Raw genomic sequence first — 144,179 nt, forward strand, 5'->3', positions numbered from 1 at the left:
CAATTGGAAATACAACTTTGAAATTTTGATAGATTCAATCGCGGATTATGCCAGGCAATGGGCTAAGCGCGAGAAGGAAGACGTACATAAATAAAGGCAGCAGTAGTATACCGCTGTTCAAAACTCGTAAATCCATGGACAAAAAACAAAATCGGGGTAACAAACTAAAACTGAGGGAAACGCATCAAATATAAGAGGAGAACAACGACACAACATTAAAATGAAACACACACAAAAAACGGACTAAGCATTAGACAAAATCCGATGAGAATAACAAATTTAACATCAAAACAAAATACATGAATTTGGGATATAAAAGTACCGTGACACGTCTTACAGTAATGTGAACACTCTTTCCGAATGGATTAAGGCAGTGAGGTCTTTGATACAAATCAGAATTAAAAAAACTGAATGGGTATATCAATGCCCATGCTACGTCAATCTTTAAAGACCCTAATGTTCCAACACTTATCCTACCTCCATGACAAATATGTTGTTGTCCCCGCAAGTAAAGCCCCAAACAATATCGTTTTTGTGTGTAAAACTCATTACATTAACTGGTTGATAAACGAAATAGGTATTGACAATTCACTTGGAAACTCAACATATACCCCCATGACACTTACCAAAGAGGAAATCCTAAATAATCATAGGTCTGCTCTATGTTCCTTTGGAATTTCAACCAAAGATGAAGAACTGGATCTTTCATCACTGTATTGGTAACCTAACTACATAAGTGTTCTTACAAACAACGGTATATTGCTGGGTCTTCTAAGTGGTCCACGAAACCTCCTTCTAAACTATTACCATCTATTTTATCAGCAATCAAAGATGGGATTCAAAGTTATTGTGAAACTGCCTATTCTAGAGGTGGCGTGAATCAGATTGCATACTTAAAAATTCCACAGATCTTTTAGAGTACATACAATCTAACTCTCTTTCATCTTGTAACAGTATTAAAACATTTGACTTTTCTACTCTTTACACAAGTATTCCACATTCCAAACTAAAAGACAAACTGAAAGAGTTGGTATGTCTTTGCTTCATAAAAAAGAATGGCCAACGTAGATACAAGTATCTTGCCTTAGGAAGGGATTAATCCTACTTTGTAAAGGATTACTCTAATTCAAACAAAAAATTCTCTGAAACTGATATTATCAAATGCTTGATTTCTTGATTGACAACATATGTGTTACGTTCGGAGGACGTGTTTTTCAACAGACTGTCGGCATTCCAATGGGAACAAATTGTGCCCCTTTACTTGCCGACTTGTTTCTTTATTATTATGAGGCTGACTTCATGCAGAAACTTCTTAGAAAGAAACATAAGAAGTTAGCGATATCCTTTAACTCTACTTTCCGCTATATAGATGATGTTCTTTCACTAAATAATTCTAAGTGGAACGCATCTATCCCATCAAACTAGAGATAAAGGATACTACAGATACAGTTAAGTCGGCCTCATATCTTGACTTACATCTAGAAATTGACAATGAGGGTCGGTTGAAAACAAAACTTAATGACAAAAGAGATGATTTCAGCTTTCCAATTGTGAACTTTCCATTTCTAAGTAGCAACATTCCAGCAGCACCTGCATACGGGGTATATATCTCCCAATTGATACGATATTCCCGTGGTTGCATTTCCTATCATGATTTTCTTGATAGAGGGTTGCTGCTCATAAGGAAGCTATTAAACCAAGAGTTCCAAATGGTGAAGTTGAAATCATCCCATCGTAAATTTTACGGACACCATCACGAGTTGGTTGACCGTTATGGAATAACCGTTTCACAAATGATATCGAATATGTTCCTTACGTCGTAACTACAATCCCCTTCTATTTCATGAATGTGACCTATTGAATTAGACTATTTACCGGATTTGTTATCACATAAACAACACGACGGGTGCCACATGTGGAGCAGGAACTACTTACCCTTCCGGAGCACCTGAGATCACCCCTAGTTTTTGGTGGGGTTCGTGTTGTTTATTCTTTAGTTTTCTATGTTGTGTCATGTGTACTATTGTTTGTCTGTTTGTCTTTTTCATTTTTAGCCATGGCGTGGTCAGTTTATTTTCGATTTATGAGTTTGACTGTCCCTTTGGTATCTTTCGTCCCTCTTTTATTCCGACAATATATGTTTGCTTATTAATCATTTTAGAATGTCAATTATGCTATTTGGTTTGAATAATATTTATCCAAATATGCATATTTGATAAGAAGGATAATTTTTTTGGTGTATTCAATTATAAGCCTGGTACCTTTGATAACTATCTGATATGTGCCAAAATACATGCGTCTTATTGTACATCACATGTGGTTAATCCATTGGGACATTTAAAATAATTGAAAAAGTTACTATTACTTGCTAACATTGGCTCGGTTTCCAGAGGCAATTAAGTCTAAGGAAAACTTCATGGATTATTAATTGATTAATTGCAATTCCGATAAGGATCTATTGATCATTCAACTACTTAGGGAATTATAATTGTTACAGTTTTCATCACACCCTTATACAAGCTTAGTGCTGCTTACCTTTAACATGAAGAACAGACTCTATGATTGAATTGTATGCGACTATCATACAAGTGAGAGGTTCGTATAGCTATAAAACTAGGTTTTATCATACATCTTATACTTAAGAAAACGCCTGTACCAAGTCAGGAACATTACGGTTGTTGTCCATTCGCCCATTCGTGTCATGTGTTTGACACATGTTTGAGTGAGCTTTCAATTGTGCCGTTTGATAAGGAACTTTCCGTTTTGAATTTTCCATGAAGTCCAGTTTTTTTTTACTTTTACTTTTTTTCAAATCATACTTGCTTAGTTTTCTTTTTTTTTTTCTTTTTATTTGATGTTTTTTGTTTGTATACGGATGTGGGATGAGACGAAGAGGAGGAGGAGGTTACAATGCTCTGAGTTTTTCAGAGAAGTGTAGCGGTAAATTTTATATGCACTTCTTCAAACTCGTTGAAGACATACCTCTTGAGGACACACCACTAACACATCCTGTCGTTGTGTTATTGTTCTATGGTTATTTCGTGAAGTCTTGTCTATCATTAAACTAATATGCTTTGTTTAGATGTTTTTTTTATTTTTATTTGTTGAGAAATTTGTTTGTTGTAGTTTTTTAAGATTATAGCACAATGTTGACTGCTGTGACCCTTTTTTGACATTTTTTCTATTATGTCTGTTATGTTCACACATTATTGTTAACATAATGGAATATTATGCAACTATCTAATTACTACCACAATTTGATATTAATAAGTATTGTAATTTTCATTGTTATTAATAAATGTAATATCAGTATTACAGATCTAATCTGGAATCAATCCTAATTCTCTCTTATTTTGTTAGGTATAATTTGTGTGTTTTTCTGTCCTATATGTTCTCCCATTTATTTGTGTTGTAGTTCTGTTATGTAATGTTGTCATTTTAATGCTATATTAAACATTGCCATAAAAGCGGGAGGTTTGGCATACCACAAAACGAGGTTCAACCCACCATTGTTTTCTTAAAATGTCATGTACCAAGTCAAGAAAATGGGCATTGTTATATTATAGTTCGTTTCTGTGTGTGTTACATTTTAATGTTGTATTTCTGTTGTGTCGTTGTTCTCCTCTTATATTTGATGCGTTTCCCTCAGTTTTAGTTTGTAACCAGGATTCGTTTTTTTTCTCTATCGATTTATGCGTTTGGAACAGCGGTATACTACCGTTGCCTTTATTATGCAACTGTCATACAAGTAAGTTGTTTAGCTATCTATTAAACCAGATTAAATCCACCATTTTCTACTTACGAAAATGTCTGTAGCAAATCAGGAATATGACATTTGTTATTCATTTTTTTTATATGTTTTAACAAATGACAATCAATCTTATTCTCCAACGTATCCTTTGCAATGCCAATATTATAACTAACTTAAAAAATGGTAGTGTGTGTAAATCTTGTTGCTCTGATAGATGATTATCGTCAAGTTATGTTTCTCTAAAGTTTGTGCTGTTTTCACTTTTCCTGAGTGGTGTGAGAAAAATATTTCTCATCACTACTGAAAAATAAGTTCTCAGCAAATGATAAGTCGAAATTTAATTATGAAGTTAAATTTCTTTGATATCTTCTGAATTTTCTGTTGTGATGTTCTAAAAATGCAATCTTGCCTGATGACGTCACAAAAAGAACACAACTTTCTGCAAACGTTTGAAATGGAAGTATAAAAATCATGAGGGAAACAGATTTCACAACTTAAACTCGTGTATTACGATATTTATCCACTCTCAACAGTTAAATATTATGAGGAGATACACCTCGCACTTCAAATATTGAATTTGAATTGTCCCGAGTGAAGAAATATCGTGACACACTTGTTGCAGTAATGAAATACATATTGATGTAGCATTCCCTATAAACATAATATTCATTATTTGAATCTCAGATATTTTTTTGCTCACAATACGAATTCTAACTGGTTTGTAATTGCTAGCAATAACGGATAGCAACCTTTTTTCGCATTGTATTGGCATGGTAACGGCAGCCATTTTGTAAATTCCGAAGTTGGGCGTGTATTTTCACATGACATTTAACACTGTTGTGAAAATTCGTAAAATCTGATTTTTTGTCTGTTTCCATGGTAACAGTAACCATTTCCAAATTCTAAACACGCGTGCTATGATGTTACATATCTTTTAGGTTTTATCGGGTAATGTCTAATTTCTTTAAGGAAATGCAGCTTTAATGTGTTTTTTTCTATATAGCCAATGTAAAACTTTCGCCCTGCTTCAAGACATTGGCTGCAATTTTTAAACTTCTAAATATTGTCTGTACATCTAGGCATAGCAGGTGACATTTCTATAGGGATCTTCCAGATTGGTCTTAAAATGAAAGATTTTGAATTTAGACTTTTTTCGCATTTCAGCAGTTTCCATGGCAACGGTAGCCATCTTGAAAATACCATACCCTGATTGCAAATCTGCACTTGCTGGTTAACATTGTGGTAACAATTGGTTTATCCAATTCTAAGATATAAGCTGGACAAAAGAGTGAAGAAAAATAAATAATAATATGAAAAAAACGTACAATACTAGAATGTCACCCCAACTGCGTGATGGTGACTTAATTACTTCAGAATGGCGGAAAATCAATATACTATTTCTAGATTGAACCCGAGGAAAATGTATTTAAAATATTTATACAATATTGGTAGATCCCTCTATACGACATAATTATGTGACTAAATTTGATATTCGATAGAGAGAGAGAGAAATTGGACAATATACAAACTGTTAAGTTATTTGTGTAATATTAGCTGTTGTCTTATGGTTTTGACCTCTTTTTTTTCTTTTTATTTTGTAAAAAATAGATATTTCTTGTATCACACTGCATGAAGATAAAACGAAAAAGTGATACGAAAATCTATGTTTATCTATTTGGCTTATACAGCATTACAAGAAGATAGTATAGCATTGCCATTGACTATTCTTTAGGTCAATGATGACTTTCAGGGGGTAATCCGATTTAATTTCGTCCATGTCAAAATACGTTGTGGTTTCTTCAATAATATACAAATCACATTTTACCTTACAATCTTCTTTTTTTTTAAATTTTATTACATTCTGAAGCGTACATGTACAGAACATAAAATTTACAATAATATCTGATGTTGAAATTTGACACCGGAAAAGTCATAGGACGTTTTACTGGGATGTACAAAAGCCTAGATCAAGCTTAATAGGACATTTTGAAGTGTTGACCATAGGAGAAATTAATTTAACCTCAATTGCTGAAGTTTGATATCAGCTGATATTAACTCTCAATTTTTAATTCAAATAGTAACAATACACTCGCCGAAGGCTCGTATATCAGTATGTTGAAATTAGATAATTCGACTTTAAAGTTTTCCACTGATGCTCTATAACTGTTTATAACGAATAAAGTGAAATTCAAAACAAATTTAATCACACAAACATAGGAATACAGAATTAAAAAAAAATATCTGTAAGTTTGGTATGTATAAAGCATATAATCAAACACAAACACCTCAAACGAATGGATAAAAACTGACATATTCCTGACTTGGTACTGCATTTTCTTATGTAGAAAATGGTGGATTGAACCTGGTTTTATAGCTAGGTAAACCTCTCACTTGTATGACAGTCGCATCAAATTATATTTCATTGAAAACAATGCGTGAACAAAACAAACAGACACAATAAGTAAAAATGTCAAAAATATGGGTACAGTGCCTTGACTTGAAAAACCTATCTGGCCACGCAAGTGTTAACAGTTGTTGTGGTTTGAAGCATAATTTCGATCGAAACACTTTTTCTTACCAACATCACAAATTCAGCGTAATATCTTATTTGATTAGAGATAATAGTTGAATATCATATAAACAACGATGGAAAAAAATTTGTAGTCTACAAAATAGAAAATTTACAAAAAAAAAGACAAAAACAGAACCTCGGCGAAACCTGTATCTCAGACGAGTCGAAAGATCAATGACATTAACATATGTGTAACTAGGTGTATTGCGCATGGTAGAAACACAAACAGTGATACGTCACAACAGATGATGTCATAATGGATTAAATAAGGACAGAACAGTTGCTGCGACAACCAGAACATACTTGTAATTACCTGTAACACGTGACATCGATGATGTCATAAACGATAAAATAAGGACAGGACGGTTGCTACGACTACTAGAACCTACTTGTTATTACCTGTAACACGCCATTTGCATAAGAGAAATAATAGAATTTTATACAGAGGTAGACATACCCGTGGTCTTCTGCACCACATATATTTCATAACGAAACTAAATTTAATTTTGTGAATATCTAGACATAACAGTCATGAATTGAATGCATAAAATGTTGGTATGAAGTAGGGTAAATGAGGGGTTTAAGCTGATTTCCATGGTATCAGAAGTCAATAAAACATAATGTATGTAACGGCGTAAACAACGCTGATGCGTAAGCTACCTGTAAACGTGTTGAAACACTGTCAGGAGTAATGTTTAGCTAAGCAGCATCACATATAAGTGAATCCAGAGTGGGCACATGTTGTAGTTTCTAGGTGCAAATTTTTCAATCTATGAATTGATGTAATTTTACAATGTTTTGATTCGAGAATCACGAACCATTGAGTGTTTTTTTTTTTTTTGTAACTCATGATTTTGAAAACCTTGTCCATCGATGATTTCCCTTTGAAATGTTTACCCATCCTTAACGGTAGACGAAACATCTAACATAGATATAAGAAGATATAACAAACGACACTTCTGAACATCCTATTCCAGACATAGAACAAATGCAAATAGGTTCAGTGGGTTTAAACGTTTTAATAGGTACTAACCTTCGACCTTATCTGAAACAATAGAATTACATCACAACATAGAAAGATACACTATTAACTATAATTAAGTCTGCAAAACACTTTTAAATTAATAGCAGACAATTGCTTACATGTTAATTACAAAATATTACTAATTCTTGACAACAAAAAATACTCTATACACTACTAAGTTTTCAGGATAGGCTTCACAAAAACATTGTTGAACTAATATTTTCTATGTTTGTCAAAAATATCATATAATCATCTCAATGTATAAAATTATCGAAGAAAGAACTCTCACAACGAACAAATACAATTGACGAAAATATATCGTTATCAAATATAATCAATTAGTCACTTCGCAAAATGTATTATATGAACACTTCAATGCTATATTTTAAGGACGCATTATGTCGAATTATCGTGGTTATCGGCATATTATCTAGCCACTTTTCAGAGTACATCGATTTAAAAGTTTTCGAAAACTTTTGCAAACTTCATTTCGTATTTGCTCACTGATCAGAAGATAAACAATGAAGTTCATAGTAAAACCAATTTCAAGGCTAAAAGCTTTATATCGTCTGAAGAAATTTCTTACGTCTTTATTCAGTAAGAAACTAGTCGACACATCATGTATGATAACAACTACATTCATTATTTCCGAAAGAATAAACACGGCACATATTAAAATCACTAGTAATGCAGACCTTCGATGTTTTCTTTGAGTAACTGTTGTATCTTTCCATGGCAAATTACGCCTGAGACATGTAAGCTTGAAGCAAATGTAAATTGTGGATAGCAATACTGAGGTAAGCATTACTACATATATAACAAAAATTACCCACCAGGACCATTCATTCAACTTTGAGGTAAACCGTTCTAAGTTTTTATCTGTATTAATACAATATCCGTTTCTTTTTTTGCCAAATATTCCATATCTAAATATGGCTTCCGGAATATATAAAATGATAGATACCACAATAATTAAACATGATATGATCATTGACTTCCGTGTATTAAAACTGTTTGTAAATGGACACATGAACACGATGGCTTTTTGCAGGCACAATGTAGCAGTTAGTAACACTGAGGCAAAATGAAAAGCCCGTCCAACTGTGTATGCTATATTCACATGTATACAAAGAGGATACGGCAATTTATAACGTAGTTTATCTTCTTTAAAATCAAAATCACCTTTCGCAGTTATAAAAACGGACAAGTTTAGCCCTGACATGCTAACAGCAGTAATGGCATCGGAAACTGCTAAAAATATAAGCAACACAGTAACCGGAGATACATTTTGCTTTTGTAAGAACACATACACTATAAAACTATTTACACATATAATCTCTAATGCCAAAACAATCATAACATAGGTAACCCAATGTGTAGGGAACAGCCATACCTTATTAAAACGGTATGGTTTTTTAAGTTTAATTTGCTTCGGTTTTGGTTTCCGTTCCTTTTCGGTTCTTTTCCGAATTCTATCATTTCTCCTTGTGAGTCTATTGATTGTTTGGTCATAGTTATAACTGTCAGTGGTAATATTGAATTGGTCCTTTTGTGTTTCATCCTTTTGTTTTCGATGACCTAGACTCGATAAAAGTTCCGTGCTATTTGAAAGGGTGTTTGATGAAATATTAGCAGTCATCTGCAAAGCCGGCATCATGGTCGTCATACTAAACAAAGCCGGCAACAAGGTCGTCATACTAAACAAAACCGGCATCATGGTCGTCATACTTAACATTGTAATGAACTTGACTACAAAGAAGTGATGGATATTACATACCATGTGTTACAGTTATGTTACAAAAACGTTGTAAAATGTCTTTCTAGTATTGAATACATATCACGTAGTTAACAAAGTATTTGAATTACACAATCAGACGTCTCCTCTTTCTATGTTATACAGCATATGAGATGAAAAGTGCAAACGAGTTAAATATAGCAATACTGACTACAAATAGCTATCATCAATCAAAATTGTTCATGTGTTTTTTTTTTCATTTTTTTTTGTAAAACGATTATCCTGACTTTTAATTTTCATTTTATGCAGAATTACAATCTGTCATACTGTGTTTTTTAGTGTAACTTAGTTTATTGAAGCCATCACATCACATCGTATATGCCTGGAGACACGAAAGAAAATTTTTAATTTCTGACAAATCGTTTTCAACAAACACATCAACTTAATTGTTAAACGATTATAAATTTGAACAGTATGCAATTAATTTACAGGTTTTGTAATATTTATCAGACTGCGACTTTGTCATCTGTGAAATGGATATTCCATAGCGATTAACACGATTGTGTTGGTGTCTGTAAAGTGATCGAAGATATCTATGAAATTCGCAGTGGTGTAGCTTGGTCATATTTACGTGTACGCTCGAACCTTGGCGAGGGGTATGAGGGGGTGACAAACCGCTCAATGCCAACCCCCCTGCTGGTAGTGGGTTCGAGGGGACGGAACCCCGAAAGCGATAGAGTTATCGAGAATGACACACCATTCCTGTCAGTAAAAAATCATTGATAGTAACATGCTTTGGAATTTAAATGGTATGTTATTATGTTTAATTTTGAGAACTTATTCATCGTGTTAATTGGAAGCTAACGGACATTAGTTTTATAGAAAACGTTCAAACCAATATTACTTTCAAATTGTTTAAAGTCGTGAGTGAACATACAATCGACAAAAGCACCTTTTAATGAACACGAAAAAAATATTTCTTAGAGATGCCACTGAATATAAAAAAATTCTGGAACACGATTTTTTTATTATATTTTCTTGATCTAGACGTGTGCCAATATATCACATTTTATGAAGGTTTATAAATTGAGCATGTAAAACAATTAATTGCGCAAAGAAAAGTCCAGCTATCAGTAAAGAACAGAAAAATGAACGAAAACAGATGCTTTCAAAATTTTGCTTTAGACATTAACCATAGAAAAAACTTCTTTCAAATTTTCATAAATTTCGATGAAGGTTCGACAAGTAGTTAATGTAATTAAGAAATAAAAAAAAATTTATCCAAACTGTGACCACTTATTAATTGCAGAAAGAAATACCTTTTATCTGTAAAATGTGGGGAAAATTAAAGAAATAATTGCATTATTATATTGCACTGGATACTCTTTTGATCATAAACAGTTTTTTGAACAGAGAGTCGTTAAAAAAAACTTTGTCCACATTCGGAACCTAAATATTGACGGCGCTGACGACGCTGTCTGGCTTTTGTGACATAAGTCACATGCTCGACAACAATGCAAACCGCATATCGAATCTCAGCAGATAATGAATTGCTTTAAATATAAAAAAAAGTTCGCAGAATTCACAGTAAGTTCAGACTTTTACAGCAAATTGGAACAAATATATGAAATGAACTATTTGATTAAAGTAAATTTAGTCCCTTTTTATTGAAAATTACAATCCATTGAAGAGACAAGCACAAGACTCATGTGCTTTTGACCAGTTTTTAGATAAAAAAAAATATTTTCAAAATTCAAGTGTACGCCCGGGCGTTTTGACGTAAGCGTAGCTACGCGCATGATTCGTACATCATTATTATCAATGTCAAACAATTCATAATAAATGGATTCGCATTTTAACTGCCACAACTCTTCTCCGCTCATAAGACAAAGATTTTTTTTTCTGTTGTAGTCTGTGTAGAATATCTTGTCTCTGTTAGTAGTGAGGTTCATTACACTATACGATGCAATTTTCAGTGATTCTATTTGTCTCCCTGATAATCCAGGACTTGCATTGAAGCATTTCCACTTACAACATACATTCTTCCATTCTCTTGAGATATTCCCCTAGCAGTTCTAGTAAAACGGATTTTCTTTTCGACTTGAAAGTAATGTATTTTATTATTGTTTAAAAGTTTGCGTTATCGTAGCTCACAGCAATACAATGAGGATTTATGACCGCAATACCAAAGGGCGTACTAGAGACCAGAATTTCACGAATATGTTCACCATTATTGGTATACTCAATTTAAGATTTAGCTGCACAATTCACCATTAGTAAATGCCCATTAGGCAACATGACGCAACCAGTTATATTCATTTCGGCATTCTTTTCCCTCACTGGTTTTCTAAATGTTTTGATTAACTGCAGCCGTATGTTAGATTTTTCTTGGTGTTTGGACAATGATCACTATCTGTTCTAGATTTGTTTTGGGATCTCCGAAATCTATATTGGCTCTTTTTTCTGAAATCTTTATCTGGCCATAATCTTGAACATTTTTCGACAGATTTGCGATAATACTATTGATATGTATTTTCAATTCATAATCTTTAGATGCGCAAATAGCATTTTCGATGGATTCCGTCTCCACCAACGATCGTCTTATTACCCTGTCACGTTCCAAGAAACACCTCTATATCAGAAGAATATTGTTTGATGTGTGATGTTTGTTCCGTAAGTTTGGCAAGACTTTCCTCTGATGATTGAAGCTTTTGCTGTTGTCTGCTCTTTGTCGGGTTGTTGTCTCTTTGACACATTACCTATTTCAATTCTCAATTGTATGTGTTTTTTATTCAATTTTCCGAGAATGTTTAAGGCTTAAAAACTCCATTTCGATTGATTCATAGGTTCTTGATTGCTTACCGTTCAGTGGCAAAACTTTATGCATGTTCAGGTCGAGCCCATTTCCGAGTCTAATGAACAAAATCAGTTGAAAATTTTCCACGAAAAAAAAATATATTTGATTCACAAACTTTGATATACGATCAACCAGGTTAATCAATCCCGGTCCAACTATCTATATAATACTTACAAAATTTTGAAGAATTTTCCTCTCAAGCCGAGTGCATAAAAATGGAGTAATGGAAAACAGAAATAATTTTAACTGTTAACACAGATCAGCAGTTAGCCTAATGTTCACGAAGAAATGTACTTTACTTGTCGTGATGAATTTATATAGACCGTGAAGTGAAGGTTTTACTACACATATCATATATACTGAACATTTTCAATTATCCATGTAAACGACATTAAGGTCAAATGAACACGGACAAACAGACATCAATCATTCGAAACTCAAAAACACAAGAGATGTCTTCAGTACCACATAGTGAATTTTGAACAGATATATCATGTTAATGAGGAGTATTTGAGAAAAATACCTGTCGAGAGAATGTTAAATTTAGTGAGCCGTAAGACGAAGGAAATTCATTTTCAAGACTGGTATTTTTCATAAATACCCCTCAAGAACATGCTACATCTGTTTAATTACACAGAATGTTAATGTTTTCATAACGCATTGATGATTGTGACGTTACAAGCGTCCAGTCGGATAGAGTAGTTTTTGGCAAATACCACGACAGAGAGGGTAAGAAAGCCATATCCTTTTTGCATATACCCCGGCGGTGTTAAAAATGATATTCATTTGATTACAGTAAATTGGTGAAAAATAAACTGGCTATCAACCAATCAAAACCCAGGATTCTTACATAAGGTGTAATTATGCATTTTTATATCAACTTTCCACATATGTTCCCAATTGACAGCTTTTTTATTCCAAACAACGTGTTTCCTATCTGGGTTTTGTTGATTTAAAACAAGGTATAATTGAGGTTTTCTTTTCAAAATTTTGGCACACAATGACATCACTTTTTCCCATTAACTTTCAGATAAACATTGATATACTTTGGATTCGTTATTGTTTGTTGGAATGCATTTAAATTAAATCTATAGGCTTATGTGCAGACTTTTTAAAGCCATGGAAATACAACTGTCCCTCAATAAACAAAAAACAAACGAATTGCCAGTATTCACTAGGTGTACCCATAACTTCTATCCTTTATTCCTTACTTATCATCAGATGTATACTTGTCACGAGCAAAACTTTTAGTGCCACTAGTGGGGTAGAAACATCTTAATATACAGAAAGTTGTATGAATATCCTTTGTTGTTACTTGACATATGCATCCCGGAAATGTGTTATTTTGCTGTGGTCATTTTTGTATTCTTGTTTTTCATTTATTGCTGTTTTGTCTATATATACCATTTTGTTTTTCTTTGTTTACATATTTGTTTGTCTTTATAGTGATTAAGATTATAACGCAATGTTAACTGCTGTATACTTATTTTTTGCATTTTTAACTGTTTTTTTTTTTTTGTGATTAAAGTGAAGGTTATTGATTTGGGGATGTACGACGGGCGGCAGACAAATGTTGACAAAATGGAGGTCAGGTTCAATAATGACGATTTTTACTTTTACCTTTCAGGAGTAATGGTTCTTGAAAGATGGAAAAATTATGTTTCCAGTCATGCTGTTGCATTTACTCATGAAACATTCAACCAAAGCTTTTCAAATTTTAATATGTTTTTACTGATGACAAAATTGTGGTCAAATTTAATGTTGACGATTTTCACTATCACTGTTCATCTGCTATGGTCCTTGTGATATTGAAAAATGCTAGGACACAAATAAATGTTAATAAATCTGGTTTGCTGTCGCTCTTGTTAACTATTATGTCTGTTTGTTTTATTCACACATAGTTGTCAATATAATGTAATTTTATGCTACTGTCATACAAGTGAGAGGTTTAGCTTCCTATAAAACCAGGTTTTATTCCACCATTTTCTACATAAGGAAATGTACCAAGTCAAAAATATACCAGTTGATTCCCATTCATTTGATTTGTTTGAGATTTGATTTTTCCTTGCAGTTCTGTTTTTTTGTTATTTTGCTTTTCCCCCCATAGTACCCCAAATTGTATTACAAAGTCATTCAAAAACTACATGTTTCTACATTTATTTCCTCAAATCATTTGTTTACAATGTACATGTGCTGATATCAACTTTTTTGTATGTTTATAAAAGACATAAGAATTTAGAAATAAATGTGATTACAATAAATTGCATATCACAAAATACTCATTAAACTATGTAAAAGACTAAGTATTCAACAATACAGTAGATTCACTATTCTTTGGATTCCAATTCTCGAGTTTTGTGTATAGGGAAACCTCTAATCTAAATGTTCAATGAATTACAAATGTTCTATAGAAGTATGTGCTGCTGAAAGCAAAACCACATTCAAATATCAACGAAAATGGAACTTTTCTCTAATTAACGAAAATTGGTACCCAAGAAAATAAATAAATACACCGTAGTATACATTCAGAACTTTTTCTATAAGCTTACATGCAATAATTAAGTTATCTGGTTTTGTTTTCAATCATTATAACACTTTTTCATATATGCTATACGCAAGTAAAAAGGCACATCTTTGATCAAAAACGAAAGAGGGTCTGGATTGGTTTTGCAGAACGAGAATGATGCACCAAAACACTAAATTGGCTAAAATTTAAAAAAAAATGAGAAAAAGTTGGGCATTTTTTGTACACAGGATAGAAAAAAAATACCTAAATGGTAAGAGAATACAAAGCTGTGTGCCCAGTACACAGATGCCCCATCATTTCTATGTTCAGTGGACAGTGAAAATGGGGTAAAAAACTCTACTTTGATATTAAAATTAGAAAGATCATATCATAGGAAACATATGTAAAGTTGATTGAACTTCAACTTCATCAAAAACTACCTTGACCCAAATTTTTAACCTGAAGCTGGACAGACGGACAAACCAAAGGATGGATGCAAAAACCAGAAAACATAATGCCCATAAATGGGGCATAAAAATCACTGACCCTTTCCCTTCATCCACTCCCTCATGAAAGAGTCCATGTAAAACTATAACAAGAAACTTCATTTGATATTACTTTATACTTTTAAATATCTATATTTAATTGCACAACATTAAACAGGCCCTGTCCCAGTATCACAATTCTATGTAAGGATCAAAACCTGTTTTTTTAAAGTTCAAATCTTAAGGATGTATTCTTCTGACTTTTCAGTCTCGTTCAGTCTCGTTGAAATCTCGTTCTTGAATTATTTCCAAAACATGTGATAGAAGTGGAAAATATCAATGAATTTTAAAAATATTATAAGCAAACATAAATCTCTGAAAAAATTCTGTATTTACAATGAATGGTTTTTGCGTAATCCAATTTTCAAATTTTACAACCAATCAAGTCAGTATTTTCAGCCAAAATTTTGAGAAAATGGGTGAGGGATACAAAAAATGATTTTACAAGAATCATGTACATCCCGTATCATTTTGGTCTTTTCAAATTTCTTAGATATGTCTTTTTTCATTCATTTATAACAAAAAAGTTTAAATAATATGCATTTTGTTCTTAAAACTGAGAAAAATAACAAAAATACAAAATTGACAGCATGGTAAATTTTACACAAAAAAGCGTCAAAATATGATAAAACTTTCTTATATTAACACCTACCTATAGTTTTTGTAAGTAAAATTTATTCAGATTGGTCCACTTCATCTTTATAGAAAGAATGAGAATAAGTTTAATTGTGGAACTGTGATTTTTTTCATGATAATAGCCCAAAAATAGGTAAAAATCGATGAAAAATGGGAAAATCATCAAAATCGGGCATTTTCAAAGGGCAGTAGTAAAAAAAGAAGTGCACCACCATATGATTTTTTCTTCACTAATTATTTTGTTACAGTCTTATAAACCAAAAAATCAGGTTAAGAAAAAAAGTTTAATTCAAGAAATTTTTGACTCCTCAGAGGTGTACATCCTTAAATCATGTCAGATCATTTTTTTCGATGTCATATAATATTATACAAAGCAAAGAATTGTGAACATGAAACAAGATCTTCTGACTTGTTTTCATCAACATTTCCTAATTATTTGTATAAAATTCACAACTACATGGATATCTTTAAATATATGGATATCTTTAAATATGCAGAAAATAATCAAATAAAGCACTAAATATATGAGCAACAATATCAACAAATATAATTTTAAAATTAAGAAGAGAGAGAAGAAAGAAGAAGAAAGACAGAAATCAGAAATGATCTATAAATTTTACATTTAAAGCATGCTTTGATAGAGACAATCCAACCAGTATGGCATAGTGACAGGTTTAAAAAAATTTTAACTTTCCATTCTTTTTTGCCTTTATACTGATTGGCAAAAGCAATATTGCACTTTGCAATAAAAAACCAGCTTATTTAAACAACTCACATTATGCATAAAATTTGGTTCATAACTGATTAGAGTTACCCAAGTCATACTCACACATACGCAACCTCAATCAAAACTGATGTTTAAAAACCAACGTGGCTTATTATGTGCAAGTCATATAACAAACAGCATTTTGACTAATAATATTGCCAAATGTAAACTATGACTGTTCGGGTTCTTCAAAATAATTGTACTGATTATTATGAATATTGACTACAGTGTTTATTTTACTTTTGATAAAAGTTCATCACATAAACTTGTTAGTTCTGTATTTTCTTGTATCTGAAAAGGAAAAGAAATTCATTTCAAAGTAATTATTAAATAAGAAATATTTGGGTACACAGAAGACAAACACAATTGCACATTGCAGTAATTAGTAGTTTGATGGTTAAGAGGCAATTGATAAAATTTCAATGTGATCGTTGAATCTGTTTGTAAAACTTTTTATCTATGAATCAGAAATGACTGATAACAATGTCTTTGTACACGAAAAGTGCGTCTGGCGTAAATACAAAATTTACTCCTGGTATCTATGAGGAGTTTATCTATTATAAACTTTTTCATTGGATAATAAAAAACTTCACGCCAACAAAAAAAAAAAGATGCAATTTTGGAAGACATAAAACAACATCAGGCCACAGTATGGCCATATACAGGGTGCTGTCAAGTTAGCTATAAGGCGCCAAAGTGTGAGGGGGATAGGAGGGGTCCTGATCCCGAAAACCGGGTCTTTAAAATATGAATTACAGAGGTCCTGAAATCCTAAAAAAAAAAATTCTCAGATCCCGAAAGGGTCAATCCTGAAATCCCGAGCTTAAAAAACCGGATCTGGAAGTCCTGATAAAGGTCCTATCCCCCCAAGTGTAAATACAATTCAAAAGAAAACACTGACAGCTGTATTTATGAAAAGACAATAAATGTAGAAAAAATGACAGACAGTAACCAATGAATACAGGCGTCTTATTGATTGTTAAAAGTGCAGGAGTCTATAATCTACCAATTCTTACTGTGGTAAAGGATATATGTATTTTTCTTATGCTTTTTTCACATTTCTTAAATAATAGGTTGAAGTTTAAAGTGAAATTAAATTGTCTTGCTTTCTTCTGAATTTTTCCATTGTAATGTCAAGTAAACTGGCAACTATGCCAGATGACGTCACAATTTTTTGCAAAAGGAAGGACAAAAATCATAATAGAAACAGATTCCACCACTGTAACTTTTGTGCAAGCGTCACGCTTAAAATATTAAAATTAAATGTCTCGAGTGAAATAATATCTTTGCAGTGATGGAATCTATGTTTCTAATTGTTAAAGTTAACAGATATTATAAAGATCATCACTACACCAATCAGATTCGGTCGAGCACTTAAATACAAATACCAAACCTACTACTGTCCAAGTTTTCTATTTTTCCATATCCCAAATCAACCTTGGTAATGACAAAAAATTGATTGATGGTTGGCAATTACGGCACTTTTAAGTTCCTCTTTTGTGCTGTTCAGTGGAGGAAGCTGGAATGCCCAGTGAAAACCATCTACCTTCAATTAGAAAACTAAGATAAAAATTACCTTTTGTTCTATCTGTGACTGTAGACTCTGTTTTTCATTTTCTTTACGTTGACATTCCATCTCTTTCCTCTTTAAGGCAACTTTTAACTTTGATCCTTCAGCTTCCGCCTCCGATTTCAATGTTTCGTTTTCAGTATTAGCTCTATACAAATAAGAAAAAAATTATTAAATCAAAAAGGTTGAAAGTACTTTTCATATAGTAATAAAACAACTTTAGGTTATTCTATATGTAGATATTTAAACCGGTAAAGATATATATGTCATAACTTTATAATATTTTAATTATCATCCCCAGAAATATATCACAAGACTTGATTTTAGTACATTTCCACCAAAATTGTCTCCCTTCAATTTGAACTTCCTGTTTAAATTTTGACAATATGGCTGTTCCCATGTATCATTAAATGATATATCAAATCAAGGCTTTCAAATTATAGTATTATCAATTACAATTCATTGAAGAATGGACAGCAAACTATATATGTTGATATTTATTTACAAGATTTTGCGTTTTGTTTTTATAGTATACAGACGATTTTTTAAACAGCAATGCCTGGACAAGTTATCCTAAAAAAGCAGGCTTGTAATGACTGTTGAGTCCCTTGACAACCATAATGTTTAGGAAAAAACAATAAACAATCATGAGATAATTGTGACAGCTTTAAGGTAGCACAATACAAAGATTTTTCATCCCCAATCAGACATCTTTAAACTGATCGATGTAATTCCACTCATTTTTCTTTAAATTTTATAAATGAGGTACCAAAAGAAAGAAGACAGATTAATCTTTCAAATTGTGATAATTTCATTATGACATAATTATTACATAATTAATTGTTATGTAATTAGTTGCCATTCTGTGATGTCCATACTTGAATGAATTTAGCTTCTTTGTTCTTCATAGCATCCTATTTTTTTTTTATAGATTCTTGCACAACACAGTTTGACCTCCAAAACTGTGTCTCAGATTTGTTCTATTGTATTTCATTCTCTCATAAATCTTCAATGAAGTTGGCAACATCAATTCATTAGAGACCACTAAGTTCAATTGGGTATAAAATTTGTTCTATCGATGTTTTTGGAAATCTGAGATACAGTTTTGGAGGTCAAGCTGTGTTGTACAAGAATCTATCAAATATTTTGGGATGCTATGAAAGACACTAAATTCATTCAAGTGTGGACATCACAATATAGCGACTAATTACATAATAATTAATTTTGTAATAATTATGTCATAATGAAATTATCACAATTTGAAAGATTAATCTTTCTTCATTCTTTTGGTACCTCATTTATAAAATATAAAGAAGGATGAAATGAATTACATCAGTTTAATGTTGTCTGATTGGGAGTGAAAAAATCTTTGTATTGTGCTACCTTAAAAGAGTCTTTTAAGAGAGGTGAGAACATGTATTTAGAGAAGGGGGTCTATATCAAATCTTGACTTTGCACCAAACACTTTTTTTAGTTATCTGACTGTGGTCATTAAAATGAAGTTACTGGTTGCTGAAAATTCTCATTTTAATTTTCCCACTTTGATTAGACTATGTGTTTTTGTTAATATCCTCAGGGAATGGGTAGAAATGGAATTCACTTTAAAATATCTTACTGTCCTCAGCTAGGCAATCAGGATGATAAAATATTCGCCCAGATAAAAATCTGATTGCCTTGGGCACTCGATAGGCTTAGGCCTTGCATTGAATTCTCTTTGATGCAATGTTTTTATAATTTCAATTTGTAAGCAAACATGATTTTCCTTGATTTACTATGAGGATTCAAAAATATTTATATATTCATGAGTCATTTGATGGTTTGTAGAAAGGAAATGTTTTAAAAGAAAACGATAAAATGATATTATAGAAATATTGTTAAAGTCATAATAAACGAGTGACCTGTGAAAAATAATGTTATTCCAATTCTTGAACCAATGCATTCAAACATCATAAACTTAGTCTTCTGTGCACGATTTTATCATTTTTTTTCACATAAATTTCGTATACTTGTCAATTTTTTTTTCAATCGGTCAGTGTTGTTGTGAAAATATGGCAGGTAATTAAAGTTTGTGTTTTGAAGCCGAAGTTTGTCAACAAACAACAAAAAAGCATGGATATTGAACACGTGTTTAACATGTACAATCAGATAATAGTTTATTTTAAGGACATCCATGCATATTGCGATCATAGGATTTTAACGAGATGGGTCACACTGAGGTCACTTTGCATACGGAAAATATGTTAGGGAATTGCTTCCTGGAAGGAAGCAATTAAAATAAAGTAAACTTCTTCTAAATATGAACAAATTAAAGAATTTTCTTCAGAAAAAAGTATATGTACATAAGTTTTTAATGAAAAGTATCCATTGAGTTATTAAAAACATTTGCATTATTTTTTTTAATTTGAGGTTTCTTATGACTTTAATTATGTAAATTCCAACTGAAAAAAATAAATAAAATAAAAAAATCCTCCTACTTTTGTAATTTAGCTTCTGCATCCTTTTTCAAAGCCTGCATTTTCTCTTCTGTAGCTTTAACTTTAGCTGTGCATTCATCTCCATACTTCTTCAAGGTTTCTTCATTCTATAAATTTACAAACTAAGAATTTAAAACCTCATCTTCACTTTCATTGACTTTGAAATATGATCAATGTATAAATGTTCAATGAGGATAAAATTGAGAATGGAAATGGGGAATGTGCCAAAGAGACAACAACTCGACCATAGAAAAAAACAACAGCAGAAGGTCACCAACAGGTCTTCAATGTAGCGAGAAATTCCCGCACCCGAAGGTGTCCTTCAGCTGGCCCCTAAACAAATATATACTAGTTCAGAGATAATGAACGCCATACTAATTTCCAAAATGAACACATTAATTATATTTCACTATGACTGACTGATGAGGAATGTCATATATATCAAGACCGATCGTCACTTTTTAAAAATTTACAAGCCCTATTAAAATGGCCTCCAACATTCACAGTGAATACTTTACTTTGAAAAATTCGAGCAAGTTCAGGTGACCTAGGTCAGACATACTTGTACAGCTTATAATGATTCTCGCCATTAATTACAATTGACCACTATCTCATGGTAACTGAAATATTTGTTTTACCATACAACAAAATTAATGTTCATAAGTAACCATGAAAATGAGTAGAAGACCAATATTGATTCTTCAGCTTAAACTTAAAAACGTATTCATGACTTGAAATGTTAGGTATCAGACTTGATCAGTTTTGAAACATCTCTTTTTTTCATCTTTTTAAAAGATATTAGTCATGTTAGTGGTTGTTTCTCATATGCTAAATTTTTAAGAACTGATATTCTCACAAACACTTAAGGTAATTTTCATCTCATATCATGTGCTGTTAAAAATTACTTATACATTTAAGGAATGACTGTAATATTTTTTCTATCTATAAAGAAATAACATAAAAAATGTGGTGCACACTGAACAACGCGTGTAACAGGTTATTTAACAGTGTGCACCACATTTTTTATGTTATTTCGAATAGACAGAAAAAATATTACAGTTATTTCTTATTATCTAATTCTAAATTCCATTTAAGACCGGCGTAAATCATGAAAAAACCGTTGATGTCGTCATGGTCACATGACAAAATTGTGTCTATGATATGATAAACAAAACGACCTAAGCCAATCAGAAGACGTGTTACATCCAACCTTAAATTATTTGTATATATCAACAGGACAAATAACATTTCATTGGATCTGAAGCATGACTATGGGAAAGAGCCTAGAAATTTTGTTTCAACAGAAATGAAGGAAAGAAAATGCCATAACTTACCAAATGTCTTTTTAATATTCAGAAAACTTTTTACATAGCTTCAATAGTTGATTCCATGGAACATTATTAAAAAAAAAACCCATAGAACATTTGAAATTTTAGGCAGAATGTTCTTTGTATCCATCTAAACAAAAAAGTTGAGTGGTCTTCAGACATTGCATTATTCTTAGACATAGTATTTCCCATCTGTCATGGTATTTGCTTTGTCAAAAAATACCCCAGCACCTGGAATTTCCTATTAAATGACAAATACACTGGCAAAGAAACAAAAATCTGAATAACTAGAAAATTTGTGAAAATAGCATTCTTTTGTCCAATCAAAAAACAGCACTAAATATTTTCAGACAAACATTTCTCTGATTTTTAAAACCTTACTGTAAGCTTAATTTGAACACACAACCTCAAGTGCTGATAGGCTAGTGGACTCTGTGGAACTATTTAGATCACTTAGCCATCAAGGCCCGAGATTAAGGATATAAGTTGCAATAAAATTATCTTACTGTTATATATCCTTGAAGAACTGTCTTTAATTTTTCATATCGCTGGTGAAGAAGTGACAATGTTGTTTCAACTGATTGTTCATCAGTATTTAGCTACAACAAAAAAGCAATCCAATAAATACAATTATTGTATAGTAATATAATATTTCCAACAGAAAGTAACCAAAAGTTAGTGTGCAATAAATTCTATTATTGAACTAGTGCAATAAATCTTCAAAATTCATGAAGTCATCAATGACAAAATATTAGTTTAAACCAATTTTTACTTTCAAATATTATATTACTATACAAAAAAAGGGTTATTGCATGAATCGCAAGCTCGTGCAATATAAAATTCTACTTGTGACAATATTCCCCAATATTCATGCAATAATCCTATAATATAAGAATGCCTGTGTGATTTTGAGATGAAAAACAGCAATAAAAGTGCTGTTCCTTTGCTTTTGTCCCTTTATTTGTTGTTGCTCTGCATGTATTGATTTTGTGTCAAGGATAGATAACCCATATCCTTTTTTCTTAATAATTTGGTAAGGGCTATATAGATCCCATTTAAAGGGATTTTGGAGAGATTGGCAAGGACTTCAAACACCCCCTCATAAACAACATGTTTTCTTTGTTAAGATGTGCATATGATTCAAACGTACAGATCTAGAACTATAGACGACCAAAGACCAATGTCCAAATATACCTTTTTGTATGCCCAAAATTAAAGAATTTTTAAACTGATAACTATTTAGAGGGGAAAATTGTCCTTTTGCATGCTCATAAAAACATTTGTCATGTGTGCAAAATGATTGAATTCTCTTGGTTATGAGAGGGATGGGGAGAATTCCCTTTCCATACCCCTATATCCCTTAAATGGAATATGGTTTGGGAGGATACAAAATCCATAAGAGGAGTTTGTTCAATATTTTATGAATTTGCACAATTTTCCAAAAGATTTGAAGTTCATTATATATTTTAAATAAAATGTATGGTTTATCAACATAATAAAGTCCATTCTACTATTTCTAGCTAGAAAAATCTTAAAGGTAACTGGAAGAATGCTTCAGAGTAAGAATTTTGTTTCTTAAATTAAAATAATCAAAATGCTGAGAGACAAGTTATTGAATTTCAGACTGGCAGCAAAAATGTAGGTCTGTGTGCAGTTGGTAAGAGTACAAAGATATATTTTTGGTCTTTAATGTCACATACTTGTTGTATTTTATCTTTTAGTTTCTTGATTTCTTCATCCTTTTCTTCTTTTAGTTTTTCTTTTTCTCCTGAAATACAGAACAAAATATTTGCATTACTAATTTTTTTTAAGTTAATCACACTGGAAACAATTTGTAATAGAATTAGTTAAAGTTTGTGATTGGTAAAAAAAAATACAAATATGTAAAAAAAGCAATTTTAAATATTTCAATCTGACACAACAATGCTGATCATGCCAATTTTTCATTGCTAAAAAATGATAGCATGGTGTTTAAATAAAATAAAAATAAAAATACATTTTCAATATTTAATCATGAGTTCTAATTACTTCTTACTTTGAAAAAATAAAACAAAAACAATAAAATCTAGATCAGTATTTTAGATAGTGTTTTTTTTGGTAAGTGAAAGTGAAAGCACACAGCTTTTCCACACAGTTTTTTATGATAGCATTCTTGCATTGGATGTTTTCTTAAAAATTAATTCTAGTATGGAATCAAGATAGTAACAAAATAATAATAAAGGATGATGTTGCAATGTGGAAAACTCAGGTATGTCTGCTTCTAAATTAGGTAAAAATGATATAAACAAAAACAAGCATATATACAACAAAATATTGACCAGAATAGGATATAAAAACAAAAGTGTAGTTTCCTCAATGATGCTTGGCAATCATAAACTGAAAACTTACCAATTAAATTATCAATTGTCTTTTCATACTCAGCCAATATAACCCTACAAATACATAAAAAAGATCAGTTAAGGTGGTACCTAACACTTTCACTAAAATTAATTTGGCTCGTTTAATTTTCATTAAATTTTGACAAAGTATTTACTTTGATCCTTTAACAAAAATATAAAAAATTCTTTTATCAGACAAGAGTGCACACGCTCAAAATGTCTCGCCTTCTTTAATAATCATTGATATTATGTTGATAGACCTAAATATAAAGCTTTATTACAACTGTCACAAAAACTCAACATTTAACCAAGAAAACGAAACATTGATCAATGAACCATGATAATGAGGTCAAGGTCAGATGAACCATGCCAGGCTGACATGTACAGCTAACAATTCTTCAATACAACAAATATAGTTGACTTATTGCTTATAAATTAAGAAAAACAGACCAAAACACAAACACTTAACACTTAGCAATGGACCATGAAAAGGAGGTCAAGGTCAAATAAAACCTGCGTAACAGACATATAGATCATAAAATATTTCCATACACCAAATAAAGTTGACCTAATGCATAAAGTATTAGAAAAATAGACCAAAACTCAAAAACTTAACTTTGACCACTGAACCATAAAAATAAGGTCAAGGTCAGATGACACCTGTCAGCTAGACATGTACACCTTACAATCATTCCATACACCAAATATGGTAGACCTATTGCATATAGTATAATAAAAACAGACCAAAACACAAAAACTTAACTATAACCACTGAACCATGGAAATGAGGTCAAGGTCAGATGACATCTGCCAGTTGGACATGTACACCTTACAGTCCTTCCATACACTGAATATACTAGACCTATTGCTTATAGTGTCTGAGATATGGACTTGACCACCAAAACTTAACTTGATCCATGAAATGAGGTCGAGATCAAGTGAAAACTGTCTGATGGGCATGAGGACCTTGCAAGGTACGCACATACCAAATATAGTTATCCAATTACTTATAATAAGAGAGAATTTAACATTACAAAAAATCTTAACTTTTTTTCAAGTAGTCACTGAACCATGAAAATGAGGTCAAGGACATTGGACATGTGACTGACAGAAAGTTTGTAACATGAGGCATCTATATACAAAGTATGAAGCATCAAGGTCTTCTACCTTCTAAAATATAAAGCTTTTAAGAAGGTAGCTAACGCCGCGGCCACCGCCCGATAACTATCCCTATGTCGAGCTTTCTGCAACAAAAGTTGCAGGCTTGACAAAAAATTACACTGGTTATATTCCTTTAACACTACAGCATAATTAAAACGTTTAGCTGACTTTAGAGTTATCTCCCTGTAGTGTTAGGTACCACCTTAATATTTATAAATCTTATATAATGTACCTTATTATGCAATCTTTTTTTAACATATGAATTATTTTGTGAGAGCCAATGATTCACAGGGCTCACGCTACCAGGCGACTTGGGCGAAGAAGTCGCCTTCCCGACCGTCACTTCGCTTTCCTTGACCCCCAAAAGCGAAAACAAGTCGCCCTGTTATTGACGATAGTCGCTTTCAGTCGCTTCCGTCATCGGACATTTTCAATGTTTACCAAGTTGATGAAACATCAATTTTTTACTGATAATTAAAGAAATTCAGACATAAACGATTCATTATCTTTAGAAAAGAGGTTGAAGCATTGTCCTCGCAGTGTGTAGCAGGTTATTTGATAAAAATACAACTTTTTATCACTTCATGCATTTCTGCAAGTTCCGGTGCTTGTTACTCGAAAACGTACATCAACCTAAATTTCGGCGGCAAAATAAGTTTGTTACTTCATTTAAACGTGATAAAAGTTGCCTCCAGTAAATGTTTAATCCATTTATTGCATTAAAACCGTCATGTTCCTTTCCAAATAACTTGTCAAACATCGTTTATTTTTGTAAATTTTCTTGCATTCGTCCGCCATTGACCGATTTCTAAACTACGGATCTGAACCGGACCAGCTATGACCGAAATCCGTACTTTTACAATAATTACTACGGACGCACGGATGGAACAGCTGACAGAAGAATATAGATCCCAAAGGGAAAAATTACGCATTCCACACGCATTAAGAGACTTTTGGTTACATCTAATTGATTGGTGTATATAATTCCCTATATTTTTTATGGATTGTTTCAAACTATTGATTAAAGTTGCTTAACTCTGAGACTATTCTACTAATATCAATATATTATGGCCCAGCTTAATAACTTTTATATTTTTTTTATGAGAAACACTGAATTTAATACACAAGATAATTTTTAATTAAATTGTAATTGATATATTATAATTTCTTTACATTTTTTAAAATAAATTTTTTTTAGTGCTAGATATTTAGTTGGTAGTTTCTCACAAGAACCTTAGTAAAACTTAAACAACTTTTAATTTCAAATGTTACTTTAATTGTAATTTTTTACTCATATGAATTGAACAACATAAAAAGAACATTATTTACATATGGCCCTTTATACTATTGTAAAATCCAAACATTGTAGCGCACCGCGCGAATGAGCACTTCTCTTTCAAATCTCACCACTTCTCCTTATCAGTTTCAAAAAGAGAAGTCACTTCTCCCTATAATTCTAAAGTAGTGTGAGCCCTGAATGAAATGAGGACTATTCCAGAAAAAAAATAGTGGACCATGAAATTGGGGTAAAAACTCTAATTTGGCATTGAAATTAGAAAGATCATATCAAAGGGAACATGTGTACTAAGCTTCAAGTTGATTGGACTAGAACTTCATCAAAACCTACCTCGACACCAAAAACTTTAACCTGAAGTGTAACAGAGGGACGGACACAGAACGGACACACAGACCAGAAAACATAATGCCCCTCTACTATCGTAAAAAGTGCCTTACAACCAGGGTTTCCGCTGGCGGTCGCCATTTTCGCAATTTGCGAAAAAATAATAATTGTGGCGATAAAAATTCGTCATTTGCGAAAGAATTTGGCGAAAGAAATATATATAACATTTATTTTCCTCCATCTTGTTTATTTACTTTTTTTCGAGTTTCTCGGACTTTACCCGATCAGACTATACTCGGAATTTACCTTGACCTCATTAAGATTTGGACAGAAAATCAATAATCAGCTGATTGCATTTATAGCTATCGACAACAAAGGACTAATTAATAAAGGTGTTGATTGAATTGTTTGACAACATGATATGGTTAAATGGCTTCCACTAAATGTCACATACATAATTTATTTACCACTTTGTGACGCACGTGTTTGAAGCAAACTTTTGACGTCTCCTTTCCTTTTGAAAATAGTTTAGAAAAGAAAGCTGTTGCGAAAAATGTTCAAAACCAAGAAAAATCTCCGATTTAAAACTTTAATTATCCATTTAATTAATATAGGTAATTGATTAGGGAGACTACTTTACAGTCGTTTGAGTGACACACGTCACGGTTTCAAGCATAGTTTTACGTCTCAACTTTTTATTTATGATAGTCAAGAAAAGAAAACTGTCGTTTAATATGAAGAAATATATCCAAAAGGTTGGGAACAACCCCTCGAATGAGAGTAGAAAAAAAAGATAAATTTTAAACTAAAAATATATTTATGTTACTTGGCGAAAAAAATAACAAAGTGGCGAAAAATATATTGTTTTGGCGAAAGAGGTGGCGAAAAAAATAATTGACCCAGGGGAAACCCTGCTTACAACTACCCATATAAATAATAAAAAGATGTGAGTTTTCCAATAATTATGTGTCACCTGCCATCTTCAAATAAATTAGCAAGAAATGTTTTGGAATTGGAAACACCAAAAAAATATACACAGAATTCAAATATGAAGTAGCCAGTTTACAACTTCTTGTGTAGAAAAGTTGGCACAACTTTGGCAGATTTCAGCTAACAAGGAGATAACAAAATAACAAACAAATATAGCAGAAATCTTTGACCAGGTGAGCAAAAAAATCCAACACTTAATCTTACATGATTTCATCAAAACTCTTGGCATTCTTTTTAGCTTTTTCGTCTCTGGAAGCTAATTCTGTCTTATGTTCTTCCATTATCTTTTTCATCTGATCTTCATACTGTTTTTTTATCAAGGCATATTCTCTTTCCTTTGCTAATATTTTCCCTTGAACTTCCATCAACAGGGCATGTTGCATCTTCTTCCAATCTGCCTCTGTGTATTGAAGAACCTTTAAAAAAAAAAAAGGAAAACTAATTCTGGAAAAGTGGTGGTCTAACGGTTTTGACCATCAAACTTTTGCACACGTTACAACTCAATTTTGGTATTTGCAATAAACAATTATAAATGCAATAGACCAGTGGAAAAGAGATGTTGAGAACTGTCACAGAAGTTTAAAAATCCATCAGATTAACATTTTAATTGCGTTATGTTTTTAGGGAATATCAAGCCGCTCAATGATCAAAATTAGTGTTTGTCAAACTGCTATATAACCAGTGTAATTTTTCTGATAAAATGGTTGGTTCGAATTTTTTGAAATTTTTATATTTTTGTTAAAGGGTCAAAGTAAATACTAAATAAATAAATAAATAACAAGCCAAATCAATTTTAGTGAAGGTGTTGGGTACCACCTTAATTTTAGAAAAAAATGTATGCACTTACTACTATGATTATTGTGGTCAAAACAATGGTAACCAGATGCTCCACAGTGCGCAGCTTTATACGACTGCAGAGGTTGAACCCTGAACGGTTGGGGCAAGTATGGACACAACTTTCAAGCTGGATTCAGCTATAAATTTGGACTGTGATTAAATAGTTGACACAGCATAGGTTTCTGACACAGAATGAATGTGGTCTAATGAACTTAAAATGTTTGTTTTGCCTTTGAGCAATTTACTATGCTGTTGAATATTAATCCTCTCAAAAAAATTGAAGAAATAGCAATGACTACTCATTTAAATACATCATAAAATACTAAAATGTAAAAAAAGTGCTTGTTATTACTGAATGGTAAAGATTGTTTTAATTTGTCAGTTGGTAGTAAAAGTGAATATACATTGTATATTGTATAAAACAATGATTAAAGTTGATTCAACTACTATTCTGGACAAAGAAAGATAACTCCAATCAATTGAAAATTTCTTGCTATTGCACAATATTGTGCAATTAGATACTTCTTGCTATTGCGCAATACTGTGCAATTGAAAATATTTGCTATTGCACAATACTGTGCAATTGAAAATATTTGCTATTGCACAATACTGTGCAATTGAAGATTTCTTGCTATTGCTCAATACTGTGTAATTGAAAATTTCTTGCTATTGCACAGTACTGTGCAATTGAAGATTTCTTGCTATTGCTGAATACTCTGCAATTGAAAATTTCTTGCTATTGCACAATACTTAATATAATAATTTTGGATCCTGATTTGGACCAACTTGAAAACTGGGCCCATAATCAAAAATCTAAGTACATGTTTAGATTCAGCATATCAAAGAGGCCCAAGAATTCAATTTTTGTTAAAATCAAGCTAAGTTTAATTTTGGACCCTTTGGACCTTTATGTTGACCAATTTGAAAACGAGACCAAACCTTAGGAATCTACATACACAGTTAGAATCGGCATATCAAAGAACCCCAATTATTCAATTTTTGATGAAATCAAACAAAGTTTAATTTTGGACCCCGATTTGGACCAACTTGAAAACTGGGCCAATAATCAAAAATGTAAGTACATTTTTAGATTCAGAATATCAAAGAACCCCAAGGATTCAATTTTTGTCAAAATCAAACAAAGTTTAATTTGGACCCTTTGGACCTTAATGTAGACCAATTTGAAAACGGGACCAAAAATTAAGAATCTACATACACAGTTAGATTCGGCATATCAAAGAACCCCAATTTTTCAATTTTTGATGAAATCAAACAAAGTTTAATTTTGGACCCTTTGGGCCCCTTATTCCTAAACTGTTGGGACCAAAACTCCCAAAATCAATCCCAACCTTCCTTTTGTGGTCATAAACCTTGTGTTTAAATTTCATTGATTTCTATTTACTTATACCAAAGTTATTGTGCGAAAACCAAGAATAATGCTTATTTGGGCCCTTTTTTGGCCCCTAATTCCTATACTGTTGGAACCAAAACTCCCAAAATCAATCCCAACCTTCCTTTTGTGGTCATAAACCTTGTGTTAAAATTTCATAAATTTCTACTTACTTAAACTAAAGTTATAGTGCGAAAACCAAGAAAATGCTTATTTGGGCCCCTTTTGGCCCCTAATTCCTAAAATGTTGGGATCAAAACTCCCAAAACCAGCCCAACCTTCCTTATGTGGTCATAAACCTTGTGTTAAAATTTCATAGATTTCTATTCACTTTTACTAAAGTTAGAGTGCGAAAACTAAAAGTATTCGGACGACGACGACGACGCCAACATGATAGCAATATACGACGAAAAATTAAAATTTTTGCGGTCGTATAAAAAAGTGACTAATTATTGCTATTACAGGAAATACTGCATACAAAATAAGTACTGGTTATTAGGTTGTCTGCATATATATATCATTAAATATCAGCTGTGAGTCATAATCAGTCAGGGGGAGTACTTGAACATGTTATTTTCATTTACACGAAGAAGTAATATTAATATACTTATTTATGTAAATTTGTAGGTTACTTAGACAAGTGAATATAATTTACTTGTTTAGGTAAAAAAAAACTAGAGGCTCTTTAGAGCCTGTGTCGCTCACCTTGGTCTATGTGAATATTAAACAAAGGACACAAATGGATTCAAGACAAAATTGTGTTTTGGTGATCATGGTGATGGTGATGTGTTTGTAGATCTTACTGTACTAAACATTCTTGCTGCTTATAATTATCTCTATCTATAATGAACTTTGCCCAGTAGTTTCAGTGGAAAATGTTAGTGAAAATTTACAAATTTTATAAAATTGTTAAAAATTGATTATAAAGGGCAACAACTCCTTAGTGGGTCATTTGACCATTTTGGTCATGCTAACTTAATTTTAGGTCTTACTTTGCTGTACATTATTGCTGTTTACAGTTTATCTCTATCTATAACAATTTTCAAGATAATAACCAAAAACAGCAAAATTTCCTTAAAATTACAAATTCAGGGGAAGCAACCTAACAACGGGTTGTCAAATTCATCTGAAAATTTCCTTAAAATTACAAATTCAGGGGAAGCAACCTAACAACGGGTTGTCAAATTCATCTGAAAATTTCAGGGCAGATAGATTTAGCCAAGTTTGGATAATTGGCCCAGTAATTTCAGAGGAGAAGATTTGTGTAAAAATTAACGACGACGGACGACAAGTGAAGAGAAAAGCTCACGAAGGGCCAGGTAAGCTGAAAATGGCTTAGTTATGTCCCTTTGACATTCAGATTTTTTAAACTTATATTATTATAGGTGAAAAAGTGATCCTATCTTCTTTTCTTAAATTCCTAGGATTTCTTTGCTCCAATAGAATTTTAAATTGTCTGCCTTTTGCAGATGTCTTTACTAATCATTTAAGTGTATTTCATGGACAATGAAAACCGAATTTGTCTGTTATTTTCAGAACACTGCTCATTTACAAGCCCCTAAGGAGCAATGTTTGAAGGCCTTCAGCAAATACTTAAGATCTTTGCGCAGTCAGTTTCTTTGTTGAATTAATAAGATGAAACATTTAACCCTAATTAAAAAAAGGATTATCTAAGCTAGGAAAAATCAGCAAAGCCATGTTTTTTAAATCTCAAAACTTGACAAATTTTGTAGGATTAAAAAAAAAAAATCACTTAATTTTTGAATTAAGGGGAGATTATTAAAACATTATAATTTACTTATATAAGTATATATTATTTTATTTCTTCAAGTTAATAAAAAGTACTTGTACAAGTAGTACCCCTTACTGACAATATGAATCTTTTTGAGCGCAGCAAACAAGATCAAAGAGGCTTCACATTGTGTGGAACAATATATGGGTGTTGATTGGTATTTTTTTACTGGGATAAATACCTCAACAATTCCAGAGTCTGAGTCCTGCACATCAGCTAAGTTCATTTTAATTCCTTCTGCCTGCTCACCAAGTCGATTCTGTAAAAAATAAACAAAGAGATAGTTTTTGTTAAAGCGTTCAATGTGCTATCTTTATCTTACAAGATAACATTTCAGGGCCTTTTATGGCGGACTATACAGTATGGGTTTTGCTCATTGTTGAAGGCCATACAGTGAAATATAGACGTTAATTTCTGTGTCATTTGGTCTCTTGTGCAAAGTTGTCTAATTGGCAATCATGTCACATATTCTTTTATATAGTTCAAAGAGAGACAGGTTCTTTAAAAATAATCTAAATGTAAAAACTGTCATAAAACCTCTGAAACATTGTTGTTAAATGAAAATAATTTAATTTTGGATGTAACGCATCTTCTGATTGGCTGACGTTATTTTGTTATGAGCCCATAGACATAATTTAGTCATGTGACCGTGACGTCATCAACAATTTTTCATGTTTTTTTACGGTTTAAAATGGAATTTAAAATTGAATTATAAGAAATGACTGTAATATTTTTTCTGTCTATTCGAAATAACATAAAAAATGTGGTGCACACTGTTAAATAACCCGCTACGCGCATTATTCAGTGTGCACCAGATTTTTTATGTTATTTCTTCATAGACAGAAAAAATATTACAGTCATTCCTTAAATAAGTTTTGAATTTGATGCATCCTAACTGCTTATAGGAATTAACCTTTAAACAAAATGAATGGAGAATGGGACAGATAATGCCCCTGATTGCATTAAACATAACAAAGGGACATAACTAAAGAAATGTAAAATTGACACCTCACAAAGGAGTAGGTCCGGTAAGGACAGATTTTGGCCTCAAATTTAAGGTTCATCTAACGAAAGATTTTGACCACTTTTTAAACACTTTTAAAAGGTAGATAGGGTGTCTTTCTCCATCTTGGATTTGGAAATACAAGAAAACAAGGTCTAGATCTTTTATAGAATATGCAAATCTTTAGAGTAGTAGGTAACTCATGTGTAAGAACTTCCACTTCGATATAGAAAATGACATGTTTTATCATATTTATGGTTGTATTTTACAAAAAACAGAAAACTTGTATTTGATAATTTTTTTTTTCCAACTTTGCCAAATAAGGGGAGGCAACTCAAATGCAAGGGCAGATAATTCAGATAAGGTAGCTTTTACACTGGATTGTGTTAGGAATTTACCTATTTTAAAATGTAGCAAGAAAACAAGTCCGGTGACCCCATTGTTTCTTTTTCTTAACTGAAAGCATACTATTAAAGCCATCTTTTCATATGTTATCTCAAAATTCTATGGTGTAGATTATGCTTTATTGCAGAAAATTGGGTTTTCCATGCATAATCTATACAAAATTTGTCAATTTTGAACACCGTGTAGCGTGAAAATAACCCAGGTGACCCATTCTTTTTATTATTATTTTTTTAAAAGCACGATATAAACTACATTTTGGCAAATTATTAAAAAATTCTATGGATTATAATTTAGACACCCCATCTACCTTAAGTGTCTATTTTATTTGAATCAATTAGTTTTTGTGAAAGATTTTAACTGATTTAGTCATTGAAAACGATTCGATTCAAGCTCAAATATGAAAAATCTACCAAATATGCCAAAAATGTCGCTTTTCAGATGGTTTTTGTCAAAAATGAAAGTGGCCGCATCCGTGTTCATCCTCAATCTTTATATATGTTATGAATTATCATAAAATACAACTTACATTTCAATATTAAGGATGAACACGAATGCGGCCAATTTCGTTTTACACGAAAACCGTCTAAAATTTGACTAAAATGCTAGAAATGTGAAGATTTTAGTAATTTAGCATGACTTGATGATGTTAGTACCGAATATTTATGCGTTGTATTGTCAAAAAACAGCCCATATTTATGTAGCTGAAGCATTCTACTGTCCAATAAATAACTGAAAGTTTACATTTTAACAATTTTGTAAAACTGCTATATTTTGGGGCCAAAAAAGGGTCTTACTGAACCTACTCCTTTAAACTTGATTTGTGTTTTATGCATGTAATAAGCATTGTGTATATTTGTCATAACATTAAGTTGAGGCAAACTTAAGTTAGGAACAAAAAATGAAAAATTCAAGATTTTTTATGTCTATAAACAGTCAGGGGACTTACTGAAATAAGTGCTTTTTAAATCACTTATTTGAGTAGCAAATTTGAAGTTTTGTCACAAATTGTGATTTTGTAGTTTTTCAAAAATTTTAAACACATAGGTTTAAATAATAACTTTTTGCTTCTTTTAAGTAGCAAGGTTTATGCCTTTGATGCTATCATTTAGCTGAAAATTCTATTTAGTTGAAAAAAAATCCTATAATAATGGCTTTATATATGAACTGATACTTTCTTAAAAGATTTTTCCCAGCAGTGGGAGTATTTTTCCTGTGAAGTTCAAGGTTTCATCTTTCAGATTATGTAATAAAATTCTACTGTTCCGGATAAAAATTTCACTGTTCAGGGGGTGTTGAAATTAGTGAGGGTTATTAAAAGAATGATACTTAAAGAAGTGACTTTTGGGATGGAAATTGAGGTCTGATACTCAAACAAGTGATTTTTATGTCATTATCCTAGATTCAGTACAAGGTCATCACCTGAAATGACCTGGTCATCTATACAACACAGATGTTGGTTCTGATAAGTTTAGAAACATAATTAGTTCCTGGATAATTAGTTTTCTATATTTAAGTGCTAGTCTTTGTAAGAAACAGGCAATTTAGGTAAAAATCAAAACATGATCAGAAAAAACCCACCGAGTTTAATAATCATGTTATTTAATACTAACCATCATCCTGAGTTAAAAATTATTAGTCTTTCGTTTGTGTGTGTCTGGTAATATCAAATAACTCGGTTAGAAAATTGGTTAGAATGATAGCAAATTACAGAGTTATCTCCCCTTTTTCGATAATTTCTAGTGCATTTCAACCAAATTGTATTTTCTATTACCAGAACAGAAAACGAAAATGAATGTTATTTTTGTGCATAACTACATATTATGAACTGAAATCAATGTCAAATTGGGTGGGGTTTTTGGTCATGTTTTCACCACTGCCTGATTCTTAGGCAGACTGGCACTTAAAGCTACAATAAAATTAAATCACTTCTTCTAGTGATTAATTTGTACTACTTAAATAGGTGATTATTAAAGAAAGACAACTCTAACTTCCAAACCTTTATGGAAATAATGTTATGAAGGACGCCTCTGGGTGCGGGACTTTCTCGCTACATCATGTACATTGAAGACCTGTTGGTGACCTTCTGCTGTTTTTTTTTTCAATGGTCGGGTTGTTGTCTCTTTGGCACATTCCCCATTTCCATTCTCAATTTTATTACTTGAATCAGTAATTTAGAAAATCACTTATTTTTAAAAGTAAGTCCCCTGACTGATAAAGCTGAATAACTTATGAACGGTAAGTGATGCTTAATTTTAAATAATTTATGAGAATTAACATAGATTTACAGTTGCTTGCAATGTGGGGTATTAAAATAGAATGCAAAGGATTTATGAATCTTCAATAAGTATGGTGCTATAAAAGAACAGGTAAGGTCAGTTAAAATATCAAGCCTTAAAATCAATGTTTTAGAAAGTACATATCTGTAAAATGGGCACCAGCTTGTTAAGGATATAATTTTTACCTTTCTGAGCTTATATACAAGATACCATAACATAGAAGATACGTAAATGAAGATTTAATAGATTTTTCAGAAATATAAAATCAAAATAAGAGTACAGGACAGTGGCAGAGCCAGAAATTTTCATAAGTGGGGGCCCACTGACTGACCTAAGAGGGGCCCGCTCCAGTCACGCTTCAATGATTCCCTATATAAGCAACAAATTTTTTCCCAAAAATGGGGGGCCCGCCTCCCCCCCCCCCCCCCCCCCCTAAATCCGCCTCTGCAGGAATACTGAACAAAGCTGAAACAAGTATATTTATGTGAAAAATACATGCAATCTTATACATTTGTATTTCTATCTAAAGGATATCTAATTTGTTGATATATGTGACCGGCCATGACATTTGCAGGCTTATGGAGGCAGAACGTCATTGTTAGAAAATTTGTGAAGAAGAGATAAACATTTTCCTTAACTTCTTTTTGGGGACGCCGAACTATACATCATATATAAGTTTTGAAGAAGTTTTACTTTATCGTTTGAAGTGAAAAATATTTGAATATATATTTTGAATTGATACAAAAAAAAAAAATCAAATTTCTGCTCTATAGATTTCCTTTCATAAATGAAGTCTGAAATATATCCATAATAAATGGACCGTATCAAATGCATATAAGAGAACACCTACTTAAAACTGTTACGCGTCGCATACTATGTATAGAGACATGCATAATAAATCTAAATTAAAAAAAGGAATTCTTAAAGCTTACTTTGACAAATTTTAAACTAACTTTATTTCAACAAGTTTAAATTACATGTTCTAAAATAGAGCTACAAAACAAAATGCTCTGCTCTATAGATTTTCTTTCATAAATGAAGTCTGAAATATATATATAATAAATGCACCGTATCAAATTAATATATGAGAACACTTACTTATAAACTGTTACGCGTCGCATACTATGTTTAGAGACATGCATAATAAATCTAAATAACAAGAGGCTGTCACAACGACAGCAAACCGGATTTATTAACATTTATAAGAACCATTACTGATGAATGGGGAAAGTGAAAATCGTCAATATCAAATTTGACCTACATTTTGTCTTCAGTATATCAACATATTAAAATTTGAAAAACTTAGATTGAATGGTTCATGAGTTTATGCAACAACGTGGATGGAAACGCCATTTTACGATCGTTCAAGAACCATAACTCCTGAACGGTAAAAGACAAAATCGTCATTATTGAACTTGACCTCTATTTTATCATCAGTAACAACATATTAAAATTTCAAAAGCTTTGGTTGAATGGTTCATGAGAAAATGCACGGACACGACAGGAAACACCATTTTTCAATCTTTCAAGAACCATAACTCCTGAACGGTAAAAGTCAAAATCGTCATTATTGAACTTGACCTCCATTCTGTCATTAGTAACAACATATTTAAATTTGGGAAGCTTTGGTAGAACAGTTCATGCGTAAATGCATGGACACAACTGGAAACTCCATTTTTCAATCTTTCAAGAACCATAACTCCTAAATGGTAAAAGTCAAAATCGCCATTATTGAACTTGACCTTCGTATAGCTGTCAGAAATAACATATTAAAATTTTAAAAGCTTTGGTTGAACGGTTCATGAGTTAATGCACGGACAGCATTTGATTGCCGCCCGCCCGACCGCCTGCCCGCCGTACATCCCCAAATCAATAACCGACATTTTTGTCACAAAAATCCGGTCAAAAACTAGAGGCTCTAAAGAGCCTGTGTCGCTCATCTTGGTCTATGTGAATATTAAACAAAGGACGCAGATAGATTCATGACAAAATTGTGTTTTGGTGATGGTGATGTGTTTGTACATCTTACTTTACTGAACAGTCTTGCTGCTTACAATTATCTCTATCTATAATGAACTTGGCTCAGTAGTTTCAGTGGAAAATGTTAGAAAAAATGTACAAATTTTATTAAAATGTTAAAAATTGACTATAAAGGACAATAAAAGAGGGACGAAAGATACCAAAGGGACAGTCAAACTCATAAATCTAAAACAAACTGACAACGCCATGGCTAAAAATGAAAAAGACAAACAGAAAAACAATAGTACACACGACACAACATAGAAAACTAAAGAAAAACAACACGAACCCCACCAAAAACTAGGGGTGATCTCAGGTGCTCCGGAAGGGTAAGCAGATCCTGCTCCACATGTGACACCCGTCGTGTTGCTTATGTGATTACAAATCCGGTACACAGTCTAATTTCGGTAGGTCATATTCATGAAAGGGAAGGGGATTACTTCTTAGGGGTCAATTGACCATTTTGGTCATATTGACTTATTTTTAGGTCTTACTTTGCTGTACATTATTGCTGTTTACAATTTATCTCTATCTATAATAATATTCAAGATAATAACAAAAAACTGAAAAATTTCCTTAAAATTACCAAGTCAGGGGGCAGCAACAACGGGTTGTCCGATCCATCTGAAAATTTTAGAGCAGATAGAAATTGACCTGATAAACAATTTCATACCCTGTCAGATTTGATCTAAATGCTTTGGTTTTTGAGTTATAAGCCAAAAACTGCATTTTACCCCTATGTTCTATTTTTAGCCGTGGTGGCCATCTTGTTTGGATGGCCAGGTCGCTGGACACATTTTTTAAACTAGATACCCAAAAGAAGATTGTGGCCAAGTTTGGATTAATTTGGCCCAGTAGTTTCAGAGGAGAAGATTTTTGTAAAAGATTACTAAGATTTACAAAAATGGTTAAAAATTGACTATAAAGGACAATAACTCCTAAAGGGGTCAACTGACCATTTCGGTCATGTTGACTCATTTGTAAATCTTACTTTGCTGAACATTATTGCTGTTTACAGTTTATCTCTATCTATAATAATATTCAAGATAATAACCAAAAACTGCAAAATTTTCTTCAAATTACCAATTCAGGGGCAGCAACCCAAGAATGGGTTGTCCGATTCATCTGAAAATTTCAGGGCAGATAGATCTTGACCTGATAATCAATTTTACACCCTGTCAGATTTGATCTAAATGCTTTGGTTTTTGAGTTTAAGCCAAAAAACTGCATTTTACCCCTATGTTCTATTTTTAACCATTGCGGCCATCTTGGTTTGTTGGCCAGGTCACCGGACACAATTTTTGAACTAGATACCCTAATAATGATTGTGGTCAAATTGGTTATATTTGGCCCAGTAGTTTCAGAGGAGAAGATTTTTGTAAAAGATAACTAACATTTACGAAAAATGGTTAAAAATTGACTATAAAGGGCAATAACTCCTAAAGAGGTCAATTGACCATTTTGGTCATGTTGACTTATTTGTAGATCTTACTATGCTGAACATTATTGCTGTTTACAGTTTATCTCTATCTATATTATTATTTAAGATAATAACCAAAAACAGCAAAATTTCGTTAAAACTACCAATTCAGGGGCAGCAACTTAACAACCGGTTATCCGATTCATCTGAAAATTTCAGGGCAGATAGATCTTGACCTGATAAACAATTTTAACCCATGTCAGATTTGCTCTAAATACTTTGGTTTTTGAGTTATATATGCCAAAAACTGCATTTTACCCCTATGTTCTATTTTTAGCCATGGCGGCCATCTTGGTTGGTTGGCCGGGTCACCGGACACATTTTTAAACTAAATACCCCAATGATGATTGTGGCCAAGTTTGGTTAAATTTGGCCCAGTAGTTTCAGAGGAGAAGATTTTTGTAACAGTTAACGCAGGACGCCGCCGGACGCCAAGTGATGAGACAAGCTCACTTGGCCCTTCGTGCCAGGTGAGCTAAAAAAGGAATTCTTAAAGCTTACTTTGACAAATTTTAAACTAACTTCATTTCAACAAGTTTAAATGACATGTTCTAAAATAGAGCTAAGAATTGTTTGCATTGTAGTAAATTTAAGTCTTTGAAATTTTATTCAAATACGCTATTGAACATCACTAAAAGCCAATAAATACAATAATTTTGTGTTTTATAAATTAGTGCTTTCAATAAATAAAAGTCGTCATAGATCAGTCGGTATTTAAAATGACATGTTTCATTGCTATTACAAATATGTCATAATAACATGACAGAGAGTTTTGTTTCGGAATATTCTAGATAAATATACAAAAATCAAATTTTAGACAATGTAATTTCCTAAGCCTGGAAATGGCTAGTCACATATAGTTAACGGCGTTTTTTCTCACAATGACGTTCTACCTCCATAAGCCTGGATATGTCGTGGCTGGTCACATATAAGAAAGAACTACAATTGCCATTTTTTTCTCTCTTCTATATCTATCTTCAATTCTGTATGCTCTAGTTGCTTGTAAAATTGCCAAAATATCTATTCATTACATATTTGAGTGAAGAGAGACAACTCTTGAAAGTTAAAGCATGGGAGACAACTTTGCAATTTTGAAAATATATACCAACCACATTTATGCTCATACTAAGGATGTCAGGTGAATCAGATAACAAATCCACAGCTGATTTCTTCAATTCCTGTACAGGTGTTTTAGCAGGTGTCTTTTTCTTAGCTCCACCGTCCAATTGACCTTGTGAAACTATACCAACATTTCGAACTGAGGAAGACTTTGGAGGTGTTCCAAACAGCAGGAAGCTTTCATCAGAATTTCTACAAAATACTTCAATGTTAAATCCGATTTCCTTGCAAGTTTTTTCCCTCAAATAAGTAAAATAAAGTTGTCATTTTTCAATCTTATATAGACATAAACTAAAACTGACTTTCTTTTCCTCGTCTTTCTTTGCTTGGAAGTATTTTCTAAATGTCAATCTATTCTTAATCTTATAAAGACAGGATTAATGAAATTGGAAACAACCATAATTTAGGGATGACATCAACAGTTCAAGGAAGGATAAAAAACTTAATTCACACAGCTTTTTCACTGATCCTCCCCCCCCCCTCTTAACTTAATTTGGGAAAAATTGATTGACTCATATGGATATATGTAAAAATCAATGTCGAATAACCAAATCTTGCTGCAGTTCATCCCCCCTCCCCCAAACTATTTGAATTAAGTTTTTTTTATCTTACATTGATCTTTGATGTCGTCCCTTACAGTTGGGAACATTTAGACAGGAAATGAGAGAAAAGAAATCTTTTTTAAAAAAACTTATCTTATAGTTCATCAAACAAGAGGATGTTTCCCAGCTGTAACGCTCTCATTTTTTTAACAATTGAATTCAATTCCAGGTTTCATTTAGAACACAGCTTAAGTAAGAACAATAAGCGCAGCAGAAATTAACAACTAAATAAAACAAGAGGCTCTCAAGAGCCTGAATCGCTCACCTGAATTTTTTTGGTTTAATCTCTCATCAATGATTATTTTGGCTTTTCAATTTATTTAAATGTTCTTTGAATCGTCCTATTTTCTTCAAAAGCAAAAAAAAATCATTTTCTCCTATGTTCTATTTTAGCCATAGGAGCTATGTTTCTTGACATACAAGGAAATGAAATATAAAATTTATACTAGATACTCTGAAACTCTGAAACTCATTTAGCCTAAGTTTGGCTGAAATTGATACAGCAGTTTCATAAGAGAAGATTTTTTAAAGTAAGTCAACATGATGAACAAATTGTGAAAAAAGTCTTTAAAGGGCAATAACTCCTAAAGAGGTCAATTGACAATTTTGGTCAAATTGACTTATTTGTAGATCTTACTTTGCTGATCATATTTGCTGTTTACAGTTTATCTTTATCTATAATAATATTCAAGATAATGACCAAAAACTGCAAAATTTCCTAAAAATTACCAATTAAGTGGCAGCAACCCAACAATTGGATGTTTGATTCATCTGAAAATTTCAGGGCTGATAGATATTGACCTAATGAACATTTTTACTCCATGTCAGATTTGCTCTTAATGCTTTCGTTTTTGAGATATAAGCCAAAAACTGCATTTGACCCCTATGTTCTATTTTAAGTAACGGCGGCCATGTTTTTTGACGGATCAAAAATCAAAGCACACACTTTGTGCAGGATAATCTAAGGAACAACCATGCTAAGTTTTAACCAAATCCATTCAGTAGTTTCAGAGGAGAAGATTTTTTAAAGTTAGCAAATATGATGAACAAATTGTGAAAAATTGTCATTAAAGGACAATAACCCCTTAAGGGGTCAATTGACAATTTTGGTCATATTAACTTATTTGTAGATCTTACTTTGCTGATCTTTTTTGCTGTTTACAGTTTATCTTTATCTATAATAATATTCAAGATAATGACCAAAAACTGCAAAATTTCCTTAACATTACCAATTAAGTGGCAGCAACCCAACAATGGTTTGTTTGATTCATCAGAAAATTTCAGGGCTGATAGATCTTGACCTAATGAACATTTTTACCCCATGTCAGATTTGCTCTAAATGCTTTCGTTTTTGAGATATAAGCCAAAAACTGCATTTGACCCCTATGTTCTATTTTAAGTAACGGTGGCCATGTTTTTTGACGGATCAAAAATCGAAGCGCACATTTTGTGCAGGATATACTAAGGAACAATCATCTTAAGTTTCATTCAAATCCATTCAGTAGTTTCAGAGGAAAAGATGTTTGAAAAATTGTTAACGCCGACAGACGACGACGGACGCCAAGTGATGAGAAAAGCTCACATGGCCTTTTAGGCCAGGTGAGCTAATTAAACAGATTAAACAGTCAAACAGAGAAAAAAAAGCTTAAAATAAGAACAATAAGCGCAGCAGAAATTAACAACTAAATAAAATTAAACAATTAAACAGTCAAACAGAGAAAAAAAAAACAATGATTTAAAACACTATATGCATGCATTGCACGGGCATGAGCTGTTTTTTAGATCCCATTTTTGTATCAATTTTTGGTATTGGTCAAAAGATGTTTCCATTAGCCAACGGTTAAGCAGCTCATTCCAGATTTGTGCAGTATTATAGTGAAATGATCTCAAACCATACACAGTAGTTCTGACTATCGGGATCACTGCTGCATGTGTTTCCTGCGATCTTAAATTACTGTAAATTCAGAAATTATTGTGAAGTTTTTATTTTTGCAAAAAATACAACAGGGTTATAAATGCAATATTTATACTCGCATTCAATTTTTTTTGATGAATTATAAATTCATATATTATTAAAAGGATTTTTCTCAATAATTTAATCAGAGCCATTACTTTTAGGCGTAAGTGCTTTCTAATTATCCTATCGTTTCAGATTACTATTTGAGGAAGATTGTTGCACAATATATATCATAAATTGACCACATATTACATGTACAATTCTGATCTCACATACATATGCTACTTACATTTCCCTCAGTCGCTCCAGTTTCATACTTGCTCTTCTGATATCTATGCTAGCTCTTCTTGGATCTATAAAGACAAAATAATCTTCTGTAAAAACTTAAGTTACAACGTTAATACATTATTTAATGTGCGATCAAAATAAGTTATAATGTTTTATATCTTTGAGTGCAACATCCTTTTACTGTACATTCATTTATTTTCCTGGGAATCAATTTTTGATGATCTAGGAAAATTTTTGTGATTATTTGACTTGAGAAGTTCTGCAAATGTCTGCATACAAGCCTATACACAAAGAAAATTTATACTTCTTGGTTGACCTGTAGCCACAAAAATTGTCATCCAACAAATAATAATAGATCCACAGTAATATTTCACACTAATTTTTTCGAACAATCATGTGATCTCAAAGGGTTGTTAAAAGAAAGGCATGGAACAGCCAGTAGCCAGCAGCATAAGGAAAATTCTGTTTGATATATATAAATGGAAGATGCAGATGAAATTGATTTGTCTGGTAAATTCATTGTTGTTGCAATATTTAAACTGATACACATTTTTTGTTTAGTCTTCGAGTACATAACCTTACCATCTGGGGGTAGATTGACAAGTGGGTCAAACTTCACATACAATGACTGTCTATTCAATGTTGAGGGATCCTGAAACAGAAAATGAACAAATGTTTAAAGCAGCAGTGGGCAATTTTTCAAATGGATAGTAATACAAAAAAGAAGATGTGGTATGATTGCCAATGAGACAACTATCCACAAAAGACCAAAATGACACAGACATTAACAACTATAGGTCACCGTAGGGCCTTCAACAATGAGCAAAGCCTATACCGCATAGTCAGCTATAAAAGGCCCTGATGCAACTTTACAGAAAATATCATTGATCTGTCACAAGTAGTTCAGAACTCCTATAAAACTAACTTTAGCAGAAAATTTAACAATAGTTGTTGGTGCAGTCAGGCGGACAAAATTCAATTTGTTTCGCTTTAAATTTTATCATCCTTTTTAAGGTGACAGCTCTTCATTTTTAAATATTATATTGTGATATAATCCTGTTAAGTCTGTTTTCTATCATATAAATAATCAATAGATATGTCTAGATGGCAGTTGGCAGAAAAGGAGTAGGTTCAGTAAGACCCCTTTTTGGCCCCAAAATATAGCAGTTTTAAAAAATTGTTAAAATGTAAACCTTTACTTATTTATTGGACAGTAGAATGCTTCTGCTACATAAATATGGACTGTTTTTGACAATACAATGCACATATATCCGGTACTAGCACCATTAAGTCATGCTAAATTACTGAAATCCTCATAATTGTAGCATTTTAGTTGAATTTTAGACGGTTTTCGTGTAAAACGAAAGTGGCCGCATTCGTGTTCATCCTTAATATTGAAATATAAGTTGTATTTTATGATAATATATAACATATATAAAGGTTGAGGATGAACACGGATGCGGCCACTTTCATTTTTACCAAAAACCATCCGAAAAGTGATATTTTTCTGCATATTAGGTAGATTTTTCATATTTGAGCTTGAATCGGATCGTTTTTAATGACTAAATCTGTTAAAATCTTTCACATAAACTAATTAATTCAAATAGAATAGACACTTAAGTGTTTAAAAAGTGGTCAAAATCTTTCGTCAGATGAACCTGAAATTTGAGGCCAAAATCGGTCCTTACCGGACCTACTTCTTTGTCTCATATCAGCAATAACATGTACTTAGAAGTGAGAAAATGGCCCAAGTTTAGTCTGTTTTCTATCATATAAATCTAATTACAACAATCAATGCCAGCTGTTGGCAGAAAATATGTCTCAAATCAACTATTAAATATACTATGAAATGAGAAAATGGTCCAAGCAATTGAATATGTTCACTTACTGATGTACATGATCCAAAACTTTCTAAAGCATCCCAGGAGGCTGTGTCATTAAAAACTGGAAAAAAGTAAATGTAAGTAAATACAAATGTATAAGTGAATATAAGTAAATATAATACTGGGGATTTATTTATTTTCGTGGGTATCAAATTTCTTGGATTTCTGAAAACTTGCATAGTCGTAGATATTTGATTTTGTGGTTTTACTTTTTTCTGTACAGAACCTATTGAAAATATGTAAATCGTTGAACATATGAATTCGTGGTTCACCTTTACTCACGACATCCACTAAAATTGGTATCCAAAGAATAATAAATGAATCTGCAGTAATACAAAAGTTTAACAACCTTCCAGATGTTTGCAATTGTGACAAGGGTGACAAGGTAGAGAATTACTTTAAAAATCGGTCAATTATTTTTGAAAATCTGTCTGAAGGAGTATCTATAGGAACATCTCAAGGAAGATGGAAATAACATTAACATTGGGTCATTATAAAATGGGGCTACAATCTATAGAACCAATATCAGAATTTCCATTACTGTATTTGACATTAACTCATAGTTACAATTTCCCTGGGTCCTACATGTATGTATGTTTTGAATGATGAAGCAGCCTTATGTATATATATTTTGAATGATGAAACAGCCTTAAGAAACACTAGATGAGAAATGCTAAATTTTAGTTCTCAATACTTTTCTGTTTTTTTTCTTAATCATGTTAATGATTAATGAATGCTAAGTAAAACTGCTAGATCTAGCAACTTGTCAATTTAAAGCTTTTTTTAATAGACCAATTGAGTCTTTGAATCCTTATTAGTTCAACCTACCATCACAAGCTGGTTTAAACTGGTCTTCATCAATGCTAAGTCCTAAGTTTAGTAATCCACCATCTTGTTTTCTGAAGAAAATAAAAAAAATCCTGGTATTATAGCAAACACTACAAGTAAAAAGTTATTTGGTACCTGTCCTGTCACAGTTATGTGACTGTAACAAAATAGACCCGATACTAGTCAAAGTGACTATCAGTGTAATTTTTTTCGATCTTTTACAACATACATAAGATAGTGAAAAACAAACAATTTTTATCTCTACCAGTTGGACCTTGAAATACATATGACATTTGTTAATTATTTAACTATTGAGAGAGCATCAATTGTTATTTGTTAATTATTTAACTTTTGAGAGAGCATCAATTCAGAAGTTCTAAAAATAGCAAGCTGATAAGATTTGACCTTCTGCTGTGATTCAAGCTATCCTTCACACTTACAAGATATGGTGTGATTGCCAATTACTGAATTAGACAACTACTAACCAGAGATCAAATAATGCAGATGTTAAAACTGATTGCCTTTAAAAAAAAAAGCAAAAAAAACCATAACACCTCTATGATCTAGCTAGGAAGCTATAATGTAAAACAGTTAAAATTTTAAAGACCATAAATCAAAAAACAAATGTTCCTTTTACAAATCATAAGCCTTTTGAAAACATATTCAAACAATTTTTCTCAAAACTACAAACATTCCTGACAAATATATTTACATTTGATTTTTGTATATTGTCATGATTGTGGATTCATTATTATAGGCACTTTTAGTTTATTTTGTGGATAAGTAAACAACAAATCACAAATCTACTATAGCTTGCTATGCTTGGGATTAGGGGATTTAACCATGAAATCAAATATATACATCTGAAACAACAGTTTTCTCTCAAACTACGAAAATAAATCAATCCACAGTATTCTTAACCTCCTATTAACTTACCCTGATAATTCTGTAGCGCCTCTTTTTGAAGTGATGTTTACAGCTGGACATTGTGGCGAGAAAGGATTGTTGTTTAAAAAGGCATCTGCCCCAATTGCCTGTTTTAAACTGTCCTGTATTTTGACCTCATCATTCTTTGGTGAACTGGGTACTTTAGATTTAGTTGCAAATGGGTCAATGTCATCTAAATTTTTTGACGGTGAATTTTCAATTTTTGATTTTGGTGCAAATGGGTTCTCCTCTGAGCTTGTTGTTGGAGAAATAGGAACTTTTGATTTAGTTGCAAATTGATCATCTTTTGAGTTAATAGCTGGTAAATTAGCAACTTTCAAATTTGTGGCAAATGGGTCCTCCTCAGTGCTAATTGTTGGTGAGTTAGGAACTTTAGATTTACTTGCAAATGGATTTTCTTTCTGGTTAACTACTGGTGAATTTGGAACCTTTGATTTACTGGTAAATGGGTCATTGTCTGAATTTCTAAGTGGTGAATTAGGAACTTTTGATTCTGTAGCAAATGGGTCTTCCTCTGTTTTTACTACAGGTGAATTTGGAACTTTTGTTTTTGTTGCAAAAGGATCTTCTTCTGAGCTAACTACAGGTGAATTTGGAACTTTTGTTTTTGTTGCAAAAGGATCTTCTTCTGAGCTAACTACAGGTGAATTTGGAACTTTTGTTTTTGTTGCAAAAGGATCTTCTTCTGAGCTAACTACAGGTGAATTTGGAACTTTTGTTTTTGTTGTAAATGGATCTTCTTCTGAGCTAACTACTGGTGAATTTGGAACTTTTGTTTTTGTTGCAAAAGGATCTTCTTCAGAGCTAACTACTGGTGAATTTGTAACTTTTGTTTTTGTTGCAAAAGGATCTTCTTCAGAGCTAACTGCTGGTGAATTTGTAACCATTGATTTAGTTGTAAATGGATCATCATCTGATTTCTTAAGTGGTGAAGTTGAAACTTTTGTTTTTGAAGCAAAGGGATCAGCCTCTGCACTTATTGCTGGTGAATTTGAAACATTTGGTTTCGCTGCAAAAGGATCATCTTCTGAGCTTTTCAGTGCTGGTGAATTTGGCACTTTTGTTTTTGTAGCAAAAGGATCAGCATCTGTGCTTATTGCTGGTGAATTCGGAACTTTTGTTTTTGTAGCAAAAGGATCAGCATCTGTGCTTATTGCTGGTGAATTCGGAACTTTTGTTTTTGTAGCAAAAGGATCAGCCTCAGTGCTTATTGCTGGTGAATTTGGACCCTTTGGTTTCGTTGTAAAAGGATCTTCTTCTGAGCTTTTAAGTGCTGGTGAATTTGGCACTTTTGCTTTTGAAGCAAAAGGATCCACTTCTGTGCTTATGGCTGGTGAGTTAGGAACATTTGATTTCGTAGCAAAAGGGTCCACCTCAGAAATTACAGTCGGTGAATTTGGAACCATTGATTTAGTTGCAAATGGATTTTCTTCAGAACCTATTGTTGGTGAACTTGTAACCTTAGATTTTGTTTCAAAAGGATTTTCATTTGAATTGATTCCCGGTGAATTTGCAACCTTTGTCTTTGTAGCAAACGGATCCTGGGAACTTTGTGCTGGTGATTTAGGTAACTCAGCCTTCATATCAAATGTATTCATTGATTCACCATCAGATTTTGGGGAGTTTGGAACCTTTGACTTTGTGGCCATTGGATCTTGTGTTCTATCCAATATTGGTGAATTTGCCACTGTTGACTTTGTGGCAAAAGGCTTGGCAGCAACAGCAGGTGAATTTGCTACTGTTGACTTTGTGGCAAAAGGATCAGCATCAAGAGACGGTGAATTTGCCACTGTTGACTTTGGGGCAAAAGGATCACCAGATACAGCTGGTGAATTTGCTACCTTAGTTTTGGTGGCAAATGGATTCATCTCTTCATCAATGGAAGGTTGGTTTTCTGTACTTTTTAACATTGGTGAGTTTATGATGTTTGGTTCTGATACCAACGAGTCAGCTGGCAATTTTAAAGGCGAGTAGAGAAAATTTGAATCGCCATCTGATTCAACCAATCCAATATCTGATTTTAAAGCGGCAAATGGGTTTTCTTTCACAAGTGTTGATTCAGAAGTGCCACTTGTTGTGTTAACCTGTGGCGAATTAGCTAATTGTTTTGTTGTCGCAAAGGGATCTTTTATATTTTCAAGATCTATGTCATGCAATTGTTTGTTTTCTTCAATTTTGGGTGAAATATCATCAACTTCATTTTTGCACTTATTTTCAATCACTGTTAAGTCTTTGTCCTCTGTCTGTTTGCTTTCATCGACAGTTAAGTCCCCTTCTCCTGAATGTTTATTTTCAATAACAGTTGTATCCCCTTCCTCACAAAGCACGTATTCTGAGAGAGTGACATCAGCAATATCTTCTAATTTTATATCAGGTAGTTCAATGTCTTCTAACAGCTTTTCACTATCACTCTCAGCCTGATTATCCTCAGAAGCTATTTTTTCTATTTTTTGTGAAGAGGGAGAACTCGACAAGCCCCCTTTGTTTTTAAATGGATCAATAGTATCCAAATTATCAAAATCTACCGAATATGCCCCAGACTTAGCTGGGATGATTGGAGAACTAGGTGTTTCCTTCTCAACTTGCTGCACATTTTCATGACCTTGAGATGATAAGTTGTCAGCTTTTTCTTTACAATCATCACCAGTGTCCTGCGTCTCTTCTGAAACCATTGGTAATGAAGGCCCTGTCACTGGTGTAACTTGACTCTCCTCCTTGCTGTAAAGAGATAACACTTTTTTTTTAAATAACAACATACATAATTTTAGGTTATCTTGATCACGTGGTAATCATTCCTTCAAAAAAGGCTGTCAGTGACCTATAACTGTTGTCAATTTCTGTGTCATTTAGTCTCTTGTGGAGAGTTGTCTCATTGGCAATCATACCACACCTTTATTATATGAGAGAGATTACAATGAGATATGAAATGATATACATTTCCAATGTGCATATATGTCCTATTGATGGATCTACACTGATACTCGAACTTGTCAAAGCCACAGCTTTTATCTACATTGGATATATAGTCCGGCGGCTTTGTGAAAAATTGTGCACATCCTGTTACAAGCATGAAATTTGGCATAGACCTTCCTCAACTATTACTCTTTTATTTCAGATAGGGAGGCATTTGAAAAAAATGTCTCACTTCCGGTAAAATCCAAAATGGCGGACGTCATACTTAATTCAGCCCAATATCGAAGGCTAGCGTGTAAAAATGTCCTATTATCATGCTACTATCATAATATTTGGTACAGACCTTTGTGTTTTACTACTTTTTGATAAATTAAATAGATTAGATGTCTTCAGAATCCCCACTTCCGCTTAAAATCCAATATGGCGGACATTGTACTTGAATAAGCTTATTTTTTAGGGAGGGTAATTGAAATGTGTTTTAACGTATTGCTACTATAATTACATTGTATATGAACCTTTCATTGGTGCTTCTGATGGAGACAATGTATAAGACATATGTCTTAAAAAACCTCACTTCCGGAAGTATCCAAAATGGCGGACAGAGAAATATTTATTTTTTATTCAAATTTTCAACTTTTTTCAAAATGTAAAGAAAATGATTTTATTTTGTGCTGGTCATTAAACTTTTGGCTTTAAGATATCCCCAAAACCACTTGTTCTAGCATGTTGGAAATGCTTAGATATAAATTTGACACTTCCGGTAAAAATATGACAAAGATGAGTCCTCAATCTATTTCTTCGAGTTTTGGATAGATTGATTTAAACCAAAAAAATCACTATAGTACTAAAAAATATTTAAAGTTACTACTATTTGGCCAAGAATACATGCTTATTCACAGTCACCACCACATGCACACAAGGCAGTGCACGGGAGACCCGATTTTCCACATTAAAAATAACCGCGGCATCTTTTCTTACACCCATAATGTACAAGCTTCTGAAAAAATGATGAGGTCTCAGAAAGAGTTTTTTTTAAAAGGGACCCTCGTTGTCCTTTCGCAATCCATTAGTGACAAGACTAGGTAGCATAAGAGTCAATATAAAGCTCGTCTCACTAAACACCTGCATTAGTATATTACACGTTTTACATGCTTGAAAAGACTAGAACAAGTTGTGGGAATAGCCTCACTTAAAATGAGTTTTCCCTTTTGTGCAAAAATTGACTTTCTTGCTTCGTTAATCATGTTAGATCTGATAAGTTTGTACAGTACAACCCCGGTGATTTAGGCTGATCAATCATCATTCTTTATGTTAAAGTCACATCTTCAAATACCATCAATGTCTCCCACGTAGTCTTTTTTTTCCCTTTTCAAGCAAAGAGAGAACAGTATCACAACCCGTCATAAGGTATGGGTCAGAAATAAAAGTGTGTGATCACTCATTGTCTAGTGCATTTGAAAGGCCATTGATAGAGATTAATTTTTGCCTCCCCAAATACAATCCATAGTTCGTCTGCCCCTATGTCACGGAATAGCGAAATAGTATTGACAGCATCATCAGTGACTGTTAATCATGACTCGTTTAAGTGTGTATTTCACTGCATCAGACACATGCACCATGATTTAAGTGTCAGTCTATTTATGTTAACATGGTGCTACACTTAAAATACATCACATGGTGAAAAAAGATAGAATATCCTGAGCATTTGTTGCTACAAATACCATACTCATCAAAGACTTCATCCACTCTTGTTACAGTCTCACGGTATTGTATTAAGGTAAGGACATAATACCCAATTATCATACTCGTTAGGAAACACCTTGAAATTGTAACAACAGTGGATGTAGTGTTGGATATGAGCATTGAAAATACTGGTAGTTTGAAAGCTGCTAAAAGAAGCAAGGGCAACATTTAGGGGAAAGGGAATACACAGACGAACCCAGGATTAAAAACATCCTCAAAATTGGGAAATTTTTCTGAGAGATGACGACAGTAAGAAAGAACTTTTAAGTTTTCATTCACAGGAGCTTGCTCAATACAATTTTGAGTACAATGTAGTTGAAGCAACAAATGCTCAGGATGCTCAGTGTTATCCACCACTTGATGATGTTTCAAGTTAAGCACCATGTTTACACAAAGAGACTGACACTAGAATCAAGATAGATGTGTCTGATGCAGTGAAACATAGACTTAACTGAGTCATGACTCAAATAGACGATACTGATGTCATTGCTGTTTCGCTATTCCGTGACATAGGGGCAGACAAACTTTGGTTTGCATTTGGAAGGGGAAAAGTATAAGATATATATCAATGAATGACCTTTCAAATGCACTAGGCATTAAAAGATAACACGTTTGCTGGAAAAGGAACTGCGTTGGTGACATTAATGGAGTTTGAAGATGTGACTATAGCATTTAGAATGATGATTGACCAGCCAACATCACCATATGGATTTGATGTTTAATGTCATTGAAAACGATACGTGGTTTTGTTGGAAGATCGAAATAAAAAGAAACAGATTAGGTTAAAAAGGCAAGAAAATATGTGTTTTTGCAGAATTTATGGATGTGAGAAACAATACCACAGTCTTTGTAAATGTTGGAAATCAGCTCTCCGATTGTGAATTGCGGCCTACTGAGTATGCTGATTGGGTATTATGTCCTTACCTAAATATAATACCTTGAAACTGAAATACGAGTGGATGAAGTCTTGGATGCGTATGGTAGTTATAGCAACAAATGGTTAGGATATTCTATCTTATCCACCACGTAATGTATTTCAAGTTCGGCACCAAGTTCACATTTAGAGGCAGACACTAAAATCATGATGCATGTGTCTGATGCAGTGAAACACGCACTTAAACGAGTCATGATTCGAACAGTCCTTAATGATGATGCTGTCACTACTGTTTCGCTATTCCGTGACATAGGGGTAGACGAACTATGGATTGTGTTTGGGAGGGCAAAAGACTTTGGATTAATATCTATCAATGGCCTTTCAAATGCACTAGGCAATGAGTGATCTGAGTGAACTGAAACACTTATTGTTATCCATGTCTTCACCTGTTGTGATATTGTTCTCTCTTTGCTTGAAAGGGGGAAAAAGACTATGTGGGAGACATTGAATGTATTTGAAGATGTGACTTTAACAAAAAGAATGATGATTAATCAGACTAAATCACCGGGGTTTTACTGTAAGATCGCACAAACTTAACAGATGGGTATAACATGGTTAACGAAGCAAGAAAATAACTATTTGCGCAACAGGGACGGCTTTTTGAGGCTATTCCCTCAACTTGGTTTAGTCTTTTCCAGCATGTAAATCATGCAATATACCTAGGTAGGTGTTTAGGGAGACGAGCTTGGGATTGGCTCTTATGCTACCCACTTCAGGCGGGGACAAAGAGGATAACTTTTGAAAAACTCATTTTGTCAAAAGCTTATACATTGTGGATGTAAGAAAGGATTCGTGGTCATTTTTAATGTGGAAAATCGGGTATCCCGTGCACTGCGATGTGTGCATGTCATGGTGACTGTGAATAAACATGTATTCATGGTCAAATAGTAATAATTTTAAATAATATTTAGTACTATAGTGACTTTATTTTGTTTTAATCAATCTATCCAAAACTCTACATCGAAGAAATAGATTGAGGACTCATCTTTGAAAGGAGTATGTTCGATAAGGTCCTAAAATGGCCCCCTTTTTTAGCGTTAATTTCAAACTCGGATTTATCGACCAATATCACGATAAATTATAGCTAATACATTGACTAGCTAGGATACAAACCATTTTGTTGAAAATTTTACGTTTCTGCGTTTCATTATGACGTCACAAGTTGTACTCATGTTGATTTTACACGAAAAAAGCAATGAGAATGGGTAAATTTCCATAGATTACTGGAGAGGAAACATAGAGCGCATTCGTCGACAACAAAGATCTTTTAATATAATGTTTGTGAAGACATTTCACATGTCTTATTTGAATCTTAAGCTTGTCGACGCCTGCGCTCTATGTTTCCTGGTCCTGTATTTGGTTGAAATCTGGCTGATTTTGTCAAATTTCACCAAAATCCCTTATTTTGACCTTTTATGGATGTAAAAATCAACGTGTTAGAATTAAACTTTGACAAAATCTGTTCTGTTTAACTTTCTAACATGTCTCTAAGGCAACTTAAAACATGTATTGTCTTGTAACTATGAACTTTATAATTGGGGCCAAATATGGCCCTTACCGAACTTACTCCTTTACGTCATATTTTTAACCGGAAGTGTCAACTTTATATCTAAGCATTTACAACATGCTAGAATAAGTGGTTTTGAGGATAACTTTAAGCCAAAAGTTTAATGACCAGCACAAAATAAAATCATTTTCTTTACATTTTGAAAAAATGAAAATTTGAATAAAAAATTGATATTTCTATGTCCGCCATTTTGAATATTACCGGAAGAAAGGGTTTTTAAGACATATGTCTTATGCATTGTATCCATCAGAAACACCAAAGAAAAGTTCATACACAATGTTATGATAATAGCAATACGTTAAAACACATTTCAGTTACCCTCCCTAAAAAAAAAGCTTACTTAAGTACAATGTCAGCCATATTGGATTAAAACCGGAAGTGGGGTTTCTGAAGACATCTAATCTATTTAATTTATCCAAAAGTAGTAAAAAACAAAGGTCTGTACAAAATATTATGATAGTAGCATGATAATAACACATTTTTACACGCTAGCCTTCGATATTGGGCTGAATTAAGTATGACGTCCGCCATTTTGGATTTTACCGGAAGTGATACATTTTTTTTCAAATGCCTCCCTATCTGAAATAAAAGAATATTAGTTGAGGAAGGTCTATGCCAAATTTCATGCTTGTAACAGGATGTGCACAATTCGTCTGAAATATGCTTGTAGCCGCCGGACTAATAATTTATGTACATGAATACCATAATCTGAAGGAAAACTGACGTAAACTTTAAAGTATTGAAAGGGAAGAGAAACTGATTCAGATTCAGTGAATTTATTTAGATAAAGCAAATAAACAATGTCTGTCTGATTCAAATTTCAAAAACTGGTAGGGCCAAAAAAAATATGTGTTTAATGACCCCTTCCTACCCTAAAGTTTTTTTGGCCATTTTTGATTAAGCACTTTTAAAGTCAGAATATTGGTCCCATTAGACTCAAAGTAAAAAAAGAAAAACGAAAAAACTCCCTACCAACCAACAAACACAAGTACTTTTTTTTCTGGCCTAGTTAAAAAATCCTTGCAATTAAGACGCTTGGCTGGACTCATGAATGTTTTTAAATTAAAGTTTCATAAAGTGTTTCATTAAAAACACCAAAATCTTGATCACTTTCATCATGTTCATTAAATGTACATGCATAAATACCTAAATTACACATTTGTCCAATTACCTATCTAAAACCTGGTAAATGAGGTCATGTAAAATAGCTTGAGCATTCTTAGTATTTTCTTCGTGATCACACTTTAGTACCACTGTTGTTCTCTCTGCCCAATTTTCCTGATCATCTAATTCTTTAATTTGTTCGTACCTTGTGGGTGTCACTTTGTGTGCTGTCTGTGGCGTCTGAAATTTCACCTGAAAAAAAAGTAACGAATTAAGTATGAAAATTATAACTTCAATTGAAAAACCCATGAAATGTACCAGAAAGTCACTCATGTATAAATTCATAGCTCTTCAACGTTATTTTTTATACATCCTTGCAACTGTCCTTCAAATATTTCAAAGTCGTATAGGGTTCTTGATAAAGTTAAATCCAGACAAGCGCTTCAGATGAATGAAATTAAAAACATGTTGTTTTCATTTTTGTCATTAAAATATATCTAAATTCTTCCTACTTTTACCAGACCTTTTAAACAACAGACATACTTTAGTTATTGTGTCAAAATAAAATATTGAACAAAGTGTTGCTGGAGAAAAAAATGTGCTATGCTTATCTACAAATGTACAAAATGTACCATATAAAGTTGCATCCTCTTCAAAGTTATTCAGAGTTTACCTACTTTTTTTTATTAATCCAGCTGTTAAAGGATTCTCAAAAACATCAACTTACAGTGGTTTCATTTATTTTTGTGGGTGTCAATTTTGGGAATTTTGCATTTGCATGGATATTCGTTGTTTTGCATATATGTGCATACAAAGCATTTAGAAAATTTGTAATTCGTTGAACATTTGAAATCATCATGTTCATTGTTCACCTGTTCCCACAGTTTATACAACGAAAATTGATATCCAACAAATATTAACACTGATTAATGAATCCACAGTACCCTTGAACTGATTTTGATTTCATATTTAAATGCAGGGTTCTTGTGTGCCCTTGATAATTCATTAAAATTGTCTGTATTAAACTTAAAGCACCATATATCCATGTATGTATTTACCTGTTTTCTAAATACTAATCCTTGAAAATCGCCATTTGTTACTTTTAAACATTATCTTAGCTGTGTAGGTAATTACGCCTTGTGATCATAATAAAAACTTCCCAAAAATGAAAATCGGAATAAAAGAATAATGCCTCCAGAACAGACATTGAGTAAGCCTGGCCAGATACAGGGTCAAGTTGACATGTGTTATTCATATATAAATAAGAAGATGTGGTACAAGTGCCAATGAGACAACTCTCCATGCACTTACCTTGAGGTTTTTATGAACTGGTGTTGACAGTTGTATGAGATTATCTTTCGTAAATGGTTTCAGTATAGAGTTCTTGACTACCGGAGTCTGTGCCAATGAAGAACACATGCCCTTACCTTGAGGTTTTTATGAACTGGTGTTGACAGTTGTGTGAGATTATCTTTTGTAGATGGTTTCAGTATAGAGTTCTTGACTACCGGAGTCTGTGTCAATGAAGAACACATGCCCTTACCTTGAGGTTTTTATGAACTGGTGTTGACAGTTGTATGAGATTATCTTTCGTAGATGGTTTCAGTATAGAGTTCTTGACTACTGGAGTCTGTGCCAATGAAGAACACATGCCCTTACCTTGACGTTTTTATGAACTGGTGTTGACAGTTGTATGAGATTATCTTTCGTAGATGGTTTCAGTATAGAGTTCTTGACTACTGGAGTCTGTTCCAAATGGAGGAACACATGCCCTTACCTTGAGGTTTTTATGAACTGGTGTTGACAGTTGTATGTGATTATCTTTCGTAGATGGTTTCAGTATAGAGTTCTTGACTACCGGAGTCTGTGCCAATGAAGAACACATGCCCTTACCTTGAGGTTTTTATGGACAGGTGTTGACAGTTGTATGAGATTATCTTTCGTAGATGGTTTCAGTATAGAGTTCTTGACTACCGGAGTCTGTGCCAATGAAGAACACATGCCCTTACCTTGAGGTTTTTATGGACAGGTGTTGACAGTTGTATGAGATTATCTTTCGTAGATGGTTTCAGTATAGAGTTCTTGACTACCGGTGTCTGTGTCAATGAAGAACACATGCCCTTACCTTGAGGTTTTTATGGACAGGTGTTGACAGTTGTATGAGATTATCTTTCGTAGATGGTTTCAGTATAGAGTTCTTGACTACCGGAGTCTGTGCCAATGAAGAACACATGCCCTTACCTTGAGGTTTTTATGAACTGGTGTTGACAGTTGTATGAGATTATCTTTCGTAGATGGTTTCAGTATAGAGTTCTTGACTACCGGAGTCTGTGCCAATGAAGAACACATGCCCTTACCTTGAGGTTTTTATGAACTGGTGTTGACAGTTGTATGAGATTATCTTTCGTAGATGGTTTCAGTATAGAGTTCTTGACTACCGGAGTCTGTGCCAATGAAGGTACACTGAATTTATTCTCTTCATCATCCATCAGTGAAAATTCCATTAAATTACTGATATTCATTTTTCACTGAAAAAAAAAGTAAATTCCATATTAGTATCAATATAAACTTGTATTTACCTGGGATATATATGAATTTACACCAATCATTAAAATTAACACTCTGCAGGGTTCGACACTAACGCTAGCCCGAGACTGGTTACTTTTGTGTCGGGCTAGTAAATGTCCGTGGCGCGGTAGCCCAAGGGGCTAGTAAATTTATTTGTCATTGAACATCAATCAGTTGTATTTTCAACAAATTTCTACCGTAAACCAGTCACTATTTACAGTCAACTCCGTCTAAGATTACTCGGCCCATAAAGTAAGAATGCACCATGTTTCAAGATAACCCGTTTTGAAATAAACATTAATTATACTGCATATATACATTTTGGTTTTATTTTATTTTATTACTCATTTACTAATCACATCAGAGATCCTGATAAATCGTGTGCATAGTTTAGCCTTATCTATTACTTAGTCTTCGTGTAAATAGTTTAAATTGGAAATGTCCTTTCGTTTTAGAGCGTTGAAAGGTTCCCTGTTGAATTTTTCCATTACTCATGTTACTCCAAAGGTACATGTGGTGATGAAAATTTTTCGATCTTCTCTGTCTTTCTCGAATTAGTGTTTGTCATGTCGTCATAATTCTTTTCGTATTTCTCGGGATTTATCATTACAGTTGCAATGGACTGAAACGAAAGTAAATTTCCGGTTATAATATTAAATATGATTAGCTTCATTTTGAGAGCTGAGGGGTAATGATGATAACAAGACTAAGCCATTGGTATCAGAAAGCATCCATTGCACGTACTGGGATGTACATTGTATGCATGTCATAATGCATTAACAAGAACAGGGTTAAAACTCGTCATGAGACAAATCAGTTGGACAATGTTGGAACATGAAGACTCAGCATCAGAAACCAAAAGTAAATTAGGGGACAAGTCAACTTATTTATGTAAATAAAATTTAAAAAAAAACATTGTTTTTTTTTTAATTTGATTATTTTAGTTGATGAGTTTTTTGTAAGCAAAAAAAGTGTCCCATGAAATTGTGTCTTCTTGAACTATATTTCACAATTCATCTGACAAACAAATTCCTGCCATTAGATTTCTTTGGTGTTCATTTTTTTTTTTTTTTTTTTTTTTTTTTTATGAAGATATAAACATATGAAATAGTTATTTTTCAGACTGAAAATATCTTCTTTAAAGACCTCAGAATGCCGGATTTTGCATCTAAATTTCAACAAAATAATGGGGGCCCCCAGATCCCCCTAGCAAGTTCGCGGGCCATACTCACTCTTGGGCCGTTGGCATACTCCCCGGGCTACCTGACACAGAACAGGGCTAGTTGAATATAATTTAAAAAAGTTAGTGTCAACCCCTGCTCTGGATTCTCTCATATTTTATATTTCATTTTTTTTGTACAATGTACTTTTTCGAACTTGCAACAGTAAACAGAAATTCCAGATAATAAACCTGCCTCCCATTGTATTTCAGTAAGGTTTATTCACAGTCATACAAGCACCTGGGGTACTTAAAAATGTTATTGTAATTAGCTGTAATTACATTTTTGAAAGAAATTCAATATAATGTGTAATTGGGCATATTGTCATGTTGTGATCCAGGATTCCTGGTTTGTGTCACTGAGCTAGCCTGTTGTCATTTTCAATGTACTTTCTTTTGCATTCAAGATGTTTACTACTTGATTATTTTAAGTACCAAGTGTATACTAAACTAAAGGTTGCATCAGAAAAGTATTTTTTTTAAATAATTTCCAAACAAATATTTAAATGTTATTCAAAGTAATTGAAAAGTAATGCATAATTATGTGGGAAAAAGGCAATGTAATTCATTACTTTCAATTACATGTAATTTGAAATAACAATTCAAACAGGAAAAAACAAATCTACATTGTAATTTAACTTCAAACATCTCAAACCAAATATGAACTGCACCAAAAAAAAAAGGACCACCACTAAACAACATGCTTCTGATTTGGGACATGTGCTTATGAATGTACCTGGTTTAAAAGAATTTACATACATATCATAAGACAGTAGTGCAACTTTACCATGTAAAAGACACCCTCTGAAAGTTAAATAAAGAACGTGTACAGATAAAAAAAAAAAAAAGTCCGGAACACTTTACAACAGTTCATAAACATGATAAATGTAGCCTTTAACAAACTGATGTTTAGGAGATGGGTATTCAGTGAAAATTTCAGGTTTGACTACATGTACATGTATGTTCGTTTTTTTTGTTTTTGTTTTCAATTTAGTTTGTTTATTTATAAGTACAAGGTAAGCTGTTTTGTCTAGGCTATACATACATGTAGCTTTCTTACATTTCTTCACATTTGCATATCAACTTTAATCTAAAAACTATAAACTCTTAAATCTAAAAAAAACAAGTATCTAATATTTATAATACAAAGAAAGCAACTTGTCTTTTTATTTATTACAAGATGATCAATTTAACTATTCGGTAGGTCATTGGTATGAACAGTCAGGGGACTTACTCAAATAAGTGATTTTTAAATCACTTATTTGAGTAGCAAATTTGAGGTTTTGTCACAAATTGGGATTTTGTAGTTTTTTCAAAATTTTAAACACATAGGCCAAAATAAAAAGATTGTATGTTTGCCCAAACGCGACCGACCCAAAATAAACCCGCCGACTCAAATTCTTTTTTTGACGTTTTTTGGAAGAATTTTTTTTTTTCGGATTTATTTTGGGTCCGCTCCGTCATCGTACAAAACTTAATGTTTGTCATCTTTGCGTTTGAAAGTAACTGTGAATAAGATTAAAAGAAAGCGTATAAGAGACGCAGTTAATCGATATTCGATGTTCTCTGTTTTTATCTTCTGATTTACCGAACGTAAAGAAGTAAAACATGTGAAGTGGCACAGTTTTTTTACGCTGTAGTTGTTTGTACTACCGAACCCTTACCTATATGCTCAATGTTAATTTCATCGTGTTATCGAATATCTGATAAGAATATTCAGGTAGATTTGTTCAAAACCATGTGCAATCGAATATTTTCAATGTTATTCTGACAGGAAATGGATCCGGAAGTTGTGAATTTAAAATCTTGCAAGATTTTGTTTTTACTGAATAAAAAGGAATTATTTCTTGATAAATTGTTGTCTTTAATTATAATCTTCCTTTACCTGTAAATTAGATGCCCTTTTATTCAAATAGTTCAAATTTACAAGTCTCATTAGACAGTCAGTACGTTGCTGTTTGGGAGAATTTGATAAAACTATAATTGCTCACAGAATCAGAAATATAATCTTAACTGAATGTAACTCCTTCTGAATAATTTATTGCAATATAAATATAAATCCCTTTTGACAAGAGAAATCTTTTTGTCTGATTTTTTTTTTTCACATGTGCAAAAGTAAAAACATGTTATGGACGCCATATTGGATTTTTATGAGGAAGCCTCTAGAACCATGACCTAGAAATAAAGTCTTCAGAAAACGTTAACTTTATGCAATTATATTTTATCAATAATGATTATTTCCAAAAATTTAAACTTGATTATTTAAAGAAATAAAATTGTAACAAATACGTTTTTAGTTTGGAGATTCTACAGAACGTACATGCTTTGATCTATTTATAGCCAAATTAGTTTACCTGTGTGATAATGTAAAATATAAATTTGTTTTCAAAACATAAAAAAGACACAAACTAAGGATGGTAGATAATAATTCATATAAATATTTTAGGACATTTAATCTATTTTAATAGAAATAGGATTTAAAAACTGCAAACAAATTTAATCATTACATAATCAGCTGATATTTTTTTTACACAAACATCGTGTTGTTGATGGAACTGTTGAAAATCACTTCACAAATTCAACAGCCCTTTCACACAGTTAGCAATTGTCAGGGTTATAAACATCTCAGGATACAAATCATATAGTAGACTAATTTATTTATAGAGGTTTTAAATTCATGGCTTTTGGTTGTCTAGGTTGTCTCTACAAAGGTTTGACAGAGAAAAAAAAGATATACTGTTTTAAGATCTTTTAATATTTTCATGCAAATTCGGATGAAAAAAAAAAAAAAAAGAATTTGCCTACCTACCTACACACACCAAGTCATCATGGGTCGGGTTTGGGCAAACTGAAATATTTTTAATTGTGGCCATATAGGTTTAAATAATATATTTTAATTAGTAAAATTAAAAAAAAAATGAACTTTTTGCTTCTTTTAAGTAGCAAGGTTTGTGCCTCTGATGCTATCATTTAGTTGAAAATTCTATTCTAGTTGAAAAAATGCTATAATAATGGCTTAACATAATGAACTGATACTTTCTTCAAAGATTTTTCCCAGCAGTGGGAGTATTTTTCCTGTGAAGTTCAAGGTTTCATCTTTCAGATTATGTAATAAAATTCTACTGTTCGCGATAAAAATTTCACTGTTTGGGGGTGTTGAAATTAGTGGGGGTTATTAAAAGAATGATACTTAAAGAAGTGATTTTTGGGAAGGAAATTAAGGTCTGATACTTAAACAAGTGATTTTTATGTCATTATCCTAGATTCAGTACAAGGTCATCACCTGAAATGACCTGGTCATCCTAGACAACACAGATGTTGGTTCTGATAAGTTTAGAAACATAATTAGTCCCTGGATCATTAGTATTCTATATTTAAAGCTACAATAAAATTAAATCACTTCTTCTAGTGATTAATTTGTACTACTTAAATAGGTGATTATTAAAGAAAGACTACTCTAACTTCCAACCTTTAAGGAAATAATGTTACTTGAATCAGTGATTTAGAAAATCACTTATTTAAGTAAGTCCCCTGACTGATGAATAAATGGAAGGTTTTTTTACATTCTTCGAACAAAAATTGAAAGATAAAAGGTAGAAAGACAGCTAATGGACAAGTTGACTGCAAACATACAACAAATGGCCAGTTTGTGACCAATTTGTTAATTACGGCTCATAAATTAAGGAGATATCTTTTATAACAAAATGTTAAGCTCTTTATCAACTTATTAAAATATGATTGCTAAATATTTTCATTTATATATAGGCTCAAATATCTGAAGCATTTTCCTCAAGTCATACATTTCAAATTTAGATGGAATTGTAATTTTAAACTATATCATTACTTCTGAAAAAGTTTTGCATCAACAAGTATACAAAAGGTACAAGTTTATATATTACTGCTAGCAGTCAGTTAGATTTCATGGCAACATAGGGTCTCAAAGTTGAGAGAGTAGTTCTCATTCAAAGTCCATCCGAAAAAAGATGGCTTTGACATCGAAGGAAGTCCTCACAGCAATAAAATTAAAATATCCTTTCAAGACCTCACAATACACCTGATCACTGTTTATTCCATTCCAGATACGTTCTAAAATTATGCAACTTTTTCATCCAGTTGAAGCTATCTGGGACCCTGTTTAAACAATGCACCACCATGCATGATACTTTTTAATGAGACCTGTTTAAACTATCGTAAATACTTCAAACAAAATATTTTATTATTTCAATTCTAATTTCGAAAAAGTGGATCATAATCTATCAAAGTTTGCTAATGATCGCTTTCTAAAATTATTCCTCCCTCAGCTAACTACTGATGACCTCCATTTTTCGGGAGCCTGACCCAAACAGGAAGTTGTATAAATGACTATTTTTCCCGGATCTGGCTAAATAGCAATAAGGTGTATTATTAATTATTTGAAGTTACATGTATAAGAACCGTGATCATTTCAAGTTGAAGACTTTTGACGGAAATGGTCATATCATGATAGTCATGACTTGAAGGTATCAGGTCCGTTCGCGCCCAATATAGTTTCGCACCCTACACGTTCGCACCTCACATTTTCGCCCCCCACGTCCGTTCGCACCCTACATGTTCGCGCCCAATTTTTAATAAAATTTAAGTTAAATTGTTAGAAATTATTCATATGAACATAACAAATAATTGTATTCTTTTTGAATAAAATTTGAGAATTTATTGAATAGATTTTTTTTTTTTATCAATCTGATGATTAATTATTAAATGTTGATTATGTATGATTATTGCTAATTGGTATTTATAAACAGCCTAACTTGGTGTTATTGTTTACTGTTGTTTATAAATCATGATTGTTGTTTTAAATTGCTTTGATGTAAATACTAATAAAATAAATATTAATTATAGCAATACACTTACCATGCATACCAGTTGTTCAACATGTTGTCAGATTCGCACTTAATTGACTAGAAACAGTGAAAAACAAATTATTTCAATACACTAACCAAAACACGATTAAGAATTATTCAACACACAAATGAAATAGTTGTTGTCAGAATAACATAATCTGACTTAAAAACAAGGACTTTTTTTTTATAAACTTGTCATGACACAAAAAAACTTGTCAGTATCTCGAATTATTTAGAAACAATGGCATATATATTTATACCAATACACCTCCAAAAAAATGGTAAAATTGGGTGCGAACGTGTGGGGTGCGAACGAACTCTTCGCAAAATTTGGGTGCGAACATGTTGGGTGCGAAAGTGAATGGGGGCGAATGTGAAGGGTGCGAACGTGATTGGGCGCGAACAGACCCGGATTCTGACTTGAATACCTGTTGTCCGAGAGGCAATTGATGTAGCTTTAACTGTTGCAATGTATAACCCATACCAGTTGACTAGAATATATTTCCGCCTAACTACATCTATGATACACGCCCCTGTGCATGATGACATAGATGAAGTGTTGATCCATTCCAATTTTAGAAAAAAATCATATGTACAAGAGGGAAATACAAAACGAATGAAATATGGAGAACAAAAACATATCACTCTTTTATGTCAGTGTTAATTTGGATCTGCGAAACAAGCAATGTCACTTTTTCATGAGAAAGAAAATTAAAGAAAAAGGGGATGGCCTTTCATACATGTCATAAGGCATGATGTCGAAGGGGAGGGAACAGTCGAACCATTACTATTGCATGCAATCTTAGGTTGAATCTATCAGTTTTTACTTGGAACTCCCCCTTTTTCTAAATTCTTGCCTTTCTATGGAATCTATACTATATTGCTTTTCTTCATTGCATATTTTTTGGTTTTACCTGAATTGATGTGTTAATAGTTTAGAAAATATTCTGCTATCGGTCTAGAAATAGTCATTCATTTCATTATTTACATTCACTCATTTTTCAAAGTGACGGAAATTCAAATTGCGCGCTTTTTGGTGACTGCGCATGCCTTCATAAATGTATCTGAATACCTGAATTGCGCATTTTATGACCAACAAGGGACCAATTAATTCGCCGTATTGTTTGTTGTTTGGATAGCAACATTCTGAATTGCCCATCAATCTACAAGTTCTTTGGGGGTAAATGAAACTCCCTTTTCTATACGAATATAATAGAATAGAATAGAATATTTTTATTTTCCAAATTACAGGGCCCATAAAGGGCATATATAATCAGATACGACGTTATGCAAGGTAGTGCTTTCAAATTAAAATTATGTTATTATATGATTTTAGAACAGCAACCATTTGCCTATACAAAATAAAATCACCAACATCCATATATCTACAGAAAGGCCAGGACATGTTTTTCTTATTTGAAGTTAATTCTTTAATTTTCAAGTTTTTGCATGCACCGATACATTTATTTTATTGAATTCACCAATATTACTTTTGCGTTACAAATTTCATGTCCGGCGTAACATTTCTGATTAAATAAAATGCATCTTCTATGTTCCGTTGTAATTTTCGGCCATAAAATCTGCGAAATTTAGTATATCAGCTTCCTACTAGATTTATATTATAACATCATACCCGTTTTTTTGGTATTGGCTGAAATTTGAGCAAGCCTTCAACGAAATATTCAGCAGAGAAACCTGTCTAAATGTGTTACGAGGAAAGTTTATCAAAATTTCAGTTTTATTATTATCCCTATAAAATAATCAAATCATATTAAAACTATACTCAATAGAAAGTTCTGAAAAAGATAAACATTTTCAAAGTTTCAAATGTAAAAAAAAAAAAATTCTTGACGCAGAATTTTAAAAAATCGAATGTCTAGCCGCTATATCCAAACGTAATTTTTGTCCATTCCTTAGGTGAAACATGTTGTTATGATAAATACTAAATGTACATTTATAATACAAAACTAACATATTTATAAGATACACACTATAAGTTCATACAAATGGCTATATGAGTCGGGTGTTTTCACAAACATTATGACCTTACATTTTTTTCGGAAAACATTCCCTATGTCTAGCCATTATGTCCAAGGGTGGCATTTTGACGTTTCTGCACAGTGGCGTCTTTTATATAAATACACACTATTGACGAACTGTTTAGGCAGTTAAAATGATGCCGGGAAATGTTCATTCCAAAATGATCTGCTGAATCAAAATCACACTCAGATTAGAAAAACACACACACACACAAGGAATAAACCCTTTATATACACAGGGAAAAAGGGATGATGGGCCGAGGGATAATAGTTTATTTCTAACATACTGACATAAAGAACCAAGTGGTTGGGCAAAATTTGCCAATTCAATCTCTCTCTGAATATAATCTACATGTATACTAGAATACCATATATATTTACATTAAAGCTATGTAACTGTTTACAACATGTAAATGCATCAAATAATGATCCTTCTTTCAAATGTTCCAGTCTATGACAATATTTTACTGACATTGATAAAATTATAGTAAAATACATAGGAAATCTACCAAACTCTGATGTTACATCTATATCACGACTTTCTGTTTACACCATCCAAGAATATATTTCATAAATTTGTTATGGTCTTTTTTAGAAGAATCCTGACCAAAAACTTTTTCTAATATATAATCGTTATCTGTGTTACATGCAGCTGAATTCGTTCGAAACATTCCCCATATTTCACTGCCATATAATAGTATGGGTTTAATTGTATGATCATAAAGATGTAAAACTGAAGTGACAATACTGTGGTTAAATGATGACTTGTAAGCATCTCTGTAGCTTAAAACATGCTTTTAAAGATTTGTTGTGTAATTCATCTTTACACGGCTTGAATATACCACTAGATGTGATTCCAAGATATCTATATAATTTTGCACATTCAATCTCTTTACCTCTAAAATGTATACAGCATTTAAAAAAAATTCCTAACTTGTTAAAAATTATACTTTTTGTCTTTTTTAAATTAACATCAAAACACCATTTTAGACAATATTCATGTAGTATATTAATTCTCTTTTGCAAGCCATCCTGTGTTTCTTAAAAAAATACTACATCATCAGCATACATAAGACAGTCAGAGAATATTTATTTGTTTGTATTTTAATCAATAATCCTAGTTTACCACTTTTGAATACCACTTATTTTCTCTTATTGAATGTGTCCTAATTATCCTTAAGATTTTATAATGCAATTATGATAAAAAAAAAAAAAAAAAAAAAAGAACATGCATTCAAAAAAATAAAACACAAACAAATACATAAATTGAAAAAGGGGGGTTTCCCATATCGCCTGTGCTTTAATTCGGGGGAAAGGGGGGGGGGGGCAGGACCCTTTTTGGGACGTCGGGATCGGGTGATTTTAAGCTCGGTATTTCGGGATTGATCCTTTCGGGAATCAGGAATTCTTTTTTTGAATTTCGGGATGTCAGGATTTAAATTTCTTTATATTCGGGACCTCGGGATTTCATGTTTTCAGAGACATAATACAATACTTGTGTTAGAAAATGTAAGGAACTATATCTTTTAAATATATATTAACCAGTCACCAAAGTTTCATTGAAACTCCTAAAAGCACTTTTAAAATATTCCCTGAAAACTGAAAAATCAACCCTTTTTGTGAATAAAATCCCATAACTCGGAAACGTAAAATCTACAAGTAAGAATAATTAAAAGGGAGCTTACGTCAATATAAATATAGACAATTCACCAAAGTTTCATGAAAACTGCATGCTAAAAGCATATTTTTATAGTTACTGTTTAAAAACTTGAAAATCCCTCTTGTTTAATTAATTACTCGGAAACTTGAAATTTAAAATTTATAAAAAACGAAAGTACTGAAACTCAAAAAAGCTTTCAACAGTTCCCATGAAACATTGGGGAATCGTTTTGTCCGTTGATGTAAGTTCCTTTACAGTTTTTGTAAATTTTAGATTTTACATTTCCGAGAAATGGGGTTTTATACCTTAAAAAGGGGGGATTTTCCAGTTTTCGGGAAATAACTTAAAAATGTTTTTCAGCAATTCTAATTAAAATTTGGTGAATTGTTTATATCTATCGATTTAAGTTCCCTTTTGATTTTCATAAATTTCTAATATGACATTGAGAAGTAATTGCACTTTATTCTTTGACAATGTGACGGGCGTACCATGCGTCAATGGCGCAGCTGTTTATTTATCCTACTGACGACTCAGTCCAGAGTGTAAATGGTCATTCAGTATGATAAAAACAAAGAACAAAATTCATGAGGCCTATTTGGCCTAATAATTTCAAAAAAACATATTTCATTGTTCAGCATTTGTCATTCATTCGTGTATTTCTTAATTTGTGTGAATTACCAGTATACTAGTATGTTAATTACTACAGTTTCATTCCACATCAAAAACTGCCTTACTGTGCCGGTATCACTTATATGTGTATATGTTACAGCGAATTTGTTAGATCAGTGATTTTGTAGAATCCCTGGAATAATAAGTGATTATGTAAAATCACTAACAGTTTTAGTGATTTGCGAAATCTTTTAAATGTCAGGGATTTTACAAAATCACTGAAAGTATTGCTAGAGATTTTGTAAATTCCTGATTAAAGGTTTAAACTTGAGGATAGAAATGTATTTTTCATAATACAAAAAGACCAATGGTTTTGAAATATATTGGATTAATAAATAACTAACTAAACTATTTTACAGAGATTATAAATGATAATAGGAATATATGAATTAATATTAAAACGGCAATTTACTTATTTTTGCATGATGAATATTTTTTTAGTACTTTTTTCGCATCTCCATGCACATTCCGAAGAACTTCATACATACAAATATTATTAATCGAATATTTTTAAGAATTGTGATTCGTTAAAACTTGATCACATGAACATTTGTCTTTACTCAGTTTGCACGCCAATACTGTTGTGTTTAGTTTTTTGTAGGTCAAAAACAGCATATTACACAGGGCATACAGAATGTTACTAAAAATACATTCTAGAAATTCCCAAATTTACATAGTTCATGCAATAGTTGTTGATTAATAAAATAACAATTGGAGCCTTTGATTGAGTTCAATACGATGTTATATCGACCTCGGACTTCGTTCTCAGTCAATATGCTTCTCTTAGGTCGATTTTATACAATTGCAGCATTTGAATGAGGTCGATAACAGTATTAACCGAGTAAATACAAATGTTTATGTCATCTAGTTTTAACGAATCACTTAAAAATATTCGATTAATAATATAACCTCGTATCGATCTCATACAAAGGCTTTAATTGTATAATAATTACTTTTAATTTGAATTGCATCTAATATGTCTAAAAAATGGAGAAAGTGTAAAAACTTTATAAAGATTTATCACTTAATGATAAAATACATGTTTAAGGCAGTATCTGACGGATATGATGAAGTAAGAAGTTAATTCGAGTACAAATTAAACAAATTTTGTTATCTCCACTTATCTGTTGTCTTTTTGTTTTACTATATTATAAGTTTGCGGTAATATACATGTTTGACTTTTATGAGCTGCACATTAATAATACAACTTAATTATTTGCTTTATATCTATTAATAATCCATGTCACGATAAGATATCATCGTCCTGATATGCATGTAATGTTGCCATTGGATCATTGTGACATAGCTTAAGGAAGCTGACTTGTCATGTTTTAGATTTTTTGTCAGATTTTCGGAATCCTCTGGTTTTATCCATTTGAATGCCTTGGAAAAAATTCCCCGGTGACCCCCATTTTTCTTTCTGTAAATATTTTACATGTATAATAATTAGCCATCTGTAAAAGTATAATAAAATTTTAATTACTTTTTAACAGTTTTTTAGAACTTCAACTTGTCAATGATAAAGCTATGAAAAGTCAAGAGAGAATATTTTCCCACCAAATTTTCAATGGCTAATATCTCGAAAACAAGCACGGTGACCTATATATATTTTTTGCTCTTTGGATTCCTTTATTAATCCCCTATCTGTATAAACCTGTGTCTTGAAAAGTTAATTACTTTGAAACTGAGTAAACAATTAAATACATGTCATACTCTTTCCATATGTGTTTTTTTCCTCTCATTATGACAATGAACCCAATGTTTGCCTATGTATTTAATTTAATTGGTTTTAGGCGAGTGACATTCAGACCTAAAAAGTATTTTTAATGCACCTATCTAACACACAGCTATATTATATATCATTCGAAAGGAAAACATGTGTAGATTCCATTTTTCCTGGTCGTAAAAGTGAAATATGGTGCATTTGTTTTTTAAATTGGGGTCAAATGTCATTCATATAAAATTGAAAGAATAACACTTTTGTAGTATTATTTTCATATTTGAAGCAGCTGGTAATATAGTTCATTCAAATTTGACTTTACACGATACTATGATAACGTCTCTCTGATTCTTAGTTGCATATCGTTCATGGTTTGGCGATAATTTACGTCATTTTGACGTTTTCACTCTGCTATATGTGAAACGGTAATTTCTACAAAAACGACGTACAATAACAAATATTTGACCTTAAATGTGTTAATATTAAATTTACTATAATTGATGGTGTGCCATGCAAAATAAAAAAAAATATGATGAAATATTTGTAAGTTGGACGAGTAAAAGGGAGAGGAAACAACGCAATAAAGAGAGTGAAAAGTAGACGTCTTTGTCACATCAACAGTGCCAATAGTTTCCTGTTTGTTAACAGCCTACAAACCGTGTCAAGATCGGAAATCACTATCGTACATGTTTAATACAACCACAAGCAAAGTTAAAGAGGATACACGAATCACATTTTAAATCTGTCCGTCCGTCAGTCCCCACTTGTTTGTGGCCCGTGTCGAATTAAATCAGCCTGTAACTTAGGCCGTGTTCACATTGACCTTAATTCGGTGTTGTGTTAGTGTAACTCACACGTAAACTAAACACAATTGCGTTCCCATTGATAAAGCTCAATGTTTACATGTAGTTTAAATCATGCTTTATCTACACACAGTCGATAGTCAATGTAGGCCTTGTGTAGGTTAAGTGTTTACAAAACTATAGGCATTTAGGACATTAGTTTTACCGTGTATATATTTAAGGAGGAAACTATTTTTGAGTAAAATTGATATTTTTGATAATTATTAGTATAGTTCTTTACAGAAATTGTTGTCTAAATTTTACAGATTTTTTTTTGTTAAAAACAAATTCTCGTACTTTATTAACCCCCTGATTAAGACTCAATGCAGCATCATTGCCGAACCCATAAGGCAGGAACCAATTGATTTTCGGGGGGGGGGGGGAGCTATTATAGTTGAGTATAAAACATAAAGGCATGGGGGGGGGGGGCTATTATAGTTGAGTATAAAACATAAAGGCATGGGGGTGGGGCTATTATAGTTGAGTATAAAACATAAAAGCAAGGGGGTGGGGGTGAGCTATGGATTTTGTTTTGGAAACAAAAAATGTTTCCAGTTTTTGGCCCTGAAAAAAAATTTGTTTGTTTCACCCTCAGCTGCCACTATATATATATAATGCTAAAATTGATTTCGACTTGTCACCAAAATTTGTCCTGGAAAAATCAATAGCCCACGCCCCTCTACTCCCCTTTTCCCTCCCTAAAAATGAAGTAAATAGTTTCTGCCTAATTCATTTGAAAAGGTCTTCTCGAATCGACTTGACGTACATAGAAATATTTGCCACTGGTCTTTACTCAAACAACGATTCACGCATAAATGCATGACTAAAAAAAGTGTGGGGTAAATGATATGTTTGTCTAGTATCTCAGATCCGTTAAATAACACTTAAAATCAATTTAAAAAAACGTGACCCTATTCTTTTATCAAATACTCCTTGGAGAAGAAATTCCATTTGAAACAAACAGAAAAGATAAAAATTTAGAGATCCCTAATAACTCAATCCTTTTTTTTTCGGCTGTAAGCACGCTGCTGCAGCTAACGTTTTCTAGTGCGTAATCGAGACATCTCTAGTATATTCAAACTACTGCAAATTATAAAAATGGCTTTCATAAAGTAGTAACCACTTAACTTAAAAAGGGGGAGGGTTATTTTTTTTTTTATCTGAGTAAGATTTTTTTTTCGCGCGTACGTTTTTATTCCTTTTTTTTCGATGCTGGTGATCAAATACATTTTTTTCAATATTTAACACTATAATGTATGGGGAAACTCTTTGATTCAGAATATTTCTTTTATCATCTGTATGATCATTTTTTTTTTTTATCAAATTGGGGATCGGAATATTTCCATCCCCCCCCCACCCCTTTTGAAGTCAAATGGTTGTTCCCTTACCGCTAGAAAAATTGTCCCAAAATTTTGAATTCAGTTCAGTCCTCTTAATTTGTTAATCCGTATTTAGAATAAGAAGCCTGAAAATATCATATCATGAGCCCGGTACCTTTGGTAAGTATGATTAAAAGGACACTATGATCTTTGTATACCAGAGACTAAATGATTTGAGGTAAACAACTATAGCTTATCGTATTGCCTAAATCAAGAAGCAATAGCCAACACTGTATAATAAGCTATAAAGGTTCTAAAACAATTTTAATTAGATACCCAAAAGCTTGATTCATGCTCAAAACTACAAACAAAAGCAAAAATCATAAAAAGCAACTAACGACAACTATGATGAATAACAAATCAATTTGAAAGATATCCGGCATATGATCGATTGTTAACGTTAGACACGCGTTTCATCTACATAAGACTCGTCGGTGACGCTCGAACCAAGTAAAACTTCGAAGAATATTTAAAAACACGTAATCCTATTTAAAATACGGCTTAGGTAATATATACGCCTGAGGTAGAACATTTATTGTATTTCATACATTATGCTTCCTCTTAAATACTGAACATATTTGCATCATCAATAAGTTTACCGTATGCGATGGTTAAAACGGTAGGAAATTTAAAAGTTCATTGGGAAAATATCAGATTTGACACATTTTTGCGTACTTTTAGTTGCAAAACTAAAATGTGCATTGATAAATTGAGAAAGAAGTATTTTTCAATAGTTATTCATAATCGTTACCTTTTGTAAGTGCAAATTGACTAAGAATAATAAGATATTGGTTTTCTACCAAGACTTAAAAACGTTGACATCTCAGCTTCTATGGTCCTTTGATTTTTTTTTATACTTTGCGCAATATTTATACCAAAAACATGCCTTCATGGTTATTCATACTCTTTTTCGAGGCGTTTAGGTCCGTTAACTTGAGGAAAACTAACAGAGAAAGCGATTTCGGAAATTTGATTGAAAAGGGGAAGTATGTAAAAGTGTATAAAATCCAGAATGATACAGTGAAAACAATATTTATTAAACGAGTAATGAACTTTTGAATTATACGAACATCATTAATTTCGAAAATTTCTAAGAAATGAAGAAAAATATGAAAATTGGCACCATTTTTATGAAAAATTCCAAAAATGTTACAAAAATTTTCTTTTTTTTCTCGCAAAAATTACTTCTTTTATTTTTGAAAAGTATTTTTTTATACATTGACATGTTAAACGTACACAATTTGTGCATTGTGACAACAGAAAATAAAGCTACATGTTAATTTTTCACGCTTTAACACTGTTGGTCATTTTTCAATTTGAAATTATTTCTCGATTTTAATTCAATTTTTACAAAAATTGCACCGTACGATTTTTTACGACCGACCAAAAAAGGAAGTTTAGATATTATACTATAACATATATGGGCGTTTTTCAATAAAAACGTACTTTCTTGTCCCAGCCACTTTAAAAAAAATGTGTTTGATCTATGCAAGTATTTTTTTGTGCAGTCAGTACATTGAATTAGATATAACATTTTTAAGCAAAGAAACAGTTTCTTTTTTAGAGGGATTGATAAGATATTGTTTCCTGAATGGTCCAAAACAACCAAAATGGCATGTCCCTAGACCGCCTGTTCAACATTCACACTCTCAAATATCGTAAAAAAATGTAGAAATAAATATTAATTTTACTTAATATAAGTTCTTTAATAATTCAAAAGTATGTTTAGAGCCAACATATTTTAATAAACAGCTTTTAACATAGGATTTTTTATTTTAGAAGGTGTGTCCTTAACACAATGTCCACTACGAAACGAAGTCATTAAAACTTGCTTATAAACAGTTTTATAAAATCAATGTAATTTTTTGTTTGCAAGAAATATAAACATTAGGGTCTTACAAAAGAAGTGATGCTTTTATAACGGTAATTAAACTGTTGGTAAGAAAAATTGAGCACATCAAATGGACCAGAGTGATACCGTATTTTTGTAAATGTCCACTACGAAACGGATCAAATCTCCTTCAGTAACTGGTTTTAAAATTATGAAAAAAATATCAGTGTAAAGCTTAATAACGCTTTGATGAATACAGTCAGTCTTGTTAACGTTACTATTGCAATATTGGGGTTGTGAGAAAAAAACAAAACATGCGAATACGTCCCCTACGAAACGGTCCCCTACGAAACAAGTTTGGGAGAAAAACGTTTCGTAGTGGACACTACCACTACCATGCAGTCTTTTTTTTACTCTTTTTTCAATTATATTCGTGCAAAGCAAAGAACAAAGGTTAGTTTCATGTAATTTTTGTTATGTTTTTATTAACATAGAATAGGGTTGATGTCAACTACAAAACTTTTTGTCCACTACGAAACGGTTTTGTCAACTACGAAACGCATCAAAATGTCCACTACGTAACATGAGTAGTACCTTCATATGTGAAGTACTGTCTAATCTTTATCGATAAAAAATGGTTCTCCAATTCAGAAAAAAATGAGATTTTTCTAGTATATAAAGTAAACAAACTGGAATGTCTATAGGAAACATTTAAAATTGCAAAAATATGTGTGTTTAGAACCAGTTTCGTTTTTGTCCCCTACGAAACAGTACACAAATTATGAAAATAATATAATTTTAAAGAGTATTTAAGATTGCACTTTTTGTTTACAAACAGGTCTATAATAGAGGTATTCAAAATAACTCTTGAAAATAAATTTTAGACTAGTTGATTTTCCATTTATTTTAGGTCTGAAAGGAACGCTTTTATTGAAAAACGCCCATAAAAAATTCAGCTGTGTGTTAGGTGGGTGCATTAAAGTCACTAACTAAGCGTCTTTTCTGAAAATGTCGCTCGCCTATTTACATGTTTTAATAATAACACTACATGATAAATATTAACTTACTTTCGAAAAAGGAAAATAATGAAGAGCTTATATTGTCTCTTTTCTGTGGGCTTTTAGCAAAAGGTTTGAAAATTTCTTCATATGTTTCTTGGTTCCATATGTTACATTTTAATGTTTCCCTGGATTATTGAAATGACTCAGCTTTGTGTGAAAGTTTGCTCTTGTTGTAAAGACTAACATTTCTACAGTATGTCATTTGTTTAGCGAAAATTGCTTACTTAGTAAAAAAAACTAACCTCAAACTTGATTAGTGTTACTGCTGTTTTAAAGATTTTTTTACAAAAAAGAATTTTCTTTCACAAATTCACTGAATTCAATCAGAATCAATTAGGGAATCTGTAAAATAAATCTTAATTAATTCAGTGATTTTGTAAAATCCCTGGTAATTATCAGGGATTTTATAAAATCACTAATCAGTTTAGTGATTATATAAAATCCTGAAATTTCAGGGATTTTACAAAATCACTGATTTTACAAATTCACTGAAACATATGCATATAGCAAACAAAATTGAAAAGAGAATATTTTTTGCAATACCTATTTCATTTTGAATACTATAACTTTTGAGACATTTAGAAATATAAAGTAGATTTTCATATCCACTTGGAATTTTATCAGATGACTTCTGTAGCAATGATGAGTCTTTGAAGGATGCTCACAAAGTTTCTTTTGTAGTTTTATATACAATATAATAGCGAAAAATCTCAAGTGACGAATACTTATGGCCACACTCTGTACATAAAATATTTTGACGTTAAGCAACCAACGATCGATCAATCGTTAAGATACTAGTGGAACAAAAAAAAAAGGAAATATAATCATGAGAACACTTAAGGCGATGTCATTCACATTAGTCCGAATATTATATGAGCAGTACGATGGTTGTCACTATTGGAGCAAAATCTGCTGACTAGAAGATAGCACCTAATCTCACCCACTGTGTGTGGTGTGGCTCGTAATACTTAATTATTACATTTACATGTACATATTTTATGTTTGATGTTTTTGTGGACCTATGTTTAGATATTGCTTTAGAAATACAGTAGTTTTATGATGTCATATAAAATATATTACACTTTAATTGACTGAAACCTCTCTGATTTCAATCCAAGATAAGAAACACCATAATATGTTTATAAAAGTATATATTAAGGATTTTCTTATCCCAGGCATATATTACCTTAGTCGTATTTAGCAACGTTTTGGAATTTTATGTCATCAATGCTCTTCAGCTTTGTATTTGTTTGACTTTATAACTATAATTTGATCTGAGAGTCACTAAAGAGTCTTATATATGTAAACGAAACGCGCGTCTGGGCTATTAAATTATAAGTCTGGTACCTTTGATAAATATTCATAACGGTTAGTGGTTTCATAAGTTTTTAATATTCAATTATGACAATACTGTTAGAGTCCATTAATTTTTATTTGTTATATCTGTACTGTTCATCAGTGTGCAGACCGTGTAAGGCTAAATTTGGTTATTATTGCTTTCTATTGGACACAGTTTGAGTATAAACTATTCAACTTAGACATGCAGCTTTCATTTGGAAATAGGTAGATGGTTCTTCATTTGAACTAAAAGTAAGTTGCAATGTTTTGTTTTATAATTGTAGCTTTTATTCGACGGGCGCGTTTAAGCTGCATTAAATCACATATAAGGGCGTCAATTTGATGTGCTCATTTTTTTGGGGCAAATAATTTAACTGCCTTTATAATAGCATCACTTCTATTGTAAGACCCTAATGTTTATATATCTTGCAAACATTGATTTTATAAAACTGTTTATTAGCCAAGTTTAATGACTTCTTTGCGTAGCGGACATTTTGTCAGAAATGTCAGGGACACATCTTCTAAAATTAAAAATCTTTTTGTAAAAAACGGTTTTGTTAAAATATGTTGGCTCTAAACACACTGTTGAATAATTAAAGAACTTATATTAAGTAAAAATAACATTTATGTCTACCTTTCTTTACAATAAATTAGAGTATGAATGTTGAATTGGAGGTCTAAGGACATGCCATTTTGCTTATATTGAACCATTTAGGAATCAATATCTAATTAATCCTTATAAAAATAGTATGTTTCCTTGCTTAAAATTGTTATATCTAATTAAATGAACTAACTGCACAAAAAATACTTATAAAGATCAAACAGATTTTTTAAAAAGTGGCTGGGACAAGAACTACGTATAAAACGCACATAAATCAAACTTCAAAAGCCTACATTAAAAGTAAAAATATCATAATTAGATGATATTTAAGATAGATTTTAAAGTTTTATTACAACTGAATAACTTATAAAATTTATTTGTTGTAATCGTCAGTGAAAAAATCATGACAGGCAACTTTCTAAGATAGAAGTAGAAAAAGGATGTATTTTTGTATTATATCTAGTATTAGGTTTTATATACGATATTGTCAAGCTGTTAAAGGATTGACTTACATTTTCATAAGTCCTCGATGATGTGACAGAGAACTAAAATTACTATGTAAAATGCTTTCAGTTTCCAAATGTTCACTACTGAATAATTACATTGCATGTATCTATCATTATGATACGTTATTTCAATTGGCTAAAAGCACTCTCGCGTCCTTCAGAAATTAACATTCATTACACAATGAGATGTAGCATTCATGATGACATGAAGTCCCACAATGAAGTGCACGTCAGGTAAATTTAAAAAAAATAATGATAGAAATCGTGTTTTCATGATCGTAGTTTTAAAAAATGTAATTTTAAGTATTGAATGCTTCTTTTTGTAATTTTATATGGTTGTAAAAGCGTTGATAGTGAGCACATGTTTAGAATGAAGAGCATCCGCGCTTCATACACAATGTACTTCGGTCAACGCTTTTACACCTCAATGAATTTACAAAAAGAAGCCTTCAATTCTTAAATAATGTTTTCTAAGTATTTATCTAACTTAATATGTAAAACCGATTTCATCAAGCGAAATACTTACTTTATAAGACAGATCAAATACATTAAATTCGTTGTGTTACCTCGACGAGCTCGAATTATATTCACTAAAATTGAGAAAGGAAATGGTGAATATGTCAAAGCGACAACCACCCGACCATAGAGCAAACAACAGCCGAAGGCAACCAATGGGTCTTCAATGTAGCGAGAATTCCCGCACCCGTAGGTGTCCTTCAGCTGGCCCCTAAAATATGCATAATAGTACAGTGATAATGGACGTCATACTAAACTCCGAATAATACACAAGAAACTAAAATTTAAAATCATACAAGACTAACAAAGGCCAGAGGCTCCTAACATATTTTAGGATATAACAAGGCTCTATTCAAACAGTTTAACGTGTATGTTTTTTCTTATTCTAAATTGACCAAAACAAACACTTAAATTAAAACCCCAAACGGGATGAAATTGATCTTTATGGGTTAAAGTGTTATTTTTAGACGGCTCAAAATGATAGTTTTCCTCCTGTTATTATTCTTTTTCGACGCCTCGTTTATTGCGTTTTATGCATTAAGCGCACGATGGAACCAATAACGTTTTCCTTTCATTTACATAAAAAATACATATAGAATAGGACCTTGTATTCTATATAAAAAAAGATCCGGTCCAAAGTCATTAGTTGATTGTTGAGCATCGAATGTTTTTCGTAAATTTGTGTCGCTATAAATCAGGCCGTTAGTTTTCTAAATTGAATATATAGTTTCATCTTGTTCATGTCTATTCCTTTTAAAGTCGACTATACGGTATGAGGTTTTCTCATTGTTGAAGACCCTATGATTGTCTATAACTGCTTGCATCACCTTCATTTAAACTTTATTGGATAGTTGTCTTATTTTCAATCATGCCATATTACTCTTTATTTTAATATTGAAGAAATATTTTCAATCATTTCATAAAAAGCTAAAATGGCAGAAAAAAGGGCTTCAAACTATCCGAAGAAAACAAGGGACGATTTTCCATTTTTTTTACGACGAATTTCCGTTAACAACGTCTTGCGGTGTTTATAAATATGTCGCAATTCGTTCGCTAGTCTTTGTATGTAGTGACGTTTTAGATTTCAATGAATGGTATCAAATTACTTAAAACCTTTACTATTTTTTCCATAGGATACAAATTTTCGGTTTTGGCGGTTTCTGTAGAAATATTATTTCAAACAAAATAGCACATCCTAATGTTTACGTTGATGTTATTTGATGGTTGTAATGGAGGAACCTTCATTGCGAATATTGGTAAAAAATCTTGCAAAATGATGTTAACGGGTCGTTATTTTTAATGCATGACGATAAATTGTAAACAAAAAATATAACGATAAAAAGCGACTGCAAACAAACAAATGCAACAATTTTTAACGACCTTGGCCGGCTAAACAGCCCTTGCACGGTTGGTAAAAACGACTTTTGAAAGGCCCCAGATAAATACTTTAAATCGTTTATGATGGCCGAAAAAGACCGTTTGACGTCTGACGTTACATAAATTTATTCTAAAAGTTACCAATTCAACACTGTAATTATTATACATTTAGTATTTGTTTTAATGGTATGCATATTGATTTTGTTTTTAGTAAATTAAAACTATACTTAATATCTTCCGATACTTTTTCAACGCCTCCGAACATGATAGAGTGGGGGTAACCAGCACGCATAAGAAACCACTTTTAATCAGTTTGGAAAGGCTTGACTGTTCAGATTGGTATTTAGCACAATAAAAAAGGAAAAACAAAAATAAAAAAACCGAAAGTCCCTAAAAGTGCTAATTAGGCTTCGGCAGTCATTACCTGGGGATATAATCTGAATAGTACTCAGAATTACTGAAAGCTTGTTCAATAACCAGAAATTGAAATCAGACGCCTTCAAATAAATTCTTTGTGAAGATGTCATAAGCAGTTTAAAAATCGAAGAAGGCCTTGTACCATGCCAAAATATAAAAATCGACAGACTGTAGTATAAGTGTTCATATATTGATCATTTTTGAATACTCGTTTAAGTTATGAATAAACATGATTATACTATAAAAGTAAACTCAATGTTAAAGTATCGATAACGACAATTGTCAACGATCTTACTACAATATTAGATTGCAGGATAATCTTTTAAATAGCCTATGATCTTAATTGGTATCTATAAAATGTTTCTTCCACGTCGTATCATTTGCCTTACTTAATATATACCTGTAATTTTATCTTTGTAACTTTTTAAATGTTTATATCATTTTGTAAGTTGACTACTGCAAGTTATGTGTTTTAGTCCGAAGGACAATGTCAATACATATACCCGGACTAACAGGTATTATTGTGTCATGTGTTTTAGGCAAAATGTTCTCTTTCAGACCCAAAGGACAATGGCAATACATATACCCGGACTAACAAATATTATTGTGTCATGTGATTTAGGCAAAGTTTTCTCTTTCAGACCCAAAGGACAATGGCAATACATATACCCGGACTAATAGGTATTATTATCTTCTACCTCCTTATCCTGGTAATTGGACTAATTGCTGGCAGAAAGAAGAACAAAACAGGCGATACAGATGAATTGCTGTTGGCTGGACGAAATCTAGGATTTTTTGTCGCGGTCATGACGTATACAGGTGATATGTTTGTATAGGATATTTTTAATGAATTTACACATGCTTTTCATATAGGCAGACGACAAAAGCGGCTTGTTATGCCCCACCTACGATAGTAGAGGGGCATTATGTTTTCTGGTCTGTGCGTCCGTTCGTTCGTTCGTCCGTTCGTTCGTTCGTCCGTCTGTCCCGCTTCAGGTTAAAGTTTTTGGTCGAGGTAGTTTTTGATGAAGTTGAAGTCCAATCGACTTCAAACTTGGTACACATGTTCCCTATGATATGATCTTTCTAATTTTAATACCAAATTAGAGATTTTACCCCAATTTCACGGTCCACTGAACATAGAAAATGATAGTGCGAGTGGGGCATTCGTGTACTGAGGACACATTCTTGTTCTTCCGACGATTAACATAATTTCGATAAAACTTTCTAGCTTTCCTCTAACCAAATAATCCTTTCCCTTTTATTATAAGTAAACTTATGACGTATTTCAATAATAAGTTTACCAGAATAGCCACCTTGTTGGAAGCCCGATTGAAGCATACAAAAGTTTATGATCTAAGATTTACTATAACCGGGTGTTACACTTTGGTCAGGTTGTTGCATCTCTTTTACACTTTTCTTATTTCCATTCTCAATTTTAAAAACAAATATTTCGAAATGTCTTTATTATTCTTGAAAAAGAAATAGAATGATGATGATGACAAAATCATTTTTTTTTGGTAATAAAAATAATAAACCATACTTGTTTTTTTTTTAATTATTATTCATCAATTGACAGCGACACTAGTTGGAGGTGCTTACATTAACGGAACAGCGGAAGTTATGGGTAGAGACGGATTAATTTGGTGTGTCGCACCTGTCGGTTTTACCATAGGAATCATTATAGGTAGGAGAGTAAAACGTTACTTTTTCAACAAACATGTAAGAATATTATTATATATATTTTTTTATTCACCGGGAGCTAAAATTCCATAGTTGGTCTCAAGAAATCCTTGGCTTATTTTTTTGACATCTATCAAACGTAAAACAATTGAGCTATTTTTGCGGTACCTTGAATGACAGAATAACACTGTTATTATCAGAATAACACTTGTAATGACCGAATAACACTTGAAAATTTAATATTAGCACATATTAGTGACTTTTTAACATTGATTATTAAATAATAGTATACACGTGTTTTGTAAGCGTTATACTTTAAAAGTCAAATTATTTGCGTGAAAACGATAAAGCGATAAGCGGGGTCCGGGATCAGAACCCCTTCCTAAATGAAACCCCCGCTATCATATTAAAAAAAACCATATCAACCACGCACTTGATCAATTAGATTTAGAATTCATTCTCGCATTCATTTCAGTTTTCCCAACTTTTTAATTATCAGCATCTTTGTAGAGTTATGATTTTCTTTAAATGTTATTCTTGCAATTTCCAGTAAACAATCCAATGCAAAACCAATATTTTTCATAAATCTCGGGGGATCAAGATATTTCGCTAATGAAAGGAACGAATCAAATGCGAATGTCAGTTTTACTATCTTAAAGTAATCTAAACATCATAACTATATATCATCGATGTGTTATGGTGTAACTAGGACAATTTGTCAATACTAAATTCAAAAATTTTGATAACAAAAATAGATATTGAACACAAAAAGACTCAAATGTCAGGTAGAAAAACGATAATGCCATATATATATAATATATGAATAATACAGCATTATACATGATATAAAACAAATATGTAACACACAAACAAACGACAACCACTGAATTACAGGCTCCTGACTTGGGACAGGCACATACATACAGAATGTGGCGGGGTTAAACATGTTAGCTGGATCCCAACCCCCCTTTACCTGGGACAGTGGTATAACAGTACAATATAAGAAAGATGTATATCTCAATATCTGCAATCCTCGCTCCGCGTCACAACATCAACATATACTAGTATATCTTTACATCTTGTCTATTTTAAGCTGCATTGGTTTACATTCCTAAAGCTAGAGAAAAGAATTACACAACAATATTCGACATATTACAAGACAAATATGGAAAAAGAATTGGTGGACTCCTTTTTTTCAACGAGTTATTGGCTGATGTATTTTGGGAATCTGCAATACTCTCTGCTCTAGGTATGCTCATATCATCACACAAGTTTTAGATCTATGAACTAATTGTTATTACAATAAATCTTTGGAAAGCACGGATTTTCCCTTTCTTGAATACACGAATTAGCAAGTTAAGGAAATCGCAAACATTAATCGCCTCAATAACGATTAGAATGAACTAAACGCGAAAAAGTATATCTGAGAAAGTTACGGAGTTTAATGTGTTTTAATATCAAGTATTCTTTTTACATGTGTCCATTAATATACGAGTTTTGAAATTGTGAAAGTAGCCGAATAAAATACAAATTAATTCAGATGACACTTACATTAAAGTGATGCTTTGTGCTCAGCTACCACATATTAAGTTACTATAGCGGTCTTAACTGTTGGATAAATATATATGTAAATTCTACGTTAGGTACCACGTTAAATATTACGACTTTATCATGTTTACTAATATATATACATTTATGTATACTACTAAGCATATATATGTCGACGGCTGTAGTAGCGTTTCTGTATTCGTTTTCATTGACAATTACGACTTTACATATTATACTTGATATAGATATGTCGACGGCGGTCTCACTAATTAGCGACAACAAGAATTTTAGCGACAACAAGCGTCAACAAGCGACAAGAAGCGACAACAAGAATTATTTTAGCGACAACAAGCGACAAGAAACTATTTAGCGACAAGAAAACATTTTTTTTTAATTAAAATTAATTATTGCAATCAATAAATATAAAAAGATTATGCAAAAGAAAATAATTTTAGCGACAAGAAAGTTAAAATTGATAGAAAAAATGAAACATTATTTAAATAATATTTTATCATCTATTATGAATAACAGCCAGTGTTACGTTTAATTATTGTATTATGAGATTACTTTTCCTTGTGTTTTAGAACATATTATTTATCTTATAATTTGTTTTTTAAAACTCTTTTCGTGCAATATGTATTTAGCTCGCAAAATGAATTACTTGTGCATCATTGTCCTGAAAATATTGACACAAATTGTGAAATACAAAGAGCTGAAACCAGACAGCAGGAAAAGAAAATTCTTTCTCACAAATGTTTCATTTCTTCGTCTATCTATATACAATAAAACAGTTTAATTAACGTTAGAAATATCTGCTCGTATATTCAAAAAAACCATTAAATACAAATTTCTTTATATCTAATAAAAAAAAATGTTTTCTTGTCGCTAAATAGTCTTCTTGTCGCTTGTTGTCGCTAAAATAATTTTTGTTGTCGCTTCTTGTCGCTTGTTGACGCTTCTTGTCGCTTCTTGACGCTTGTTGTCGCTAATTAGTGAGACCCGTCGACGGCTGTAGTAGTGTCTGTCTGTGGATGTCATTTAGGAATAGATTACCTTAGCCGTATTTAGTACAACCTTTTGGAATTTTTGGTCCTCAAAGTTCTTCAACTTTGTACTTGTTTGGCTTAATGACAATTTTGATCTGAGCGTCACAGATGAGTGTTATGTAGACAAAACGCGCGTCTGACGTATTACATTATAATCCTGGTACCTTTGATAACTAATTATATATTTTTTCTGTATTTTTTCTGATTGACAGGTACGGCTTAGCATATTATACTCAATATCGATATGTCGACGGCCGTAGTAGTGTCTGCCTGTGTGGCAGTGTGTTATCAGCGGTATACTACTGCCTTGTGTTTTATATATTTTTCTCCATCTTTTTCTTATTGACAGGTACGACCTTACGTATAATACTTGGTATAGATATGTCGACGGCTGTAATAGTGTCTGCCTGTGTGGCAGTGTTTTATACATTTTTTGGAGGATTATACTCTGTAGCGTATACAGATATAGCACAATTTTTTCTAATGTCACTTGGACTGGTACGTAGTTCATTATGTAACAATCACTTTCATACATTCATTATGACCTATTCGTGACATCAATATACTTGTCCAGTTAGTTGAATGAACGCAAGTTCATTCATTAAGAAATGTACCAAATTTATGTCAACCCGTCAGCATGATGTCTACGAAACAACAAACCTATTAATGTAAGGCGGTATGATTTCATATCAGTAGGTTAAGTATTATTTCTAGTGGTATAATTGCTTGATACTTTTTTAATACGTGTTCGAATCATGCTATACATTCATGTATGTTGACCTATAAATAGAAAAAAGAGACAAAATTTCACAGAAATTAACAACTATAGATCACCGTACGGCCTTCGACAATTCGCAAAGCCCATACCGCATAGGCCGATATATAACAAATGTAAAACATACAAACGAGACAACTAAAGTCATAATTTGTGTACAAATAAAAAAAATGAACGAAAAAACAAATATATAACAAAGCAACAAACGAATACATTTTTTATTGACGATATACGAATAATGTTTGATACATTTAATCTATACACAGATTTTGATAATACCATTTGCCTGGACAAATCCTGCTGTTGATATGAGCAGATTAAAGGACAAATGGAGAGGATCTTTGGAGCCACGGTTCATAGGTGTATATATAGATTTGTGGTTACTGACAATTGGGGGATGTTTCACGTGGCAGGTAAGAATTACATCATTTTGATAGACTTGTAAATAATGGAAAATTTAGGAACTAAAAGACAAGGTAAACTGGCCGTTCAGTTATTTCAATTTTAAAACCTTTTCTGTGTGAATAATATTTTCAACGGTAAAACCAAACTATTAAAAGCCGATGATGCATAACAGTGAAACTAAATTATTGAAAGCATTAAAAACTTCAGGAGACAAAACGTTCCCAATGAAACGTGAATTGTGTAATTGAAGAACGTTTTTTCGTGCGCTTAATTAGAAATGATGTATGCTGCAATGCGTCTTAGTATGTTGCAATGTGTAATGGTGTATACTGCAATGAGTAATGGTAAATGCTATTATGCGTTATGGTATATTCTACAATGCATTATGGTTTATGCTGCAATGCATAATGCAATATCAGGCAATGCGTAAAAGTATTTGCTGCAATGCGTGATGATATATGAGGTAAGGCGTAAAGGTGCAAGCTGCAATGCAACATGATATATGCTGCATGCAATGCATAATAGTGTATGCTGCAATGCGTGATGGTGTACATAGGAATGAATAACGGTGCATCCAGGGATGCGTAAGAGTGTATGCTGGAATGCATATTAGTATATACAGCATTGCGTTATGATGTATGCTGCAATGCGTAATGGTTTATGATTCAATGCGTAATGGTGAGTGTTCTAATACGTAACGGTATATGCTACAATACGTAATGGTGCATGCTACTATGCCTAATGATATATGCTGCAACGCGTTATGATATATGATACAATGCGTTATGATATTTTACACATGGCCGAACAGTGTATCATGTGTGGTTAAGGACGTTATTTATTCGTTAATAAATATATATTGAAATGTATACATCTACTATGTAAACGCAGTACATTATTTGATATTTTGAATAGTAAAACATTATGTATGATTCACCTAAGAAGTAAAATGGTAGCTGGTGCAATGGAAAAATATCTAAGGTGGATCGTCACGTAAAAAATTATATGCCTGGTACCTTTGATAACTATTAACACCACTGGGTTGATGTCAATACTGGTAGACGTTTCGTTCCCGAGGGTATCACCCGCCCAGTAGTCAGCAATTCGGTGTTGACATGAATATCAAATATATGGTCATTTGTATAAATTAACTGTTTGCAAAAGTTTGAATTATTCGAAATACTAAGGATTTTCTAATCCCAAGCATAGATTACCTTAGCCGTGTTTTGGATAACTTTTTGAAATTTTGAGTCCTCCATGCTCTTCAACTTTATAAATGTTTGGCTGTTTAACTATTTTGATCTGAGCGTCACTCGTGAGCCTTATGCAGACAAATCGCGTGTCTGGTGTAATGTTATAGGCCTGGTACCTTTGATAATTATTATACTGATCAACGATATAATACATTTTGATAAATTATTAGGAATATTTATAGAAAACATGTAACTTTATTATATTTCAATACTTTAGGGATTCTATCAGCGTGTACATGCATGTAAAACTACTAGAATTGCAAGAGATTCAGTATTAGTCAGCGCTGTATTAGCTTTACTGATGGGTGTTCCGCCAGCTATAACAGGTGTTATTGGAGCAGCTACAGGTGAGATTCAGTATTAGTCAGCGTTGTATTACCTTCATTGGTGGGTGTTCCGCCAGCCATATCAGGTGTAATTGGGGCAGCTACAGGTGAGATTCAGTATTAGTCAGCGCTGGATTAGCTTTATTGATGGGTGTTCCGTCAGCTTTAGCAGGTGTAATTTGAGCAGCTACAGGTGGGTTGTATGTACTTTTGACCCAGACTCCAAACACACTTCTAACGGCCCTCTTTGCAAAACAAAACCTGATAAAAAAATCTTCAATGTTATGTTTCTGAAAAGCATTCTGAAAGGTATCGAAATAAGAAATCATGTACTTCTATTTTAAAAGAGGGACGAAAGATACCAAAGGGACAGTCAAACTCATAAATCTAAATCAAACTGACAACGCCATGGCTGAAAATGAAAAAGACAAACAAACAACAGCACCCACGACACAACATAGAAAACTATAAAATAAACAACAGGAACCCCACCAAAAAACTAGGGGTGATCTCAGGTGCTCCGGAAGGGTAAGCAGATCCTGCTCCACATGCGGCACCCGTCGTGTTGCTTATGTGATAACAAATCCGGTAAATAGTCTAATTCGGTAGGTCACATTCAGGAAAGGGAAGGGGATTGTAGTTACGACGTAAGGAACATATCCGATATCATTTGTGATACGGTTATTCCATAACGGTCAACCAAAAGTGAATAACTGGATTGGATTGTAGTTTTCGATACGCTCAGTGGCAAATATTCATACAATTCAGCACAATGTACTGCAAAGATACTTTCTGTGCTGACATAAATAATCATTGATGTGGTCCTATTTATAAATTAACTGCTGACAAAACTTTTGAATTTTTGCAATACCAATGCTTTTCTACCTCAGGAATAGATGACCTTATGTGTATTTAGGAAACCTTTTAGGAATTTTGGTCCTCAATGCTCTTAAACTTCGTACTTTATTTGGCCATTTACAATGTTTTGGATTTGAGCGTCGCTGATGAGTCTTTTGTAGACGAAACGCGCGTCTGGCGTAAATACAAAATCTAATACTTGCATCTATGATGAGTTTATTCATTGATTTTGAATACACAAAATACATTTTCTAGTTCTTGCCAGCATCAAGTCTATGATTTGATGTTTTGTCAGCAAATCTTGGAACTAAACATTAATTTTTCTCCTCAAGTATTTATTTACTGTGCAGTTATCAAGCAGAGAACATATCGGCGCGACCGAAAAACATACAACGAAGAAAAAAATGACCACAAGAAAATGATGAATAGACAAACAGCGGTCCACAAAAACAGCACAAAGAAGAAAGTTTTGAAATCTGGGAATATTAGCCCCGGCAAAATTAGGAGGTGCAATAAGGAAAAGACATGTTCACTAGTAGTACTCAGTCATTTTTATCATGAAAATAAAAACACCAAGAAAAATCCGGTCCTTCATTTTTGTATTCTTTAGTTTTGAGGCCATTTTTCACTATTTATTCTTAATTTTGCCTGTTGTTCTCTAATAGAATTATATTTTAGCAAGCCATTATTCTCGATTCTGTATCTTTTTACCCTGTATTTCTAATTTTAATGTTTTCGGTCCTTAATTTTGCAGATTTTGTATACTTTTCTTTATACTGTTAACCCCATCTACACCCTTTTACATTATAGACTGGAATCAGACTATGTACAATGGAAACACAGAATTGTCACAAGATGAATGGAGTAATGTTTTACCTATGGTGCTAGCATATCTTTGTCCAATGGCTGTATCTGTTTTTGGATTAGGGGCAGTTAGTGCTGCCGTGATGTCATCAGCAGATTCTATTGTACTGGCAGCTGGATCTGTTATCAGCCATAACTTATATAAAAACTGTTTCAGACCAAAGGTAAACAAAACAAACGTTTTCAAAACTTCGTACAAAGAAATGAAAGAGTGAACAATAGGGGAAAAGTAAAATAAAAGATAACAATATTAACAGATGTCAATCCATTTCAGCACGCAACCCTATATAAAAAACTGAGGAGCGTTTCAAGGTAAGTGTTACTGGCTATAAAACATCACTTAAAAGCGATTTCAGACTGAATCACTACATTCTGTCGGCTTGATGGCCTAAAAACGTAATGAGACAAAAACCGACAACAGAAACATAATCATCAATCAATAGTTAAAAGGAACAAGACCCTTCAGAAATGTGAGCAATTCCTGCTTTATATACATAAATTATGTTGTTTCGCATGACATGTACATTAAAATATCATATGCTATGATATAAAATAAATCATTGTACAGCTACGACAAACGAAACATAGCTGATCTACAATTTTTCTGCAGGAAATGTTTGTATCAAGTCAGGGATATGACATTGTTTTTCCACTAGTTTAATTGTTTGAACTTTTGATTTTGTCATTTTAAACTGGATCTTCGTTTTGAATTTTCCTCGGAGTTTGTTAATTACTTTTCGCAGACATTTGATATACATTTTTTATTTGTTGAGTAGGTCCGTAGTCAAGCAAACAGTAAATGACTTTATTTCTGACAATTTGACAGACATAGAAAAAAGTAAAATCACAAAAATACTCAGCTCCGAGTAAATACAAAAAGGAAAGTCCCTAATCAAATGGCAAAATCGAAAGCTCAAACACATCAAACGAATAGATAATTATAAGAACTTTCATATTCCTGACTTGGTACAGGTATTTTCTTATGTAGAAAATGGTGGATAAAACCTTGGTTTAAAGCTAGATAAACCTCTCACTTGTATGACAGTCTCTTCAAACAATCACTGTTTAACCTAACCTGATTATCTTTATCAACATGATCAAGAATAACTAATATTAAATTGTTAGCGAAGAATATCTAAATAACGTCCCATTTTCACTAAAATCTTCACTTCACTCTTGTAATGACAATCAAATACCAAAGGCGACTTCTCATCAGCAGAACTTAAACTGTTTACATGAGTGTGTAGGATATCTTTATTTTATTGAAATACATTTTAAAGTTTATTGAAGAGAAAGTTGGTTTTCATTAGCCATTGACATGTAAATAATATATTCTTATTTTAGGCATCTCAGCGGGAAGTAACTTGGGTTCTCAGAATCAGCATTCTATTGACAGGAATATTGGGAGCAGTTATCGCTATTGCCGTTAAAAGTGTATATGGGTTGTTTATTTTATGTGTGGACGCCATGTATGTAATCCAAATGCCAGAGTTAACATGTGCATTATGGTTTGAAAAGGCTAACGGTTATGGTTCTTTAATAGGATTCATTGTTGGTCTGCTCTTACGCATACTTGGTGGGGAACCAGTTTTATCACTTCCAGCAGTTATTAAATATCCCTGGTACGATCCGGTAGCGGGACAGCTATTTCCGCATAAAACATTTGCAATGATGTGTTGTTTTATTGCAATTATAGCAGTTTCTTTTCTCACAGATTACATTTTCACAAATGACAAAGTTGATAAGAAATTTGATATTTTCAACTGCTTTCAACAAAACGAGATTGAACAAAAAGATAGTCTTCAAAGCAATGCTGTTCAATTAAAAACAGATGACTTTTTTGATAAAAAGCAGGATGAAATTGATCTTTTCCTTTAAAATGAGTTTTCGTAGATCTAAAAAATATAGGTGGGGATTTCAATTCCTAATATTAACTTTTGTGTGATACAAATGTATAACAGAATGATGTCTGAAAAAAATTGACAGTGGTTATTTGATCAGCCACAGGATTTGATGAAGAATAAAGAAAATGTATGATATAAGAAAAAAATATTTAATATTGTTAAATGTACCTCTTACAGTAATCGGTTGGCGCAAAAGAGGAATAACTATATTTTATAATTGTTTGTTACTAATGACGGAAATTCCGAACTCTCACAGCACCAGATCCTTTTAGTACAGCCATGCAGTTGTGAGAAAGAGTAACAAGATTTGAAAAAAGTTATATTTTACATCACTAAAAATGTTTAAATACATATCACTGAGTAAGGCGTTGCCTCTCATGTTCATCTTTTAAGTTGGAATTATTTACCGTGAACAATTAACAAAATCTGTTTAGCTCACCTGGTCAAATGAGCTTTCTAATCACTTGGCGTCCGTCGTACGTCGTCGTCCATCGTCTTTTAACTTTAACAAACATTTTCTCCTCCGAAACTATCAAACCAAATTTAAACAATCTTGGTAACAGTAATCTGTATGGTATTGTTTAAAAAAATGGGTCCGACGACCCTGTCTGCCAACCAAGACGGCCGACATGACTAAACGAATTATAGTCATTTCGTACCCTAATCATTTCGTACCCCAATTTCGTACCCTGGCAAAAACCATTTCGTACCCTGACCATTTCGTACCTTGCCCATTTCGTACCTCATGGAACATTTACATGTAAGCCATTTCGTACCTCATGGAATATTAACATGTATGCCATTTCATACCTGATGGAAGGTTTATATGTAACACCATTTCGTACCTCATGGCAGATTTATATGTATGCCATTTCGTATCTCATGTATATGCATTCCAATTCGTACCTCATGGAAGATTTATATGTAATACCATTTCGTACATCATGGAAGATTAATATGTAAACCATTTCGTACGTCATGGAAGATTTATATGCAATACCATTTCGTACCTCATGGAAGATTTCTATGCAATACCATTTCGGTACCTAATGGAATATTAATATGTATGCCATTTCGTACCTTATCGAAGATTTATATGTATTACCATTTGGTACATCATAGAAGATAACTATGTATGTCATTTTGTACATTATGGAAGAATATTATGTATGACATTTCATTTTTATGTGTTACGTGTCTTAGTGAAAACTGTTTCATAGACGTATACTCCATATGCGCTTAATAAACAATTACTCAATGAATAATTAAAAAAAACTTTACAAAATTGAGATACGAAAAAGCTAACATCTAATAAGTCCATGAGATAGGAAATGGTAGATGCATTTGGCCCATAGGGTACGAAATAGATATTATCATGGAATCGAAATGGTAAATGTTGGGTACGAAATGGCAGATTTGGGTACGAAATGGCAGAGGTACGAAATGGTCAGAGTACGAAATAACTTGCTTCCGACTAGACATTAAACATAGGGGTAAATTGCAGTTTTTGGTTTATATCTCTGAAACCAAAGCATTTAGAGCAAATCTGACATAGGATAAAAATGTCAACAAGGTTAAGATCCATCTGTCCTGAAATTTTTGTTGGGTTGCATCCCCTGAGTTTGTAATCTTAAGGACATTTTACTGTTTAGGTTATTCTCTTGAATATTATTAAGGATGGAGATAAACTGTAAACTGCAATAATGTTCAACAAAGTAAGATCTACAAATAAGGCAAACATAAACAAAATTGTCATTTCACCCATTAAGGGCATACGATACAGTTTTGATCCCATATTTACAGTTTGATGAACATTTCCATATAGGCTATTTTTTCCTGATGAAATCAAATATGTAATAAAAAATAAACCTTCATGTGCTACTTTTTGAATTAAATGAGGTCGAAATTTTGTATATTTGCTCAAAATTCGGATTTGTGGCAGTATTTTTTTCCTTCGAAAGAAAGACATAACTTTTTTGTTTTAAAAGATGAACACAAATTGCTTTTGTTAAATAATTTGTAATTTCTGTATTTTATAAGTATCCTTAAAATTTATGCTCTTTTTTATTCAGAAATAACTGATATTTATCAAATGGTCATGAATTGAGAAAAAAAAAACGTCATTTCATGCTGTATATTTATCAAAATTAAAAAAATTGCACTATTTACAGTTTTATTAAATTTTGTCCACATAATCTCCCTGCAAAATGAAACAAAATGTCGTTTTAAAAAATAGGAGTCCATGCACTCGTTTTCAAATAAATCAGTTTGAATGATAATAATCAGTCGAAAAATGCATCTTTTCCCGATATGTCACAGTTTGACGTCGCGAAAATAACATTTTACGTTAGCAACGTCATTACCTCCCCTGTAACTGTATCTTATGCCCTTAAGGAGTAATTGCCCTTTTTAGTCAATTGTTTGTTATTTTTTGTAATTTTACAAAAATCTTCTCTGAAACTACTGAGAAAAATTAAACTAACTTGGACAAAATTGTCATTAGGGTATGTTATTAGAAAAATGTGTCCGATAACCCTGCCCCTAAACCAAGATTGCCGACGTGGCTATAAATAGTACCAGTGGTAAAATGCAGGTTTCGGCTCATGTCTCTGAAACCGTAGCATTTAGATCAAATCTGATGGGAGTAAAATTGCTCCATTGGTTAAAATGTATCTGCCTTGGAAATTTTAGACCAAATAGGCAATATGTTGTTGGGTTGCTACCCCTAAATTGGTAATTTTAAGAAAATTTTGCAGTTTTTGGTTAATATCTTCAATATTATTATAGATAGAGATAAACAGCAATAATGTATAGCAAAGTAAGATCTTTAAATAAGTCAAATGATCAAAATGGTCAGTTGACCAATTTAGGAGTTATTGCCCCTCATAGTCAGTTTTTAAACAATTTTGAAAAACTTTGTATTTTTTTAAAAATTTTCACAAAACATTTTCGTCTGAAACTTATGTGCTAAGTTCATTATAGATAAAGATAATTGTAAGCAAAAAGAATTTTCAGTGATCTATAAACACATTACCATCACCAAAATACAATTTGTCATGAATCCATGTGTGCCCTTTGTTTAATATGCACAAAGACCAAGGTGGCTAGTTTAAACACCCGGACAGAGATGTGAAAAGATCGGAAATTTCAATTTTCCTTTTGTACATTCCGTGCGAGAGTTTTATTCTTTAAAATTTATGTTTTTCCTGTGTCAAATAAAAATAACTGAATTCAAATATCTGCCATCAACACCACATCACATATACAAGGACAAGACATATATAAACAATAATCACCCACTAACAATGTTCAAGAATTAGATAGGTACATACATGTATGGTAGCACGAACTATTTCTTTTTATATAAACCTTCCCGTGTGAAATCGAACAGATATCGATAGCACTAAAAAGTTAATTAAAAAAAAAAAAAAAAAATACCGAACGCCGAGGAAAATTCAAAACAGAAAGTCCCTAATCAAATGGCAAAATCAAAAGCTCAAACACATCAAAGGAAAAAATGCATACCTTGTTTCTTTATTGGCAATCTTTTTGGCATCATAAAACAATAAGATATATAAAAAAGAAGATGTGGTATGATTGCCAATGAGACAACTTTCCACAAGAGACCACTGAATAATCTGGTTGCAGCAGCATTGCCACCTTTAACACAATTATAAAATTAGACTTTTCAAATTGCACGCTCCTTAACCGTCATAATTGGGAAAGTCAAGTGAACATAGAATATGACATTTGCAAATTTTACTAGTAAAATGTCAAATAGTAAAATATACCGAACTCAAATAAAAATCGAAAACAGAGAAAGTCCCTTAACAAATGGAAAAATCAAAGACCCAAACACATCAAACGAATTGAAAACAACTGTCATATTCCTGACTTGTTACAGGCATTTCGTCATGGCGTAAATGATGAACTCAAGCTACTTTATAAAGAGGTGCGAATATTTCACTTGTATGACAGTCGCAAACACAGTTCTGGTTACATTAGAGTTGAAAGATAAATGTGAAAGTTGACCTTTTCGGTTGTTTTGTAGAAAAGGAGGCACACTTTGACTAACGACAATGAAGTTCGAAGGTTATCATGTTCAATAGAGTTTACGGGATATTAAAAAGTTGCGATTAAACAAATGAATACTTGACTATACCTTTAAAGAAAAGATTATCGTTCATCGATTCTCGACTGAGGTTTGTTAAAGTAATATTTTAGAATGTGTGATCTGAATCATTACTACAAAATCATTTAAAGATAAAATTACTCAACTGTCACCGTCATTTCTTGTCGAAAGAAACTTTGATTTATGTCAATGCTATTGAAACTGTCTTTTTTATGGAGAAACACATAGTTTAAAGTTCACATCAATAGTTGCATAATGTTAAAATATTTGTTTTGTGTAATAGACAGTTTCGTATTAAATGTATTCTCATTTGTTTTATTAACTGTACTTGGAGGTTTTTTTTCACACCAGAAAACTACATGTAGGGGGAATCTAAATGTGTAAAATTAAGGATGTTCGCTTGTCATGTTTAGAATTTTTTTTATCAGATTTTCAAAATCTTTGGTTTTATCCATTTGAATGCCTAAAAGACCTTTGCCCATCAACCCCCATTTTTTTTCTTTTCATAATCTTTTACATGTATAAATATAAGCCATTTTTAAAATTCTACTAAAATCTTATTTATTTTTTTAATAGTTTTTGAGAACTTTAACTTGATAAAATTAATCTATGCAAAATCAAGAGAAAACATTTCCGCGCCAAAATTTCAATAGTTAGTACCTAGAAAACAAGCACATTGACCTCCATTTTTTCCCTTTTTTTATTCCTTAATTATCCCCTATCAATATATACTAGTAATATGGAAAGCTGTATATTTTGAAACTGAGTATATAGTGAACTATCTTAAATTGCAGATTAATCTTTCGTCCCTGTAGCAGTAGGGACCACCTATGTTTCCTTATCTCCGAAGTAAGAGGGTTTGTATCTGGATTTGTTTAATTATAGACATTTTGAAAACAACATTATATTTAAATGACTTTCATTTTGTACCGATGTGTGTAAAATTGTTTTAAGAATAATGAATGACATTGTTATATCTTGTCTTGGTTATTAAAAACCAGGGAAACACATAATTTTTCTTCCTGTTCAATTGTTTGAAGAATATCGATACAAAATGTTTGTCACCAAACAACCTCCCTCTTATGCAATAAAAAATAAATAAAAAACTCAGACACTTCTAATGATGTCAAGAGTGAAATTCATTACAAACACAGCATATATCAAATGAAAATTTTTAACAAGTTTTGAATATCTAGTTTTATGCATACATCATGTGCACACACAACGTGTACATTGACTAGCTACTTACTACACGTGACATGATTCACTCATCATGTAAACATTGATCTCAAAGAATTTTCCAAAATAATAAGAGTTGCGTTTAACGAGTCGAAGACACCATTTCTTCATTGGATCTAGCAGAGTGAACACGGATAATATCATACTAAATTTTGTTTTGATATTCTTTAATATTTACTAGACAAAAGAAAAGAGGTTGTTGTTTGTTTGTTCGGTTGTGAATCAGAACTAAGTGCATTTTGTAGCAATGCAGATTTGATGTTTGATATACGTATATGTACATACTGATAATTAAAATAATTTAACCTCGAAAAGGTAAGTGTTCTTTAAAAGAACTAACAAAACTATCAAGAAATTAAATATAAAAATTATTTCTACAATGAGTACATGGAGTGATACAATTGCATACATCAGGATTTTATTAACAGGGTACATCGTTTCCTTTTTGATATATTAATATCGATCAATTCTTCACTTCAATGACTTTATTTAGATTTACATGCAATATAATCAATGTATCACAGGCTAGTGTTTTATATGTTTAAAAGTCATTGTTATGCGAATTGAAAATATTTTTATGACATTATCTTAATGCAGTTTATCAATGTTTCAAGTGGTCTTTTAAAATCCTAAATCGATATCTACAACAATGTGATTTCGAAAAATATTAGTAGTGCGCATATCTTTTCCGGGTGACAAGGTGGGTTTGTATTTTAACAAATTTCCTATTGTACTATACGCTTTGTTGTTAAAATATGATTGTAGTTTGATTTTAGGTTTATAATTCATATGTGTTGAAAAGAGAAGAAAAATTAAATTAAACAAAGGTTAACATAGTCCTTTTCCAGGCTTACAATAAACACAAAATTCTTAAAAAAGATTTTCGAACAACTATGTTTAGAAAATTACAGTAACATATGCAAAATTACTACAAAAAATAGTTTGTTATCAAGAAACTAGATTTTATGAAACTGTTTGAAAACTCTTCGGTCTTCAAACATGTAGTGACCTTTTGCCGCTCATATTTTCAGCAGGTTTGAAATTTTATATCGAAAAACAAATAACAAACCGACCTCTTCCTTCACATAAATTAGTATGTTAAAACAACAAAACAATGCCATGTATGTCCACAAATTCCGATTAAAATCTTCTAGCTCGAGACACATCGTATTACATTTGTACCAAAATTAACATTTATGCGCAGTAGCGCGTTTTGTCTACAAAAGACTTATCAGTGACGCTCTAATCTTAAAAGATATCATGGTAAAATAAGGTATGAAGTATAAGAGCATTGTGTGATCTGCAATTGTGTAAAAACGACATTTTTTGGAAAACATTAAAATATCCCGAGCTGTAAGCTACTCAGCTACTCAAATTCTTATATAAATAAAGGCATTTTTTTTTTATATTAATGATGATCTAATACCGCAATCACACTAGGCCACGATCAAACTACGATATGTGAAAAAATACTAATTTTGGCGATCGTAGTGCGATTGTGCAGATCGCAATATGGTTGTAGTACGGACTTGCTGAGGTCGTCATGATCGTGATGAGCGTGGCCAACTTTGAACATGGTCAAAACCACCATGGTGCAGTAGTGGCAAAATACAAAATATATAAAAGCTCTCCAGGTTTTGTTAGTCTGTATGTTATTTGGACCTCTTGTCCTTTTTCTCGGCTCAACCCTGCTTGACACATCTGTGTCATCCCTACTATCGTTCACTAAACATCGTCATTAGATCTTGATGGACCAGCAAAAGGTTATAATAAAGGTTTGATTGCTCGGTCCGACATATCTCTACTGGATCATGATTCCTTTCTATCAGATCTGGCTCTGCTTCAACCCCAATCACCACGGCCATTATATCTGGTAGATTTTGGTTGCATGACTGTCTTTTGTCCGGGAAAGTATTTGTATCAATGAGAAATAGAAAGAATGGAACAATAGTTATATGGAAGATGATGTTAATAAGATATGCCATTGCTTTTTAAAATCGTCCGGTGTTTAATTGCAAATAGTTCTTCTGTTGTAAAACTTTTGATATATAAAATTGAGAAAGGAAACGGAGAATATGTCAATGAGACAACAACCCAATGTGTGAAATATTGATTATTTTATCGTGAGTAACTATTTTCACTTATAACCAAATCTCCTATACTTTATTTAAATAAAATTAGATGCCACTTCCTTATTTACGGAAATAAATTAGAAATAATTTTTATTACATATCACAAGGTATCGTTGTTAACACGCACTAAGAAATATCAATGATGGTCACAAAGAAAAGAAAAGAGAAAAAAAAACCCGTTATAGATTATTCTTTAAAACACTTTAAATTGCATCGTTACCTATTTAGACACACTGCCGTGCATTACGTCAGAAGGTTCTTAAACAAGATTTTGGCATTTGTTTTTTCTTATAGTAAACCTCTTATTTATATAGATTATCAGCGAAAGATGACGTCTGAAATGACATCGATAGTCATGCTCTTTTTCGGGTCATCGATACCAGTTTCACCGGGTGACTATTAAAACACATACAATACTTATTTCCGTCACAGGTGTATGCTCTGTATTCATACCCGGGGATAGAATACAACACATTATATATTATGTTACCTTTATAGCCATAATGTGCAACAATTCATCTTGATGCGAGAAAAGGATACGAACTTGTGCTTGAAATTCTAGAGAACCTTTTCCATATAATCGGTTCTTTATGGAGGAAATGATGATTTATTCCTGGTTTACCAAATAAAAAGACCTCTCACTTGTATGACAGTCAATTCAAATGTTGTTGTTATATTCGAGTCGGAAAATAAGTCAAAAAGTTGATCATTTCGCTTGTTTTGTAGAAAGGGGGAATACTTTAAATTTACAACAATAAAGTTCAAATGTTATCTCGTTTCATTGATTTTTCAAAGTATGTAAAAGTAACGATAGACACAATAATTTTTTCTTTTGTAAATATACTTTTAAAGAAATGTTTATCGACAATCAATTCTTGACTGCAGTTTGTCAAAGTAATATTTTAAAATGTCTGATATGAATCGTTACTACAAAACATTACAGAAGATAAAATCAATGTCATTGTTTTTTTGAAGAATGAAATTCTGATCTTATTCAATGCTATTGCAATCGGGTTATTAGAAAGGAACACATATAGGCCAATTAGTTCACAACACATGTCTGTACGGTTAAACTGTTTACAACTTATTTCAAGTAATGGACCTTTTTTTTGCATTTCATATTTCATGTTTTTTGTTTATATCTCTACACCGGTTTTTAATACAAGTTTTTTCACAACAGAAACTACATATGAAAGTAATTTTAGTGCAAATTGCGTAGAATAGTATGTAAATGTTTCTGTCAGCCTATGTAGCAATAATCACCAACTATGTTCTCTTTGTTTTTTGAGGGGTTGGTGTTTTTTTATATTGGGATATGTTTGAATCGAGATATCTGGAAAAGAGTAGTTGTTATTAAAGGCAGGTATCAAAGCAGTCTGTTCCCTATTGGAAGGTATATTTGAATTTATTAAGGTACCACGAAGGTATTTTTGATGTGTTCACTCGGTTTTAATATGTAACCTAGATTTGTTTAAGACTTTTAAACAGCGGTATAGTACTGTTGACTTTATAAATTCATGGGATAAAAATTTCATTGTTTTCGTGGATAAAGCAATTGAAGTGTCCAACGAAGTATAACATTTTTTGTCCAAATTAAGACATTGAACGACCGGTCTCCATTACCTTAGGTTTTATTACATGGATGCGGGTATATACTCTAGCGTATACATCCATTATCAGAAAACGCATTTTGAATTAAATATTCAACTCTAAACAGTATTTAAACCATTAATGTGTGCAACAAATATAAACTGTACAGTACAACTGTTTTTTACATTCTAATTCTCACAAAAATTATAGTTTGGATCGATAATAGTCACTGTCACTTTCGTTGATAATTCGCGACGAAGAATTGATAATCTTATTTCCTTATAATTCCCAAATGAAATATAAACCATTTCATCTTGAGCTTGCTTTTTCAATTTGATAAGAATTAATATCACAATTGCAGGAACATTTGTAGCATTATTTTTATGTAACCGTTTCCTTAAAATGACATGTTTATGATTTAGTATACACCTTAGGTGATCGTTTATCTATCGATCTATCAATTAACATTCTTCTTTATGTATCGTGATTTAAACTGCATATTGACATTGATTTTTTAACAATGAGAAAGTAGAAGAGATTAGTTTACGCAGATACTGTCATGCTAATACAGGTTTGAAGATTATTCAATATTTGACGGTCAAAAGAAGAGAAGGCTTATTTTTTCATTTATCATAACTTTGTGTTTTGTAAAGACTTTTATAGTAATACAAATTGTGATATCATACGGAAATGTGCATACTCGAAGTAGAGACAATTTAACCGTGAAAAAAGGTCAGTTTATATTTAACAGAATTATTATATTAGTCATTGAAGTTTCTTATTTCAGAATAAATTTTACAAAATAATTTGTTTTTGAAATATAAATATCGATCAATTCTGCACTTCAGTGACTTTCTTTGCTTTGCAATGCAATAAATTAACATATTACCGAATAAAGTTTTGAATGTTTATTAACTCATTGTTAAAGTATTTAAAATGATATATTATTGAATTCTAGTTGCAAAGATATTCATGTTTTAAGAGGTCTTTTTAAATATTTAAAGATCGATATATACATATTAAGTGTGATTTAAAAAAAAAGTTTACACATTAGTAGTGTGAATTTCCTTCCAGGGTGACAACGTGAATTTGCATTTAAAAACTTGTTTGGTGTGGTTTAGTATGCCCTTTGATGTCAGAGTAAGCTTTTAATTGTTTTGTTTTTTAGTTTTATATATAATTATTATGTGTAAGAAAAAGACTAGAAGAGGGAAAGTAAAAATTGTTAATAAACATGCTTCAAATCCAGGCTAACGACTAAACGAAATTCTTAAATTTGTTTATCACATTGATATTTGATAACAGCCTAACAAGTAGCTAAATATAATTTATCTTATAGCTCCTGCCAATGCTAAATTATATCAAAATGTCAAATTAAAAGAGATAATTTTTTATTTGTATGGTTATCTCTTTTTTATTTATTGTGTTTAAACTGGGATCGAATTTGCATTAGATATAAATCAGAAATCTTGATACCGTGCTCATTTAAAAGAAAATCTTTCGATGATCAAAACATGTATTTACCTTTTGCCGCGTCATACTTTTTTGAAAATATCATATGAGAAAGTTGAAAAAACACGTATCGCCTCCTGCCAAATCAAACAGTTTATTTCTTTTTTTAATTTGACTGTACACCTTCTATATTCTTTACTAACTTGAAAATTGATTATTATGCCGTATGTTCAATTATTTAAATATGTGTTATACAACGATAAGATTGCATTACAATTAGGACGGTATCATTAACTAAACTGCAATTACTGGACAAACCTCCTCTCTCAAGGAAATCTTTTTATATCCGTAAAGCAAATTCGCAAACATGTGTAGATTTTCATAGTAATGCAAGATAATCCTTTTTCATAAATGTTCGCGCAAGTCCGTTTTGTAATATGTATATTGCTGTCTGTTTGTTTATTCTACATTTGCTAGAGGTATTGGAGTAGGGTTGGGTCTCACTAAACGCATTTAACCCCGCCTTATGTTTACGCCTGACCCAAGTCTGGAGAGCCTTTTCCTGTGGCTAGTCTTGTATGTATTTTTTTAAAATTTGAGTTCATTTATATGTTTCGGAGTTTAGTGTGACGGTCATTTTCACTGAACTAGTACAATTTAAAGGTCCAACTGAAGCGGGTGATTGTCCAAATGTCTTGCTAACCCATTGGTGTCCTTCTGGTCTTTTGTCAAATTTGTCGTCTCTTTGACACAATCCTCATAAACCATTATATAACTGTATGACAAATGTATTATATCAAGAGTTTTCTCCGGTTAAGTCACACTTTTCTTTAACGAAAAAGCAGTTTAAAAGTTTCTATCTTTTGTCTGACAATATCTTTTTTTTTAAAAAGACTAGACAAATATCATGACCCTAATCCACCAATGGACAAAGTAGCTGTATTTTTATAGAATGAAAACAATCGGTTTTATGATTGTGTAAGAGATATCATATATTATTAGGAAAAAGGAACAAAACTGCACAGCAATATATGATTTACATGTAAACCGAAAACATACGATTTACACTGAATTATTGATATTTCTAACGGGTTTTTCAGATACCTTTACTAGATGATCAATTTTGTTAACGTTTTTTCCAATTTTCTGTAGTATAGATTAATAAAACTTTACCTTTTTTGTGACGAGAGTTACGGTAGTTGGCATTTTAATAAAGTAACAAAATAGTCTATCACAATTCGTTATGTAATGCATTTAAACACATTTAATTAAAACTTGACATCGTTTAAAAAATTCCTTTCAGTCTATATAATGTACAGGACTGATCATTTATTAAAACCTTGTTGAAAATATTTCTATGGATAGAAAAACGTAAAATAAAAAAAAAAATAGTTTAAAGAAAATTGAAACGGAAAGTCCTTAATCAAATGTCAATAATAAAAGGACAAACACATCAAACGAATGGATAAAAAACCTAAATGAAAAAATAAGAGGTAATGAAGAAAATTTTAAAAGACAGTGAGTTACACTTTCTTTACAATTAAAAAGGAACTGTTTAGTTTAAATATACACTTTCAACTCTTTGCTCGTTATCGGATATATTTATTTTTGGAGGCCAAACATCTTTAAATTCTAATAATAGAACTAACATGACTAAGGAAGGCTTATGACGAATATAGGGTATTAAAGTAAACATTTTTAAATGAATGATTTCCTTGCCCAGGATTTCCATTAACTTTGATACTAAAAATAGTATTCAATTCAATCTTTGAAAGAATAAATGTGAACACATTATATGATTTATATTTAGACGTATATAAGTTGTAGAAACATCGGGATTATGTTATGATCTCAGAGAAAATATTATTCCTGGGTATTTTTTTAGAAATGGACTATAATGCAGAGACATATCATTTGGATAAAAATCACAACAAAAAAGTTAGATCATTTCAATTACTCCATAAGTAGGTTTTACTTCTGTCTGATCATTGGCTAAATTGTCTTAGTTTTAGCACTTTTTCCAATAAATTGTGTCAGAATCATGCAGAAGATTTCCAATAAAACATCTACGTGATGTAAAAAAGATTCTAAATTGTGCATACATGATAAAGCAGAGATATTGTCAACCTTACTTTGAACTTTATTCCAAATAAAAAAAATACAGATATGTTTTCATAAGTATAGAGAACAACTATCTTATTCCTTACTTTGTATACACATTTCCTTATGTCAAAAATGATGGATAAAACCTGGCTATATAGCTATCTAAACCTTTCACTAATATAAAAAAAAATATACTAATTTGTTGTGTAAATGTAATACTTCTTTATTTTTCTTACAGTCTACGATAAAAATAATGACAAAAGCCATTGCCCAAAGTATCTGCCTGATACTTTTATGGTCTCTTGTAAAAGGTAAGAAAGAATAATGATAATACTTTTATTTAGACAATATACGTATAGTGTGTTGAAATTTGATTTTTTTTTGTATGAGGCTAGAACCTCTCATTTCCCTCCGTTTCGGTCCGAATACAAATAAATTTCGTATTTCAAGACAATATAGGTATATTGTTTTTATACTGAAATCGTTAAAAAAAAATATTAAAAAATGTAACAAATATTGTTGAAAAAAATGAGTTCGGATTTCCCTCTTGGGGTACCATTTTGGGGTATTTCCCAATAAGCGTAGTCCAGGCGTAGTCCAGGCGGTAAGACATTGACATTTAAGGAAGTAGAAAGGGAAAATGAACTTAATTAATAACATTTAATAAACATGGTGTATAAATAAACAATTTGAAGTCCGTTCTTCCGTTCGTTCGTTCGTCCGTTCGTCCGTCCGTCCGTTCGTCCGTAAGTTCGTTCGTATGTCCGTTCGTTCTTCCGTCCATTCGTTAATTCGTCCGTTTGTCCGTTTGTCCGACCGTCTGCCCCGCTTCAGGTTAAAGATTTTGGTCGAGGTCGTTTTTGATGAAGTTGAAGTCCAACCAACTTGAAACTTAGTTTATATGTTCCCTATGATATGTTCTTTCTTATTTTAATGCCAAATTAAAGATTTCACCCCATTTTTACTGTCCACTGAACATAGAAAATGATAATGCGGATTGGGCATCCGTGTACTATGGGCACATTCTTGTTTATTTACGTTTTAAACATGTTAAAGCTTCAACGTTATAAATGGTTTTAAGCCCCACGTACGAAAGTAGTGGGGCATTATGTTTTCTGGTCTGTGCGACCGTCCGTCTGTTTGTTCGTTCGTCCGTCTGTTCGTCCCGCCTCAGGTTAAAGTTTTTTGTCAAGGTAGTTTTTGATTAAGCTGAAGTCAAGTTAACATGAAACTTAGTACACATGTTCCTTATGATATGATCTTTCTAATTTTAAAGCCAAAATAGACTGTTGACCCCAATTTCACGGTCCACTGGACATAGAAAACCTAGGTGTGAGTTTCGGGATAAAGTTTTTGGTCAATGTAGTTTTTGATGAAGCTGAAGTCCAATCAACTTGAAAATTAGTACACATGTTCCTTATGATATGATCTTTTTAATTTTAAAGCCAAATTACACTTTTGACTCCAATTCCACAGTCCATTGAACATCGAAAATGAAAGTGCGAGTATCAGGTTAAAGTTTTTGGTCAAGGTTGTTTTTGATGAAGTTAAAGTCCAATCAACTTGGAACTTAGTACATATGTTTTTCAATTGTATGTTCTTTCAATTTTTGATGCCAAATATGATTTGTTATCCAATTTCACGGTCCATTCAACATGGAAAATGATAATGCGAGTGGGGCATCAGTGTACTTTGGACACATTCTTGTTGATTTTTTATCTTGATATTCATGAATATGTTTTTTTTTTTAATTTTCAGGAAGAACTGAATTAAATAATTTTTCTATAACAGATATAGAATGTATAGATGGATCCGTTTCTGTAAGCATGATATGCACGGTACCTAAACACAAAGATAGGATAATTATCTTTAAAAATGGTACAAAAATAACAAGTTGTACAACATTCTATGCACATTCATATGTGCATTGCACAAACAGCAGTCTAAAGGGTGTAAATGCTTCATCAACATTAATGAATAATTCAATGATTTTCCACATAACATCAGCAGAGACAGACTTAATTATTGGAGAATGGGTATGTCAAAACGGAGGAACACATGATCCAAGTTGGAGTATATCATTTCCAAATATAACATGTAAGTATGAATACATTTTTTAAAAGTCATTTTTTTATGTTATACTATGGTACGTTTATATAAAATGGTAGCCTAATTTGGAGCAGGATCTGTTTACTTTTTCGGAGCATGTGAGACAAACATGCATTTAGTGGGGTTCGTGTTTTGAGCTCTCTGTGTTGTGTTTTATAAACTGCGGTTTTTTTTTGGTTTTTTTTCCAATGAACTATCTGTTTGTTTTTACTTATGAATTTAAATGTTCTTTTAATATATTTGCGATAGACATATTTGATATAAAACATATTATAAAAATGTTCAAATTCAATTTTTTGCAGTTAAATGTGCCTGTTTATAATTGGGTATTCCAGATGCGCGTTTTGTCTACATTTTTCACAGCAATAGCAACTCTTAACTTTAGAAAAATAGAAAGGTATATCGTAACTAATGTTAAGAAGCAACAATTCAATGTAATATACATGTTCAATTAAATGACAAGGGATGAACTTGAAATTCCTGCAGATTATGTAACACAACATAGATTATTTTATTGTATTTGTTACAATAACAACAACATAAAAAATCAACACAAATGTAATAACAATCATGACAATACTAACATTTACTTTAGTACAAAACATACTTCATTGGTATTGTGTATTTTTTCGGGCACTCCGGCTTCATTCATAAAACAAAATCTGTCAGTCATGATACATTGAGTTGAAATTCAAAATCAAAAGATTACAATGAGGTAACTTCTACAGGAGAGGCTGATCAAATTATAATTTAACGAAATGTTAATGAATTGTAGTTTTTGTGTAAGCTGTCCTTTTCTATTGTAGGTCAACCACAGAGTCATTTTGCGCCTAAAATGAATTGTTCAAATGGTACATGTATGTTGATTATTTTGGATATTTTAGAAATGAACCAAAGAATGTGCATTTATTTCGAAAAATATTCAAACACAAAACCCGAATTGTTAGTAGACTAAAAGAAAGTCGGAGGACCCAAAAGGGACATTCAAACTTACAAGTCGAAATTAAACTGACACCGCTATGGCTAAAACTTATTAATATCCGAAAGCCTTTTTGTCATTTAGGTCTGTACTTACAGATGTGTTAACATTTTTTTTTTATCTTGCTTTTAAGTTAGTCGTAATTGAAAAGTGAAGATACGAAACACGAAAGTGTATTGTTTTGTTTAAATAAGTTTAAATTTCCCGATGGACTGGGTATAGACAAATTCCTGACAGTTAAAACCCTTTCTTTTTTTTTTTAAATTTTATACTAATTTCTATTACGCTTGGTAAAATAAGGATACGTTGCTAATTATAAAAGCCATATTTGGAACGATATTTGTATTTTAATCATATACACATTGAATATCATGCATGGAAAATAAAATATGTCTATAGTATGATTTGTTTCAATCATTTTCGATTATTCATAAGATTTATAATAACATGTTTTCTTAGTTGTTCGTAGTGTTTTATGAGAAATTTAAACAATAAATTTACGTCTGCATTTTTACCCCCCCCCCTTTTACGATAGTCGACGGCAATTTAGTTTCCAGGTCTGCCCGTTTGTTTGTTCGTCCGTCTGTCCCGCTTAAAAAAAAATGGATATAAAAAAAATGGACAATGGACAATATTTTAAATTGAATGGCAAAGTAAACTGCAACGTAAACAATGATATAATCAAATGTAGTATATATATTTAATTAGGGGCCAGATGAAGAACGCTTCCGGGTGCGGGAATTTCTTGCTGCATTGAAGACCTGTTGGTAACCTTCTGCGGCTGTCTTTTCTATAGTCGGGTTGTTATCTCTTTGGCACACTCCCCATTTCCAGTCTCAATTTAATCGTTTGCTTCCAATAGAAGTAGGATACAAGATACCAATGCGTATAATGTTTGGATAAATAAGTATTCGTCAAATGATCGACTGCAGGACACACGTCCTTTCTCCATCACCCGAAAAAACACATTTGCGTTATCCGACAAAACACAGTTAGGTTTGACATTTGGTTTAATAGTTGTTAACCATTTGTTCTAAATTTATCTTCCAACATGCACATATTTGTTTGTATACACGACTGTTAACATCATAATCCAACAACGTTTCTGACGTCTTTATCTTCGCTGACTATTTAACTTTTACGTATACAAATATGATCTGATGCGTAATAATGATAAAAGTGTCTTGCTATGCTTTCATTACCCTTAGATATATGACACTAAACAAACTAAAAAAAAAAAAAAAAACAATAGACGTAGAAACAAAGATACAAAGATAAAGAAACATTATAAGGATATGTTTTTTTGTAGATATTGTAAAAAAACAACGTGATGTGGTGTATGGCATATGTTTGATGCTGGTACCTGGCTTGATTGTGTTAGGTTGTTTAACTTACCGAATTGCAATAATGGAAAGTTGTAACAAAGGTACATAAATAGTGATATTTTATATGTAATACCGTATAGCGGGTTATTTCGCAGAATATAATTTTTCTCTAATTTCGCGGATAGAACCAACCCGCCAAAATAAGTTCTGCTTATTTAAAAATGTACAAGCAAAGGTATTGATAAATGTTTTGAATCCGCCAAAATAATAACTTCCAAATGATTCGTAAACTTAATTCAATGAAAATCAAAACATTTTGCACCTGCGAAAATAACCCGATATACGGTATATAATTTGAACATTTATATTATACTTTTATCTACATGCTAGCATTTATACTTGTTTTCAATAAAGCATTATTATTTGACTTCACCTATATAGGTTGTTTGCTCCATCTAAATAATATAACGAATGTGAAGTTGTTCAACGGACCTATTCCATTGATCTTGAAATAAAGAATACCACAAACATGATATAGACATATAGATATTGTCTGATATCAGACATGGAAAATATTGGTGGGTTGAGAAGAAAATTTACGTCAAAAGGGATGAATTCAACTTCCAAATTGATAACTATTAACTTTTATGTAGCAACTTTCAAATTTGTACTTTTCATCAACATATTTCCATTCAATAGGAAAAAGAAAATGGAAGCAAACAATCTCAAACTGAGAAATCATTACATTTTGGACGAGTTGCTTCGAAAATATACATAAAACTAGCAAAACTAAATCAATAATTTTGTTTTGCTTTTGCTAAATGACAAATCTGGTATTATTACTTTGCATGATAAATAAAAATTGTCTACTTTGATAATATCTTTTTCAGTTCCAATGATTTTCCTAATCGGCTTCATTTTGATATACTTGGTTATGTATGTAGTAATTGTTCTACTGGACATGGATAACTGTACGTTTATTTCAATGTTTATATATTTATTTATTAACCTATTCAAAAGTAAATGTTTCGGTACTAGTAACTTTTCAATAACTAAGACAAAAACACCAATGAAAAGAAGACTTTGGATAGTTATTGGCTGTCAGGAAATCATGTTTGATTGTAATACTCTTCAATGAAGCTTGCACATTTATTGAAACACGCATTGTGTGAAAACTTTTTTTTTGAAACATGAACTATGGACACTGCAATCTGTAGTTTGCGTTTGTATTCACCATTTGTATACGTAATTGATGTTGAATAAAACATTCAAATTAATGCAATTAGTTAAGTTCGAATATCTTTTTTTTTATTATCAAACTTTAAAAAAAATATTTTAACATATTTTCAGATGTAAAGATTGTTCTAACTGTCTTGTGTTGTCTAATGAGCATTCCGCTCACTATTTTCCCTGTCATAGGGACAAACAGATTAAAGCGTACGTACTTAAGATAAGACGAAAAATGAAAATAAATGAGTGAGAATTCATTATGAAAAAAATAAGTACATGATATACCACACGATATGAATTCTACAAGAAAATATATAAACTATTTATATGGATTGTACTTGTACACTATGTTCCATAAATTGTTTTTGAAACTAAATTGTAAGTCATTTCAACTAAGATTCAAATTGTCATTCCGTTTTTCTCTAAACACACCAGGTACGCTAACTTATATGGGTTTGAATAATTTAGCATACTTATATATTATTGTTTGTTAAAAAATACTCTATTCATTTCTACCTGGTTCATTGACCAATCCAATGAATGAGTTGCAATGCATGGTGCCTAATTATCGGTTTGCAATTTCCGAGAACAAGTGTGTTTTTTTTCTAATGACATGCAACGCATTTTTCAAAGGTTACCGGAAAAAGTTCTCATGTATTTTGTTGAACATAATTTAAATAGGTCCAATAGGCACTAATATAAATTTTGCGTATACGTAGTTTGATGTTCATTGCACTCAGTATCTTCATAAATTATGAGTTACTTTTCCACTTCTTAACTTATCCGTGCCGGAAAATTAAAGAGGTATCTATGGCATAGGTTTATGTCAGAAGTTATTGGTTGTATTCTACGTCTGAATTATCCTCCTTTACTAAATATCGTACGAAAAAAAATCTCAATCTTTTGTGATATTTCGGTTACCAATTTCTTTCCTAGGGTTTACTAGTCAGGAATCTGACAGTTTTTATCAATTTGTTTGATTTGTTTGACTTTTGAATTTGCCATTTGATTGTGGACTTTCTGTTTTGAATTTGAATTCGGTAATTATATTAAAGACTTTTCCGGGTAAAATACAACAAACTTAAGATAATCAAAGTGTTCGTTTGCCATATCGTATCCAAAAATACCATTTCGTACCATTAATTTGACATTTCGAACCATGTACATTAAACCATTATTTACCGTAAGATAAGCATTTGTACCGTAAGAAACCATTTCATACCGTTTGAAACCTTGAAACCTATTTCATACAATAAGAAGAGCATTTTGTACCGTAAAAAAACGTGGACCCAAAACAAATATTTGCCATTTTGTATAGATGGAAAAAAGGGTTCACCATTTTGTATCAATTGTAAAAGATGCATTACCATTTTATATCATATGAATATTGAAAATTGAACAGAATTCATTTAATGCCAATATTTGATTTTAGATTGGATTATTAGAATGCAATTCATTTTATGACAATCTAATTTGAATTTCCCCAATACTGCAATATTTATATTCCTTTATCTTATATGTACTTTTATGTTAATGTTTAGGTACTTTTCGTGAGCAAAACCGTCGAAGAGTAAATGCTTGGTGTTTGTACATCTGGCGCTGTTCAGCCTGCTTGCATTCCAGGCATGATGCTGACCCATCTACACATAGATCACCTACCCAAGTAGATACTGACATTGGTGAAAATGTTCAAATGACGACAGATACTCAAACAAAAGAAGCAGACATATTTTTGTCCTGACGGTCGTTTGATGTACCAGAAGACCACTCAGAAGACTGGGTATTACATGCATTGCAACAAGTATATATCATTACACAAATAATGTGTTACTTTTACCAAAAAAAAAAATAAAAAAATGTGGTATGCTGATAAAAAGATTCTTTGATTTGTAGCATGTTTATGGATTAATAACTTGTAGCCATTGGAACAGCAAAAAGTTAAAAATAGTTAAAATGCTTCAACAAACCTTACAATAAAAATTTGTCATTAATTATAGATGCGCTTTTCGAATTGGGAATTTTTAAAATGGCTGCCGTTACCCTGGCAATGGATAGACGAGGGTGTCATCTGTTATTGCCAGCAATTCCAAATGTTTCTTATTCCACACAGGTTAAGTGCGCTTGTTCTAGGACTTTGATGTTGATTGAACTTTACTATAATGAGGAATGAGGAGCCCGATGTTAAATTGTGCACCTTGCTATTAAATGGTTAAAGATGGCCGCCGTTTACATTGAAACAGCAAAAAATGCGTTAAAAAAAGTGTTCCAAAGTGAATAAAATATTACAGAAACGGTTACTACATGTATGTTATATATAAGGTTGCAGTTTGACTTTGGAATTTAAAAACGGCATCGCTTTGAAAGGACGAATGCACCATCCGTTGTTGCTCACAATAACAAATCAATCAGTATGACCTCCTTTTGTTACATTAAATCTATAAAGATTTTAAAGATTTTCTATATCGAAACAGTAAATTTCAGAATAGTTCCCCATGCTTCGTTATTAATACCAATTCCACACCGATTTGTGCGATAAAAGTGTAATATTTTTTCTATGTTTTGTTTTGAAAATGCTTAATACATGTAACAGTATTTGCCATTTCAATGCATGTTATGTTGCTTTTTATAACAATCTTACTTGTCTAAATTATAAGTTGAGATGGATTTTGTCTAACTTAAAGCAGAAAGAAGGTTTTGAAAATTTACCGAAATGTAGTTTATATCATGTTTTTTTCAAAAATACAAAAAATAAAGGAATGAATGCTTATTTTCCAATAACAGATTGTACAAAAGAGGGACGAAAGATACCAACGCAATAGTCAAACTCACAAATCTAAAACAAACTGACAACGCCATGGCTAAAAATGAAAAAGACAAACAAACAACAGCACACATGACACAACATAGACAGCTAAAAAATAAACATCACGAACGCCACAAAAAAACTACAACATATTCAGATTGTGTATACATTACGCATAGAAAACCCAATTTTGTAAAAGGACAATGAAAAATGAAGCAAAAGAATTTTTAGATCAAATATGAAAAAATAGCTCTAAAAATTTATTGTAAAGTAGGTAAATTCATATCACATTCTTTCATTAAAATAACTTTATTTGAGTTGTCTCTCACTATTTGGTAAAGATGAATTATTTTTTTGTGGGAGACAATAAGTATTTTGTTTTTTGTAAATTTAGAGCCGCGAATAAATGATTAGACACAAGATTTTTTGTAAAACTATGAAAACCTTACAAATGAAATTCATTCTATATATATATTTTCCAATGCAAAAGTGCAAAGCAGAAGACGTTTGTCGAAAGTTGTACTACATGTGTACATGTAAAATGAGCCTTGACGTAGATGTCTCTTTGTAAAAAAAAACTGTACTCAATTTTGATTCCCATGTGTTCTTGATTTACGTATATTAATCAATTGTTTGCAAGACATTTGAAAACTGCTAGCTCGCATACCACATCTTCTTATTTCTACATCATTACTACATTTTTCAATTCAAAAATTAATCTTTGAAACCAAATGCAATAGAGAAGAAACTATTTCTTTCATACCGAATATATATCAATCCCTTTGCATTGTTTGCATGAAAGTCAAACCATGGATAAATATAATATGAGCACAATAAAATATGTTAAAAGGCAGTCTACTGAATTCTTCTAAGCAGTGGTTTAGAGTACCTGTACATTTATACTTTCTCTTGATATTGATTATGCTTCTTAAATAAGTTGCATATAAAAATCGCTGTAACAAAAATATACCTTTACAGCGTTTAAGTTCTGTTTCCCAAAAAAATATGCAGTATTAGAATACAATGTATACAATACCTTTCCTTTGAAACAATTATCCTATTATAATAAAGCAACTATAATACCAGTACTTTCTCTTTCTACGACTTAGTATTTTATACAATATTCCTATTATCTCAATTAAGATATGCAAAGTCCTAATATTTGACACATTTTACATGTAACATTGTTGTAGCATTTATTGAGCTTATATCATTTTGTATCTTATTCAAATGTTTTACAAATTTGTTTTTGATACATGTTTACACCTGATAATTTGATTATCGCCATTAATTTGTTTCTTTTTAGCTCACCTGGCCCGACGGGCCAAGTGAGCTTTTCTCATCACTTTGCGTCCGTTGTCCGTCGTCGTCGTCGTCCGGCGTAGTCTCTTAACTTTTACAAAAATCTTCTCATCTGAAACTACTAAGCCAAATTAAACCAAATTAGCCACCATCATTATTGGGGTATCTAGTTTTAAAAATGTGTCCGGTGACCCGGCCCACCAATCAAGGTGGCCGCCATGGCTAAAAATAGAACATAGGGGTAAAATGCAGTTTTTGACTTATAACTCAAAACCCAAAGCATTTATAGCAAATCTGACATGGGGGTAAAATTCATTGTTGGGTTGCTGCCACTGTATTGGTAATGTTAAGGAAATTTTGCTGTTTTTGGTTATTATCTTGAATATTATTATAGATAGCCAAATTAAAGCAAAGTTTTGTTAAATTTTTTTCTAACATTTTCCACTGAAACTACTGGGCCAAGTATATTATAGATAGAGATAACTGTAAGCAGCAAGAATGTTCAGTAAAGTAAGATGTAAAAACACATCACCACCACCAAAACACAATTTTGTCATGAATCCACCTGCTTCCTTTGTTTAATATTCACATAGACCAAGGTGAGCGACACAGGCTCTTTAGAGCCTCTAGTTTATAATGAATATTATGCCAGTAGTATTTGTACCTTAAGATAGCTTGTTGTATGTACATTTGTTAAATGTATTGTCGATATTAAGTAATAAGTGTTTTTTTTATTTCTTATTTATATTGAAAATTATGTACATGTATATCACGTATAAACTGAGGATCGATTACTTAGAAAAGAGTTTAGACATTATCAGAATTAAACTAAAGCGAAATATTTCCTCTGTCTATTGCAATCTTTATATTAGAAGGGGACTCTAGCAGTACCCTTTTTTGAAGCATCAACAAGAAATATTGCAGATCAATCAGAACAATAGTATTTTGAACTTTATTCTTCTATGTTGCTACATTCAAGAATATGTATATATTCCAGTTGACACGGTTATCATGGATTGTATCTATAGCATGACTCTGCTGACACTTACGATGAAGGTTTAAACCGATGTTTCCAAATAGAAAGTTTAAGTTATCTCGTAGATATTGAAGTCATTTGTAACAAATGTACGTAAATCGGTAGTCTATAGCATAACACTTGAAAGAAGCAAAAGTTCAAAAGTTCCAATATTCCTCTGTCAAAGTTGATGTATATTCCAGTTGGTCAAATAACTGCTAAAGATTTTATATACATACTTATATATCCTATGTTTTAAGGACTCGATCATGGTTTGCGTTACCGTTATTGATTTCATACTGCTAAAGATTTCTCAATTGTAGTATTAATAATCAACTCATCGTCTCCTTGCTTTTGACATTATCAAGTGTGACTTTGAATCTGGAATGTCTTGTAGTAGAACACCCCGTTTTCGAACATTTATAATATCACTATAATTTCTTTTGAAACTATCATAGCATATATTAAGTGTACAATTATTCTGCCCCAGCTAATACATTTTTGTTAGATCAGTATTCTAGAATAGGCTTATCAGATATTGTTGAAATATCAAGCTATTTTAAGATTGAGAAAAATGTGATAAGATTGCAAATAAGACAACTTTCAACAAGAGACCAAATGACACAGAAATAATAGTAATTTGTTAGATGTATTTTTATTTGTATCCTTCTTATTAGTTAAGCCTTTTCAGCTGATTTGTGAAGTTAGTTATTATATTGTACTGTTACACCACTGTCCAATGTTCGGTGGAGTGTTAGGATCCCTCTTACATGTCTAACCGAGCCACATTCTGTTTGCTTGTTCCTGTTTCAAGTCAAGAGCCTGTAGATCAGTGGTTGTTGTTATAGAGGACTTTGTGGTATGGGCTTTGTGTACGGCGACTTATAGTTGTTAATTTCTGTGTTATTTGGTCTCTTAATTGTAAAGAGTGGTCTCGTTGGCAATCATAACACATCTTCTTTTTTATATTTACGTATTTAACCTTGTACAAGATTTTAAGTTTTTACAAGTATAAGTTTTGATTCCTATATGCAAACTGCTGGTAGGTGTAATGTACAAGATCGTTAAATTTTGAGTTTTCATCTTCTATCTTCTTATAATGAGTGATTTAAAAACATATTGTTACCGAACAAAAACCTCTATGAAATAAAAATCGGACACAATTACTATTTTTTGACATCATAAAACGTTTTCAATAGCAGCTTAAATAAAACATGTTAACGTTCATATAAAAACAGCAACCTAGCTAAACGGAAAAATGATAGACTGAACAACCATTTTTCTACCAGAACTTATAATAAATATAATAAGTTTTGTATAAAAGTGACACCTAACATCTACTCGTTCCAACATCAATCCAATTTCCGATAGCAAAAAAAAACTTATACATACTATTAGCTTTTTATTGTAATTAGATTACAAAATAATGATCACATGTTGTTAATATTACTAGACTTTCAGTTGATTTACTACAATGCGATCAAAATTTAATCCTTGCTGCAGTGGAATATTGAATAAACTCATAAGAGATAACATGATTTATTTTTATTTGCGCCAGACGCGCATTTCGTCTACCAAAGACTCACCAGTGACGCTCCAATAAAAAAATGTTAAAAAAACCCCAAAAAGTTCGAAGTTGAAGAGCACTGAGGACCACAAATTCCTAAACATTTTGCCAAATACATCTAATGTAGTCTGTTCATGAAATTAGCTTTTATAAATGATTTTACTGTTTGATATTTAACTTTTTTTCTTATATTTTTCTTTTTTTCTTATTTACATAATTAAGAAAGGAACTGTTAATTCTCGTTAATATTTCACAAGATGCTACGCCAAGCGCGTACTTTTTAGATATATTTGTTATACTGCTAAAATGATAAGTATTTAATGAATATTATCAGGATGTAATTTCACTGCCTAAAAAAACTTGTTTCTTAGTTCGTATGATGAATATGATCATTAGTTGCAAATTCAAAAACCTCTATAAAATAACTTTTCATACTAGTGATCAAGTGTTTGTGTACTACTGCTCGTTTATCAACAGTTATCATGACTTGTAATTATATTCAATAAATCGTTCTGTATAAACAGCAGACAGCTTATGTCGTAGGACCAATATTTTAAGTTCAATTAACCCCGCTTAGTTGGTACGGTTCGATTGAGAAATGTCGATCTTTTGCAAAATACATGTTCAGCGATAATAGGTTTGATCCTATTTACACACCTTCTTCAAAAACTCTTTCACATATGAATTTTACGTCCCGCTTAATTATAAAGTCTATAATTTTATTACATGGTTAAAAGATGTCAGCACCTAGTAATCGTACTCATACAATTCCCAGCACATGTCGATCAAATACACAGCTGTTTTGTTTTGTTGTTATTATCTTATCAGAGTTCACGTCTTAGCTAATGTTGCTTAACCACAAGTTTTGAAAATCATTTTTTTAAAGGAATATTTGACCACAGAGATCATGTTGAAACACGATTTTATGAAATACTAACATGTTAAATTGACGTGACCCAAAATTGCACGAGTAATCATTTCAGGAAGTGCAAACGTATAATTCAATGTAATCAATTACAATTTCAAAAAATCATGACAGGAAATAATGTTTAAATAAAATAATTGCTTTATTCACAAGGAAACATTAATTTAGAAAAGTGAATTAAACATTAAATGCATATGAACTGTAAATATGGGAAAACTCCTCTCTTTGTTGTTGGTTAATGCATTGCTGTCATGTAAGTACAGGTAACATTTGACATACTATAAGATACAATAATTTAAAAAAACCACTGTCATACGAGAGTAAGAAATAAAAAAAAAACTACATCATCTGTTACCTAAACTGGGAGGATAACAGCACTCATGTTCTTATTATACTACCAATTTGCATCAAACCTATATATTCATATGAAAATTATGATCTAATAAATATTGTATCATACCTTTTTTTAATTAAATTACAATACAAACAAGTAAGATATATATCTTCTATTATATCAAACATCACATTGATATAATTAGAGAGAAGAATGACAAATAAACACACAACAATACAAACAAACCCAATGTTATTGAATACTAAGCTTAGAGGACAAACAACCAACAATACAACAGCATCTTTTCCACGAAATAAGCCCCCCCCCTTTCCCCACTGGGGATGTTTATGACTTTACAAATTGAAAGATGTAAGTGGTTATCTGTAGATCTATATATTTTTTTCTCTCTATTCTATGGCAATTTAACCCTTGCTGAACTCATTGTATAAACAAATTGAATAAAAATGTGGTAATCGGTGATCTAATAAGATGGTTAGTTGAGTCGAAGGATCGTCAACTTTATTAGCTTACTGGATGAATCAAAAAAGGTCCTAATGAAATTGACAACTTTGTTAAATGTGAAAAGAACTCGTTTAACAAAGAATGAAGATTTATTGTTTTAGTCATAAAATAAACAAATGTTTTCATAGTTACCAGTGGATTATCGGATTTTTCCAATCTTGATAGTTATAATGTAAATTTAAGAGTCATCACCGAAATATTTGATAATTTCTTGACTCGAGAAATCCGATAATCCATAGGTATCAATGTAAAAATCAATTTAAATACATAAAAGGTCAAAGGTTTAACAAGTTAAATACATTGAGATACTCTCAAATATGAAATACACATCACAAATATATAAAACGTACAATTTGAGAGAGAACACTTCATAACTTTGACGTTCCAAGACTATTCTTTTTCTGTAAAAAAACCGTTAATCAGATAGCATTGATAATGTAGTCTTTTCTTTCCAAATTACAAATAACAGCTTCTAAATGTCAAATAAAATTGAGAATGGAAATAGGGAATGTGTCAAAGAGACAGCAACCCGGCCGTAGAAAAAACAACAGCAGAAGGTCACCGACAGGTCTTCAATGTAACGAGAAATTCCTCACCCGGAGGCGTCCTTCAGCTGGTCCTTTAACACATATATACTAGTTCAGTGATAATGAACGCCATACTAATTTCCAAATTGTACACAAGAAACTAAAATTAAAAAAATACAAGACTTACAAAGGCCAGAGGCTCCTGACAAAAATGCGGCGGGGTTAAACATGTTTATGAGATCTCAACCTTCCCCCTATACCTCTAGCCAATGTAGAAAAGTATACGCATAACAATACGCCCATTTAAAATACAGTTCAAGAGAAATCCGAGTCTGATATCAGAAGATGAAACCATAGAAAATAAACAAAATGACAATAATACATAAATATAACAACAGAATACTAGCAGTTAACTGACATGCCAGCTCAAGACTTCAATTAAACTTCAATTAAACTGATTGAAAGAATATGATTTTATCATATGAATATCAGGCACAATCCTTTAGTTTAGTATCATACCATCATAACATATATGAAAAGAACATAACCCGTGTCATGCCATCAACTGGTTTTTGAATAAAATAATGTGTTTAGTTTCGATGCAAAAACCCAAAAAGTGAATTAATATTGATGCCAAAATATGCAATCTTTAATGACCTGACAACAGTATCGTAACTATATCCTTTAGTCTATTTAAAGGTTTTGTTAGTTTCTGACGTGAATACTGACATTTTTGTGCTTTATAAAGAATATTTCCATAAAAAATTGGATGTGAAATACCTGAACGTATCAAAAAACATATAAAAACGTGTGACTGACTAAAATGCTTTACATTTGAAAAAAAAATACTCATGTAGAGGACAAGAAAAGGGGAAGTATCACACAATTCAATAATTAGCACTATTCGTTTTATACTTTCCAATTTAGTTATTTGCATTTGTCAGTAGGTTTTTTTTCTTTTAAGGTTTCACAGCACAAGGTTTTGTCAAACTCTCTGGGAATGCAAAAGTTAAACGTTTGGGTAATTTAAAACTAAACTGTTCCTCATACAACATACCTATTGCAAATCAAGCAAGTATTCACATAGATGGAAAATCATATACTACGATTATTTTATTGGATGGGGAGTGTTTTTACGGTGATCGAGTAACAAAATGCACTCCTGATGTATGTGTCTGCTCAAGTCGTGGATTATGGTACAGTTATACATACAATGTCGTTCAAGATGTTGGTGTGGTGAATTTCAAATGTTTGATGACATTTAATGCATATGGATCCGTTTCAGACAGCATTAGCGTTAACATTATCGGTAAGCAGTGTTTTGTGTAAGATTCGTTTAGAGTGTAAATCAAAGTTAGAAAGTAATAAAGAAGGATATCTATTTGGACAGAAAAAAAACATTAAAAAAAGTATATCGAAAAACTAAACATTTTTCTTTGAAAAGAATAGTGACATTGTATTTCTCTATCAACTTCTAAGCATTTGAATATAACATAATTCCCAAACCATCACCATTAATAATTCAATCTAGCTGCATACTCATATGACTCTCACAAATAAGGAACGTTTAAATGTTCTTGTCGCATTGACCAATAACTGTTATCTATCTTCATTTATCTTTGGCAAAGTATCTTCAGTCATCGTCATAATCGTTTTCAGAAGCAATTTATAATATATGTACAACTTACTTAATTTGAAACATACAAATCCAAAGAGGAAAAAGCATGGATAGTGATTCAATCCTCTGTAGTTTAAGCTATTTGTATATAGGGTTAAAAATACCGAATCGTTCAACAATTCAATTTTTAGTTCTATTCCGTTCAAGTAGGATTTCATATAACAATTAATGTAAAAACTATTAAAAAAGAAGATAACGGACGATGTGAAGAACGGAGGCAATAAATCCATACCAGTTATAAATTTAACTACACCATATGAGTTCTTTTCAAATTATAGGATTATCGAAAAAAGGTTGATTTAAATTTTGGTTTAAATTTAAAAAGAAATAACCGAAATCATCATTCAAAACGTAACAGCCTTGTGTATGCATTTAAAGGGCACATACATCATGAACGCTGGTCTGTCATTAAGACATCAGCAGATCCTTTTGTTATCAAAGATTTCAGTTCTAAGATCCATGTTTTAACAAACTATTGGTCCAATGCATTAACATGATGATACAAAGACGTTTTTCAAAATCATGTTCGTAGTAAAAACAAAAATACTGAATTCCAAGGTAAATTCCAACAGAAAAGCCCTTAACAAATGGCAATATAAAAAGCTCGGATGCATAAAAGAGGGACGAAAGATACCAAAGGGACAGTCAAACTCATAAATCTAAAACAAACTGACAACGCCATGGCTAAAAATGAAAAAGACAAACAGAAAAACAATAGTACACATGACACAACATAGAAAACTAAAGAATAAACAACACGAACCCCACCAAAAACTAGGGGTGATCTCAGGTGCTCCGGAAGGGTAAGCAGATCCTGCTCCACATGCGGCACCCGTCGTGTTGCTTATGTGATTACAAATCCGGTAAATAGTCTAATTCGGTAGGTCAAATTCATGAAAGGGAAGGGGATTGTAGTTACGACGTGAGGAACATATCCGATATCATTTGTGAAATGGTTATTCCATAACGGTCAACCAACTCGTGATGGCGTCCGTAAAATTTACGAAGGGATGATTTCAACTTCACCATTTGGAACTCTTGATTTAATAGCTTCCTTGTGAGCAGTAACCCTCTATCAAGAAAATCATGATAGGAAATGCAAGCACGGGAATATCGTATCAATTGAGAGATATATACCCCGTATGCAGGTGCTGCTGGAATGTTGCTACTTAGAAATGGAAAGTTCACAATTGGAAAGCTGAAATCATCTCTTTTGTCGTAAAGTTTTGTCTTCAACCGACCCTCATTGTCAATTTCTAGATGTAAGTCAAGATATGAAGCTGACTTAACTGTATCTGTAGTATCCTTTATCTCCAATTCGATGGGATAGATGCGTTCCACATAGTCACCAAATTTTGAATTGTTTAGTGAAAGAACGTCATCTATATAGCGGAAAGTAGAGTTAAAGGATATTGCTAACTTCTTATCTTTCTTCCTAAGAAGTTCCTGCATGAAGTCAGCCTCATAATAATAAAGAAACAAGTCAGCAAGTAGAGGGGCACAGTTTGTTCCCATTGGTATGCCGACAGTCTGTTGAAAAACTCGTCCTCCGAACGGAACAAATATGTTGTCAATCAAGAAATCTTATCTTCTGACACAAAGAGCCAATCCACGATCCTTCTTTGTCTGAATTTTTTTTCTCACAAAATCTGGTTACTTTGATCGTAGAACGACTTGGAGCAATCAACGCAAATCCATTTTTATCAGATAAATCATCTGACCACTAACCTAGATTATACCTGCACCATTTTTCTGATGGCATAAAGACGTAACATTTAAAGGTTGAGAATTCACGAAGTCATAATAAATTTTTTTACAAATGGCGAAAATTCTTGTACATAAGTCATCCTTGAATTAAATAAAAAAAATAATCATAAGAGGGTGCCCGTTTTGATTAAAATTCAAAATACAATACAACAGAAAGAGTTTGACCTATACAATCAGGTTATTGGCTTCAAATAGACAACCATTAAAGATTAATTGCATTCTTGTATACATATATTGATAAAACTAAATTTTCACATGACCTATGAATTCTTACAGCAAAAAGAGGACATGAAGATACTTGAAAATAGAAATTTCCTGTTTTTAACATAAAAACCGCAGTCATGGCGACAATAGGAAAGTCAATTGAACCAATCGAAATCTAACTCATTTGTCTTCGTACTGAAATATTGACATCCAGTATGTCGTCATTTCATAACTTGTAAAGTTAAACTTTTTATAGCATTACTAGAATATGTTTGTAGTAATGTTTTACTTAAATTACACGTCATCGTTTTAGACTTCCTAGGTCCTACAATTACTACCAAGCCTGAGATACCATTTCGATCAGGCAGCAATGTTGTATTTACCTGCATGGTGGAAACTTTGTCGACGCAAATTACTTTCGAATGGGAATGTCTTGGCAAGGTAGAACCTAAAAGCAGAAGAGTTTCTATGTTTAATTCAACAAAATATTACTCTGTTATTATGCGCAATGTACACGTGGTACATGATGGCAAAACCTGTAGATGTAGTATAAATGTAGACGGAATTATGGGAAATTTTGATATTTCACTTGCCATCAGTAGTAAGTATATATTCATAAATAAATCTATTAATTGTACCAAGTTTAAAAAAAAATGAAATGTGTTATTCATTGTTATTTATACCATATACTCAGCAATAGATAATGGTTATAATGATAATTCTCGCATATTGATAGAAAACCGTAGTTCAACATTCACTATTACAACAAAATCAAATCAAATAGCCATATTAAAAGACACGATCACAAAATTGCTTGTTTTTCCTATCATGATTTCCTTGATCGAGGATTGCTGCACACAAAAAAAAAACCACTTAAATCAAGAGTTCCAAATGGTGAAGTTGAAATCATCTCTTCGTAAATTGTACGGACGCCATTACGAGTTGGTTGACCGTTATGGAATAACAGTTTCACAGATGATATCGGATATGTTCCCTTCCCTTTTCACGATTGTGACTTACCGAATTACACTATTTAACGGATTTGTAATAACATAAGCAACACGACAATCACCCTCAGATTTTGGTGGGGTTCGTATTGCTTAGTCTTTAATTTTGATGCTTTGTCTTCTGTACTCTTATTTGTCTGTTTGTCTTTTTATTTTTAGCCATGGCGTTGTCACTTTATTTCTATTTTTTCTATGAGTTTGACTGTTCCTCTGTTATCTTTCGTCACATTTCTGTACACTACCAGAATGATAAAATTAAACAATATAAATGAAATAAATATACTTCATGTATTTAAATGAAAGAAATATGCATGTTCTATAAAAAGTGAACTACGCATAACCAATGTAATGATGGTTGATTAAAAAAAAGCAGCAACAGAAACACCTTTCAATTAAAACAAAATATTTTGAATTCCCTAAGATACCTAAGATAGATATGTAATCTAAAATTAAATTGCTAATCTAAAATTTAAGATAACAAGATACACTGATACCCTTTACTATTTGTTTTCAATAGCCTGAGGTCTCTAAAACATATGTACCAAAGATTGATTTTGTTACAATATGGTTTGCTCTTTCTTTAATGGATTGATACATATGATTTTTTTTTTAATTTTGATGTTTCAAAAAAAACTCATTGTGTTCAAGTAATTGTCATCAAATGTTTCCCCGACATTGACCACTTAATGAAAAATATAACAAAACATATGCGTCAGTCTATCAAGTTGTTGTCAATCAATCATTTGATGTCAGATGTTAAGTCGGATATCTTTTCTTTATACATGTAACAGTATTTGTCAAAATCCTTTTCGTTGGATGAAAAGAACGGTCATCAATTTAATATAAAAAAAAAAATGTGGTATGATTGCCAATGAGACAACTGTCTACAAGAGACCAAAATGACACAGACATTGACGACTATAGTTCATCGTACGGCCTTCAACAATAATTTAAGCCCATACCGCATATTCAGCTATAAAGGCCCCGATATGACAATGTGAAACAATTCAAACGAGAAAACTAACAGCCTTATTTATATATAAAAAATGAACGAAAAACAAACATGTAACACATAGAAACAAACGACAACCACTGAATTACAGGCTTCTGACTTGGGACAGGTACATACATAAATAATGTGGCGGGGTTAAACATGTTAGCGGGATCCCAACCCTCCCCTAACCTGGGACAGTGGTATAACAGTACAACATAAGAACGAACTATAAAAATCAGTTGAAAAAGGCTTAACTCATAAGATGGACAAAAATAAATTTAAGACCATTTCCCGACCTTCAGATTATATTGATATAACATTATTATAGTAAAAATGTTATACAATCGGTTAAGAAGGCGAGCTTTATATTGTCTTTTGTTATATTAGTTTCATGATCACTTATCACTAGTAAACATATTTGCAATCATGTCTTTTAAAATGGAACAGGGGTAATAATCAAATATTATATTTTGTTGTAATAAATCGAGGCGAAATGTACAACAAAGTATGTGTTGTGCATACAGTATGACAATTCAGAGATGATTATTGAGTGTTATACATAAAGTCTTTACTAATCATAATCAATACCAAGAAAATAATGTTTTGTGAAACTTAATTCTTGATGTTTGCTATTTAAAGGAAAACCAATCATTGACATTAGCAAGGAAACAAGATGTGAAAGCTCCTCTGCAGTTACTTTGTATTGCGTAATTGACACCGGATTCCCTTTATTCGGGTTCAACAATTGGCAACATTCCAGACATGGCACATTAATTCGACATTTAGAAGGGGAAATGGTACATACAAAGTCAATTTTGCAATTCAATTCCTGCAGTCATGATGATACTGGGGATTATACATGTGAAGCCTATAACAGATATCAAGGCAACACAACCTTTGCGAATAAAACTGTTTCGTTGATTGTGTATGGTACGTAAAGATAAACATATATGGAAGTTAAAAAGTTACTTTGACATAAGAATTGTATAAATTTTGTCTCGTCATTATGCATGGTATATGTCTCAACGGCTTCAGGTTAGTACAATGGAAAAAAAAACCAAAATCATGGCCAATAAGGAAAAAACATACAAAAAGGCAAACACTATTCTTCAGACCACTATACAGAAAACCTTTATTAAAATAAAATGGATCAGTGGTGTTCTGGAAGGGTCGGCATACCTGGTTCTCTAGTGACACCCGTCGTGTTGCTCGTGTTGGGTATGCAATCAGTGACAAGTTTTATAAGACGAAGCTATAGAATATATGCCCACTACAATGGTACAATATGTCGTAAAAAGACATGGGGAACAGTCAAAAACAAGTCAGTGTTGACCATTCAGTCCTGAAGATCAGTTTGGTGTATTCTAGAAATTCAATTTGATATTCAGGGGATTTTTTTTTTATTGAAGACACACACTGATTTTATACATTGATAGAATATGTATGTCCTGGGTGTGTTTTGCCTTTCGTTTATCATATATTGTTATTTCCAATAGTAATAATGCTTTTCGAGTTGCACTATTATTTTTACTAGGATACTGGACAGACATTTGACTTATTCTGTGTATTTAATTTCTTTAACCCTTTGATGATGCACTCTTCCTGGTTTTACAAATGAGGCATATCTGCGTTTCCCTCGGTTTTAGTTTGTTACCCCGATTTTGTTTTTTGTCCCTGGATTTATGAGTTTTGAACAGCGGTATACTACTGTTGCCTTTATTTGACAAGTATAAAAGTATATTTCAAATCATGAATAATTATCTACCTTTACCGCTGAACAACATACTTGGCACATGCTGTTTAAGGCGTATGCAAGACATATGTTTTCATCCACATAGTATTTACATTTTCAGGTCTTTCAAAACCTGTTACGGATGTATTTCAATGTTCTTTATTTTATCAAGAAGTTTGTTTTAGGTCCACCGATTATACAGTCCGAAGAAACAGTTACATGCAACAACTCATCGGTTAAATTGACGTGTACTATTAATACAGGACTCCCTGTATACGGGTTTAACCCATGGATACACTATTTCAATGGGACATTCATACGCAGTTTAAACGGATCCGTGCAAGAAATAAATTCAATTTTAGAGGTTGACACATGTAGTTACCAGAATGCCGGAGAATACATATGTGTAGCATGGAACAAATATGGAGATACAGCTTTAATTGCGAATAAAACTATTGTTCTTGTCGTTAATGGTAGGTCTTCAATATTTTTTATTTAAACGCTATATTAATACATTTAGGTGTAAAGTACTACAATGCATAAAAATTTGGACGTGTAAATCCGGTGTAAAGTATCGGACGGATGAAACCTATTTTGAACAACACTAATCATCTGTTTCTCCCAAATGTCAAACTTTTTTTTACCGTGTTAGCATATAAACCAAAACAGATTATAGATAACTAAAGAGGGATATGGTCATGAAAACTGCTTCATATTTTGATTGAAGTTATCATTCAAATCAATGATTGAGGACGAATGCTCACCGGTTAAGAACAGTGTTTCAAGCCAAAGGCAGTCACCATGACCTATTTATAAATGTATCTTATACCTAAAAAAAATACAGAAAACGTGTTTGGTGGGAAACCTCTCTTTAAAAAAAAACTTCTTAAAAGTTCATGCAATAAATGCCAGAAATAATGCAAAACACGAACTCGAAGTCACCAATGGTAAAAGCAATTATTAAAAATAAGATTGTGGTGAATATTCCAACTTCTTAGCTCACCCGCTTATTAAAATAGTGAACAACCTGTTTCTGTTTCATGGTAACTATATTATATACATTGTTTTTGCTTTTCATTTGAGCTTCCCCAATGATAATCTCGTCGGATGTTATTCGGGAACAACTTACAACACTTTCTGCGACATTTTACTCTCCTGATGAGACATTGCTCACTTGGGAACATTCTAACCAGACACTGACCAATTCCACAGACCGGTTCCAAACGCTAGAAAGAAACACCATTGAACTCATTCTTTATAATACAAGCATTGCATGTGATGGGTATACTGCTAATTTGTCAATCAGATCATCTTTAGTTGGGATATACGTTTTACTTCTCCAAAATCCATTTGGTGAATCAAGACTCTTCTTTGAAGTAAATAAATTAGGTTCACAAGGTAAGATATGTAGTATTACCGATATTAAGCTATTAAGGATGTTCGCTACTCTTGTTTTTGAATTTTGCCAGATAATTGGAATCCTCAGGTTTTATCAATGCAGTGTCATTAAAATATTATTATCATTGATATGGTTATATTTATAAATTAACTGTTCACAAAATTTAGAATTTTTGAAATACTAAGGTAGCACTCCACAGTTAGAAAATAAGATTAAAAATGAGCCACAAAATGTTTTATCATCTCCTATTCCTGGATGTCTAATACATTAACCTAACTGTTTGTATTGTACATGTGCATATGTATGTAATCAGTATCTTCCAAAGATTTGAGTTTCAAAAGTTAAAAGGGTGAAAATTAATTCCTTTTATATGTATCCATGGCAACATTCTGCATTCATTTACCATAAAATATTGCAAAAAGGGGGTGAACATGTCACATATCCCTCCAAAATTTGGATCAAACTAGAATTTCAATGCCTTTGAGTGATACCTTTTTAAAAACTGTTTACATTAATCTTCCTAATGATCAAATGAAAAATGGGTGTTCTTCGCCTCATTTTTTTTAGTAAAATCCAATCACAAAGTTCGTGCGATAAAAAGTTGGAAAAAAACAACAATAATTGCCGGGCCAATGTAGGGTATGGACATGCAAATACGGACTGTCATACAGATAAAAGCCTATATTACATACATTACATACCATTGATGTTCATATAAATCCAATACAAAGGCTATTTAAATACTCAACTGTCCAAAAATGAATTTTATTGCACACTAGCTCTCATATTTGAAAAATCCACAGGGGCCAAAATGCGAAACTACACAACTAACTGTGGAGTGCTACCTAAGGCTTTTCTACCTCAGGCATAGATTACCTTAGCTGGATTTGGCAACACTTTTATGACTTTTGGTACTCTATGCTCTTCAACTTCGTACTTTATTTGGCCTTTTCAACCTTTTTGGATTCGAGCGTCATTGATGAGTCTTTTGTAGACGAAACGCGCGTCTGGTGTATATACAAAATTTAGTCCTGGGTATCTATGATGAGTTTATTCCCACACTAACCCCTAATTTTCTTTTCATGATTTATTACATATAGTTTAACAATCTATATCTGAAAATGCTATAAAATCCTTGTTATTTCTTAACATTTTTTATAAAGAAAAGGGTGTCAACATGGTCAATGTTAAACTTTAGAAAAAGTTTAGAGATAAGTATTTCCCGACAAACTTTCAATGGCTTATGTCTCGGAAATAAGCACATATACCCTTCATTTTTTTGCGTTTTTGGTTTCTATATTTATAAACTATCATTTTATAATTGTTCCAGTCTTTTAAAAAGCTTATTATTTTGAAACAAAGTAGCGAACATCATTTATTGTTTACTGCGTACGTGCATAAATGGTCCAAGGACACAGTTATCGTCCTTTGGTTTTCGTTGTCTACGAATATAGTCCCTAGTGTAACAGTGTATAACTTGCATGTTTTATTTGAAACACTTTCCCAATTTATTTCTTGATATTAAATGCATGAACTATTAAGTAGGGGGATGTAATTACATGTTTAAAAAAATTGTGTGCTGAATCTTTATGTTAAGTAGTGATTTGGTCCAGTGTAAAAAGGTAAAATTTTTTCAAGTCTGAAGCTGTCAAACTGAATTTTACACTCCCTTAACACAGAATTGTCAATATTTTAAGTTAGAGCTGGTAGAAGTTTTTATAATTTTGATATTATTTGTCTCACTGGTAGTACACTACACTGTAAAAATCTTTTTAAGAAAGAGCAGGTGCGATTTTTTAATTTGAATATATTGTCTAAAAGAAATGCACTACGAAATAACTGTGTTCTCGGGCCAAATGTATGAAATAAAATCCAGTATATCTAGAATTTTATTCAAAGCATACATGCTGTTGTTGAAGACAACCTCAATTCAATGCAATACTGATTAAATTTAGGATTCGCTTATCGAAGAGGTCAAAATAGCAAATTAGCCCGACGATGACACATTGTTACTGAATACTCAATATATTCCAGTGATGTGCACGCTTTTTGTATATCATATATCAAATGGATATTACCAAATAAGTTCTCAAAAAATCAGTCATACAAAGTCATATGCATATAAAAATGAAAATATTGAATTATACATAAAACTCTGAATTATAAACTGAATCTATCATTTAAAGCTACTCTACTTACTATACAGTTTAATTCTATTTAAAAAACACACATGAAATACATATATTGTCATGCGACACCTGCATCAGCTTTGCGAACCTAAATGTATGTGATCTTATTCAGATACATGAATTTTGTTTTACGGTTCTATTTTACTGATTTTTCAAATTTCATTTAATTTGTTTTATTTATGTTTGTTGATTTCATTTTCATTAGTACAATGCATTATGATTCTTTGTGTAGATATGACAGGTTATTACGATTTACGTACAGTGATGTTTTGTATTATTGCCATTGGAATATTTATTTTGAGTACAGCTGGAACAGTAATCATGTCAAAAGGGATACGACGTAAAAGTATGTATGTTATACTATTTATATTTTCTTAGTTACTAGTAGACTGTCTCATTGTACTGCATGTACTTAAGACCAGTAGTCAGTGATTGGTACTGGTATGATTTATGATATACATGTAGTCTTAGAAAATTCCCTGTTGATGAAGTAATTAGGGTAGTACATAACGCTTTAACTAAAATTAATTTGGTTCGTTTAATTTTCTTAAAATTTTGACAAAGTATTTACTTTGACTCTTTTACAAAATTATAAAAATTTCAAAAAATTTGAACCAAACGTATTATCAGAAAAATTACACTGGTTATATAGCAGTATGCAAAACGCTTATTTTGATCATTGAAAAGCTTAATATTCCCTTAACAACACAACGGAATTAAAACTTTTATCTGATTTTACAGAGTTATCTCCCTGTAGTGTTAGGTACTACTTTAATCAAAAACGAAGGTTCCAAATCCCTCAGGCATTGTTGACCTTAGCTGATGTTGCCTATTCCTGTTAGGGTCCCTCTTTTTATATAGCTCTTAATATTTCTATATAGCTATTCAGTGTTCCTGGTGACAGTTAACCCGAAAAGCGATGAAGGTTTACAAAATCTATCGAATATATTATTAATATTTACTTTCAATGAGTCAATACCATTGCTGTTTATTGTATTATAACATTTTTTTCTAAACAATAAACGTGTCATATGGATAAATGTTATTTTAGATATCCTTTGGTACACTCTTTTCGTAATCTAATGATTTTTTTGTCTAGTATTGTATGTTGGATTTTTGACAACGAAAGAGGTATTCAAATGAAAACAGTCATCGGTCAATTAAGAATAAACAATGGAATTAAAGATTGACTACTATTAAAATATAGATGCCATGCTTTATTATTGTTTTAAAAAAAAGTTTCTTAACATGCATAACATTTGTGTTACAAAAGTGGAATATCATGCAAATCGTGTTCTTTCAATGGTCATCAGTATTCATGTAACTAGTTATCTAAGGTACCAGGCTTATAATTTGATAAGCCAGACGCGCGTTTCGTCTACATAAGACTCACCAGTCAAGCTGGGATAGTTAAAAAGCAAAACAAGTATACAGTTGAAAATCAGTGAGGACCCAAAATTTCAAAAATGTTGTGCCAAATACGGCTATGGTAATCTATGCCTGGGATGAGAAAATCCTTAGTATTTCGAATGATTCAACAGCAAATTTATAAAAATGACCATATAAATGTAACTACATTACTACATGTATGTCTTATTTCAGACGTAATACATATAATTGGTCCACATGAAAGATGTCCGACCATTCCAATGTGAGTAATAATATTTAGTTTTATTTCTGCTATAAACATGACTTTGTTAATTTTGTTTCATATATTGTAATTGTCATAAAGATATCGCTTGCAAATCCCGCATTACTTCATTAGTGTTATTTAGTAGGATGCTAAACTTCACTAATCCCGCTTTATTCTGTAGGTGCATGGCATTCGTTAAGAGCATATAATTTAGTGGTTGTGGTTTGTTGTTGTATATCAAAATTGTATTTTTGTGAGAGTATAAATAAAGGCGATAGTAGTTTATCAACGTTCAAATATCAGTAATCGATTATGAAAAACAGACGAAAAACAAATTAAGTTAAGCAAGACAATGTACGAAAAATATGAAAAAAATGTCGCAAACGGCTATTATTTGAAATTATATATTAGTATTCGATCCACTGAAATGTGAGGAGCGGTCGGTGTGTTAAACATGTTAAATACATTTCGTTCTTCCTTAGAAAAATGTTAGGATTTTGTATTTTAAATGAAGCTGATAATCGAAAAAAGGATAACTAGTAGTAAACCTATTTACACTTTTCTGTGTTGTAAAGTTAAAGAAATACCCAGTTTGGCAAACAAGGAAAATGACATGACCCTATTTAACTTAATTAATAACCAAACTACAATTTTGAAAATGTTTTTTGTCTAGCAAAATCAGTTTTTTATCTATAATTTTGTGATAAAAACTTAAAAACACAGAGATACTCTAAAAAAAAAATAACATGATAATATTTTTCGGTACACTTCAAACAGTTAAAATTATACTAACTCAAAACGATTTTTATCAGGTTTTACAGTTTAATTGACGATATCGGAAAGTAGTGAGTGCCAATTTATTTTGTGTTTTCTTGGTCGAATTCCTTATTTTTTTATTGTTTTTTTTTTACAAAAAATGTAATACATTGCAGATATCATACCGCTCCAGCTTTGGACAATACACAGAATGAATATGCCATCCCAGAAACCGGTTACTTACAGGTTACAAATGAACAATATGAACTGGATTTTTCTCAAGATACTGTAAATAAGGGATCGGAAAAATCGAGATACATGAGCTCTAATTATGATGAAATCGATGTTTAAAAAAAAGTACTTTGATAATTGTTTAAGACCGACCAGTGACATATTAATGCTTACTTCTAATTTGACTGGGATCTGAAAGATATTTGTCCCAATAGAACTCGGTTTTCGTGTCTTTACTTTTATGGTTTAAAACGTATGGTACCGATGTGGTGTGAAATCGTAAGATATTTACATTGAATTGAATGTAGTCTCTGTTTGAACTAAAGCATCATACAATGTAATATCTTTAAAGTATAAGAACATTTTTTGTGCACACACTGTGGTTAATCTTTAAATTTTATGTGACTGTCATACAAGCGAGATGTTCAGCTAGCTATAAACATAGGTTTTATCCACTACTTTCTACATAATGAAATACTTTTACCAAGGAAAAGACAGTTGGTTTCCATTCATTTGATGTGTTGAGCTTTATATTTTGCCATTTTATAATGGACTTTTTTTTTAATTTTCCAAGGAGTTCGTTTTTGGGGTTACACTAATGACTGGACCGAATGACTGGACCGAATGACAGGACCAAATGAAAAATGCTAATAACTTTTTCATTTCTCAAAGGATTGATCTCAAATTTGAAATCTAATAAGATTTCATCATTTGATATATAGATTTAAGAAAAAAAATTAAAAAAATTTGTAAGAAACTTTAGAAAACGTGACATGACCAACTCTGATAATGACAGGACCAACATCGACAATGACAGGACCAAATAAAAATGCTAATAACTTTTTTATTTTTCAAAGGAATTATCTCAAATTTAAAATATAAAATGATATGTCATATTTTGAAAGCTAAAGGTTATAAAAAATATAGATTTTATTTCAAAAACATTCGAAAACGTGACATGACCATCGCTGACTGACAGGACCAACCTCGACAATGACAGGACCAAATGAAATTGCTAATAACTTTTTTATTTCTCAAAATATTTTTCTGAAATTTGAAACATAATAAGATTTTATCATTTGAAATATAGATTTTAAAATAAAATTGAAAAAATTTGTAAGAAACTTTAGAAAACGTGACATGACCATTTCTGATAATGACAGGACCAACATCGACAATGACAGGACCATATAAAAATGCTTGTAACTTTTTTATTTTTCAAAGTAATTATCTCAGATTTGAAATATATAATGATATGTCATATTTTTAACCTAAATGTTACAAAAAATATAGATATTGTCTCAAAAACTTTCGAAAATGTGACATGACCATCGCTGACTGACATGACCATCCTCGATAATGACAGTACTAGATGAAATTGCTAATTACTCTTTTATTTCTAAAAAATATTTTTTTGAAATTTGAGATATAATTAGATTTAACCATTTTATACATAAACATAGGAATAATTATAGAAAAAAATATTAAAAGCTTGCTGTAAAGTGACCTGACCAACACTTACAGTGACTGGACAAACCTCGACAATATTAGCAGGACCAAATAAAAATGATATTCACTTTTTTATTTTAAAAGGGAATTATCTCAGATTTAGAATATAATAAGATCTTATCTTTTAATACATCAATTAAAGAAAAATCTAGATTTTTAATTGCGAAAACGTGAAATGACCATTGCTGCCTATAACGGGAATGTTCTCAGAATTAAAATATAATAAGATCTCATCTTTTAATATATCAATTAAAGAAAAAAATCTAGATTTATTTTTATTGCGAAAACGTGAAATGACCATAGTTCCTACAATATAAATCCTGGTTAAAAATAATAAAATAAAACACACACATTAAGATTGAATGATTTAAGTTTTTAGCAAATAAGGGAAAAAACTAACATTGGAAAAAACGTTAGTCTGTATTAAACGTATTAAAAGTTGTAGAAATATTGTATTTATAAAATCTATATATGTGAAAGTCTATCCTCCTGGTTAGTACATCTAAATTTTTATTTATCTTTTGTGTAAATATTTATCAAATTGATTGATATTTCACACGTGTATATCTTATATATATCATTGTTATATCTTCTCTGTAACTTTATATGTATTTGGTTTGAGAGAATAAAGATAATTCATTCATTCAATTAATCAACATTTTTTGTATATTAATTACCGTTCATAATCTGACACCTCTGGTAACAATTATAAGGTAACAAACAAAAGGTGTGACATAAGCCATAAATAAGTTGATAAATCCAATAAAGATTGTGATGACAGTAATTAAAATCACATAATTTTTCATGTAGTGTTTTATTATTATTTTCAAAACAGAAAATAATTATTTCCATGTATGACTTAAGGAATGTTCGAGTATATGCAGGGTATATCTTGATTATTTTTTTTCTAATAATGAACAAATAACCATTTCTTGAAGTATGTCCGACCCTTGCGTGCATGATTTCTTTTTAGTTTTAAATATTTGTTCATAAAATATACTGAAGCACACATTTCCACCGACTACTTTAAAAGGTTTGATACCTTTCCAAAGTTGCTTAAATTGGACTTCATGATGTCAAGAAATATTATGATGATAATTCAATAAATCTTAATTTATCTATAGTTTAATGAACTATCTCTTAAACTATACAATGATTATATGTAATAACATGTAAATATTTCAAGATCTCTTTCTTAGATATGAGGGGGAGGACAGGGGTAAGGGAGACAGGGGGTAGGAGAAAGGAGAAAGGGGTGGGAGAAGGGAGAAAGGAGAGGAAGGCTGGGAGAAAGGAGAAAAAGTTGGAGAAAGGAGAAAAAATAAAATATCTCTCCTTTTAAAAAATGATCTAATATTTCAAGAAAAAATATCTCAAAAGGAGATGTTTTATTCTAATGGGAGAAAGGAGAACGGGGGTAGGAGAAAGGAGAAGAGGGGTGGGAGAAGGGAGAAGGGTACCCCCCTGTCCTCCCCCTCAGATATACTGATCATTCGTGTCTTTTTGTCCTGTGACTCTCTGTACGCCAACATACGTTTTGCAGCTATGTCAAGATTTCCCAAGTTACTAATTATGGATCAGAATTGAAAAATTTTAGTAAAATAAGAATCAAAGTTATGATTTTTCATCGGCCAGGACATAGCCGATGTTGGTCAGGTCACATAACCGCAACAACTTTCAATACTTTTTTTTTATATTTTTCTTATATGATGTGCGAAATGGTCTAAATTGTCATTATTTAAAATTTGAGAGGAATATTCTGACAAATAATAAAGCATAAATAAGTAATTTTATTTGGTCCTGTCATTGTCGAGGATTGTCCTGTCATTGACAACGTTGACCAGGTCACATTACAGCAAGCTTTAAATACTCTTTTTTTTTTTATTATATTCATGTATAAAATGGTATAATTTTCTAATATTTCAAATTTCAGAGAAGTATTCTAAGAAATAAAAGAGTAATTGGTAATTTCATTTGGTCCTGTACGTCATTGTCGAGGTTAAATTGGTCCTGTCAGTCAGCGATGGTCATGTTAATTTTCGAAAGTTTTTGAGACAATATCTATATTTTTTGTAACATTTAGGTTAAAAATATGACATAGCATTTTATGTTTCAAATCTGAGATAAAACCTTTGAAAAATAAAAAAAAGTTACAAGCATTTTTATATGGTCCTGTCATTGTCGATGTTGGTCCTGACATTATCAGAAATGGTCATGTCACGTTTTCTAAAGTTTCTTACAAAGTTTTTTAATTTTTTTTCTTAAATCTATATATCAAATGATGAAATCTTATTATATTTATGGAGCCCAACAATTATAGATAGGACCTGAGGAAACTTATCGGTCCTTTAAGTTAACTTCTTATAAAAAGTTAACACTTAAACACTATACTTAGATCTTTGAATATTTGTTTTTGTGTGTTTTAATATCTATTTTTATTTCGGTATAACAAAATCAAATTACATATTATTTTTATATACATATTCAAATTTGGAGCTCTAAAAATTGTCCTTAACTGTATCTTGGCATTGCAGAAGGTCATGTTTTTGTTCTGACTGTTAATGACGTCTTATTTTTCTTATCCCAGGAATAGATTACCTTAGCCGTATTTGGCACAACTTTTTAGAATTTTGGGTCCTCAATGCCCTAAACATCTTCATTTGAGACAATAAGGTAGGTAATAGTGCTATAAAAATCTAATCTATTTCAAACGGGGAAGGTTTAAATAAAAAAAATAACTCAAGCTGCCATACATTTGTGTGCCTCTCTAATTCCTGAACATTGAGGCGTTTTCTGTCTATATATGTTTTTGTCCATATAGGTGATGTGGTGTTGATGGCAGCTATGTGGATTCATTTATTTTAATTAGATATAGGAAAAACGTTGGTTTTAGAGAATAAAACGTTCGCACGGAAACGTTTAAATGGAAAATATAAGAAAATTACAATCTTTTCACAAATTCAAGATTGTGTATTTCTATGGAAAATGCTTTTGCCAACATGAAAAATTATTTTAAGAGGTGACCTATATTTTTTGTTCTTATTCTTTGAAGATATATTGTACATTACACTCATTTATCACCTTAAAAATGTAATAAAGATAAATCATCTTTACAAAGGTTTTATGTATACATTCCTTCTGTATATTTATGATTGTACCAATCCCCTCCTCCCAAAAACCCCGCTTCAACTTTGATATAAATGGCGTTCAATATGACATGATATTTGATGAGACAGCCACCCATCAACATGAGACATGTAACAAAAGATTTATAGAGGTGAACGAATTGTCTTTTGAAATAGATAATAGTGTATACAATATTGCAAGCTTACAGTGAAAACATTTTGTTTTCTTTTTTGAATGTTCTTTAAAATATTATGATGGACAAGACGCGAGAAAGTATAAATGATGGTAATAGTAAAACCATACATGCAATAAAGACATGATAAAAGAAAAGCGACTAATAAATAAGCTACTTCCACAAATAAAAGTTACACGGAAAACAAAACATGAACAATGCGAATCCCAACTTTAATACCGCAAAACAAATGGGGATGTATTACTCATGTTGCTTTTATCAAAAGTGAACAGCTTTGTTCAAATGTTTGCATTTTCCATGTCTCTTTTTTAAACGAAATATATGAAGTTTATGTTATTCTAGATCTTGTATAGCAAATACAGATCGCAATGACATATGAAATATTAATTTAATATGTAATAAAACGATCTTTAGAATAATCAAAGCCATTGCTTTTTATTTTGACATATGACAAAGATTTTAACTTCTTCTATAAGCGAAGTGATGAACATGCATTATTTAGAAAACGTTATTCTTTTCACAAGAAAGGTTAATCATAGATAGTGTTCCAACGTTCAATGTTGTATATCAACTTTCATGCTAAAGTGGGAGTAACATTATAGCTGCAAATTACGCAACATTGGTAAATCCCAATTGATTGACAATTCATAAAATTTTTACAACAGGCAAACGGAAGAGGTCCAAAATCATAAATGAAAAATAACATCCACCTGTAAAACAATCGGCACAAATGAAAGAAAAAATTGGCACTGCATTTATGTCATTTCTTTTTGGACTCATGTTTAGACACTTCAAAGTAGTCCGATACCCGAAAGAAACTTGCCATGATCCTTCAAAAGTGGTAACTAATCAGATGTATCATCCATACAAAATTGATGTTGATGGCAGATATTTGAATTCACTTATTTTAATTAGACATAGGAAAAACATTGATTTTCAAGAATAAAACCTACCCACGGAAACGCATAAATGGAAAATTTAAGAAAATTACAATCTTTTAACAATACTTTCCGTGTGTATACAAATTCAAGATTGAGTATGTCCATGGGAAATGCTTGCCAACATGAAAAATTAATTTGAGAGGTAACGTTGTACTCGGTGACCTATATTTTTTTTATTTTCTTATTCTCTGAAGCTATAAAATCATAGTGTCACAGACAGTTTTTTTGATCTCCCGATAAAAATATATCAACACCCCTAATTTCCCTATCATTTCTTTGAAAAATGGTCCCTTTTATATCCCTGTTTAAAAGAAATGGTCCGGGACCCCCTATTTTTTCTGTCGATCAATTTTGATTCATTCTCTGTAAAGATTAAAATAACACAAAAAATACGGCTCTTCTGACAGAAACTTCAAAAAGTCCCGAGCCACCTTAAATGGCATAAAAAAAGGTTCTTGATTTATTAAACACATGCTAATAAAATCCCTGACATAATGTAATTCGCCTTTGTTATATTGTCATAGTTATAAATATTTGTGAGAAACTTGATCTGTACTCTAGTACCAATAAGATTGACAAATAGATTTTGCAATGTCTATCAAAAATATTAAGCTGTAATTTTGTATTATTTGCGGTCTATAATTTATTTACATAATATGTAAACTCTACATAAATCTGTTTTGTACCGACACATGCATTAATAGATGTTTCGTAGACTGATAAAATGTAGCACATATACGATTCCATATTGTGCATTACACTCATTTATCACCTTAAAAATGTAATAACGATCAATCATCTTTACTAAAGTTTAATTTATACATTCCTTCTGTATATTTAATAATGAACCAATCCCCTCCTCCTAAAATCTCGGCTTTTGAAAAAAGATATATATAATTACTTTATAGATATATATACCCATAGATAAAGCTTACTACTAACTTTAAAAGTTCTTTGTGAGTTGTGATGGCTTTCAAACTTTTCCGTTGTTGGCAGGAACCAGTACGTTGTTCATTGAGATGTCGAATCAGAATCAAGACAAAAGCGAATCGACAATTAAAAGCTACTTAGCAATGACAAATGTTACACCACTGGGTCGATGCCACTGCTGATGGACGTTTCTGCCCCGAAGGTATCAACAGCCCAGTAGTCAGCACTTCGGTGTTGACATGAATATAAAGTATATGGTCATTTTATAAATTTCCTGTTACAAGAATTTGAATTTTTCGAAAAACTAAGGATTTTCTTATCCCAGGAATAGATTACCTTAGACGTATTTGGCACAACTGTTTGGAATTTTGGATCTTCAATGCTTTTCAACTTTGTACTTGTTTGGCTTTAGAACTATTTTGATATGAGCGTCACTGACGAGTATTATGTAGACGAAACGCGCGTCTGGTGTATTAAATTATAATCCTGGTACCTTTGATAACTATCTACACCACTGGGTCGATGCCACTGCTGGTGGACGTTCCGTCCCCGAGGGTTTCAACACTCAGTAGTAAGCACTTCGGTGTTGACATGAATATCAATTATATGGTCATTTTTATAAATTTCCTGTAACAAAACTTTGAATTTTTCGAAAAACTAAGGATTTTTATATCCCAGGAATAGATTACCTTAGACGTATTTGGCACAACTGCTTGGAATTTTGGGTCCTCAATGCTCTTCAACTTTGTACTTGTTCGGCTTTAGAACAATTTTGATTTCAGTGTCACTGATGAGTCTTATGTAGACGAAACGCGCGTCTTGCGTATTAAATTATAATCCTGGTACCTTTAATAACTATTTACACCACTGGATCGATGCCACTGCTGGTGGACGTTTCGTCCACGAGGGTATTAACAGTTCAGCAGTCAGCACTTTGGTGTTGATATGAATATCAATTACATGGTCATTTTTCTAAATTTCCTGTTACAAAACTTAGAATTTTTCGAAAAAATAAGGCTTTTCTTATCCCAGGAATAGATTACCTTAGACGTATTTGGCACAACGTTTTGGAATTTTGGGTTCTCAATGCTCTTCAACTTTGTACTTGTTTGGCTGTAGAACTATTTTGATCTGAGCGTCACTGATGAGTCTTATGTAGACGAAACGCGCGTCTAGCGTATTAAATTATAATCCTGGTATCTTCGATTTTGAAATTCGATTGAAACAAAACTAAATTATATATTTTGGAATGACTGGGTTATGAAAAAAATAATGTATACACTTATAATATCCTAAATGTAACTCTTTCGGAGCCTCTGAGTTCATCCCGATTTTTTGTGAGTTCGTGTTGATCAATCTTCTGAATTAGTTATATGTGGTGTTTAGTGGAACATTTTGTCTCTCTGTGTAGTTTGTTTAATTGTTTTGCTTTGCCATAAAATTGGGTTTCAAAATGAAATACGCAGATTAAAATAGTTAAGTTATTGAAGTATGGTTATGCAATTCCGATGAATATTTTTCTTGTTTCCGTCTTGAAAAAAATACCGATACGAAGACGAGGGATAAAATGTAATCATATAAGTTCGAATAAAACCTGCTCATTAGGATAAAAATATGATATGAATATAAACCTAAATTTGAACTTCTCAGCTGCTTTCAAACAAACTAGATTACAAGGCAGTATTCCACACAAAGATGTGTGACCATTACCGGACACATGATTTTTAATCCATCAAATCATCATTTTTTTCGAATTCTTCTAAACGTAATAGCGAAGCAGATATCATGTTAAAGTCTTTAGTATGACACGACCAGGGGTTCTAGCGCGTGTGGTGAGAAAGCCACATCCACACAAACAAATTGGTTCTATAATTTTGATTGTGACCTTATTTGATAGTAATTGAGAATTATTGATATTAAGAAATTCCATAGCAAATGCAGTGTCTAACGATATTTTTATCTTTGAAACATATATATGTCGTTCAATATGACATGATAATGGACACGACAACAACCCAACAACATAAGACATATAACAAAAGATGTATATAACATGTATAGGTGAACATATTGTCTTGTTAAATTGATAATAGTGTAAACAATATTGCAAGCTTAGAGTGAAAACATTTTACTTTTCTGAATGTTCTTAAATTATATAATGATGAACATAATTTTATAACAAAACGAGGGAAAGTAAAAATGGTGGTAATGATAAAACCATACGTGAAATAAAGCCATGAAAAAAACTAAAAAAACGACGAATAAAAAAACCCAACTCTCACAAAAAGCTACACGAAAAGCAAAACCTTAACACTGCGAATCCCAACTTAAATACCTCTAAACAAACGGGATGTATTACCTATGTTGATTTTATCAACAGGGAACAGCTTGTTTCAAATTTAAGCATTTTCCATGTCTTTTTTTGAAACAAAATATATGAAGTTTATGTTATTCTAGATAATTGGATAGCAATTACAGATCGCAATGAGCTATGGAATATTAACTTATGTAATATTATGTTCTTTAAAATAACAAAAGCCATTGCTATTATATCTTTAAATTTGATCAAGAATTTAATTGCTTTTATAAGCGAAGTGATGAGCATGAATTATTTAGAAAACGTTATTATTTTCACAAAAAAGATCAATCACAGATAGTGTTTCAAAGGAGTATGTTCAGTAAGACCCCGTTTTGGCCCCAAAATATAGCAGTTTGACAACATTGTTAAAATGTAAACTGTTTGTTATTTATTGTAAAGTAGAATGCTTCTGCTACATAAATATGGGCTGTTTTGACAATATAGTGCACAAATATCGGGTACTAGCATCATTAATAAAATTAACGGTACCAATTTTCTTGCACCAGATGCGCATTTCGACAATACATGTCTCTTCAGTGATGCTCGTGGCCAAAATATTTGAAATCCAAAGCTTATATAAAAGATGAAGAGCTATAATTCAAAAGGTCCAAAAAGTGTAGCCAAATCCGTGAAAGGAATCAGAGCTTTGCACGAGGGAGATACATTCCTTAATTTATATTAATTTCTAATATTTTGAAACAGTAAATTTTAATAACACAAACAATCCGTATTTTCATGCCAGTACCGAAGTACTGGCTACTGGGCTGGTGATACCCTCGGGGACTAATAGTCCACCAGCAGAGGCATCGACCCAGTGGTAGTAATAAAATTAACGGTACCAATTTTCTTGCACCAGATGCGCATTTCGACAATACATGTCTCTTCAGTGATGCTCGTGGCCAAAATATTTAAGTCATGCTAAATTACTGAAATCTTCACAATTTTAGCATTTCAGTTAAATGTTTAACGGATTCCGTCTTAAATTAAAGTGGCCGCATTTGTGTTCATTCTTAATATTGAAATGTAAGTTATACTTGATGATAAAACATAACATATATAAATGTCGAGGATGAAAACGGATGCGGCCTCTTTCTTTTTTTTTACAAAAACCATCCGAAAAGTGACATTTTTTGCATATTTGATGAATTATTCATATTTCATACTTCAACTTGATAAGGAGCGCTTTTTTTTTTACTAAATCAGTAGAAGTCGTTCACATAAACTAATTGAATCAACTGAAATAAAATGTAGGCACTTAAGTGTTTAAAAAGTGTCAAAAATCTTTGATCCGATGAACTTGAAATTTAAGGCCATAATCGGCCCTTACCGGACCTTCTCCTTTCAATGTTGTATTATGTCTAATGCTTAGTTCGTTTCTGTGTGTGTTACATTTTAATGTAGTGTCGTTGTTCTCTTATATTTTTTTAATGCGTTTCCCTCAGTTTTTGTTTGAGATCCGGATTTGTTTTTTTTCCTATCGATTTATGAGTTTCGAACAGCGGTATGCTACTGTTGTCCTAATTTGTATACATGCATAAGTGGGAGTAGCATTATAGCTGCAAATGAGTGACATTGTTAAATCCCAATTGATTGACAATTCATAACATTTGTACAACTGGCTGACGGAAGAGGTGTAAGATGATAAATGAAAAACAACATCCACCTGTCATTTCATTGAAAAAATGGTCCCTTTTATTAACCTGTTTAAAAGTAATATTTTTAGCTTAAATGGTTCGGGACCCCCTCTTTCTTCTTTCGATTAATTGGATTCATTCTCTGTAAAGATTAAAATAACAAAAAAAAGGGGCACTTCTGACAGAAACTTCAAAAAGTCCCGAGCCACCTTAAATGGCATAGAAAAGTTCTTGGATTATTAAACACATGCTATTTAAAACCCTGATTCCATAGTGTGCATTACACTCATTTATCACCTAAAAAATGTAATAACGATAAATAATCTTTACTAAAGTTTTATTTATACATTTCCGCTGTATATTTATTATTGGAACCATCCCCTCGTCCCAAAAACTCCGCTTTTGAAAACAAAACCAAATATTCAGTTACCTCATAGATGTATATACCCATAGATAAAGATCAATACTGACATCTGCGAGTATGGTCTTAAGGAAAAGATTATAGTCCGTCGGAAGGGGACGATAAATGGCTGATCCATGTTAAGAGAGAGCCATATATCTTGCACGTAAAAGACACCCTTGTAGATTTCGAAAAAAGGAGGCTAATGCCGCTACATGGCAGCACTCGTACCCGCATAGTTGAAAGGGATTAATATAAGTTGCAAAACCTGTTTCCCAATACACTATAAATAAATAGGTTTAAACTAATACTGACTTTAAAGTTTCTTTGTGCGTTGTGATGGCTATCACGCTTTTCTGAAAATGGCAGGAAACAGTTGTTCATTGAAATGTTTAATAAGAATCTAGATAATAGCATATTGACAATTGAAAGCTACATGTACTTAGCAATCAAATATGTTAGAAATCCGAATGGAACAAAATTAAAGATATATTTTGGAATGACTTTATTATGAACGAAAAAAATACTGTATACACTCCAGACTCTAAGGTTAAACAATATTGAAATTTATTCTCAAAAAGAAATGTCTTTTAAATAATTGCGGATATCTTTCCTTTTCTGCAAGAATTTTCATTAAATTAAAATGTTAAAGAAGTTTTATATTTCAGCACAATGTAACTTTATTTTAAGAATGTATGTAAAGCTATATGAAAATAGGATGAAGGTGGGTGTATACATCTATATTGTAACATGATATATTTGTTTTTACACTATTATTTTCTATCTTCAGTGGACCGTGAAATTGGGGTTAAAACTTTAATTTGGAATTATAATTTGGAATTAAAATTAGAGAGATCATATCATAGGGAACATGTGTACTAAGTTTCAAGTTGATGTGACCTCAACTTCGAATTCATCAAAAACTACTTCGACCAAAAACTTTAACCTGAAACGGGACGAACGGACGGACAAACAGACGAACCAACAGACGGAAAGAGGCATAGACCAGAAAACATAATACCCCTCTACTATCGTCGGTGGGGCATAAAAACTACTTGGTACAGGCTCAAAGAATGGAATACTCATAAACCATATTCATTTAGGCATCTGCTGTGGCTCCATTCTTTCACTCAACACCTGTTCTAGAGTTTGCATTTCAAAACGCTTTCGTAATGTTGATCTCTTGATGTAAAACATATGTGATTTAAAAAGTTACATATCTGCTAAACATTGATCATAGGATGTAGAAATAACTCGAGCATTAAGCTTCTACGTGTTATTCATAATATCGTTTGATTTTTCCAGTTTTTATGGACTTCCTCTTTTCAATTAGACTTGAAGCTTTGGTATTTTTGCTTCACTTTAAGGTGGTACCCAACACTTTCACTAAAATTAATGTTGCTCGTTTAATTTTCACAAAATTTTGTCAAAGTATTTACTCTCACCCTTTAACAAAAAATCAAAATTTTGAAAATTTTGAACCAAAAGTTTAGCCAGAAAAATTACACTGGTTATATAGCAGTTTGACAAACACCAATTTTGATAATTGAGAAGCTTAATATTCCATTTGCAACACAACGTAATTAAAACGTTTAGCTGACTTTACAGAGTTATCTCCCTGTAGTGTTAGGTACCACCTTAATATCTTAACAAATTGTTTCAGTGATTGATGGTTATCTATTTCTAAAAGTCTAGTGGCATTTTTTGTGGTTGATAATTTGTTTATACACTGGCTACACGATAGACCGAAACCTGCAATAGTCTTGGTACATAAGTATTATTTGTGTTGGTTATATTTTAAAACAAATTTCTCGACTGGAAAGCGTATTTTCGATGTAAAGGTATACAAATGCCATTGCTTTATTCAAAATGAAACACTGCACTAAAAATAAAACTCATGGTAAAATAACTCATTATTTCAGAA

At 32.0% G+C, this 144,179-nt stretch overlaps 4 protein-coding genes across 13 annotated transcripts; 3 read left to right on the plus strand and 1 right to left on the minus strand.

Moving 5' to 3' along the window:
- Positions 1-16,339: 16,339 nt before the first annotated feature.
- On the minus strand, positions 16,340-57,312 carry LOC139502704 (transforming acidic coiled-coil-containing protein 3-like). 8 transcript variants are annotated; one of them, XM_071292260.1, is made up of 18 exons: positions 56,314-56,444; positions 55,070-55,254; positions 48,468-49,459; positions 46,730-48,416; positions 45,794-45,864; positions 44,971-45,026; positions 43,665-43,734; positions 43,084-43,147; positions 42,735-42,791; positions 40,226-40,427; positions 32,115-32,192; positions 28,119-28,330; positions 24,153-24,196; positions 23,465-23,532; positions 22,271-22,363; positions 20,437-20,543; positions 17,969-18,110; positions 16,340-16,683 (listed from the first exon to the last, which is right to left on the minus strand). In XM_071292260.1, the coding sequence occupies exons 1-18, from the start codon at positions 56,419-56,421 to the stop codon at positions 16,624-16,626; spliced, it is 4,296 nt and encodes a 1,431-aa protein (XP_071148361.1). In that variant the 5' UTR covers positions 56,422-56,444; the 3' UTR covers positions 16,340-16,623. The 8 variants fall into 8 exon arrangements, with proteins under 8 accessions (XP_071148361.1, XP_071148365.1, XP_071148359.1 ...); XM_071292264.1 differs by lacking the exon at positions 56,314-56,444 and adding an exon at positions 56,896-57,312 and having other exon boundaries at positions 46,730-49,459; positions 55,208-55,254; XM_071292258.1 differs by lacking the exon at positions 56,314-56,444 and adding an exon at positions 56,896-57,311 and having other exon boundaries at positions 46,730-49,459.
- Positions 35,622-90,666, plus strand: LOC139502705 (high-affinity choline transporter 1-like). 3 transcript variants are annotated; one of them, XM_071292266.1, is made up of 10 exons: positions 35,622-35,707; positions 80,267-80,444; positions 81,205-81,312; positions 82,402-82,557; positions 84,252-84,400; positions 84,944-85,090; positions 86,553-86,661; positions 86,748-86,768; positions 88,330-88,547; positions 89,728-90,666. In XM_071292266.1, exons 2-10 carry the CDS (start codon positions 80,279-80,281, stop codon positions 90,259-90,261), a joined length of 1,608 nt encoding a protein of 535 aa, XP_071148367.1. In that variant the 5' UTR covers positions 35,622-35,707; positions 80,267-80,278; the 3' UTR covers positions 90,262-90,666. The 3 variants fall into 3 exon arrangements, with proteins under 3 accessions (XP_071148367.1, XP_071148366.1, XP_071148368.1); XM_071292265.1 differs by lacking the exon at positions 35,622-35,707 and adding an exon at positions 44,922-45,042; XM_071292267.1 differs by lacking the exons at positions 35,622-35,707; positions 86,748-86,768 and adding an exon at positions 44,922-45,042 and having other exon boundaries at positions 86,553-86,682.
- A 9,266-nt stretch (positions 90,667-99,932) lies between these two features.
- Positions 99,933-113,971, plus strand: LOC139502920 (uncharacterized). The gene is made up of 8 exons (XM_071292587.1): positions 99,933-100,112; positions 103,174-103,246; positions 104,694-105,032; positions 105,851-105,901; positions 107,333-107,449; positions 108,239-108,319; positions 108,699-108,785; positions 110,120-113,971. The coding sequence occupies exons 2-8, from the start codon at positions 103,189-103,191 to the stop codon at positions 110,317-110,319; spliced, it is 933 nt and encodes a 310-aa protein (XP_071148688.1). The 5' UTR covers positions 99,933-100,112; positions 103,174-103,188; the 3' UTR covers positions 110,320-113,971.
- A 4,572-nt stretch (positions 113,972-118,543) lies between these two features.
- LOC139502921 (neural cell adhesion molecule 1-like) lies at positions 118,544-131,540 on the plus strand. The gene is made up of 8 exons (XM_071292589.1): positions 118,544-118,882; positions 121,536-121,823; positions 123,863-124,153; positions 125,141-125,428; positions 126,039-126,353; positions 128,776-128,889; positions 130,146-130,194; positions 131,109-131,540. The coding sequence occupies exons 1-8, from the start codon at positions 118,828-118,830 to the stop codon at positions 131,281-131,283; spliced, it is 1,575 nt and encodes a 524-aa protein (XP_071148690.1). The 5' UTR covers positions 118,544-118,827; the 3' UTR covers positions 131,284-131,540.
- The last annotated feature ends 12,639 nt before the right edge of the window (positions 131,541-144,179 follow it).

Source organism: Mytilus edulis, chromosome 14, assembly GCF_963676685.1.
Source record: "Mytilus edulis chromosome 14, xbMytEdul2.2, whole genome shotgun sequence".
Lineage (NCBI taxonomy): Eukaryota > Metazoa > Mollusca > Bivalvia > Mytilida > Mytilidae > Mytilus > Mytilus edulis.

Coding starts and splice junctions, on each gene's coding strand:
- LOC139502921 (XM_071292589.1), top strand. CDS start 118,828: ATGACATTTAATGCATATGGATCCGTTTCAGACAGCATTAGCGTTAAC. Junction 118,883..121,535: donor CATTAGCGTTAACATTATCG/GTAAGCAGTGTT, acceptor TCATCGTTTTAG/ACTTCCTAGGTCCTACAATT. Junction 130,195..131,108: donor AGATGTCCGACCATTCCAAT/GTGAGTAATAAT, acceptor AATACATTGCAG/ATATCATACCGCTCCAGCTT.
- LOC139502704 (XM_071292258.1), bottom strand. CDS start 57,003: ATGTGTTCTTCATTGGCACAGACTCCGGTAGTCAAGAACTCTATACTG. Junction 49,460..55,069: donor ATTTACCAGGTTTTAGATAG/GTAATTGGACAA, acceptor ATCTCTTTACAG/CAAGGAGGAGAGTCAAGTTA. Junction 42,792..43,083: donor CTGGAGCGACTGAGGGAAAT/GTAAGTAGCATA, acceptor CTGAATTTACAG/TAATTTAAGATCGCAGGAAA.
- LOC139502920 (XM_071292587.1), top strand. CDS start 103,189: ATGACAAAAGCCATTGCCCAAAGTATCTGCCTGATACTTTTATGGTCT. Junction 103,247..104,693: donor TTTATGGTCTCTTGTAAAAG/GTAAGAAAGAAT, acceptor TTTAATTTTCAG/GAAGAACTGAATTAAATAAT. Junction 105,033..105,850: donor ATCATTTCCAAATATAACAT/GTAAGTATGAAT, acceptor TTTCTATTGTAG/GTCAACCACAGAGTCATTTT.
- LOC139502705 (XM_071292266.1), top strand. CDS start 80,279: ATGGCAATACATATACCCGGACTAATAGGTATTATTATCTTCTACCTC. Junction 82,558..84,251: donor TGCAATACTCTCTGCTCTAG/GTATGCTCATAT, acceptor TCTTATTGACAG/GTACGACCTTACGTATAATA. Junction 85,091..86,552: donor GGGGATGTTTCACGTGGCAG/GTAAGAATTACA, acceptor TCAATACTTTAG/GGATTCTATCAGCGTGTACA.